At 41.5% G+C, this 128,535-nt stretch overlaps 2 protein-coding genes across 16 annotated transcripts; one reads left to right on the top strand and one right to left on the bottom strand.

The window, feature by feature from the left end:
* Positions 1–9,984: 9,984 nt before the first annotated feature.
* TPD52L2 (TPD52 like 2) lies at positions 9,985–34,067 on the bottom strand. Of its 9 annotated transcripts, none has more exons than XM_075176639.1 (9): positions 33,861–34,053; positions 24,368–24,531; positions 22,845–22,993; positions 21,834–21,893; positions 21,137–21,238; positions 16,137–16,163; positions 14,236–14,277; positions 13,816–13,864; positions 9,985–12,700 (listed from the first exon to the last, which is right to left on the bottom strand). In XM_075176639.1, the coding sequence occupies exons 1-9, from the start codon at positions 33,877–33,879 to the stop codon at positions 12,614–12,616; spliced, it is 699 nt and encodes a 232-aa protein (XP_075032740.1). In that variant the 5' UTR covers positions 33,880–34,053; the 3' UTR covers positions 9,985–12,613. The 9 variants fall into 9 exon arrangements, with proteins under 9 accessions (XP_075032740.1, XP_075032741.1, XP_075032745.1 ...); XM_075176640.1 differs by having other exon boundaries at positions 24,368–24,504; positions 33,861–34,048; XM_075176644.1 differs by lacking the exon at positions 33,861–34,053 and adding an exon at positions 27,031–27,110 and having other exon boundaries at positions 24,368–24,504.
* Positions 34,068–66,036: 31,969 nt separating this feature from the next.
* On the top strand, positions 66,037–128,124 carry ZBTB46 (zinc finger and BTB domain containing 46). 7 transcript variants are annotated; one of them, XM_075176635.1, is made up of 6 exons: positions 66,037–66,058; positions 89,221–89,325; positions 93,623–94,568; positions 110,542–110,826; positions 113,454–113,629; positions 125,709–128,124. In XM_075176635.1, exons 3-6 carry the CDS (start codon positions 93,659–93,661, stop codon positions 126,051–126,053), a joined length of 1,716 nt encoding a protein of 571 aa, XP_075032736.1. In that variant the 5' UTR covers positions 66,037–66,058; positions 89,221–89,325; positions 93,623–93,658; the 3' UTR covers positions 126,054–128,124. The 7 variants fall into 7 exon arrangements, with proteins under 7 accessions (XP_075032736.1, XP_075032734.1, XP_075032737.1 ...); XM_075176633.1 differs by lacking the exon at positions 66,037–66,058 and adding an exon at positions 78,220–78,288; XM_075176638.1 differs by lacking the exon at positions 66,037–66,058 and adding an exon at positions 78,228–78,325 and having other exon boundaries at positions 110,542–110,808.
* The last annotated feature ends 411 nt before the right edge of the window (positions 128,125–128,535 follow it).

Raw genomic sequence — 128,535 nt, 5'->3', positions numbered from 1 at the left:
TATTATTAGTTTATATATTATGATTATATGTACACTTCAGTGTATTTAAGGTTCAGGTTATAGGAAATGTGTCATGTCTGATATCATTTTAATCCCCTATTCATCAGCAGCTGTTCGGTTCATTCACCGAAGAGATCGCATATTGCATACTCTAGTTATTGATGTTAGGGAATAAATAGTCAGAGTGATGCCAAACTGTAAAATGCTAATGGACTAGTTGTAAGTGGTTTCTGGGCGGGAGAATCATCTGGAATGTTAACCCTCAGACTTTGAGGGGGTTGTTTGAACTAGCCTATGACCTGTTTACACTGGACCTATCTGAAGTTTGGACCTATAGAAGCAAGCCACATCATCTGCATTGTTCTCTCTGTAACACTGAATGTATATAATCATAGCTGTGATCCCACTGGTCTCAGTCTACTCTGACCACAGTATTCTAGTGATATACTGTTCACTGGTACCCGTGGGAGTGCAGCAAGCGCATGCGAATGCAGCGATATGTATTTATCTTTTGGTATTGGCTGTACTGTATTATAATCATGTATTGAACTGTTAAATGTTACAACTGCTAAAATAAATTACTTTGTGCGTTGGAAACACAATACAATCGCTTGGGCAATGCTTATTTTGAAAACGATAGAATTACTTTAATATGATTCTAGCAAATCAACGATATTTGGTGACTTTGCCAGCATAATTTAAAACAGCAATGTGTTTAAAGGCAAGTTTTGCCTTTAAACTGATTGCTGTTTTAGATTATGCCGGCAAAGTCAATGAATATTGGTAATTTGCTAGAATCGCTAGTTAATACATTTATACCCAGGTATCTGTTCTGGTTTTCCTATTGCCTCCAACCTGATACTGTCCATCTTTAACCACACAATCCCCAGAGCTAATCCCCTACTATGAGTCAAGTTCTAGGGGCAACCAAGTATCCACGTATTCACAAGCAAATTGTGCACAACAAAAAAGGTGGCTGATCTCGTGAAGCAATTCTAGGGGTCTCATCATTTCAATGGGTATTGTCCTAACAAGTGGGAGGGATAAGGGAAGACAAACAGTGGAATATAACAAATAATACTTGTACAAAGCCTATTCTATTTGAAGAATACATAGTAATTGTAAATGTAAATGAATATAGAACAGTACACTTCAGATAAATCTCAGATCGTAGAAAAGTATTCATTAAGGAACAACCATCTGTTAAGGGTCTAAGGCAATGATAGGGGTTTTGAGTATATAGGGAAGTCAATTGTTCATGGCATATCTAATATTGAGCAGCTAGTTCCATGTTGTAAATGTGCCACAAATGCGACTTAACCAGGGGGGGCAGTGACAGAGCCGGAGTATTTACAATTGATAGTCTCCATTTCAAAGCATGCAAGTTGTACTTTAGCTATGGTTTTGGATATGCAAGGAGGGTATGGATCTGTCCAGTGCTGAGCAATTCCAGCACATGTAGAAATCAGAATGTGTCCCACTACATATTTGTTATATACTGGGAAATCTGGAGGAAAATTATTAGCACTAATTCAGAAGTCAATACAGTATTGAAGCTGGTTACATTTCCGAACTCTGACCATAATGGTTTAATTACTAGATAGTTCCAGAATAAGTGGAGTATATTTCCTTCTCTCCCACAATTCCTCCAACAATATTTTGACTTGGTATGCTAAATATTATGTAGTTTGTAAGAAGACTCTGTATCAATTTGATTAATCTATGTAATATATGCATTTAGAAATACGATGGCGCTTAGTGAAAATATTTTCCCATTCTTCTCAGAGGTATAATTTGTTTAATTGTTTGAGGGGGTAGTATAAAGTGGTGCCAGGATGTGATACCTTCTTAGTGTGACTGAGAATTTAGTTTGGAAATTAGCCAGGAAAGAGACCGATTAATCTTAGAATCTTGTGTAGAATGAGATTGTAGCCAGTGGTGTGTTTGGAGATATTGGTCCGAATTCATTAAGGAGAGGAAAGCAAAAAAAAAATGAGTAACCTTACACCTTGGTAAAACCATGTTGCATTGGAGGGGGAGCTAAATTTAAAACGTGGGGACAGATTTATTTTTGGGGCAGGGCATGTCCTAGATCAACCTTGACTTTCAGTGTAACAAAAAAAGCTATCAAGTGTATCTGTGCTACATGAATAAACAGCCAGTATTTAACTTATGTGCAATATAATAAACTAATATGTACCCCTTGCATTGTAACATGGTTTTGTCCAGGAGAAAAGTTACTCATTTTTTTGCCTTGCTTTCCTTAATAAATCAGGCCCATAGTATATAAGTCCTGGGAGGTTATATGGAATGTGTTTTGGATTTGTGAGAAGGTTAACAGGTCTGTTTTTCAAAAAGAATGTGTAAATGGGTAACACCAAAGTCAGATTGAGGTCAGGGATCAGTTGGGACAGGGCATTTATGAATACTTATAGAGTCGGATGTGAGAGAGCACTTGAGTACTTGATCTCTTTGTCCCACGCGCAAAGTGAGTCAGAGGTGCAAATCATTTTATCAAGTGAGTTACCTTCAGGGACCTGAAGCCCACTATTACAGCAGTCTACCACTGCCGAGACCAGTAGAACATCCTTTTTTCTAGCCCAAGTAACTTTCAATTTTAGAATGTTTTGAAACCTTTATTTGTTTTTATGAGCCTATTACTATACTGCATTTGAAAGTTTTTTAATTTTTTTTAAATAAGTGCATCAAAACTGATAAAATTCGACTAATTTAAAAAAGCATAATTTTGTTTTAAATCATCCATGCAAGCAACTCAAGTGAAATCAATGGTTAAAAACCATGACACGTTACCCGATTGTATGATGTATAAATAATGTGTGGATGTGTACCCCATACCTCACACTTGGTCCTTCCATCCTCCCCCTATTTTAATTTTTGCTTTTTGTACCCTTTTAATCGAAAATCCATAATAAAAGTAATTGTTAAAAAAATGAAACATTATACAATCATTTAAAACAACTCTGCATGTAGCAAAGTTGTTGTCAAACAAGTACAGCAAATACGAGGTCCATGAGACTCCCCATATATATGAAGCTAAGAGCTGGAGCGCTCAAAATTGTGTTTTCAAAGCAACTGAAAAGGAAACCAATGCAGACCTGTCTACAGCTCTCAATAGAGCTCCACGGAACACCTTCTATAAAGTCTATTTTGGTGCTATAGACTTTAGTTCGCAGGTAACAATAGCTGCGATGCAAGCGAGCTCTTGGACTTTAAAAAATGTTGGGGGAGCCCCCTATTTGCTGTATATCAGGGGGCATATTTAAGCATGGTTTTAATGTGTGTAAAGGTTTTAGAAATGCAGAAGAATCACACAAAATAAATTTGTGTATACATTTTCAGAGCACTTTCTTATTTTCACTGCACAGCCATGGAAAAATGGCACCAGAAAGATGAATGGGTCCTAAGACTGTTTAATATTCTCTGCCTCTTCCCTCCATGTTCACTCCTTTCAAATGGCGGCATCTACAATGTGGGTTTAAAAGTTTGCAGCTGCCGATGTGAGGGGTTGTGCAGATTAATGACATACTTTACTAAGATGCACCTGTGCCTAGTTTTGTACTCTAGTGGAAAAAATTATTTCATTTTGCAGAACACAATTCTTTAAATGAGATAAAGGTGTGGAGAGTCCACATTCCCTGCTTTGTAAGGAGTGTACACACACAAAAGAACTTGAATTCTCCAACATCTCTAATGTCCTGTATTGTACTATGAGATACACTTTCCACCTTCCAGTTGCACTTAGAGCAACGTAATAAAAACCTTGAAGCACATGAAAGTGACACATGACAAAGATTGTCCTGATGGTGTCCCCTCACACAAAACCATTGGTTTCATTGCTGAAACCAGTGGTTACTAACAAGTTTTCTGCCCCTCCTAGGGCTCCTCCCCGTTATTATTCATAATCAGGGGGAATATGAAGTAAAACAAATCTTGGACTCTCGTATAATCAGAGGTGCCGTACAATTCCTAGTAGACTGGAAAGGATATGGTCCGAAGGAATGCTCCTGGGTAAGAGCGGTTGACCTTCATGCCCCCTGTCTACTCAACCTCTTTCATAAAAAATTTCCCTGTAAACCTGTGTAGGTGTCTGGAGTCAACCTTTAAGGTAGGGGGTACTGTAACAAATACTTACCCCTCCGCTCCGTCGGACCCGGAAGCCGCACTTCCGGGTTCAGAGGTCACATGACCGCTAGACCTGGGCGGGGAATTCAAACAGGGCTTACTATAAAAATATCGCTCTGACACTTTGTAAGTGTCAGAGCAACTTACCTGTTCCTGGCTCCTGATCCCTGTTCCTCCTAGTGCCTTCTCCTAGTGTATTTGACCTCCTGTGTACCGACCCGGCTTGCTGACCTTTCTGGATCTGCCATATTTGTGTACCGACCCGGCTTGCTGACTTTTCTGGATCTGCCATATCTGTGTACCGACCCGGCTTACTGACCTTTCTGGATCTGCCATATCTGTGTACTGACCCTGCTTGCTGACTACGCTGTTTGCCTGTGTCCCTGACCTAGATTGTCTGACACCTCTACTACCTCCTCGCTGCATCCTCCCGCTACACTACTTGAGGCGAGCATGAAGATGCGACCTCCGTCTCCCGGCAGCTAAGCCCATCCCGTCTTGCAGCGGTTCTTGGTGAACACCAAGGAGTTCGTTAGACTCTGCACCTCAGGTAAGCCAGTGCTAATCAAGAATAGTCCAGAATCGACTTAATACGTTACACCCAGGATGATTTTATATTAAATGGGGTCAAAAAAAACCCCCAAAACATCTGTCATCTTTAATTTATTAATATCCCTCTTGGAGTCTCCAAGACTTTAAAGGAGAACTTCACCCACACCTAAGAAGCATGCATGTGGAGTAGCACCAACACCACTGCTTTATGCTTGAAACAGTAGAAACCTGTTGGATTGGTGAAAGCAACAAATCAGGTAAGTAGTTCTCTATATGTTATAACTTTGTCAACTCCATCCAAAACAGGCAAGTGAAAAGAGCAGAGAAAAGTTCTGCACCATTGAGGCCTTTGGTTTGACTAGTATATCTCTGTATATTAAAACTTAGTTGTCTTTGAAAGCCCATCCTTAAACTTCACTCTTCATTCAAGCATATAACAACACTCTGATTGGGTTGGAATAATTAGTTGAGGACAAAGGAATTTAATTGGCCGCAGTACGGGTAAAAGTAATGCGGCCTGCACATTATTACCGTAATAATGTGCTTTATTACCGTTATTACAGTAGTTTCAACGCCTGCTTTCTGCCCACAGCTCCCTGAGCTGCAAGCAGAAAGCCGGGTTAAAACTACCATAACAGTAATAGCTTAAACGCCACACAAATTCGGGGGGAATTGGATTCCCATCAATGTGTCAATTTACATGTTCCCCTGTTATAAGTATCCCTTTCTTTTTTAGATTATGAGCTCTTTTGGGCAAGGATCTCATTTCTATTGTATCTTACGATTCTGTAATTATTATAATGCCCTGTATGAATTACTGCCAGTCAGCAAGCAATAGCCAGGATTGCAGAACTTATGAGAAGTTAGTATACACTGTTATTTAAATTCTCTGATATTGGAGAGGGGGAGAGAGAAATAAAATGGTAGTTATTTCAGTCCCCTATCTCACCACTGTACTTCAATTCTATTTAAGCTTTGTCTCCCTTTACAAGTAGGAAGAAATTATACTGTCTTTCAACCAATCTCCTCTCTCACGAGTCTGCGAAATCTCAGCTACTCAATTACCTGCTCTTTATTACTCTCCATTCAACACTTCCACCTACTCTCCCACATGGCTCCCCACATCATTACTTTATACTATCCAGACATCCACGAATACACTACATTTGCTGCAGCCTAACTCTGCAATGTTCAGTGTAATCAGAGAAGTAGTGCAATTAGGCAATTCCTTTAATTCCTCATTTTTGCTATTTGACTACTAGTCCCAATGCTTGCCAAAATATTTTTCTCTCTCTCTTTTCATGGCATTATCTTTAGGACTATATCATCCCTCACCCATCCTGCAACACACACCTCTGTCCACATTGCCCCTTCATTACTTCACTCACCTCTAGTGAACACTCATGAACTCTTTTGCAATTTAAATTCAATAACTTTAACAGCCTCACCCTGTCGCCAAAAACTAAAAGGACACACATCTTACAATCATCTTTCCTACCTTTCTTCCTCCCTGCTTCTATTAGCTGGTGATATATCACCTAATCCAGGTCCCACTCACTTCTCCCACACACATATATATCTGAACACTACAGAAATCTGGCAAACCTCAAACACATCACCTGTCTCCCCTCTCTTCCAAAGTCCTTTAGATGTGCCCTTTGGAATGCACGCTGTTTGTAACAAACTTACCTCCGTACATGATCTCTTCCTATCATACAACCTCAACCTCCTAGCAATAACAGAAACATGGCTCACGCATTCAGACACTGCCTCACCTGCAGCCCTTTCACATGGTGGTCTCCATTTTACCCACACCCCCAGACCAGGAGGCAGACGAGGGGGGGTTGGACTACTTCTCTCCCCACAGTGCACATTCACAGTTCTACCAAATGTCCCATCACTTACATTCACATCTTTTGAAGTACATGCTGTTAGGATTTTTAACCCATTCTCTATGCGTGTTGCTGTCATTTATCGCCCCCCTGGTCCACACCAAAAATTTCTTGAACACTTCTCTGCATGGCTCCCTCACTTCTTATCTACTGATATCCCCACCATCATCATCGGCGATTTCAACATCCCTATTTCTAATCCACGTTCCAATGCTGCTTCCAAACTACTCTCTCTAACCTCCTCACTTGACCTCTTCCAGTGGATTGAATCTGCTACTCATCAGGATGGCCACTGTCTTGATCTTGTTTTCTCTAGACTATGCTCAGTTTCTAATTTCCTTAACACTCCTTTCCCCCTCTCGGATCATCACCTTATTAGCTACGCGCTCACCCCCAGTTCTTTACCCTCCCTAGTGTCAAAATCTTCCAAGTGTCCTCGTACCCGCAGGAATATCAACGCTATTGATTTTCAACAGTTTTCCACCTCTCTCCAACACCTTCTCTCCCCAATTTCTATATTCTCCTCCCCTGATCGGGCAGTACCCCATTTTCATCAAACCCTAGCAACTGCCATGGATAAAGTGGCTCCAGCGACACTACATACTTCGCGTAGAATTCGTTGCCAACCATGGCACACTACAGTAACACGAACTCTACAAAAACTTTCTCGTAAAGCAGAACGTCACTGGCGTAAATCTTGTGCCTCTAATGATTTCATCACATATACTGATATCTACCACTCCTATAGAAATGCTCTGGACACTGCTGAACAAGCATACTACCGATCTCTCATCTATGCTCAGGCTTCTAACCCCAAACGCCTCTTTAACACATTTAACTCTCTTCTGAATCCTCCTGCCCCAAATCCTGCAACTAACATCAGTGCACAGGATCTTGCTTCCTATTCCAAGGACAAAATTGATAAGATCAGGCTTGAAATGGTATCTCCCTTGACAAGCAATCTGCTCAATTCCTTTGTAGCACCCTCTGACACTCTCTCTTCATTTGATCCCACAAATGAAGAGGAAGTTTCTACTCTCTTCTCATCTTCCTACTCTACCTCCTGTCCTCTTGATCCCATTCCCTCACAAATGGGTATGTCCCTGTTTCCTGTGCTCATTCCCCCTCTAACTAAAATCTGTAATCTATCTCTTTCTACTGGTATTTTTCCATCTATATTCAAGCATGCAGTGATTACTCCCATTTTAAAAAAACAGAATTCTGACCCTAACTCTCTCATAAATTACCGCCCCATCTCCCAGCTCCCATGCCTCTTCAAGCTTCTCGAGAGAATTGCCTACACACGCCTCACACACTTTCTTACAGCAAACAACCTATTGGATCCTCTTCAGTCAGGCTTTCGCTCTCAACACTCCACAGAGACTGCGCTGACCAAAGTTGTCAATGATTTGATCACAGCAAAAAATAACCAATACTCTCTTCTAATTCTCCTGGATCTCTCTGCTGCATTTGACACTGTTGACCACTCTCTCCTCATACAAACACTGCAATCCCTAGGTCTTGAAGGCACTGTCCTATCCTGGTTCTCATCCTACCTATCTAATCGCTCTTTCAGTGTTAATTTCTCTGGATCCACCTCTGCTCTGCTTCCTTTATCAGTTGGAGTTCCACAAGGCTCAGTCCTAGGTCCTCTGCTATTCTCTATCTACACCACTTCTCTTGGAAAACTAATAAGCTCCTTTGGATTTCAGTATCATCTCTATGCTGAGGATACACAAATTTATCTATCCTCTCCTGATCTTTTACCATCTGTGTTGTCTCGCGTTACCGACTGTCTTTCTGCCATTTCATCTTGGATGTCTTCTCGCCAACTCAAACTCAATCTTTCAAAAACTGAATTAATAATATTCCCACCCAAGAACAGAAGCTTCCTGCCTGACATTTCTATTGATAACATGACCATAAATCCCACCCCGCAAGCTCGTTGCCTAGGTGTAATCCTTGATTCACAACTGTCGTTTATTCCCCACATCAACTCTATATCTAAATCATGTTACATACACCTAAAGAACATTTCAAGAATACGCACATATCTGACACAAGACACCGCAAAAACATTAATTCATGCACTCATCATCTCCCGCATCGACTATTGCAATTCCCTCCTTACTGGTCTTCCCAAAGTCAGACTTGAACCCCTACAATCTATTTTGCACGCAGCGGCTAGACTGATTTTCCTTACAAACCATTATTCCTCTGCTGAGCCACTCTGTCAGTCTCTACATTGGCTGCCTGTATTTCAACGAATCCAATATAAATTCTTCTACTAACATACAAGGCCATCAACAAAATTGCACGGACATACATTTCCTCACTTGTCTCAAAATATCTCCCTACTCGACACCTCCGTTCTGCACAAGATCTACGTCTCTCCTCCACTCTCATCACATCCTCCCATTCTCGGTTACAGGATTTTTTCCGGGCTGCACCTACTTTGTGGAATTCCCTCCCTCGCACAGTAAGACTTTCCTCTAGTCTTCAAACCTTCAAGCGTTCACTGAAAACCCACCTCTTCAGACAAGGTTATGATATTCCTCAACCATCATCTTAATTTCCCTAGATTACCCTATTGCCATCCTCTACACTGCTAACGCAAGACAACAAGCTTCTGACCAACATTGCAACACACACAACCCACTCAGTACTTTTACCTTTGCAGTCTGGCTGGTCCATTGTGCAATATGATGTAGCACATGCCCTTGTGTTTCTAACTCCCATTGTCCTATAGATTGTAAGCTTTCGAGCAGGGTTCTCTTACCTTTCTGTCTGTATGTATGTATTACCCAGTATTATATTATTAATGTTTGTTCCCAATTGTAAAGCGCTACGGAACTTGCTGGCGCTATATAAATAAATGTTGATGATGATGATGAATATATATATATATATATATATATATATATATATATATATATATATATATATATATATATATATATATATAAAACTAATTTATAACTTTTTAAAGGTATGAATGCCTCTTATTATAATTTTGTGTTGAGAATAAATGTGAGCTGCAAAAAAAATGCTGTAACCCTTAGCAACTACTTATTCACTCACCTCTAGTGAACACTCATGAACTCTTTTGCAATTTAAATTCAATAACTTTAACAGCCTCACCCTGTCGCCAAAAACTAAAAGGACACACATCTTACAATCATCTTTCCTACCTTTCTTCCTCCCTTTCTAATTTCTAATACCCATTAGCAAACATCTGGTTGGTTGCTATGGGTTACTGTCCTTTATCACAGGCAAAAACTTAAATGTGCACAATAAATCTACAATTTGGTTGAAATTAATCATTCACTACTGAATTACATTACACACATAAATCACACAGCCATTCCAGGAAGCAGGAGACACACACACACACCAATCCTACTAGTAAATGCTTTATTGACATAGCTCTGCATCCATTAGATACATAGGGAAATCCAGCGGTTCTCCCCTCTTATAGTTGGATCAGTTGAAAGAGCCCAAGCCCCGCAGTCTTCAATCCTAGAGACACAACCCCACATTTGGACCCAGTTTCAGTTAAGGTAATATCTTAACGGTTTCTCTGGGCTAGGGTGAAACTGGAGATGGCCTACTAGTGGGCACATCAGGAACTTGCAGATGTCAGAACAATTTGAATGCTTTGGTTATATGTCTCACAGTGATTGGAAACAACACATGGCTACAACAAATAATGCAAACAATAAGTAAACAAGATGTAGACAGAGGCATTAGATCAGATGCAGGGACATTTATATTCTGCTTTCTACAGGTCATATATTCTTCTTATTGAGAAGGATGTTTCAGGTTTCTTATGCAACACTTGCTAGCTAACCAACTAAAGGGACTCCTATCTGTTCATTGCAATATTTATACATGCTACTAAATGGTACAATACCTCTTCAAAGCCAGTAGGTGGTGCTTCATGTTTATATATAATATTTAAAGTGCACCTGTTGGCTGCACATAGTGGAAACAGACAATTTTTTTTGTGTGTGTGTGTTCAGGAGACAGCTGACAAACTAACAAATCACCGATTGCTTGTAAATTAACAGGCTGGATTTTAAAAAATATTGTTTCAGCTCACAAAATAGCTGCCTCTATGTGTAGTTGGCTGGCGTACTTTAATGTAGTTTCCATATAGTATAATCTATAAACTGAGAAAAGTCCCATTAATGCAATTTTATCAAGTAGACAGATGTAACCATTAGCTACCGGAGTACCCTCATTGTAGTGACGATTACAAGCTTATAATATATAAATGCAACTTGTTTTAAGTGACATAGTGACCCTGTGATTTTTCCCTCAATGCAAGCCTGCCAAGACATGCCACAACCTATTCTTCTCATACAAACACTCAGTTCTGGCCTGTCCCTTGAAAGTGTACACGACTCGAACACAAAGTGGAGACTGCTATTTTATGGACTATCATTTCAATAGAAACTAGTGACATCTTTGAGGAATGAGGTACAAAATGCTTCATACCTCAGTGATATAACTGGTTGCTTGTGAATTGATTGGCTTAATTTTCAGGAATATTGATTCACCTCTTCAAAATAGTTGCCCCCATAATGCATAATCAATGTGTACACTTTATTCTCTTTTTTTCTTTGCTTAGCAAAAAATGAGCAAGCGACAATGAAGTGTTAATAATGGCATGTACAGCTCATAAGCAAAGCTAGATTTAACATTAACCGACAGACAATGCTTGCATGAAATTATTCAATTTTCTTTACACTGTTCTGCTCAGTCTGCCAAGGCTGTTTGCAGAAGAGCAGTTCAAGTATCAGATAGATGAGACTCTTTGAAAAGTGTACTCTGTATTCTCTTATTTTCCTGCAAGGACACAAGATACTGTGGAAGTGCATGGGATCGAAGTGCAGAAAACAGCATCAACTCAGACCCTACAGACACAGGAGAGTATTACACAAACTATAACTAGTAGTCTGCTCAATAATTGCAGCATTTAGACCGGGTTACACTACATGTGGCTTTTCAGCTGTTGTGGGACTCCAAGTCCCTTGTAGCTGCACAACAGCTTGGGAATGACAGGATGTTTGCCTCTAATTTCAATTTTGATACTTTGTCCTTTAGTTTTTCTAATCCACAAAAAAAAATAAAAAAAATCCTCAAAAGTATTCTGTAATTACATCAAGACACAGCCTACTATTGGGGAATTAGTGTAAGAAGCCCTCCAGTTCACCCCCAACAGAAATAAGATGCAAAAAAAATAAAATAAATGTAGGCCAGACATGAGCTACAGAAGCACTACCCATCAGAAATTTTAGATTATTAAAGATAGGGACTTCAAATAACAGCAGAAGCATAGTTAAATCAAAGTGGAGAAATCCCAAACGGACTCATCAGTGATCATGTCTCATTTAGGAACTGTTAGTAACAGTAATGTTCTGGCCCTACAATGTCAAACAGGAGAATGGCAACAAAATTATGTTGGTGAAAAGGGGGGGGGGGGGTTGTTTTTCACAGAAATAAGCCCTATTAATGGAACAGAACTCAGAGCAGTACTGAAAGGGACCTAGAATCACTTATAGTCTGTCTCATATTACACAAAAAGCGCAGGGCATCCTGTGTGCATGTCTAGTGTGGGAACTCCACAAGATATCTGCACATAGCTATGAATGGGAACAGATGCCTATTCATCCTAACAACTGCGCTACTAACTGGGATTTACCTTCAAATACCAGACTAATCTCCAACACCTGACAGTGGTGATGCAATAACACAAAACCAGATTTTTATCACCATTATTCACTGCAAGTACCCTGACTTCACCTAGGGAAAAAAGAATACTGCAGAACTGTAGGTGTGATTCAGTCCATCATCCAGATTGTAGAGAAAAAAGGTCAGTGAATGTTTAAATTTCTCAGAACATCACATAATTTCAGGGGAAAAGGTTAGTGTCATTTTGTTTGCTGGCAGCCCACTGGGCTGTGAGATGAGGTTGCTACAGGACGGGTAAACAAAGTTAAGGGGGATGAGACAAAGGCAGCCTAAAATGGGGCGGAGTCTTGTGATTTATTGTCTGGAGAGTGTAAACTCTGGCTGCTGTTTTCTCCTCCATCAGTTGATATCCTGGGCTGGAAAGAAAGAAATAATGTTAGAGGGAGAAAATAGAGGGCTTTTTTTTTAAAAAAAGACACAAAAAACCCTTCCCCCACTTCAGCCAGGGGACCTCATCTTTTAAGATTATAAATTCTTGTATATCAAAATTCACTTTGAAAGTCACAGCCAATGCTGAAAAAAAAAGTATGCTAGATTTCTTTAACTGCTGTAAAACTACAAGTTCCAGCATGACCTGCCAGTTTATGGCACTTGTTACAGCTAGAGAGCCTTAGGATGCTGCCTTTTGATTATGGAAAAGTAACCTCTGCAGAACAAAAAAATAATACAAATTTTACAATATTGATGAGCAAGCATTGCACCAATGAAAGATAGAGTTTGAAAAATGTATTATACCTATCTTTCCATTTTAACCACTTTGCATGAATCCTGTTATTTACAAATAGGAAGACTTGTACTAGTCATCTACACACAAATTAGATATTTTAACAGTCAACAAGTAAATAACATTTTACATTTACTATGTGTTAAATCTGCATAGTTCCTAGTAAATTCACATTTGTACATGCCCGCATAAAATTAGTCATCTTCTGGGCAGCTATAATTATTTGTGAGTATTAATTAGACAGTGAACATCCCATGTACTGGCAGGAGAATACTCATTGTGCTTCTAAGAAACTGCCTGTGGCATCATCAAACTGTCAAGCTGTAGATTGGCACTGAACAATCACACAAGGTTAGTCTTCAGCAGGCCATATTAGATAAATGTACATTGCAATTAGGTTTAATGCAGGCTGTACTATTATTATATTTAAAAACAAAAAACAAACTTCATGACAGTTAAGTTTTAGACAATGAAATATGAAAAGAAAATGTCCTGAAGAGGTTTGTAAAACTGTGTGCCAGTCGACTTACAGGAAATATTCTACAAGCAGTATCTAAATAGTAGTGCAGCCTGGTTCTTTGGATGTTAAAAACAGATAGATAGGGACTTGTTTTGGCAGTATACACAATAATCTAGCAAACATCCACATCAGGCTGTAAAATGATACTAATAATTCTGCAACTTCTGTAGGTAATAAAGCATGCAAACGCCACAGATCACCACAGGCTGTCGATGACCTTGCCTCACCTTCAGATTCACCACACGTTCTTCAAAGGACTTGAAGGTGGTAGAGTTCCTATAAAAAAACAGAGTAAAGTCATATGAACCACCTACCAACACAATACCCTTTGTTGTTCCAGCTAATCTGGAGAATCAAAGTATTTCTGAATTGTCCTATAGAAATGTGTATACCATCAAGGAAACATCAGCATGATTTTGCTAGCATACACTAAAAAAAACATGTAAAAACTTTCCATCACAACACAAGATATTTAATGGAACCAAATCACGTCATAAGTTTCATGAGAAATTCCTGCTTTGCCATACAAAATGTTTTTACTCAACAAGTTGTGTGCACAGCACAGGGTTAAGGATATAAAGAGAAACGCTACTCCCAGTAACTGGAAACATGCAAATTATAATTTGTATCCTGCGGCTATACGTTACCTCATTGCCGGCATGCTTATGGAGTGGCGGATAGAATAACTGCTACTTGGAAGGCATGTGGAAGTAGAAAGCAGAATTAGAGAAGAGAACAGATCCTGAACGCATTACATGTGTGCAGTGACCAAGTACCCAGACTCCGTCAGGATGAATTTAAAGTGTACCTGTGACTTACACAGTGCGCTAAATTTCACAAAGAGCATGCAGCCTATCACATCACTAGGAACCAATGACAGCACCAGGAACACAGCCTAACAATTTACTAGGAACCAATGACATCACTGAGGCACAACATGTATAGTGAATATATACAGCCGGAATTCTTATGAATAACATTTAATTCCACAAAATAGCTTACTCAACTTTGTGTAAGCGACAGGTACAATGTAAGTCATGCATGACGTGTTACCCATTCAAAAAAATATTATCCTCCGACTGTGTATGAGCAATGGGGGCACATTAAAGATAAAACTCCACCCAAAATGTAAGTACTATTGGGTGACATTCACTATGTTAGGGCTAATCTACTTTAAATGTATATGTAGCGAACACTATCCACTAACCCAATTAGAAGAACTGTGGAGTCCCCAAGTGCGGACTCACCCCCCTCATTAACAAACGGTGAAAGGGAGGCTCACAGTGTTGTCAGTTTCTGATGCAGGCACTGACCAGAGAGCAGCAGCTCTGTCCAATCAACTCCTTCATTAGAGAACAGCACAAAACCGTTTGAGCCAACACTGATGGATTGACTCTGCAGTGGATGTCCACAGGCACAGACAGATATATAATTTTTACAGAAATCTGGGTGAAATGTGATTTATTTATCAGGTCTGGTTGTTTAGTACACTACACAGAAGCATCCCTTTGCACAGCAACACTACATAAGGAAAAGAGACAGACAGAGACATGCGTGGAGAGTCCATATCATTTATTCTACACATCAAGACCATGAGACAAGAGAAAACCACAGCAATATACAAAAATATAAAGTAGTGTTTTACATGCATGTATAAAGACTTCAATATAATGTATGCTTATAAACCTGCTGATGTTTTGTTACGTCAGAATCACAGATACGAGACGTTCATGGAGGTGTCAGATAACACATCCAGCAGCAGCCCCCTTATCACATGGCCCTGCGACATGAACTACTCTGCAGAGAGGCCTTGTAATTGCTGCGTAGTGCTGAACAGCCTGGCTGGAAAGTATCCTCAGTGTCCACACATGAAGCCAGGCATGTGCTCACTGTCGTGTGAGTATGCAGAGAATATGCTGGGTACTGCACATATCAGCATTATGCATGGCTATAGCAGTGTACCTAGTGTCAACTACAGGCCCCCCAAAACTCCCTAAAGAAATCCAATTAATAAAAGACTTGGAGGAATAATGCAGCCTGCAAGGGTACCAGGCCTGGCCAGGGGTCAACCTCACATTACAGAGAGGTTTGTTAGGCTGGGATTTGCTTGACATACAGAATAATATTACTGTGTAGTAATTGTGAGTGCTGCAAAAGCAGAGGTGGTAAAACAACAAAACACTCATAATGCAGGTTGTTTTACTGGTTGGAAATATGTGATCTCTAAGCTGGGGTCTATGCTTTACCTGACATGGTAAATCTATAAATAGTATTTACACTGCAACCAGTGGAAACAAACCTATAGATTTGCACATTTAACTGAAATACAACTTCCAACATTAACTACTAGTCTTTACTTGTTGGAATTGTACATAAACAACAGATTGCATATGTCTACTCTAAGTGGTTTTAGAAGGTGTATTAAATAGTACCATAGAGAGGCAGGACTTAGTTTCCAACTGGAAGATATCAATGGCTGTGAAGGAGTGGGTGTATGCCCTATGTATATGTAATGAAGAACACAGAACAGAGGACAGGAACCCCTTACCTAAAAGACTGAGAGAAAGGAAGAGCCCTGCGAGGGAGATGAGGGATAGATAGATATCAGCACAGTTCATACTATCCTCTCCCCCAAACTATCATTTGCCTTGAGAAAACAGAACACCCCCCCCCCCTCAAAAAAACAAAACAAAAAAAAAACACACCTGTGCATGCTTCTCAGAGCACATCATCCAAACAAGTGACAGAGGACCAGGCCTTACACTGCAACCTCCCAGAGAGCATGATAGAGATCGGAACAACCTTTCCTGTGTACAAGAGCTTACTTACTGTGCCAGTTCACACCTATCTGAGATTAGCAAAGAATCACCTTGTTACAAATAAGAATGGCTCAATGCTTTGGATGAAAACAATTTTGGGGATTGGCACATAGCAATAATATAAAAGCGTAGAAAAGTGTAACCTATTCCTCTAGTCATGGTCTTTACTATTAAGAGCTCACGCACATCTATGCAACTTAATTGGCTAATTCAAACAAACACTGAAAATTTTTAGGTGGAACTAAAGAAGTTATACATAAATGGAAGCTAACCTTGGGGACCCACAAGAAAAAAGTGGTCAGGGTGGCGGGCGGTCCTCCATCTTGTAGGCTTTTAACATACAGGCAACATGTTGTTCATTGACAACAAGCTGCTGACATGAGTGAGGACAGCCTACCCTATTCATAGCAGATGGGGGGGGGAGGAGGGACCAGTGTGCATTGTTGAAACACACTAAAGCTATATTTAATATTTCACTTATTTAATACAGCTGTGGGTAGATTCCTTTATTGTGCTTTGGATGCATGAAAGCCAAATGAAAAAGAAGGATTCTGGGTTGATGACACAGTGCGCACTGTACTTTTCCCATCTGGGAACGTACATCTTCACTCATTCAACTGAAGTCCTGGATCACTGCATTAAACATGCACATTCTATTTTGGTGCATATACTTGAAATCATCAATTGCATAGATATGAATGTGCCCTAAAGGAGCAAAGATTTATGGGAAATATTCTGGGTGAAAGTCTAATTCCTGCATATTACAGCTTAGGTTTTACTGTGACTGAAGCAACATTTACAGGTGTGACACCAGGAAACTAAGTTGCTGATCCAAGAAAAAATATAGAACTGGCATTACCTAATCTGTTCATCTACCCAACATGTGAACTCTTACCCTCCAAGTACCTCCAGAGGCAGAATTGCTGCTGTAGCCATATACTGACTGGTGTGTGTGTGTCACCAATGAAAGAGACATGTTAGTTAAAGCAAAACATACAGGGGATATAAAGCAAATCTATTATACCACCATTTTTTATTACACGATGCAAAATTATATATGACGGCACTGTTCTGCTTATTCCAACAACAAAATGGGTATGATTTTCAGATGTTTATATTTTATATATGAGGCTCCTCCTTTTTAATATGTTAGTCTGATATCCTGCAGATGTCATGAAGTCATTGTTGCTATTCATGCGATATGAAAAGGTGAGAATGTTTTGCTGTTTAGACCAAACCAACTCCAGGGTATCTAATATTATTACAAATAAACAATCCAGTGACCTGTCATGAAAATCCCTTTCTTCAGTTCTTTCAGCAAGATTGAAATGCAGCCGTTTATAAAACAAAATGCATTTTTCTACAGCAGTTTTTTTTTTAACAATTCAAGCTCAATATTCAGAAATTTCTTAAGTAAAAAAAATAGTTACAGATAATTTAAGGCACTTGTAATAACAAAATACACTAAAAAGTATTTAAAGATTGTAGCAATACTAAACGGATGATTAAGTCACATCACAGTTTATGACTGTGATGCTAAAGTAAACATTGTATAAAGATTTAAAAACGATGGGTTTACAGCAATTACACAGTATTATTAAGGGTTACGGGTGTGAGCATTTATGAGTAAATGTGCCACCTAGTGGAAAGGGAAAGGCTCGACTGAAACCAGATGTACTGTTGTATTTACTATTGAAATTCCAAAAAGAAGGCAAGTTTCTATTATTTCCATTTACAAACAGTTAAATCATTTCTAATTTTTTTTTTAAAAAAAACCCAAAAACAACAACTTTATTTATAATTTTTGGCATGATACACACAGATATCCTGTATAAACACAAGCGGACAAAAACAAGAGGGACAAATGCATATTGTGTGTAGGTGAATATATGATACCAGTCGAAAGCTGCTAAGAAAAACAAAAAAACCCTGAATGAGCCATGCAGTAGTGTATCGGTGTATGTAATAGTTAAAGGGAGTGGGAGACAATGAGACCAAGCCAGGGACCCGCGGTGAGCGGTGGTCAGCCAAACCAATGTAACATAGTAAGGATAACAATAATAGAATTTGGCCTACCCAGCACTGTTCATAGAAAGAGAGCTAAAAGATTCTGAGCTTGGTCAGGTGGTGGAATGGGGCCAGAGGGGCTATTGTAAATGAAACGATCACCCCAAATTTGGGAGAATCTATGGTTTTCTCATTTAAGTATGAGTTCACGCAAAGATTCCAGGGGAGTCAAGGGTCTCATTATAGCAAAGGGAGTTGACAGTGTCTTACTTGATGATTAGCAAACGGGGTAATTTTTGGGAAGTAACATTTTTCTTGCAGTAGCGGCAGTGAGATACATTGATCAGTGTGCAAAACGTCACTCACAATCCTGATATCCTTCTCCTGCCAGACCATAAAGAGAGAGGCACTGCCCCGGAGGTGGTCTCAGAGTGGAGCTTACAGTAGGCCCATATCTGACAGGAGAAGAATGCAACTGGGTGCAATCTCAATAATAGAGACCTTCACCCATTAGGACCCTCAGAACTAATCCCAAAGATGGAACACAGCAACAGGAGGACTCCAGGTCAATGCACCGAGGGCAATCATTTCTTTTTTTAACAGATAATGGTGCAGACAGCTCAGAGCAGTTAAAGGGGCGAGAGAGTGCAAGCTCTGCGGTGGAAAAGGAGTGAGGTGGTGCGGGAAACCATTAAACATCAGAAAAGGTAGTGACTGCAAGCTTTTTATTGGAGTTGATGTACCTTGAAGTACATAAAGGGGTATTGGGGTCTGGGTAGAGTGTACATGGGAGGGCCAAGGAACTGTCATAAATGGTGATAAATGTACAGGAGATAAAGTGATGTACCCTGCTGTGAGGCAAAGGCATATAAATGGGAGTTATGAGTTAAGAATGACCGGGAGAAGAGAAGTACTGATTATTATTGTTATTAATACTATTACCGTAGATTTTTAAGGCGCCACAGTGCTCCGCAGAGCCATAGAGTAGGAAGAACTGGACATACAAGGAAGACAAAATAAAGGCAGACATGAAAACAAAGAGTATGAAGGACTCTGCTCATCAAAGAGCTTACATTCTAAGTGGAAGAGGGCAGAGCTGAAACAAGAGAAGCGAGTGTGGCTTAGAGTGGAGATTGGGACAGCTGTGAGGGTGTATTAGTGTGAATAGTATTGACAGAAATAATGTAAGCCTTAAAAATAAAATAAAAAAAAGGATGCGTTTTTAGAGAACGTCTAATCATATGAATAAAGGAGGGGAAGCGCACTACAGGATGAGATAGGTCAGCAGCGGAATATCAGGAGAGTCCAACCTGTTAACATATAAATACACAAAAATATTCTGCGCTACACCTAAATATTGATTGATTGAATGGTTTGATTGAACGAAAGCATAAGTCATAAAAAGATGCTGTTTATATGGATAAACACACATACATAAAGTTACAAGAGTATAAGAACCAAATAATATAAAAACAAAGCAAGTGAGCATAAAGTCTCTGAAATCAATATAAGTACTGCATCCGTATGAATTCAATGGTGTATATACCCAATAGCAGTCTGAGGCAGAATTGTTCAATTCTTCATTTATTCTACTAGAATTGAACAGGTCTAATCATATGAAGGCTGTGGCCTGATTGGGTGTGGGAGGGAATTCCATAAGTGGAAGAGCAGCGAAGGGGAAGTATTGTAGGCGGGAGTGAGGGGCGGTTCCCAGAGAGGAGACAAGGTGCTTTGCAGGCAAAGGTGAATATTTTGAATTTGATTCAGGAGGACACAGGAAGGCAGTGTAAGGATTTGCAAAGTGGTGCAGCAGATGTGGAGCGGTGAGGGAGGAAGATCAGTCTTGCAGCAGCATTTAGGATGGATTGATGTGTGGATTTATGGGTGTTGGGAATGCCAGATAGCAGGAGGTTGCAGTAGTCAAGACGGGAGATGATGAAAGAAATAAAGAGTTTCGTTGAGTAATAAAAGGGCATATTCTGAAAATGTTTTTAAGGTGGAATCAACAGGACTGGGAGAGAGTCCTTATGCGAGGAATAAAGCAGAGGGTGGAGTCAAGTGTAACACCAAGGCTTGGGAGACTGAGGAAACTGTGGTGTTATTAACAGTAAGGGAGATTTGAGAGGAGGAGGTGACTGTCAGGAGGGAAGACAATAAGCTCTGTTTTGGACATGTTTAGCTTTAGGTACCGTTGGGATCTCAATGTGGAGATAGCTAAAAGACCTTTGGTTATACTAAATAGTACAGAACGGGAGATTTCAGAGGAAAATATAGATTTGGGTGTCAAGAACAGAGCCTTGTGGGACCCCAAAAGATAGTGGGAGTGGAGGGAAGAAGGTGCCAGAGGTAGAAACACTAAAGGAGCAGTTTGATAGGTAGGAAGTGAACCAGGAAACAACTGCGTCACAAAGACCAATGGAGTGAAGGGTGTGTATGAGAAGAGAAGATGGCGATCAACAGTGTCAAACGCATGATGGAGCAGAAAAAAGTGTGTTGCAAGCTCTGTTAAGTTAGGGATAGAGGAGTAAGTGGTCTGGAAACGACTTACTGTGGAAATGTTAAGACATGGTTACAACAGAGTGCAATATATGAACTAAAAATGCATACCAGACATTCAACATGAGATAACTGCGACATAAATGAGCGTATGAGGGAGGAAAAAGGGTTGTTGGGGCACAGTATTCTCAGACGACAATACTCTTTAGGGTAGGATATATCTTACCTCATGTCTCCAAGTCTCCGGGAAATGGCAGAACCCACGTTAGACAAAGCTGCAGAGGTTTTCTGACCAGCACTAGATAGTGTCTCTTGAGTCTTCTTGTAGCTGTAATGGACGCACAGAGACTTGTATAAACAATGAAAACTCAGGGACAGGTATATATGCACCAAGCAAGGCCAGGACAAGCAACGCAGAAAATGTCCCACAGAACATACATAAAGACAGGCATGAGTTGTGCAAGTAGGATAAAACCCCAGGCATGTTAAGCAAGCTAAGCAGCATGTTATGATAGGAGCGGGTAGGAGACGGGAAGATGCCATCCTTCACTGATTTCACGCACACAACACTCCTCAACCTGTATGTATACACAGGACATTTTTTTTTCCCAACTGCAAACACTAATCTGTCATCTACAATCCTCCCAATCCACACAAATACTATTCAGTTCACAAACGCAGGACTTCAACACAACTGTATGACAAAACTCTTCATGAACTTGCCTCTCACTCAGACAAGTGTGTTTACAAGTCATCTACACTACTCTACTGTCTGTTACACATTTTACACACGTACTACCAAACATAGTTAATGTATAAGTACCACTCAAAAAAGAATCACAATATGCACTTCATTCTCCGTTTCACTTTGTGAGTATTGCATCCCCTGCAGTAAGCTAAGAGAACAATAGCTAGAGACTCACGCATCAGACTGCGTCACTTTCTCGTTCCACTCTCCAAGTTTCTCTGTGGTTTTTACGTAACTGTAACAAAATGAACACCAGGTTTTTAATGAGAGAGCCATGTAAACGCTGTGCTGCCATCTTATCTCAGGAAATGGTGTGGGCCTGTGTATGGGATTACACTTTATTGGAAAGATAAATCATTTCAAATGGCACACTTCAGATGGTGTGAACCTTTAACTCCTATGGCCCAGTCCAGGGAAAACAAGCCCTGAATTTCTAATGCCGTGAACACAGGAAGTGACTTCCATATTATGGTACTTTAGTGGTTAGCAATTCTGCCTCACAGCACTGGGGTCATGAGTTCGATTCCTGACCATGGTCTTATCTGTGTGGAGTTTGTATGGTCTCCCCGTGTTTGCATGGGTTTCCTCTGTGTGATCCAGTTTCCTCCCACACTCCAAAAACAAAACAAAAAAAACAAAGCACATACTAGTAGTTTAATTGGCTGCTATTAAAAATTGACCTTAGTCTCTCTCGGTCTGTGGGTAGGTTAGGGAATTTAGACTGCAAGATCCAATGGGGCAGGGACTGATGCGAGTTCTCTGTACAGCACTGCAGAATTAGTGGTGCTATATAATCTTGGATCATTAGGACTAAGTTGGTATAATTCTGATACACCTAACACCAGATGCAAAGGGTATGATCCTTATATTATTAGAGGCGGGAAAGACTTTTTTATGTTTTGTTATACTTCAGCCAAGTACATCGGCAGGGCCGTTGCAGCTCTACAGACAGGGACAAATGGCAACATCCTGGTTTGCCCAAAGTCAGGTACAGAGGGCCATATTCAAATGGTATGATTCTTACACTCCTAGGGACAGGCATGGCAATATATTCCAATGGACCTTGACCAGAAATATAATACTTGCATGGTATAAAATGTACATGACATGTAAGACTGAGTGGGAATGCAAAGGAGGAACTTTGGACATGCATCCCCATGCATGTTAAAAAAAACAAAAAACTCACGCTGTGGACATTTGCACCTCCTGTATACCCTTGGAAAGATTGATCTTTAGTTGATTAAGAGGTGTCTGTCCAAGCTTTCTCTTAAGCTCTGTGGCATGACGTTCCTTGGCAGCGAGAACCTGGCGCAGGGTAAGAATCTCCTCCTCCACCTATTAAACAAAAAAATATCACACCACCGATAAGTGCACATGCCTCCATTCCCAACACAAATGCTAGTTCATATACCCAAGCTGAAGAGTGATGCATGTAAACTTATACCAGGGATTCAGAGATGAATTATCTACACTATAACTCACTAGTGATTATTTATTTGTTAAAACTCCCAACACTGCTAAACACACCACAAAAAACACAAACAAATATATATGGTTTTGGCAAGACCAATGATGTTTTTCTGGTGCATGCTGATATAGGTACTACTCTACAGAAAAAAACAACCCCTGATCTTCTGTTTTATAGAGCGAACAAGCCCCAAAATCTACTCTATGAAAATAAGATGCCTACACCATGGAGAGAAATTTTACTCCTCTATAGACTGAACTAGACCTTGAAACTGCTGTTCTCTGGAGAAAACCAAATCACAAATATTCTACTCTATGGGCAAAGAACTCAAATTTGCAACACTATAGATGGAAATGCACCTCAAATCTACTGCTCTATAGAAATAAGACCAAGAATCTGCTCATCCGCTGCTCTAGGGACAGAATAAGTTACCAAATAAACGGCTCTATTAACACAATAAGACTCAAACAGCTGCTCTACAGACAGAAAAAGACCTCACCTTTGTTGTTTTATAGAGAGAACAAAGACCCTGAATCTGCAGATCTATGGCCAGAACATGTCGTCAAATTTGCTGCTCAATGTACAGAGCAAGATCGCCAAACCTGCTTGTAACGGGATGGGGCTTTCTCTGCCATCCAACTTCACCAAGCTTTATGGGGTTTCTTTGGCTGCCAGAAACAAGTTGTTGTTGACTAGGATCTTAGTAGTAATAGTGTTTATATCATTTAGCTTTTATAAGAGCTTATTAACCGCATACATGTCACTGAACTGTAGTGACGTTAGACAACTGGGTTTCTAACTTTTCTTTACAGCATTTCAACATGAAGGACTGGAAGGGGGGGGGGGTGTAAACCAGTCCCCAGCCCTCTTAACTAATCCAAACTGGCCCATCAATACGTGGTGTTGGGGAGGGAGTGGTGGATGTTCACAACCGATCACGTGCAGCCAGCTGCCAAGGGGACTCTTTCAGCACCTCTAAGGCAGATTTCCAGTGCTTTGCTACCAGGAACTAGAACCAGGCTTCTATGGAGAGAACAAGGCAACCAAATCTACTGCTCTATGAAGAGATCAAGACAAAAAAATCTGCTACTCTTTAGACAAAACAAGGCAACAAAGTCTGCTGTTCTATGGATGGAAGAAGGCCCCAAGTTTGCCGACCCATGTACTGAACACTCAAATCTACTGCTTTATGGACAGAATAAGACCCTAAAACTATGAACATAATTTGTTATCAGGCGCACCTTGACTAACTCATTACGCAGTTCCTCTGCTTCAGCCTCTGTCATGCCCTCTGGTAGACCAGCTCCCGCGGCATCAGCTGGTGCTCGCATTCCGGCTGGACCCACTGGGACATCGGTCATGGTGTCTGACAGCAAACCTTTGTTGGGAGAGTTAAGGTTGATGTCTGTCAGGGAGGAGAATGAGAGTCAGAGGGAGGGGAGCGAGCAAGCAAGCAGAAAATATTGGGAGCAAAGAGCATGCATGAGGCAGAAGGACAAGAGAGCAAGCTAGCAGGGAACAGTACTTTAAGAAACTATAGTTATATATGTGCTCAAAGGAATAATGTGAATAGCGTGACAGCAAATAAAAAGCAAGGAATCTACAAAACCCATGAAATACAGTACACAGACAGAATTATGAATAGACCAATCATGAGGAGGGGGTGGTGGTGATACATTAAGAGGCTGAGGTTCAAAGATACAAAAACAGCATACATTGAAGAAAGAACAAAAATTACAACTGCTGTGGAGTTGTTTTTGTTTTTAAATTATGTGCTACATCTGATAAATTATAGAAACCAAATCTATGACAAACACATATGAAACTGATGCAAGATCTTCATTAAACATTATAAATGTCGCGAACTGCTAGCTGGGCTTGGAAATAGACAAAGATTCAACTGTGTAACAGTGAGAACATGAGATGTTAACAATTTCTGTGAATATTCATAATACATTCAAATAAAATGTTGCTTGTGTGTATTAAATAGGTATGGGTCCAACCCTATATTGCCCGGTGATTAAAATAATAATCAATATCAATAACAGATAATCACAAAGTAACTATTGGGACAGCAGACAGACCCTCAACAATGTAACTGCCAGGAAAGTTAAGCTATGCATTGTACTAGATGTCAAGACAGTGGGCCAGACATTGAACCGGTAAAAGGCAGAGGGAATAATCTGTACAAGAGCACTGAAGAACAGCTAGCTGGTCAATCACCAAGGAACTGCTTATAGAAGAGCAGGAAGCTGCATTTTTTCCTGTATATACTGGAAATTTCCTATTTTATAATGCAGGTTAATTTGATCATGATTATTATAACTATTGCAGAACAGCAGACCTACTCTGTAAAACATAGGAAATGAAATCATTCAGGGTGATACTTGTTCAGACAACACACACTGCTGAACACAGGGGTTGAATGAAAGTACCATACAGATCTGCAGACACAATGTTATCACTGCCCTATAGAACAGGGATACCATAGGAAACTAAACTCATTTTTTATTTTATAAACATTATTTATTAAAAGCTCAACATGAATGCAAATTGACATGATATAAACATTGTTGACAGGTTAACAAAGCAGAGCCACAGCCAAAAGTGTATACAAACAGGATTAAGAGGATAAGACTAATTCTGATCTGAATGGTTGACCAAATTTTCAAAGGTTAAAACAAAAGACAGTGGAGGGGGCACAGGAACTCTAGAGGAAAGGAGAGCTGAAGAGAGGATCCAAGAGGGTAAGTGTAAACTTCGATGGAGTACCTTACGAAGACATGGGACTATAGAGTAAAGGTTAAGCAGGCATTAAAGTGCCTTGCCCATGGTTACCATGGCTTCAGGAACACTTTAGAGAAATTGTTGGTCATGAACTCCATTTGGTACACATACTAAATTCTGTTTGGGGCTGTTAGAGATCTCCAGACAGCCACACCTGCAGCAGGCAATGTGTCTGATCAATTTAAATTGGTGGTGAGCATCCGACAGGACACCCAGTGCTAGAAGAAAATATGTGGAAGACAGCAGGGTATGTATATCCAGAATCTGATTTATTAGGAGCTTGATAGCTCTACAAAAAGGAATGCATTTAGGATATTGCCGCCAAATTGGAAGAAAGGAGAAAATAACAGCAGAATACTTTAGTCAACAAGCATTTGAAATAACAGGATGATTTTTTTGTAGCCTCACTGAGACATAGCATAAATGGAACAGAAGTTTGTCAGCATTTTCCTTGATTTTGAGGCAGCGTGAGCTACCAGCCATATTATCTCTAATTTCGGAATGAACTTCTTCATCTATGTCTTCCCTTAAAGCCGCCTCTCAAGCGTGTTCATGCAAATCTTTTGGAAGGGCCCCAGGCTTTATATGTTGATTATATAAGGTTAACACTAAACCTTTTATAAAGGCTTGACGAAAGCAGAGGGTCACTATTGTTGTAAAAGGGTGACTGTTCAAGCAGAGCTAAACAGAGTCATGAAAGTACCAGAGTTGGAGGTATTAGTTTTTGGTTGGGATAGCAAATTTTGATTGCATCTCCATGAAGGCTGAGAAATTTCAATACCGAACAAGATCACTTAAATATCTAATGTCACCCATATTCTAGGGGCCAAAAGTCTGGAGAGATAGCTCTGTCTTAAATTATAAGTTTTCAAATATTGGGATTATGGGGGATGGTGTTGGGTCCAATTTGATGAGTGAAACTGTAAGGCGTTCAGATTTCTTAGGGTGAGGAAGTCAGGGGGAGCTAGAGAAGGTAAGAGAGGGACTTGCCTCCAAAATTTGGTCTGCATTTAAAGCAGACCAGATCAAGATTATTTGGGGTGTTCCATTGTATGCATTAATCAAGCAATTGCTCCCAGCTAGTAACGTTTAACGTTCGAAATACCCAATCCCCCACCTGTGTCGAACGCTGTAGAATTTGCAATATGATGTGTCAGACAGGTCTAAACATGTAGGGAAGGACTTGGATTGAAACAGATAGAGAAGCCGAGACAGGATGTTCATTTTTACTGCAATAATACAACATATCCATTATATGACATGCTCATTCCAATTGGTCAGGTATAATTTAATTTATAGCAGGAGAGGAGGAAAGGTGGTCGAATTGTTCATCATCATCACCATTTATTTATATAGCGCCACTGATTCCGCAGCGCTGTACAGAGAACTCACTCACATCAGTCCCTGCCCCATTGGAGCTCACAGTCTAAATTTTCCTGAATTGTTGATGATAAACACACAAAACTATTTTAGTTTGCATGGATGCCACTTGAATGAAAACCCATCTTCCAGCCCAGTGTTCTCCTCTAATAAACAGTGGACTATACACATAATCCCCACCACAGAAAACACACAGCTCACCCCTTACAGAAATTACATCCCTTCAATCCACATGATAACCGTTCACCCCGAATCCAGTATCCCTCTTACCCTCAAATCAATTCTCTATGCACACTACGACAGTAGGCCCTGACAAAATAGCAGGGTACTGTGTGACAGGCATGGCGTTGTGTTGTTCAAGGGTATACACAGCGCTGGAAAACCTACTTGTACATATCCATACTGACTCATACTATATATTGCCCGTGCACAGAACAGTGGGCTACCCCCTCAATAGCAAGCTAAATATTTTAGTCTGCAGGGCAAATCCTTTTGCTGCCTCCCAGTATTGACAGGACAGACCCCACCTACATCCTGAAGACCCAACTGCTCACCCCTTCTCCTGTAATACATTCTCCTCTCTCCCTCACCACTTTGTACGCCATATAGAAGTTGTAGGTACAGGAGGGGATCTCCTTATCACACATCATGCCAGCAGAAATCTCCAGTGACATCATCACCTCGCTGCATGTGTTCGTAGCCCATCAATGACCCAGAGCAGTAGCATAACATGTGATATCAGGGACATTCCCTTTCTCTAACAGCTGCGTATATATGAAGGAGTAGTGGTGGTAGAAGGGAGATTAAATTAGTTGAATGGTGGTGGGTGAATAACAGTGATGAGTAAATATCAACAGGGAGAGAAATGGTATGGGTGTTGGCATAGGGAAATAAATTACAGAGGAGGGTGGTGGGGGGAAAGGAGTTATAATACGCTACAGTCATTGTCAGAAGTTGACATCATTAACAATAGTTGCTTTTCAGACATTAGCCGCAAGCCTGATACAAATAGAAATATATTTGAATTCCTCCAACTTAAAAATACAATAGTAAGGTGTCTTGTTTCTTTATCGACACTAGAATGTCAACTGAAGCAGCCTTGTTATTGAATACTTTACTGCTATTATTTAAGACCAGCCATACTATGTTTTGCTACAAGTAATAATTGTACATTGGCACATAAAACATTCTGCAGACATTCTTATTTGTTTGTTTTAGTAATTACAAACTGTATCTATTCAATGTTCCTCCTGCAAGATTACAGGATGTGTACAGGGACGCTAGACTGACTACATCTCTCATCTCCCAGGACAACTTGCAATGGGCACAATAGTGCAACTGAGAGAGGTTACTACAAAAACATCCACACTTCCTGCAGGAGATAAATATGTAGACAGTCATAGGTGGATGTCTTTAACTTCTGCTAGTATATTTCAGCATCAGTCAAAGGAAACTATGCCTAAAACGAAGCTGCGACATTCACAAATATATATGCTACCTACACAGATAACGTCTTACATTTTAAATATTTTCTTTATGTGGTTGCTGGATTTCTCTTACTTTTGACCATCATGAAATATATTTAATCTATGAATATTTTACGACCTACACAAAAGGGGACGATTCAATTAGGAGCGATAGTTACGTAGTTGCCTTGAGGGTTCTTCTGCAGTGTAAATTGTAAACATTAACAGTACTGATCACGTGATAAAATATGCTTAAATTTGCTCATTTTTGTTTACATTCCTAGGTGATGCAAGCAAAAATGAGCGATGTAACCATATTATCACATGATCTGTGCCACAAAAACAACAAGCGAGGGCACCTCACTCATAATTGAATCACCTTCATAGTCTCCATATAGGAGAAACTGTGGCACCAATGAAATCCATGAAGCTGCCTAGCCTGGTAACGGTTAACATCTTAAAACTCTCCAAACAACAGAGAGACAATTTGTTTGCTAAGGGAACATGTTTTATTTACAAAATTTGGCATGATGTTTCACTATATTAATGTTTAAAGTGTATTTAAAAAAAAAAAAAAAAAAAAAAAAAAAAAGTTTAGTACAAAGTAACTAAAAGCATTGTTTTAACTGTTCCCCGTTCCTGGTGGGCCAGTGCAGAGACAACTGGAAGCCACACTTTGGCACAAATGATAGTTGCAACAAATCCAGGAGGCAAAACACTCCTGACCCGGGTCTGGCTGCCAGCTCCATGGAGCTAGTTTCTGCTTGGAGGTGGAACTAGACAGGCACCCTAAAAGTTAGTTTGGGCTACAGATTTAAAGTTTAAATCTTCCCGCCCAAACTTAGTGAAGCCATGGCGGAGAGTTGGCTGAGCTGCCCTTGGCAGCGTGTGGACAAAGGGGGGAACACCACTTAGACAATTAGCACAATCTTAAAAGTACGGTTCAGACTGTTTCACATGATAAATCAGGGAATCAACCAGGACTGTGTTTGCACTACCCCCTACTGGGATGTGAATCTAACCATATTAATAAGAGGCTAGAAGCCCCACATAAAGGGTAACGTCTGCACTACCTTTAAGTGATGTGTGTGTAGCATCTGTTTTAAGTTATTTGTGAGCAATAAACGTCACTACTACTAAATATCCTGCTCTGTTCCTGAGAAGCTCCTTTACCTGAATTATTTGTGTCACTTAAGCTCTAATACAGGCCTGGCCAACCTGTGGCTCTCCAGATGCCAGCTTGTAGTTTTAGAACACTTAAAGCTCTGCCTGCTAACCAGCAGTCCAGATCCAAATTAAGAGGTTTTAAGATTTTAGCCAGAGTAACCAGCAAAGAGGTGCTGCAGCAGTTACACACACCACCAAGAAGCAAACTGTTCAAGGGGCCAGTGAAAGAGCCTGGTGGCAGCAACAACTATTCTCCTACAACTGGCCCACCAACATGGTTGTGCAGTTGATAATTAGAATCGGTGAGGCCACGCAAGACCGCAGGTTACGAATGATAAGCAAAACCCCAAATAGTGTTTAAATCCCTGTAGCAAAGTAGTCCATTATGTCACACTATTAGTTAGCAATAGGGTGAAATAATAATAGACTGCCTGCCAAGAAGCAAGATTAAGACCAATTCACCTACCACCATATTTAAAATATTTACTCACACTGAATCCTTTTGATTTGAATTAGCACATGAAAGTGTACAATTCTCCTCCTTAACTACTATATGTGATCAATGCATCTTTTAAGTCCATAATGCAAATGTTAGATTTTCAGTACAAAATGAATATGCTTTGCTGAATATTAATTAATATTTAAAAAGTGTGTCAAGCGTAAATACATTGACAGTCACCTCCCATTTTCAAATATGTCCTGGATACAGCATAAAATAAATACAATGTATAACTATAAGCAGCATTACATTAAGGGCTTTTATGACTTAATTGTAATGAACATCTTACACACTGTATTCCTAGAAGCTGGTTCCTAAAACACCTGAAGTGTATTACTGTCATAAGGGAAGATCTGAGAAGGTATGTTATCGTGAGTAAATACTGCAATATGGGAAAGATTAGTTCAACAAATAGAGGACACGCCCTAATATAGAAAGCCAAATAATGTAGAAAGCCAACACCTTCCTAATGATACCACAAAACACAGTGCCAGTCATTAAGAGCTTGTTGTGATGGAATTTTAAGTAACATCAACACTCATCCTGTCAGTGCTAAACATTAAAAGTTTTTAGCCTATGGATCTATTTTATTGTTTGTAAGGTTTCCTCCCCTATCCAGAAGAATGGCTGCAATGCCCATCCCACCCCTGGGACACAGGCTATAACCAAAAACACAAGCTACAGGATACCGAATTACTGAATTATCAGGGCTATGTGTGTGTATGTTAGGGAATTTAGACTGTAAGCTCCAATGGGGCAGGGACTGATGTGAATGAGTTCTCTGTACAGCGCTGCGGAATCAGTGGCGCTATATAAATAAATGGTGATGATGATGATGGTACCTGGAAATCTTTAAGTACAGTTCCAGATCATAGAAAGAGAAACATGGCAATGGTTTCTAGTGTCAAATCTGTTTACTTGCGTTATACTAGTCTTAAAAACACATGTAATGAACAGTATGAGGCCTCAGAAAGTTCTACAGGAACCGTATCTATGGAATACAATTTTAGGAACAATGTGGTACATTTATGAATACTGTTCTAGAGGCAACTTTGCAGAAAATGTGGTGTTGCTCATAGGATTTAATATTTTAAACTGTGCTAGACAAATGACAGTTGTTATAAGTCAACACCTCATTTTCTACAGTTACCTATAGAAGAACTATGTCAGTATTGTTGCACATTGCACAGTGGCGTAGTGGTTAGCACTTCTGCCTTGCAGCACTGGGGTCATGCGTTCAATTCCCGACCATGGCCTTATTTGTGAGGAGTTTGTATGCTCTCCCCGTTTTTGCGTGGGTTTTCTCCGGGTGCTCCGGTTTCCTCCCACACTCCAAAAACATACTAGTAGGTTAATTGGCTGCTAACAAATTGACCCAAGTGTGTCTCTCTCTGTCTGTATGTGTGTTAGGGAATTTAGACTGTACGCCCCAATGGGGCAGGGGCTGATGTGAGTGAGTTCTCTGTACAGCACTGCGGAATTAATTGCGCTATATAAATAAAGGATGATGATGATTTCAGCAAGGCAGGAAATCCAGGAGACCACTTACCACCACTATGCTAAATCAGATGGAGTGGTCATTTGTTTTATTTAAATAATAAAATACTAAAAAAACAAAAAAACAAAAACATAAAAAGGCCTATATTCTTTAGGCGCTTACACTTATTTTCTAAACACGCTTGAACGCCCTCCCCAAGCAATTTATTAGCAAACCTCAGTCAAATTCCTAGAAATCTAGGGAATAGCTTAATGTGTCAATCAGTCATGCATTCATATTAATACTACAGGTGCCAAGGAAAAATAAAATGGTAAGGTTAGTGATCTAGGACTAATTTGCAGAGCGCTGCTTAGTAATGTGAGTGGAAGTTGCCATAGTGCCATATCTGGTAAGGTATGGTGAATTCACAATTCAGGTACACAGCAAAAGAGCCTAAAATATACTAGGAACATGACATTTCCTGACTAACTCTAGTGAAAGACAATCCAGGAAGCCTTACGGTGCCTAAAATGGCAGATAACAGCGATAAATTGCTACATATAATGCTAAACATCTTAAAGTCTTAAATAAACAAAACATAAAGGTGTGGAAATTAACAAAATAATTAACAGATTTTCTAACAGTTGCAGGACATGGAGACCCAGGTAATCCTAAAGGGATATATTAACCCCCAAACCCAGTCACTAATGTTTTAATATTTTTTACAACTAACTGATCCAATAGCAACTGCAAGACAGGGGCAAACGGACACCCCCACTACTGTAACAGGAACACATTGGTGACTTCTGCTAAAGTTATAGGGACACACTGACAACACCACTAAAGTGACAAAAACAAATTAGCAACCTCAGTAATGCAGGAGGAACACAGTGCCACCCCAAGTGGTAACAACATACCAAGACCTGTCTAATGTAACAGAGATGCACTGACACCTCAACTAATGCAACCAAGACACACAGGCATCCCCACATCCACAGGGACCAGCTGACATCTGCCTTAACACAATGTAAAGCTGGGTACACACTACACAGTTTTCATCCAATAATCGGCTCAATCAGCCAACATACGACCGCTCATTCAAAAGTCGGGTCAGTGTGCGCAGTGACACGATGCTCGAAAATCTGCCCAAATGGACGATTATCGCCTCATGGGTTGGTCATACCGTTTAATATTTTTGTTCCAATCTCGTTTCCGTTGTGGAGTGTGTATAAACTTCAGACCGATCCACAACAGTGAGTACGAAATTACAGTCATTGCTCACGGAAACATGGCTGTAAAAAGTTGCTAATGGGGCGTCCGTTCTTCCCTTTATCGTCCTAAACAAGGCTAGTGTGTATGCAGTCCATGGACCGAGCGATCGGAACATTGATCGCATGTGAAATATAGATCGGCATAAAAAGTTGGTGGAAAATTCTGTAGTGTGTACCCAGCTTAACAGAGAAGGACTGATAACCACTTCACTCCTTAATCCAATTAAACAGACACACCCACGGTGCATGAAGGATACACATAAACCTCCCTCTTTTACAATGTAAGGGACTTAGTGACAACCCTTTAGCCCTCCATCCAACATGATAGGGACCAATTGAGACCACCTACAGTTCAATTAAACTGGGACACATTGAAACCCCTCCCCCAACAAATATGACAAACACACACTGATATCCCCCCTCGTATCAAAGGAGACAGGGACACACTGACAACCCCATCTTGTATGACTGCAGACACACACTGACTATCCTAAGAAGTGACAGCACAAGTCACCACACCCTAAGGGACACAGTGACGGACCGCCAGCCCCTCCACTATGTGATGGGCATGGTAAAGTGACTCCCTCCTGTACACAAGCCACTGACAGCCCCTGGAGTGAGAGACAAGAGTAAAGAAGGAACACACTGAAAGCCCTGAAATAACAGACAGCTCATCTTCTTCCTCACCCTGCCCGCCTGGCTCCATGTCTTCGCAGACCGGAAGTTGTCAGCAATCCTGGGCGGAGCTTCCCGACAGCAGAACCTAGCTGGCAGCCGAGTATGTTTTGCAGCACCGGTCACAACTGTGTTACGTCACGGCTGTAAGAGGTCCTCGCGCTTGAAACAGAGACGCCATTTTTGGGTTGTTTAGGCTATTGGTGTCTGACATTATAGCTCTAGTGACATACCACCCTAAACTGAAAATCCTCCCAAAAAAGAATGCGTGGTCACTTTACATTAGGGGCGCGGCCACGAGCGCAAAGAACGCCCAAACCCTGGCTAGAAGCCATTGAATTGCTCTGCGCACCCGAGGTACCATAGTGACCACGGACATGTCTCCCAAGTTCCACGATTCGGGACAAATGTACGGACCGTCTGAAACCGCCCTGAAATCAGGAGAGTTGGGAGGAATGAAGTTAGGTGATCTGTGCAATGCACCTGGAAGATTTGCGCATTCTGAAGAAACCAGAGCATCTGCAGTGAACGTAGAATCATAATTGCCTCTAACTCCAAACAACTTATACTAAATAACTTACAGTATAATATCTATAACTCTGTTCAAGTATCAAAGTTTATACATCTTATCGTGAGACCAGGGAGCCAGCCACAGTTGAAAATAAGGTTGAGCCCACTTGGTATACACTCTCGCCAGCCATTCCTAAAAAGCTTATGTTAAAGTGTATTGTGTGCTATATGCTACAATTGCACTGTACTTAAATGTTGCCAGGTGGGTCCCATAGGTAGAACTTTATGTCCATCAGTGTCACAACGTGTATGTTGTAAATTATTGTATATGCAAAGAACCAAATATATGTTAATTAGCATCCAGTCTCTGGTCTAGGATGAGAGGGGGGGTGTCCTGTTTGCATGAACAGAGCTCTGCCCTCTTTGAAAACCAGGGAAGAAATGAGCTGGGCATGCTCATAACGTTTTTGTGATTGTAATTGGATCTCCCAAGTCTTTCTGGGCCCTTGTTACTTTGTGTACCTGCTAAAAGCAGGATGACATTGGACTGGGTCCCTGCCTGGGTGGCAGGTGACTGAACAGTGTGGCTCAGCGACTGGGATATCGGCCAAGGGAATCTGATTATAGCCCCCTTTTTGAGTAGAGTTCAGTAGGCTAAGACTGCAGTGAACTCTTGGCATTTATTTATCCTGCATGTGTATATTATACCATTAAGCAAAAGCTTGTTATAAAACAAAGAATAAGACTGGACTGGAACAGCTGATTTCTGCGTCATGTGACATCCGTTGCACAATGCAGAAAGGTCACACAGAGCACAAGATAAGGAGGAGAAAATGCAATGTGCTCTCCCTTCTTCCTCTGCAGGTTCTGTGTAATGTAGCGGGCAAGAATCCTGCCACTCAGGAGAGCTTCTAAAGCCATAGAGGGCTGTATCAAAAAGTCACTGAGCCACAAAGATGTCGGGAAACAATACGGAAAGAGCAGAGAGAATTAATAGGAATGTATGAGTCACGGATATATAGTAGAAAGGAGTATTAATGGAAATGTTGAAAGTGTTACAAAGAGTATTGAGAGGAGGGTCAGAATCTAGCCAAAATCAGGAGTCCGTAGCAGGAGGAGTGGTCAGGAGCCGGCCAAAGGGTCAGGGCTAGCAAGCAGAGATAACCAAACAACTAGCAGAGGTCAGGGAAATCAGAGGTCAAGCAGAGTCCAAATACGAAACCAAGGTCAGTAACAAGAAATCAATCAAGAGTAAACAGACAGCAGGTCAGCAATCCACAGGAAATGAATGCTATAACTGACAGGGAGGCTAAGCCATCACTGCTATTATATACAGGAGTGGACCAATGGCAGCCTAGGGACTATTGGCAGGAGTAACCTAATAAATGGGGCCCCCCTCTGCACGCGCACGGCTGTTAGCTGTAGCCCGGGACGCGGTGCTGATACAGAAAGCGTCCTTTGTGACGACAGGGATGATTTGACGTCCCGGTTGTTTGACGACCGGGACACGAACCCGCCGTCAGAAGCGAGCCGTGGTGGTTCGTAACAATCAGATGGAACTTTTTTAAAAAGGGGGAAAGGTATTGAAGATAATATGGCACCACAAAGGGGGCAGCACCCTACATAGGAGAAAACAGAACACAGGTGTCGCGGCTGTTCTGTTGGAATTGAATCCCGGTTCTGCTTAGTTTAGCGCTACTTCCAGCGAGGCGTGGACTCTAACAGGCAGATGTCTTCTCCAGGGACCACCGCAAGGTGGCTTGGTTTTGTCGACGCCTGCTCCGCAGGATGCGGCCCTCACTGGGAGTACTAAGCGAAACCGTTAGAGGAGGCTGGTACAAAGGAAAACAGGAATTAATGGGAAATATGAATATGGTAGAGCAGGCTCTATGGAGAGTGGAGGAGACCACTGGAACGGTAAAGCACAAAGGGGAAGCGATAGCTTGCAGGTGACAGGATAATACCACTGGAATGGTGGAGTAAACGCAGGAGATGCAATAGTCTGCTCCAGCAGATTTACCACTGGAATGGTGGAGATACACAGGAGGTAATAGGAGCCACATCTAACACCTAGAGGTAGGTGACCAAAAGAACAGGTACTGAGTTACTGGAAGAGGTGCCTTTTAAAATAGGAGCCAAATTAGCCAGCAAATAACCAGGCGGGAGAGGGAATAAGGTGTGGGTCTATGCATGGGCAGACCCGACAAGAAGTTGGCAGCCGGCTGGGATGGAGAGGAGCTGTCATCGGGGAGCCGGTAAGTGCACTGGGCTTCGGGTATGGAAGCCAAACGCCCGGCCTGTGACAACAAGGAAGTACAAAAAACAATACAAAGTGCAATTAAATTGACAATCTGGCTGAGGACAGGTAGACTGGGCAGAGAGGTATGAGTGAATAAAGAACACATGGGAGATAAAAAGGGGAAGGAAGAGAGGTGGGAGTGCACTAAAGTAGGATGAACCTGAGCCCAGGAGTGTGGGCTCAACGAGCAAGACCAGCGCCAGTAATGGAAGGAGACCGAGGCAGGAACCCAGAGTCAAAGTTGAGGTGTGAAGCTGGGGTGCCGGAAACAACAGGAAGGTGACAGGAGGAGGAGGACATAAGAAATAGAATACTGCGGAGCCATATGTCCAGTGAGACATAAATGTTAGGGATTGTACAATGAAGGACTACTAAAATAGGACATGGCCTAATTCACAAAACTTACCAGGAAAAGGTGCAATGTGATAGAAGCTTTCAACTATATCAAGGTTTTTTATATATTATATGAGGCATATTCAATTGTTGGTGTTTCCCGCAGCGTTAAAAATATTACCGTTATTACGGTAATTCTAAGCCGTATTTCAGCTCGCAGCTCCCTGAGAAGATAAAGTATAACTATATAGTTTCCTTATGGGGCTAGTATCTACAGATGACACATTTCATTTGACTGTTTCCACTGGTTTTTAATATGTACAGAGGTCTTCCCAAACATGGATTATGAAAAATATTTATTTTTTCCTACAGGGAGTGACCCCAAATATGGTCCTTTCTAGCTAAAGAAATTTTGTTTAAATACCTTTGAAATTTTCTGAATTAGAAATAATAGGGCTGTCAGTGTTTTTCAAAATTTGCAGTCACATTGTACTGTATTATTATAGCTCACACAGAAACAGGAGAGGTCCCAGTCTTGTTGCCAGTCTACATGGCATTGTTCCATTGCCAATTGTCATTGCTGAAATAGAAATGAGGACTGTCGGTGTTCTTCAAAGTTTGCAGTCACAGTGTACTGTGTTATTATAGCTCAGACGGAAACAGGAGAGTTGCCAGTCTACAGTCTACGTGGCATTGCTCCATTGCTGAAATAGAAATAATAAGGCTGTCAGTGTTCTTCAAAATCTGCAGTCACATTCTACTGTGCCATAGTTTATACAGAAACAGGAGGGATGGCAGTGTTCTGGTCATTCTCCAGTCACATTGTTCTTGTCATTTTCCAGTCTTAGTGCCGCTGGTCACACAAACAGGGGTAGCAGTGATCTTGTTACTCTCCAGTCTCAGTCATGATGATACTAATCCCTCAACGTCATGTGCTAAAGCCTATGTTCAAATGCATAGTGGTTTTAAGTCAGGGAAACAAAAATGTAAAAAAAAAAAAAAAAAAGCTTATACCTTTTTAAAGAAATAAACACTTCTATAATAAAGGTGAAAGTTTACTGTAGAAAAACATAAAATTGCCAACATGCCATTCTACCCAAAATATTAACAAACATACCAGCATCAGCTATCTCCCTTCCCTCAGCTAGATCCCAGCACCTGCAATCTACACTTTCACATCCTCACCCTCATCAGTGTGTACATCATCCTCACACAATACTAATTCATACCCGCTGGAATCCACCATTACAGAAGTCTCTGTACTTTGATGTAATTGCCGATAATAGCCTTCCCCATGGAATTTGTATTTTATTTTACGACCGAGCGGTCACGATTTTTGGGCAATTCTTTTACACCATATAAAATGTCAAAATGTTGTGCTAACTCATCTGGATCACCACTGGGTGTCTTGGGAAAGCTAAGTTTTTTCCTAGCAGCACTTGCCAAAGAAACTGAGGGAGGATGAGTCGTCATGTCATGTACCATTTGAGCTTTCAGCTTGCTGACCAGGAGCTCATTGCATATCTTGAGATCTGGTTCAGCTGGAAAGAAAGAGAAGACATAGCTCTTAAACCTAGGATCATGCACAGTTGCCAAAATGTAGTGATCCGATGTCAAGATGTTGATAACTCTCGGATCTTGGCGAAGCAAATAAAGCACTTGATCTACAAGTCCTACATAGTTAGCGGAATTGCTTAGTTTTATTTCCTCCTTCAATTTCTGTAGCTGCTTATTGAAAAGTCTAATTAGGGGAATCACTTGACTCAAGCTAACAGTGTCTGAACTCACTTCACAAGTGACTACTTACAGAGGTTGTAGCACCTTGCACAACATGGAAAGTATTCTTCACTGTGCTGAACTAAAGTACATTCCCCCTCAAATTCGATTCTTCTTGCAGAACTGCAGTCTCCTACATTCTGTTGCAGAATGGCAAAAATGACCCAAATTATTTCTTGACACAGACAGCATCTCCTGTATGTCACTCATTTTTTAAAAAGCTCGGTACTATCATGTTGATTGTGTAAGTAAAATAGGGAATGTTATGAAATTCTGCCCACTGTAATGCTCTCACAATATTGGTGGTGTTATCACAAATGACAATCTCAGGAGAATCCAAGCAGGATAAGCCATGTTGCAATGACATCCCTTAGTTTTTCAAACAAGTTGTCAGTGGTATGCCTCTTAGTGTAGCCGGTGATACACAAATGTAGGATACCACTTTGTATTTGCAACAGGTTGAGGGGGATATTTGTGTAGCTGATAATGGCACTAATGAGGATGATAATGTTTGTGTAAGTCCTGCACCAGTGGAAGCAGTTCTTGCCAGTGATAATAACATTGTCATGCCTGGGCATAAGACAATAAAGCCACCTCTTATGCGTGTAATTATTTTGTAGCATTTGTAAAGCCACACAGACAACATCTTCCTCATCAATATCCTCACTAGTGATCGGAGTTAGTCCTGCATCCAAATTGCTAAGCCTAGATGAATTCCTCCCTATCCAGGATTACTCTGAATAATTCTTGAATGTTAGTCCCGCTGCTGCTGCGGAGGGTGGATCTTCAACCCAGAAGTAGACCAAGAAGACTAGTAGTTTGCAAAAATTGACTGTTAAATAATCCTTTGCAAGAGGAAGTATGAAAGTTGTCACCCAGTTGCAAAGCGGATCACAAACACAAATGCGACTATGCTAGTATTAGATCTGCGTCCAATATCCACAATTAATGTAGTTGGTTTTAGATAGTTAATTGAGGTCCTGTGTCCCCGTTACCAAATTCCATCACAACACCATTTTACTAGAAAAGTTTAACGGATTACTGGATACACTACTAACCTTGATTAGCGCTGGCTTACCTGAGGCGCGGAGTCTAACGATCTCTCCGGTATTCACCAAGAACCGCCGCAAGGCGGGATGGGCTTTGCTGCCAGGAGTCGCAGGTCGCGGTCCTCAGGTTTGCCTCAAGATGTAGTACAGCGGAATAGGAGCAGGATGAGAATAGTCGGACAGGCCGGGTTGGTGCACAGGTAGGCAATGCAGACAGATACGGGAAACAATCTCGGAGTCAATCAAACTGGGTCGGTACACGGGTCACCAGAACAGATGCGAAGTCAGCTAGCCGGGTCGGTACACAGAGATGGCAGATAAACGTGTAGAGGAAGGGGCGTCAGACAATCCGGGTCAGGAGCACAGGTAATCAGGAAGGTCAGCAAGCCGGGTCGGTACACAGGGGTAACAGAGTCCAGAAGGGTTAGCAAGCCGGGACGGTACACAGGAGATCAATACACACAAGGCGCTGAGACAAGGAGGACACAGGAATCAGGAGCCAGGAACAGGTAAGTTGCTCTGACACTTCTAGAGTGTCAGAGCGCTGTTTAAATAGGAAGTCCAGATTTGAATTCCCCGCCCAGGTCTGGCGGTCATGTGACCGCCGAACCCGGAAGTGCGGCTTCCGGGTCCGACGGAGCGGCGGGGGAGCGGAGGAGAGGTAAGTATCGTTACAAAAAGCAATTCCTCACCTCTACCATAAAGGTTCCATAAAATTTAATTATAAGGCTACAAACTGCCATTCTACCCACAGATATATGGACAAGCGGAACAGGGCAAACTAAATATATGACTGACACGCCACTGGGTTAGTGAATTGCCTTCAGCAGCCGGAATAGCAGCAGCATGTACTCAACAACGCCAGATTATTCCGAGGCAGACTACTCTGTGTATCAGCGGCTTCACTAAGGCATACCGATGACAACCTGTTTGAAAAACTAAGGGATGTCATTGCAACATGGCTTATCCTGTTTGGACTCTTCAGGATATGTCATTTATGATAACGCCACCAATATTGTGAGAGCATTACAGCTGGGTGAAATCCTTCACATTCCCTGTTTTGTTAACACAATCTAGTTGGCGGTACAGAGCTTTTTGAAAAATGACAGGGACATGCAGGAGATGCTGTCTGTGGTCCGAAAGATTTCGGGACATTTTCAGCTATGTTTTTCCTTTATTTCCCACTGTCTCAGATCGCAAGAGATGCAATGAGCTTCTGGTGAGCAAGTTGACAGCTGAAGTGGTACCTGACACGACGGCGTCCCCTCTTTCAGTTTCTCAGGCTACTGCGAGTAGGAAAAAACTAAGCTTTTCTAAGAGACCCAAGGGTGATGCAGATGATTCGGCAGAACATTTTGACATTTGGAGTGGTCTAAAAGAATTACCCAAAAACTGTGACGGCTGTCGTAAAATCAACTACAAATTCCATGAGGAAGGCCTTTACTGGCATTTAGATCAAAGTACAGAGACTTCTGTAATGGTGGATTCCAGCCAGGATTAATTAGTATTGAGTGATGATGATGATGTACACACCAATGAGGGTGAGGATGATGACCATGTAGATTGCAGGTGCTGGGATCTAGCTTAGAGAAGGAAGCTAGCTGATGCTGAAATGCTTATTACTATTTGGGTAAAATGACATGGCAATTTTATGTTTTACTACAGTAAAGCTTTACTTTTATTAAAGATGGGTTTTTTTCTTTAAAAAGGTAAAAGCTTTTTTTTTTTTATTTTTACATTTTTGTTTTTGACATTTATGTTAGAGACTTATGTAATGGTGGTTTCCTGCGGGGTCGAAATAATATTGTGTTACGATTATGTACACACTGATGAGGATGAAGATGATGACAACAACATCTTGCCACAGTAGAGTTCATTGACAGCACTGTTACCTTGGCTGCCTTAAGCCCATTGTTACCTTATTTTGTGGGGGGCCCAAACAAACCAAGCACTTCAGCCACAAAAGTGGCACTCCTTGTCGTTGAAGTGCTTTGTTTGTTAAAGTGTGCATGTCCTTTTTAGGATCCATTATAAGGGTGGGTGGGAGGGCCCCAAGGACAATTCCATCTTGCACCACTTTTCCTTTCAGATACTGCTATGTGCCAATGTTACCTACATGTGGTATAAGTGCTGAAGTTTGTTTTCAATCATCCTTTCACTTGCATCTCTCGCATACGTGTGACCACATACTTTGTTTTTTACTAAGTTCACCATCTCAAACTGTGTTATAGGAGTGCCATGGGTGACGGCGATCTCCTAGTCTTCATCTTCCAAGTCTGTCTGCAGGGGCCAGTGACACACCCATTTGTTTTCTCATGTCTCTTAGCTGTTCTTTAAACTGGACATATTTATCATCCTGCCTCAGTGCCTCCTCTGTATTATTCTTCTGAAGCGCAGTGTCACGGTTCAAACACTGAGGCCACTTGCTGGTATTTACACTGCTAACCTGGAGGCGCGGCGTCTAAACGTACTCCTGGTTTTCACCAGGGACCCCCGCAAGGAAGTTTGGATATCGTTGCAGGAGTACGCAGGTGGCGGCCCTCCAGGCTAGCCGCCAGTAAAGTGGTGCTGGAAAGAGACTCTACAGACCAGAGGTTGGACGGAATTAGGGTCAGGCAGAAACGTAGTAAGGCGATCCGATGTCAAGCCGAGCTGGCAGCGCAGTACAGAGGAGGCAAACAAAAGCGTGGTCAGACGGTCCGGGTCAAAGCCAAAAGGAGAGAATGCCCAAGGGAGCGTCAGATAAGCCGGGTCGGGAGCCAAATGGTCAGTCAGGAGACAGCTGGGAACTGCAAGACGCTGGAGCAGTGGAACCATACCACGATACTCTGGCACCCTAATGGTGCCAGAGACTTCCTAATATAGGGAGAGCTGGATCCAGATTGGAGAGCGGGGGTCAGGTGAGCAGAATAGCGTCCCCGCGTATGCGCCCAGGCGGAAGTGCGTCATTCGTCCCGTTGCCTAGCAACAGGACGCAAGGAGTCGGGATCAAGCGCCCGTCCCCGGCACCGGGTGAAGGTGCGGGACGGCGCCTGACACGACCGGGACGTCATTTCCTCCTGCTCCCGGCCGTTGCCTAGGCAATGGTCGGGACGCTCATTGTCCCCAGCGCCGCGTCCCGGCATCTATGGCAGCCGGGCGCGTGTGCACATCATGGATAATTATAGCCCAGCTGGGCTAGATATACCTGCGGTGCAGGAGAAGTTCTGATTGGAGGACATCTGTTTATAAGGCAGGAAGGGACAAGCCCTCCCTGCCGGTTATAGTTCCTGTTTGCTCACACTAGCCTGCTGAGTTCTGTTGCTCTGTTTATTCTGACTTTGTTGCTGACCCTTGCCTTGTTTACTGACTACGATTGATCGCCTGTGCCCCTAGACCTTTCTGCCTGGACTCCTACATCGCTGATTTGCCTGTGACCTCTGACCTCGGTTTTGTATACTGGATATTCTGTCTGCTGCCGGCCCTTGACCCTTGCCTGGATTTCACCCTTCTATTGCTCCTTTACGCCATCGCTGGGTTCTCCCAGTCAGCGCACAACTCACGACCCTCAGCTGTCTGCGGCCAAGTCTGTTCCCACCACTAGGGGCTCCAGCGAAAACCAGACTTCTGAGTAGACTCTGGGTTTTGTGTTGCAGGCTGTTGGGGTTCCTAACACTCTTATATCTGGGATCTCATCCGGTGGGTCATGTTTTAATTTAAGTACGGCCTCCTTAACTGCATCTATATATTGGTTTAAATCTCTGTTCAATGCAGCGTATTTCAAGATGAGGAATTCTATGCTGCCCCCGTGTTCCGTGTCACAGTCTGTCTGAAGCAGGTGTAATGGAACTCAAGTTGTAATATCCATTCCTGTGTCTATATAAGTTTGACAGTTCTTCAGGAATGAGAGGGAGGTATCCAGAGAGGAGAAGGAGGTTAAAGATGCAGCACGAGCAGACGTGGTTTAATAATGTAGAGTTCATTGACAGCAATGTTGGGCTTAAGGCGGCTAAGCTATTGGTAGTTTCTTTTGTGGGGGCCCAAACAAACCAAGCACTTCAGCCACAAAAGTGGCACTCCTTGTCGCTGGAGTGCTTGCTTTGTTAAACTGTACATGTCCTTTTCAGTATCTTACATAAGGGTGGGAGGGCCCAAGGACAATTCCATCTTGCACCACTTTTCTGCAACTGGTGTGTGGCAATGTTTACTAGATGTGCTATGAACTGACGTTTGTTTGTGTCGTTGCTCTGTCGCTTAGCATCCAGCCAGGTCGCTGCAGTCTTTGTCCAAAAGTGGATGAAAATAATATTGTGACCTGTGAGGTGGTCAAAATTGACTGGAAATTAGTGTTATTGAGTTTAATAATAATGTAAGAACAAAAAAAGAGCAAAATTATGTGATTTTAGCATATTTTATCTATTTTTCTAAAAAATACAGATTCAAAACCAAACCACGGGGGTCAGTGATCATCTCTAATCTTTAGGAGGGATCACGACATGAACATATTTTCACAAATATTCTGATTAGGCTGTAATGATAACAAACATTGTCTCCTGAAAGTACCAGGAGGCCAAGAGCTACGACAGAGCTCAGGTTATCTGCAGCTGCGGATACTGCTGAGTTGCTTTCCCAAGTTCTGGATGCAAACCTCCAAGAACTGAATTTGTTTCCAGGCGTATAACAACACCTCAGAGACAATTTTTTGCAGGAGAAATAAAGATTAGATTTCCCAACGCTGATGAAGTGGCAACAGGGCTAAGAGGGGGCTGAGCCACCTGGCTTCTGTCATGCACTATCGTTAATGGAAAATGTCAAGACTGGCCTTGATGGATATATATGACACTCTGGATTGGTTACTGGTTTACCCACCAGACCTGTATTAAAATAGTATACAAGGAGCCCATGTAAAGTAGTACATTCTTGTGTTATATGTGTAAGCACTTGGAACAGCTCGACAATTCTGAAAATTGTTCAAGTAACGGTGTAGAAGTGCCATTGCCAATAGCAACCAATTACATTCTAGCTGTCCGTTTTCTAGTAGTTTAGAAAGATTGGTTGCAGAGGACAATGCCACCTCTACTGCAGAGTTAGGCCAGGTACACACTGGAGCGTTTTCATCCAATAATCGGGCAAATCAGCTGACACACAACCGTTCGGTGGAAGTCGGGTTAGTGTGTATAGTGACATGATGGTCGAAAGTCGTTCCAAAGTGTCGATTGCTGAATTGGTTAGTCGTACTGTTTAATATTTTCAGATGAATCACCTAACGATTATGTAGTGTGTATGCACTGATACTCACGCTCTCTATAGAGTTTACAGAGTCGTGCTCTTTTCAGCCAATGCTAGCAATGAATGTGAATAAATGTAGAGAGTGCTGTAGAAGGAATTATTCATTTGTTCGTTCTGGGACAGAATGTTACTTTTCAGAGTCACAGAAGCTAACGAAATTTGCTAGGACATGTGGATAGCTATAGTACTATTTTGGCTGGCGTCTAGGTTCCCGATTTCAATAAATGCTAATGTTAAGAAGGAATTCCTTTTTATGGAAAATGATGTTCAGGTGTGTCCATATAAATATGGCAACCTGTATCTTAAAAGCAGTGATGTTGGTCTCTATTCACAGGATTGTTTTCACATTACATATGTGGCATATATCGTAAGCACTCTAAAGTACATCTAACTTTGATGTCTATATTGTCCAGCTGACAATGAAGGTGCTCCGGCCATGTGTTGTCTACGACAACGGCTTCCATTGTCAATAAAATACAATTGATACATAATTGTTACTTGTTTCAATTGATGGTGTCGAAGTCAGCAAATTGGATAAAGTCATTTCAATTAAAGTCTAGCAAACTTGGTTGTCTTTGTCTGAAAAGATGCGTACGGTACGCTATGACGTACAAGGGCACGCTACGGCGTGAAAGGGCGTACGCATCCACTGCACGTGGCAGCAACAGTAATTGGTCTTTTACAATACATTCGCACAAACACGCATACTTATAAAATAGTACACATTAATGGTAGTTGCAACACATAGTCAGTTATGTCGAAATATAGTAGTATTTATATGTTATATCAGAGTTACATGCATATTAGTGAAATACACGGAACGGGTTAAAGGAATAACCTCATAAGTGGTATCATAATGAACCTTGTTACATATCCTACTGTTTGGTTCACTCTGCGAGGGAATCGCAGAGTGCATACGCAAGTTATGAATGATAGGGAATTATGAACTACTTAAGACTAAGGAATCCTGGCGGGAAGAGCAGAGCATACCCCCTGCAGAGATGACCCCCTCCTTTGGATTCCTTAGGATGAACCAGCCAATGATTGACAACCCCTTGGACATTCCTGAGACCCGGACCAATAGATGCAAGCTATACCATCTTCATTGTATTACTGTATTTGATTGTGTATATAAGCAGCAGCTTGTGATCCAGAGGGAAGACATCTTGTCCCCAGACTTCAGGATTGAATGACTGCACTGGATCCAGAGCGCCTGCGATAAGTAACGGCTGTATTTACTATTACTTCGCTTGAGCATATTATTCCACTTATTGCGAATAAATCTTTGTGCTTTGGAAACACAAATCGAGGTTCGACAATCGTTATTGGTTAGCGACAATACGCACATAACAATTTGGGGGCTCGTGAGCTTTGGAGGTTTCGTTGCCGATGATACGCAAGACCAACGGATTTCGGTTCCTCAACAAAGGGTGGAGACGCGTCATAAACGGGTAAGAACGCATGGTGTTCAAAACCTGAATTTTACTGTGTTGCGAAACCGAATGTCCGTTTTGCATTATCTAGGGCACGCTAACTAGAACCTAGGGACAAAAGAGAAAACTGTTTCTTTTTTCTGTCATTGTGCGTTTTAACTGTATTGCATTGCTTAGCGTATGTGTATTTCCTGCTGTGCGTACGCGAACTTCCGGTAGACTTGCCACGTGGTTAAACAATCGTTTTGATAGTTATTGTACATGTATAGTATAATTACTTGTGAAAGCCTCTGAGATATTATTACTGTTGTTGGGAACTTTTGATTTTCTGCGCAGAAAAGGTGTATAGTGTGTGATGTTGTAACGTAGATACACTGTTTTATTGTGGATTGTGCTCAGTTGCTGTCTGACGAGGCGGATTGCCCAACTGAAGGACAGTATACAGGGCAGGTATACCGAATGCGAAAACCGGGTTTTCGCAAAGCGCTACCAATAGATCGCAAGGTTTGCTAATAATTAGTATTGGTAGGCAGTGCGATCCGATCGCACCGTTAGTGCGAATTGGTGAAGCAGCTAGGAGGAATTATACTGGAAAGGCAGGTTGATTGTATTAACTTGCGCTCCCAGCGATAATAAACTCAGCAGATTTTTGTGGTTGAGCCAGGGTATCGAGGAGCTGATAGCCCTTGGGGCCCACAGTGATATTTCTGTATTAGGGATCCTCGCCAGGGGCGAGAAAAGCGAGTGAACGCGGCTAAAGGAAATACGTTCACTGAGCATTATAGATCTCTAGCGGTGAGTATAGCAACAGAGTTGAAATTATTAGGTGGAAAGAACAGAGCATTGCGGTGTGTCTGTGTTCCGGGTAGAAGGTATATTGTTCAACATGGGTGCTAAGCATACGCTAGAGAAGGTCAGTGTACTGCCTAAGGAAGGCCCTTTTGGTTCAGCGAAGTTTCTCATGTGTAAGAAATATGGTGCATACGCAACTGTGTATTGTGACACGTGGGTCAAGATGACCAAAACTTGTGATAGGCCTTTCCCAACAATAGGAAGTTTTAATGCAGAGGTACTAAATACCGTAAAAGATAAAGTATGGTTGATTACCTCAACGAAAGTGAGGAATAAACATAATGATTGTTTAAAATTGTGGCAAATGGAAAGTAACACGTGGCAGAGCAGCGAATGCAAACCGGAAGTAGGCGTGACGAAAAGCGCGCGCAAGGCGGATGTACCCGTTGCGAAGCGTGGCGAACTCAGCGCAAGCGCGCCCCCGCCACCTTATGTGGCGGGAGGGGTAAGTACAGCCGTTGTTAAAACTGAAAATAGAAAAATTGCTAAGTTGTATCCTGTTTTAAACCAGTTTAAATCAAGTGTATCTGAAAGTGAAGATGAACCCACTGTGATTTCGGCCATTGCCCATGCCGTTAGTGTACTAGAGACACAGCGCAAGTATGAGAAAATGGCTGAGATAGGTGAGAGTAGCGTGATCACTAGGAGTGAAAGCGTTCTAAATCTAGGACCAGTAAATCCTGTAGTGTCTCCTGAAGTCAGTGCACCAGAGGGTGCGTTCCCGGTCCGCACAATATCAGTTCCCAATGGGAAACCGGATAAGGATGGTGTAGTTCCTTTAAGAAATGTTACAATGCATTGTCCCTGGACTAGATCAGAATTACGTTCCATTATGACTGAATTCCCAGATCCTAGAAAAGAGTTAGCTAAATGTCAGAAATTTGTTAAAGACTTAGGAAATGCTCACGAACCAACCAGTAAGGATTGGCGGGTAGTGTTGAGGGCATGTCTTCCTCCCAATACTAACATCCAAAAATTTATTGAAGATTGTTTGTTGGAGGAAGATGACACTTTGACCGATGAGATTAACCAACGGAATATAGAACAAATTGTCAAACACTTAGCCATCTGTTTTCCAGTAGTAGTAAATTGGAGTAAGATTTTCACCATTAAACAAAAGGATAGTGAAACTGCCTCAGATTACTTTGCTAGAGCTATAACAGCGATCGCACGATTTACTGGGATATCCAACATAAGTCAGGACCCACATCACAGAGAGGTAGCTGTAGGAGTACTGATGGATGGCCTTAGAGAAAATTTAAAGACGAGAGTACAAACCACATTACCTAATTGGAGGCGTCACGGTAGACTCTCTTAGGGAATCTGCTGTGGAGCATGACAAAAACCTTTTTAGAAAAAGGGAGGAGAAAAGTGATAGGTTAATGATGGTAAGTATACAGGCTCTAGAAAGGGTGCATACGCGACCACCAGCATACAACCCATATAACAGGAAACCTAAAGTGATCAGGTGTTTCAACTGTAACGAGGAAGGACATTACGCTAGAGAGTGTAAAAAGGAAAGACTCAATACACAGAGAGGTGGGTCACATAGATATCCTCCAAGGAGGGATTCACATAGACTAGAAGACTCACATCTACCCGCGCATATTACGGCAGCAAATGCTGCGCGGGAAATCAATAGTCAGCGGTAGGGGTCAGGTCATACCTGTAGTCTACAGCCAGTGAGGTTAACTGAGAGTCAGAGTGAAGAACCAACAATGATAGTTGACATAGCTGGTAGGAAACAAACTTTTCTTGTAGATACAGGGGCGGCCCGATCTGTGATAACCTCTCCTTTCAACCTACAGGTGACCAGTAAAACTATTCCAGCTATGGGGGTAACGGGAAAAGTGTTACATTATCCTCTAACTAAACCCGCCGAAGTTACTATCAGGCCACTGCATACTAAGCATTCGTTTCTCTTGGCTGCAGCGGCCCCTACTAACTTGCTAGGGAGAGACTTGTTATGTAAAATGGGATGTGTTATATACTGTACTTCTGATGGTGTGTTCTTAGATATGCCGGAGAAGGTCGTACATGAGGTACAGGATATATTGGACACCCCTCAAAGGTTAATGTTACACTCTACTGTTATAGAACAAAGTCCATCTCAAGTAAAGGGGATGTTGCTGGGAATACCAGGTTCCCTATGGACCAGAGATGGACAGGACACTGGACTGATGGCAAACGTAGCCCCTGTCATGGTCAATCTAAAAAGTGGTAGGATAGCTCCAAAAATCCCACAGTATCCATTAAAACCGGAGGTGGAACTAGGGGTATATCCTGTTATTGAGAGGCTGTTACAACAAGGGATTTTAATTCGTACAGCCAGTACAGCAAATAGTACCATTTTCCCTGTGAAGAAGAGTGGGGGGAGGGGCTGTAGATTAGTCCAGGACTTAAGGGGAATTAACAAAGTTGTTGAGAGCCAATTCCCCGTAGTGCCAAATCCAGCTGTCATCCTCATGCAGATTCCACCGTCTGCCAGTCATTTTACTGTCATTGATCTATGTTCTGCTTTCTTCTCAGTCCCTCTTCACCCTGACTGCCAATACCTTTTTGCATTCTCCTACAGAGGAGTGCAATATACATGGACCAGACTACCCCAGGGGTTCATTGACAGCCCCAGTATTTTCTCCCAAGCCTTACATGACTGTTTGCAATCCTTTCAACCCCACAATGGGTCTGTTCTAATTCAATATGTGGACGATTTGTTGTTGTGCTCTGATTCTTTTATGTCATGTTTGCATGATACTAAATTGTTGTTGCTTCATCTTTCACAAACAGGGCACAAGGTGGCAAAGGATAAAATACAGCCATGTCAGACTAAGGTCAAATACTTAGGACACTGCCTCACTAAGGGGCTAAGACACCTGACAACCGACAGAATTGAGGCCATACAACACATGACCCTGCCGCAGAGCCAGAAGCAGATTCGTACTTTCTTGGGGATGTGTGGATACTGTAGGTCCTGGATCCCAGGTTTTTCTATTCTGGCATTACCATTGCAGGAGCTAGTCTCTTCCACAAAACCAGTGCGTGTTGTACACACAGAAGAGTCAGAGCAAGCGTTCTTTAACCTTAAAGATAGTCTGACAAGAGCACCTGCATTGGGAATACCTGATTATGAAAAGCCTTTTGAGCTATTTTGTACAGAAGCTGATGGCTGTGCAGCAGGTGTCCTCGCACAGAAACATGGTGACGCTAGCAGACCGGTAGCATACTACAGTGCACAATTAGACAATGTGGCAAGGTCACTCCCAACATGTCTCAGAAGTGTAGCAGCAACGGCCCTTTTAGTAAATAAGAGCGAAGATGTAGTATTAGGTCATAATAATGTTAAATTCAGCCCAAACCAGACATGTTTCTTCAGCTAGATTCACAAAATGGGAACTAGCCCTGATGGCACCCTCAAACATCACCATCAAACGATGTAACACCTTAAATCCAGCTACATACCTTCCGTATGTGTCTCAAGAGACACAAAGGGTGGGAGGTGAGGAGACCCTGGTTGATGATGAGTTAGGCAAGAATACTGACACGCATGACTGTATGGAACACCTGAATCAGACCTTTACTGCAAGGCCCGACATACGTGACACCCCCTTAGAAAAAGCAGATTTTACGTTTTATACAGACGGAAGTTGCCATAGACAGACAGAGACAGGAGAGGTTACGCTGTTGTAGACGATCAGGATGTGGTAGAAGCTGAACCCCTTGGTCCACCTCACTCAGCCCAGGTGGCGGAACTAGTAGCACTAAGGAGAGCGTGTGAACTGGCAGAGGGTAAATCAGCCAATATATATACTGACTCTAGGTACGCCTTCGGGGTAGTGCACGATTTTGGGGCCCTTTGGCGTCTTAGAAACTTTACGACAGCAGCAGGTACACCAGTAGCACACTCACAACACATAAAAGGACTTCTGACAGCGATACAGTTACCCAGAACAGTAGCCGTCATAAAGTGCAAAGCCCATACCTTTGAAGAAGACCTAGTGTCATTGGGCAACAACAGAGCAGACGAAGCTGCTAAATGGGCAGCAGGGCAACCTATGACTGTATCGACCGAGACTATGATGGTTTTTCAGACATTAGACACGCAGAAATTAATTTAAATGCAAGATTTGTGTTCCCTGCAGGAGAAGGCGGTCTGGAAGGTGAAGGGATGTGGTCAAGAGTCCTCAGGACTCTGGAGGGATGGACAAGGTAAGCCTGTAGCTCCCCGAACATACTATCCAAGCCTGGCTGAAGCAGCACACGGCCTGACTCACCTGGGTAAAGAAGGTATGTGCAAACTGGTGAGAGCATACTGGTGTGCTCCCGGATTTTCCTCTCAAGCTGGTAAGAAAGCAATGTCATGTCTTACTTGTTTGAGGAAAAATGTTGGGAAAACTATTCCAACTGAGCCATCCCACATCCCTCCTACAGACGGACCTTTTCAGGTAATACAAATTGACTATATCCAATTACCACCGTGCAGGAATCTAAAGTATGTGTTAGTGTGTATTGATGTGTTTTCCGGTTGGGTAGAAGCATATCCGGCAGCCACTAATACTGCTGTGTTCACTGCAAAGAAAATTGTACAAGACTTCGTGTGTAGGTTCGGTATCCCTAGAATCATTGAAAGTGATAGGGGTACCCATTTTACTGGTGATATCTTCCAAAATATGTGTAAACTCATGGGAATCAGTAGCAGACTTCACACCCCTTACCGACCACAAGCCAGTGGTAAGGTGGAGAGAGTAAACGGTACTATCAAGAACAAACTAGGTAAGATAATGGCTGAAACTGGGTTGGCATGGCCTGAGACTTTGCCGTTGGTCCTCCACAGCATTCGAACCACTCCTAGACCTCCTCTTAATCTGTCCCCCTTTGAGATACTGTTCGGACGACAACCTCATTTGATCGTGAGTCCACAAGACGACTTAAAGTGTAATAATGAAGTGACTGTACAATATCTTATAAGAATGAGTAGACAGCTGAAACAACAACAACAAAAACTAAAAATGCTGTCACCTGGTATGCCAGAGACGAACTCTCATGATGTTGAACCTGGAGACTATGTTATGATCCGCAATTTCTTACGTTCAGGTTGTTTAACAGACCATTGGGAAGGCCCGTACCAAGTCCTGCTGACCAGTACTACATCACTGAAGGTTGCAGAGAGAGACACTTGGGTCCATTCCACCCACTGCAGGAGAGTCCATAATCCGGAGAAAGTGCAAGACAAGACTCAGACCGACGACATAGAGCTGTCACTCGTAAGCCTGTTCCGGGAGACCTAAAGCCTGCAGTTGAGACACCTGAATCAGAGACGTTGCCTCAGAACTACCTTTCCAGCGATGGAGTGGCGGTTTTTGTTTTTCTTTTGTTCCAGGATTTTCCTTGTTTTTACTTTTTCTAGGACATTCTATTTTTGTGAAGGAGGATGGAGGACGGAGGAGAGTTCTGGGAGTGATACGGATGAAATGGAGGCCGAAGAAAAGTTAATAGGATATCCTGAGCAGCCCATTATCAAACTTGGTCCAGGGGTTATGAAAAGGTCTGCTAGCTCAGGAACTCTGAGGCAGTGTGAGGGGCTATTGTCTGATGAGTATTGTATCTGCAAGTTCTGCAACTCCCTAGTTGAAGAGAGATGCATCCAACGATGCCAGTCCCCCAGTACTCTGAATATAGGCGGGCATCCTTTGGAGGATTATCACTCCCTGGTGGGTAAGGTGCTAAACCAAACCAAGTGTTGGGTGTGCTCTCATGTGCCTCAAGGGCAGCATAACATAGGACTAGTGCCATTCCCTCTGAACGTATCCGAAGTACTCAAATTAAGGGGTGGGAGGCCCATAGAAGGGAGGTACAATAACACTAGGTCCCCTAGTCTGACGCTTCGACAATACTCCATAGGCAGATCTTTGCTGTGCCTAAACATATCTCACGCAAAGCGCCTGGAGAATTGGGAGGCTGACCTATCAGATCAGACAATGGCTCGCCACACTCATTTTAGAGAGAGACTCACAAGGTCACTACTAGGCAGGAATATTGATGGAAGTCACAAGTTAGGGCGTATAACCAAACATAAGAAGGTATCCATTGGAAAAGTCTCTACAGATAAATGTGAAAATGTCATTAATGCCGACACATGTCTAGAACAGATGGAGACACTAGGCATGGGTAGTTTTATCAAAACTCTGTGTGACATAATTCATGGGCATACCGTCCCTTATGTTCTCCCTGAGGATGTGTACTTTGTTTGTGGAAGAAAGGCTTATTCCTGGGTGACTCCGAGTTCCAAAGGCTTGTGTTTCTTAGCTAAACTGGTTCCTGAAATCATGACTATTACTCATGAAGAAATGGTTGATATTCACAAGACTACATCACCACCATACATACACACACAGTATGAACACCGGGGCAAGAGAAATATGATTCCTGGTGAGGAACCCATAGCTACAAAATTGATTAGTGAAACTGCTGGTTTCCAAGTTATGGTTGCTCTAGATCTCACCAGGACCGCTCGGGGAACATTAAACTTTAAATATATCCAAGACCTAGCTAAATTAATAGATAATATCACCGAGATGTATGATGACACTTTCAGGTATACTGGAAGGGAGCTACAAGCGTACAAAAAGGAGTTGGTGCAACATAGACTGGTACTAAATTATCTCACCTCTATTACTGGTGGGTACTGTGTGACACTGGCCACCCAGTTCGGTGTCAAATGTTGCACGTACATTACTAATAATACTGATGACCCTAAAGAGGTTATAGACCGGAAGATGGATGAAATTTTGCAGCTGAAATGGGAATTTCGAAAGAGCCATAATTCTTCGTTATATGAGGTCGGGGAAAAGGTGGCGGGTTGGTTCTCATGGTTGAACCCAGCAAAATGGTTCTCCGGTCTGGGGGAGTGGGTACAGGAAATGATTGCGAGTGTAGGTAAGCTCCTTCTCCTTATACTGGGTGTCATCTTAGCAATTGGTTTAGTTGTCAAATGTGTTCCTACTGTGTTGAAGTGTGGAAAACGGTCTCATGGGAGTAACACTGAGAAAGAGACTGAAAGGGTGGTACCAGATACTGAGATCATGGTCTGTGAAGAAGTATTGTATAATCCTGAACTTGAAACGGTGATTGGGTGATAGTTTATTACACTATCAAAGGGTGGAACTGTCGAAGTCAGCAAATTGGATAAAGTCATTTCAATTAAAGTCTAGCAAACTTGGTTGTCTTTGTCTGAAAAGATGCGTACGGTACGCTATGACGTACAAGGGCACGCTACGGCGTGAAAGGGCGTACGCATCCACTGCACGTGGCAGCAACAGTAATTGGTCTTTTACCATACATTCGCACAAACACGCATACTTATAAAATAGTACACATTAATGGTAGTTGCAACACATAGTCAGTTATGTCGAAATATAGTAGTATTTATATGTTATATCAGAGTTACATGCATATTAGTGAAATACACGGAACGGGTTAAAGGAATAACCTCATAAGTGGTATCATAATGAACCTTGTTACATATCCTACTGTTTGGTTCACTCTGCGAGGGAATCGCAGAGTGCATACGCAAGTTATGAATGATAGGGAATTATGAACTACTTAAGACTAAGGAATCCTGGCGGGAAGAGCAGAGCATACCCCCTGCAGAGATGACCCCCTCCTTTGGATTCCTTAGGATGAACCAGCCAATGATTGACGACCCCTTGGACATTCCTGAGACCCGGACCAATAGATGCAAGCTATACCATCTTCATTGTATTACTGTATTTGATTGTGTATATAAGCAGCAGCTTGTGATCCAGAGGGAAGACATCTTGTCCCCAGACTTCAGGATTGAATGACTGCACTGGATCCAGAGCGCCTGCGATAAGTAACGGCTGTATTTACTATTACTTCGCTTGAGCATATTATTCCACTTATTGCGAATAAATCTTTGTGCTTTGGAAACACAAATCGAGGTTCGACAATCGTTATTGGTTAGCGACAATACGCACATAACAATGGGCTCAATGAATTTTGATTCCTAATAATACCAATATCCGTGGTGACAGTACACAGTCTCAACATAGGATAGATAGTCTCGGCATAACTCTGACTGTCTACCATCACCACGGATATTGGTAACATTAGCAATCAAAATTCATCGGAGACAGAAATCAATGCTTGTATGTGGAGACCCAGGAGATAACCTGGGCACAGTGCCAGTCGAATTGGGGTGAATGTAACCAGAGCCAGGGTAGTCCCAGAATTCCCGGATTGATGGACTGTGGGAGAATTAGGAAACTTATCCATTCAGAGTGGAGGGCTCCTACCAACAACCGTACTGGACTGGAAATCCGGTCAATGGAGCCGTTGGTGACGCGGTTACCATATATCGCAGTCAGGACCAGGGGCTGTGGCAACGGGTGAGAAGAGAGATGGGGCTTGGACGCCAGCTCGGCAGATATGAAGTTCCCAGCCGATCCAGAGTCCATGAGGGCTGACAATTGCTGGGGACTGTCCAGTGCAAGGAGAACTATAGACATAAGAAATTCAGCATCTTTGGTGGAGTAGGGAATGGTGGATCTGGATCCTAGGACCACCCCCCTAACATCACTGAGGATGGAGCGTTTCCTGGCTTCTTGGGACAAGGAGAGGAGATGACCTGAGTCTGTCACGTTCCTCCTGAGAGAGGCCGGTCCCGTCTATCTGCATGGGTTCTTCGGAAGAAACTACAGGAGATTGAAACTGTGGAGCCAGATGAGGAAAATTTAGGCGAGAGCGATCCCTTTCCTGGTTACGTTTTCTATGGCGTATATCCAACTTTATGCATAGAGAAATCAACTCGTACAGATTGGGTGAAAGATCACGAGAAGCCAGATAGTCTTTGATGGGGTCTTGCCAAAGGGTAGCCATAAGCGCCTCATCATTCCAACGCAGCTCCAAAGCAAATGTCCGAAACTGTACTGCATACTGGCCAGCAGTTAGGGAACCTTGACGAAGAGCCAGCAGTCCTGAAGCAGCTGATGAATCCCGGCCTGGCTCATCGATTACCCTCCGGATATTTTCAATGAAATGAGAAGAATTATGTAATTTCTTTCCAAGAGGAAAAAGGCCCAGGCGGAGTTTAACGCACCCCCGGTATTCACCAGGGCTCCCCGCTAGGGAGTTTGGGCTTCGCTACAAGGGGTTGCGCAGGTCACGGTTCTCCAAGACGGTCACCAGCGTAGGATCCGGCTCAGAACCAACGGGCAGCGAGGTACAAAAGGAGAATCCAAAGAATAGTCAGAGACGGGCCAAATATCAGGAAACCGGAGCTGGAGGCAAGGTTCAAAGCAAATCCAAACGAAAGTCGGGTCAGAACAATATCAGGATACAATATGCAGGCAAATAGCTGGAGCAGGGTGAGACCATTACTCTGGGACCCTAATGGTGCCAGAGGCTTCCATAAATCCCCCTGGGTCTTCCCTGAGAGGAGGCAGAGTTGCGGCGGTCAGGGACGCTGACGGCCGAGCGGAAGTGCTTAGGTGTCCCGTTGCTAAGCAACGGGACGTGACAAGCGGCAGAGACACGCGACCGTCTCTCGCACCAGAGTCAGTGCGGAGGCGACACCTGTCAACATGTGCTTTAGAGTGATTACTATATCTACCACATATGTAATGTGAAAACAAGCACTTGAATAGAAACCAACATCATTGCTTTTAAGATAGCGGGTGCCATATTTATATGGACACACCAGAACATCATTTTCAATAAAAAAGGAGTTACCTCTTAACATTAGCATTTATTAATGTCGGGAACCTAGACACCAACCAAAATAGTATTATAGGTGTAGCGCTGATAGATATTGTGTATTGTATAGTTAACAGAGTTGGGGAACTCTTATCAGCAGCTTCCTAAGTACTCAGCCTTTATATAAAACAACTGTTTTTAAGATCACCTGAGCGTGAGTTTCTATACCATGTGGATAGCTATAACAAGGCGGTTTTAATCAGTGTGACAAGCAGGGCCGGACTGGGACTAAAAATCAGCCCTGGCATTTAAAGCACACAGGCCCACATCTGTTGATGGGCAGGAAACAAACAGTGTCGCCACGGAGTGGTGGAGCCACCAAGGGAGTGGCCACATTGTGCTGGGGGCGTGGTCAACATGGGGTGCTGAAACATACATTATAATAACAAATTACATTTATAATGCTATTCCCAGCCACATCACGCCAATCCCCCAGGCACATTATTACACTCCCAGTCCACTGTACTTATCTATCCATCCGGATGGGAACTTCCTGTAGAGTGAGCAGGGAAGCTCTTAGTATCATAAGATTTCCAAATCTTGTGATACTTAGAGCTCCTCTGCTAGCTCTGCAGGCTGTGTCCTATCCCGGGACTGGGAGCAGCTATCAGCTTCCTCCTGCTAACCAAAGCTGGATCAAGGCTTGAGGGGCCCGGGATATTTAAGAAAGGGGGTTCCTATTATGTAACATGTTTATCATTTTAGACAAATACACAGACAATACTGTGTGCACTACTGTTAGGTTCACGCAGTTCTGCCTTTACAAGCAGTACAGTGTGAAGCTCCCAACTGTCCTTTTAGTCGGACCAAATCCTGATTAAGCGAGACAGTGACTAAAATTTGTTACTGCCCCACCAGATCCAGGACAGTTGGCAGACTGTCCTGCTCTCTTCTACTGTTCTTGTCACTTTCATCACCTGTGACTGCTGGTTTCTTTAGATCAGTTGCTGCTTGTCTGGATCCTGGAGGCTCTATTTGGGGGGAAAAATGGGTACATGAAACTTAGAAAATTCCAACCAGCCATGGTGTTAAAGCAATACCACCAACTTTTATAGTTAGGCCTCCCTCAACCCCCAACATTAAAATAACAGTACTCACATTTAATAAATAGACTGATTTCCCTCCAACCAGCCCCAACATTAAATTAATAGTATACACATTTAATAAATAAACCTATTTTCCTCCCTCCAAACAGCCCCAGCAATAAATAAATAGCAAATATGTTTAATAAATATAACCATTTCCCACAACCATCCCCGGCATTAAATAATTCATTTTCACATTTAATAGCCCACCTCCCCAAACCCAACCCCATATTTAATTAATAGTCCCAAACAACCCCAGCATTAAATTAAAGGTCCTGTCACCTCACCTTAAATTGATAGGCCCCACTAATAAATTAAATAGCCCCAGCATCACCAACAAATAAATTAATAGCCCTCCACCCTCATCCCACAATTAAATTAACCTCCTAACATAAATTAGTCCACCTCCCATCCACATTACATTAATATACCCCCCCTCGCACTTACCTCCTTTCACCAGCGCTAGTGTACCTGGGTTTGTGAGGAGTTAGAAACATCACTTCCATTAAATGTTAAAATATTGCTCTGTTCTGCCTCATTTATGGCTCAAAGTAAACAGGCCTGATGTCCCCTCACTCTCATATATTTGTTACATGTGTGTTTGAAGGTATTTTTACATAGGGCAAAGTGCAACTGGAAGATGCAAAATGCATCTCATTAAAAAGTATAGGACAAAACCCAATCTCCACCGGCTGAGAGCTGGTACAAATATTGTGGTGTTGCAGAGTGAAGTGATTTTAATGATCTTGATCTACAAAATGAAACGTGTTTGTGTAATTTTAAAAATACAAAAGGTGTGCCTACTGCATACTTCGCAACTGCTCCCATCGACCATTGCAAACCTCTATTCATTTATCAATGTTGCCATCTTTCACTGAAAGCCTATACACTTTGGTGGATATAGAAATGCACCAGGGCAAATCGAGGTGCATGGTGTCAGAGGAATCTGCACTGTGCCTTTGGAATCAGGGAGTGTATCTGTCTAGTTCAGAGCATGGGTCTACATTGCCAGCTGTCATTTCAATAATGTGCCATGTGAGTTACACACTTCTAGTTGGCCCAGTCTCCTCCTCTTCCTCATAACTGTGTTTAATTTGTGAACAATTGAGTTTTGAATAAAAAGCCATATACTGGGGCACATAGTCTTGGGCACTTGTAAAAGAGATGCTCATTAGCTAAAACATTGAATTTTTCTGTAATTGGAACCACTTATGAAACTCAGTGACTATTTAGCATATACAATATCCAATGCTTTGTGTTATGATGCTATAACAGCATTATTGGAAATAACAGGCACCAAAATAGGCAATATTGGGGGTAATATCATTATTTGAGTGATAATACACAATGAAGTCTGATTCTGTGCCATTTGTTTTTCACATACATATTATTGGTTTTTTAAATAACCAATTCACAATCACTGCTTACACATCTCTTGGCATATACTACAGACAACTTATACTCACTTCTTGTGAAAGTTCTGGCCTCTGCAGTCTTGTCTGGGTCACTAGCCTTGGATACATTTAATAATACAAGACTTCTAACAAGAGCGCGCCGTCCAGAATTGAATCTGCGGTATGCGTTCCACAGTGGAACGCCCCCCGACTTCCTGGTTAACAAGCTCTTCCTGTGTTGCGTGTATGCAACAACAGCATAAAGTAAGGCGGCTGGTCCCGGAGATGGGGCCAGTCACCAAGTAATAGTGACGGACAAGCCCAAAATAGTTTTTTCCTGGCCAAGCCCGACCCTGGTGCCGGGAGATGCAGATGCTGGGGCGGCCAGATCGGCCCATTTAGCCATCGGCCCTTCTGGCATTTGCCAGAAGTGCCAGATGGCCAGTCCGCCCCTGGTGACAAGAATGAATGAATGAATATCGTGCTGTCATTCGCTGAAGACTAGAGGACCAGATGAAGAGCATAGATCTGAAGGTAAATCGTGTCAGTGTGTACGGATGAATTGCAAGACTGATCGGACCTTCAGTCGAAGGTACAATCGTTTGAGAAAACTCGTTGGTCGGAATTTTTTTCGGTGTGTACCTAGCCTTACCTGTATAAGTTTTCAGAAATGTCCTGTTATTGCTCACATATCACCAACCTGTTTATAATGAACAATTTAAATGTTGTTTTTTTCATGATTAGTAACATGTATTGATTTATTAACATACACACTAGTATATTACACCAAAATTAACAGCATCTAAATGATGGGCAGCACGGTGGCTCAGTGGTTAGCACTTCTGCCTCACAGAGCTGGGGTCATGAGTTCAATTCCCTCCCATGGCCTTATCTGTGTGGAGTTTGTATGTTCTCCCCGTGTTTGCATGGGTTTCCTCCGGGTGCTCCAGTTTCCTACCACACTCCAAAAATATACTGGTAGGTTAATTGGCTGCTATCAAAATTGACTCTAGTCTCTGTCTGTCTGTATGTGAGTGTGTGTCTATATTAGGGAATTTAGACTGTAAGCTCCAATGGGGCAGGGACTGATGTGAATGAGTTCTCTGTACACCGCTGCAGAATTGGTGGCACTATATAAATAAATGATGATGATTATGAAATGTCTACTTAGAACATCTTCCGTTATACAGTGACCATAATGAACACTAGAGGGAGTTGGAACAAAGAGAATGCTCTAACTCAATTTTTTCAAACATAATAGGCCTGATTCTTTAAGGAAAGCAAAAAAAAAAAAGAAGTAACTTATTTATTTGTCTTACTTTCTTTAATAATTCAGGTCCAACATGTGTAATTACATATGATAAAAAGATTATTAGCCTCAATCTTGACTCTGTACACATTTTTACATGAGTTGTAATATTTAAAGAAGGTGCATTTCCAAAACCATTTCCAATAAAAGACAACTGCAGCACACAGAATTATTATATTTGGACTGTGGGTTACTTGTATTTATTCTGGGATGCTCTTTTTCAAAGCAGGCCCATCAAACACACTATAGTGTGTGCTCAGCTTTAGATGCGATTTCTGTAACGATTTTATTAACAACTGAAAGTCTCGATGAGCATGCAGAATTATGTGTACACACCGACGTGATTTACCTTCAGATCTGTGCTCTCCATCTCTCATTATCATTTGCTGAAAAGATTGTGACTCTGCACACTCCATGGAGATCTGCCTACGCTGCTAATCGTGACTGCATCACACAATTCCACATTTGCCCAACATTGGTCCATTGTTGATAGTGAGTTTTAGTCAGTTTAGATAATGATTTTTAGTCAGTTTATAAAATCAAATGATACGATGTGCTTTGGTACGATTAGACATGATCATGGGAGCGTACACACTAATGCATTATCGGGCCTAACAGTCATTTATCGTGTGATTGGCACTATACTTGGTTGAAAAACTTGTAGTGTACCCAGCTTAACACTTTTTGCTTCTTTAGTTTTATGGTCCAGGATACCTTTTGGACTTAGTGAGGAAACCCACAGACATGCAGGAAGAACATACAAACTTCACCGATAGGGCCCTGCTCACAATCAAAACATATGACCCCAGTGCTGTGAGGTGTATAGGACATGAAAAAAGCCTCATAATATGAGGTATAAGCTATTTCTATACAGATCAGTGATGAAAGTGGGGTGTATATGGTGGTATGACATATCGCCACTTCTTATACTGCCTTCATTGTAAAACTATTACATTCCACACTTACATTCCCATTACATTTTTCATACCGCCACTTCGGTCCCAGATACAGATTGTTACATTGGTGTCCCTAAATTATCTAACTCTGCTGTTCCTTGTTCTCTGCACCCAGGGGAAGAGGCAGAGTGGTTCAGGTGTGCATAAAAAATAGTCTGTTCCTCTTTGCTATTCACATGCTGTAAGAAAAATACAGCATTCCTTTTTCTGATGCCCTAAAAAGAAAAACAACAGAAGAGAGGTGGCAAGTTCTTCTTTTCTCCCCTTTCACTTCTCCAATGAGGAAGGAGCTTCACCTGCACTAACCCCTTCAGTGCTGAACATGTACTGTATGTTTGTGTAAAAAAACACGCAGCAGGCTAATCTAATTATCTATACCTGGTAAGGTCTATGCTTGCCCCCATCATCTACATCTGTCACCATCTATTTTTATGATGATCAAATACACCCGGCACTGTATAAGCCTGTCCTGACTATCTACACCCAGCACCTTCTCAGCCTACAAAGATCAAATATGTCTGACATCATCTAAACTTGGCACCATCTGAACCTGTCCTGTTCATCTACACCTGGCACTGTATTAGCCTGCAACAATCAAATACATCTGGCACAGACACAGCCTGTGTTCATTAGCCTCTCCTGTTCATCTATGTCTGGCACCATCTAAGCCTGTCCCAATCATGTACACCTGCCATCATTTCAGCCTACCTCATTCATTTACACAGCACCATCTCAGCCTGTACCAATCAACTACACCTGGTACTGTCTCAGCCTGTGTCCATCATTTCCAAGTTGGTGTTCAGAGAAGAACTTATGTATAATCATTCCCATTCTAAGTAAATATGGAGAAGCAGCATGAAAGCAAATGAGGAAGAAGGGTTACTAGTAAAGCATGGGGTTAATGATGAAGGGAGTTAATTAAAGGTTGTCAGGTTATTGATGGGGGAGGGGGTTAAAAATTATGCAGAACATAGAATAATTAATGACAATGGAGGCATTGTTAAAAGAGGAGTGTAGTTAATGATTCCAGAAGGAAGGGTTAATGAGAATGAGGGGGGTTAATGATGACTATGTGGGGAGTGGGGGAGAGGGGTAAATAATTAGGATTATAATAAAGGGAGATAATGTGGCAGGGTGATGATAAAGGGACAGGATGGGGACATGTTGGTTATGAAGAGAGGAAGAGGGGGCAGTGATGAGTAAAGATATTGAGTGAGCAATGATGATGGCGAGGCGGGGGGTGAATTGGTGAGGATTGAGAGAGCATAGAGAATGGACTGGAGGTGGGAATAGAAGAGTGATATAAAGAAGAGGCTTGAGCTTGAGGAAGAAGTGGGATATAGAAATTGAATTGTGGATTGAATAGGGCATAATTCTTGTAAGAGGTGCAAGCTATGTGTAAAGAAAGTGTGGGCTATATGTATGGTCCACTATTACTGGATACCTTATAAAAATGGTTTTAAATATACTTGGCTTCTAAATTTTTAAACTGGCCCCTTCATTCTAAAATATTTGTTGAGCCCTGATCTACCCCTTGCACAGTCTGATCCTGCCCATTATTCTAAACCATGTTCTGTATAGTTAGATGGTTATTTGCTATATTCATGTATGACTATACAGTAATGAAGTCAATGGTAACTACTTTCTGGTCCTAAATATGACAGAATGGGGCCTCTATTTCCTTGTGTCCACCTCCCTCTCTTCATGTCCTGGAGGTACAAAACCTGCTTTGACCAGCTCCCATCCCCTCCCTCCAGGTGTGCAACCCCCAAATAACCCCCTCCCCTTTGCACCTAGAACAAAGAGCAAAGCCTAGACTACCCTCACCTCATTCTACAGCAGTATAGTACAGTGTCCCAACTATTATGCATACATACCTGATGGAAGGCATTGAATCACTTTATTCTAGAATACAATAAACTTGCCATTATTAAACATATATTGCAAAGACAATAGAAATAGTGGCTTTAACCACACCGCCTGAGCCCCACTTACAAGAATCAACAATCCACAGGGAGAAAATAGGCAAGAGGGCACAAGACCACAATTTGTACAAAATAACAACATGCTACTCATGTGGTAGAAGAGAAAATCAACCAGAACAGATTATTCAATATCTCCTTTTCAGGACATATTCTGTCTTATTTAATAACAATAATGTAATATAACCCATAATAAACAATCAGGTATTAGCTTTAAACAGTATAATTCATGCCAAGATAATTAAAGAAAATGTCTGATTCTGCCTCTACCGGCAACACTTTTATGCCACCGGTTTGTATCTTGTTGCTGAATAAGCCTGACTGTAAGAGGGGCCGTGTCTTTCACACCACTCATCCTTCCATCATGTATATGCAAAACACAGAGAGGCAAACTCTTAACATCTTTCCTGAAAACAAACTTTCATTTGTATAATGCCAACAGTGTATATAACATTGCATAAAATAAGCTGTAATGCATATGGGTACGATACATGTGAGCAGGGGTGAAATTCCAGTATGGGATGTGCCAATGGGTTTGCAATAAATGTATACACAAACATTTTCCAGTACAAATCGTTTTCAAACCTGGGAATGCCTCTAGAAATTAGAGACAGTAGGTAACCAAGAATCATGTATGCTATACAGGGGCGCTTACAATCAGGGGCGACTTTTTAGTATGACGTACTACAACTACGCTTTGCAATTTATCACCTACTAAACATGATTGTTTAATAATGTAAAAGGCGTTTTTTGAAAAAAGCTGCCAGACTGGCTGTACTGCATATCTCCCTTACTTCTTGAATATACCTATGTTCACGAGTACTATGGTTTCAGATAAAATGTATTATATTTTGCTATTGATACTTAATGTTTGGCATTGCCTTGTGCTGCTAGTGACCTGGTTTTCTTACACACACACACACACACACACACACACACACACACACACACAGGATTCTGCAAGAGACCATACTATGAAAAAGTCAGTATTACTGTATTGTGCTGGACAGACACCTTTTACACTGTTTCACCTAGCTCAGACGCATATGCCAGGTTGGACATTTGCTTTGTGGCTAAAGTACGTGATGTTTGCAGATTTCTCCAATGCTAATCCTCCCACCTCCATCATCACTACTACTGCCTCCCACCTGGTACACCATGCCCCCTCCTGCGGGTTTGGCAGTCAAGGGAAGGGGGTCAGCTCTGAAAACAAGACCAGGAATAGAAACTAAGGCGTAGGATGGGAGGGAGGAGAGGAGGTGGAGAAGGAAGGGGGGAAAACAGCCCCAGGGAGAGATAAGAAGGGGGTTGGGAGGAGAGAGAGGAAAGATATTAGTGGAAAGGTCAGAGAGGGGAAGAGAATGGGGGAAGGTAGCATGGTGCATGTGTTAACCCCTGAACTGCTAGTCAATCTCACCACATTGCTATCTGTACAAGAAAGGGGGGGTGGGGGGGTTAATACAATTAGCTGGTGTGTGGGGGGAGGGAGGGGGTAAAGGCAGTGCAAGGGATTTCAGAGGAAGGACAAAAGGAGGCAAGAGATAATAATATCCAGATATAGAAAAGTGAAGGGGAGACAATGAGAGGAGATAGACAGTAATACAGTAATGTCTCTAGTTAGGTGTCTGTCATGTTGTCTATCTCCTGATTGTGCACGGATTACACTAGGAGACAGGGTTATTAGATGCTCTGTCATCGGTGGAGGCAGTTATTTATTTTCCTATACATTAGACAAACGTAATTTGTGGCTGTGTCCATGCACCTGTTTAGTTTCACAGCCCAGCCCGTTGTATTTATAGAAAGATATCACCTATATACCAAGAGACCACAGCGTGGGTGTTCACAGACCTAACTGGGAGACAGATATCAGTACAGGAAAGTGCAATCTATCCATCTATGTGTGGGTACATATATACAACATACATCATCTATTTGTACCCAAAATGAAGGGAAGCTATGACTAAGTTGCAGCCCCCCTCCTTCAGATACACAGTCTCACTCTCCCCCTAAAGGGACCTTCCCAAAGTCACACGTCTGTGACGATAAGGTGTGGGGGTGGGATGAAGGTCATTTTATCATCAAAATCCCCCTCCTGCTATCCACCAGAGTGAAGCCATCCTTTTCACAATCTCTAGGTTTCCATACTCCCAGGAAGAGCCTGGAACCAGCTACAAGAGCATTAACCCCTTCAAGGTAGAAGTGACTGCATGTGTATGTGTGTCAGATACTTTTTCATTTCATTAATGCCCCTACAGGGTAAAGAGAGTTAATGGGGAAATTGAGTTCCCCTCCATCTGGTGATGGTAAGGCCTCCCTCTACTCCTTACAGAAGGGGGTTAGTCTCCTCTCTCGGAAGCCATCTGTCATATGGAACATCTTCCTAATCTGCCCTAGTCCTGGCACCTTCTCAGTCCCTGGCAATTAACCCTTAGGCTGCATGAGATGCAGATTTATACCAAGGTTCCATGTCTTTATATTAATCAGGATATTCACATAAATGCTCCAATATATATATATATATATATAAGTGACTAACAGATAAAGATCAGAGCAGCCACTTTTCTAACCGTATTACAAAAAGAAGGGCTGTCTTCTGTGGTGTGCAATGGATGATAATAGAAATACGTACCACCAGCCAGTAACAGCTTAAAAATTAGCAAATGTGTTCAGACTTGTAAGGGGGGGCAGGTGCTGGAGTTAGGAAAGGTCAGGCAGGCTGGGGGTGAGAGTCTTGATTAAAGCAGAGGTGACTGACAGATAAGGAGACAGGCAGAAGGTGTTAGAGATGAGTGGAGTAGAATGACAGGGGGAAGAGGCCTTGTATAAGGTTGTGTGTCTAATACACTCTAAAATATTGTCAGATACTTTTTCACCCAATTGGCATTGCGTTGGTAACGCATGGCCCAATCCTGAAGATTATCATTCAACCTGGCCACACACGTGGGAGGTCAAATCAGACCAGACCCATCCATTTGTATCTTAAAGCTCACCGTCTACTACATACCATAATAACAGCCTCTTTTAGGTTGAACCAATATCTATGAGAAATAAACCCATCAATTCAATAGAAGCTGGTGGCATAATTGGGGCATGAGTCACCATTTGCCTCATTTCTCTTTAATGTTATTAGTTTTAGTGAATTTATGACCTGAAAAGTGTTTCACCCAAGAAAATGGCTGCCTCCACCTGCATAAACAGCGTGCACATTTTAAACTTTGTTACATTCTCAAATAAAACAGCAAGCAAAGAACAGAGTAGGCGACAATAATCATAGACTTATAAACAGACCTCAGAGAGGGCAGAAAGAGGGGAGGAATAGAAGTAAAAAAGAAAAGAAGTAAATAAGAAAAAAGGAGGAAGAGAAAGGGGAGAGAGACAACAAAAGGAGAGTTTTTCATGTGTTTTAAAAAAGAGGTTTTGTTTGTCTTATTTCTGTCTGCTAGAAGCCCAATTACATTATCCAGACAGTACAGAAAAATAGAATAAATTAAAATGAATCCTTTAAGCATTTTGGTAATTTCATACACAGACATTATTACAGACTATTCCCTCTTACAGTTACTGTGAGGACCACTGCCAAGCCATTTAAAAAAGAGGGGATTGCCTGGGAAACAGGGCGGAAATAAGCATTATAATCCAATTTCAGATTCTAGCTATCATTTATTTAGTATATTGTACAAAATAACAGTTAGAATCTGATTGATTGCTATAGGCAACATCTCCAATTTTTCAAACCTGCAGCTTGATAAATTTACCACCTGATTTCCTATAGATTATAAGAAGGAAACAAGGTCCTCTTACTTTGTTTTTCAATACCAAATCTTGCTTTATTACTTGTACAGTGCTGTGGAGAATGTTGGCGATATGTAAATAAATGTTACTAAAACTATATTTTATATATCTATTATACCCTTAAGGGTCTATAAGACCCTTGTTTGGGGTCTTTTTACACTGTGAAAAAAATGTCACCGGGCGCGGGGCCACAATTATGCAAATCATGAAGCACCGCCCCCCTCCGCCCATACACCCCTCCTGCCCTCCAGAATCTCCCAGACCCGGCCAACATAAGGTTGGCAAGTATGTAATATGTTAATATCAAAATCTGGGTATAACTAAACTGAATAATAAACATGAAATAACCAGTGTTTCTAATAACTAAATTATAACCCCTCTGCAGCAGGTGGCCATGTTAGAAGGGAGTTGCGTCTCATACTATACATGCAGGGACCGACAGGCTTGCTCTGTAGAAATGCATTGTGTGCAGTTGTGGATTCATACACAGGTGCAGGTACATCTGTGCGTATAGATATCAGAGGTGAATTCTAGTATTTCTAATAAGTTGCAGTAAGGCTTTTGCTATTCCTTATAATACACAAGTTTTCGTTGTGAACACTAAAGTGATGACATAAGCGATACAATATACAGAATATACTGTATATATACACACACACACACACACACACACACACACACACACACACGTCCACAGACTCGCACTTGCCCCTTTACCTTGGTGGAAAGAAAAAAAAAAGGTGGCCAGTATGCCTTAGCCTTACACAGTTCTGAATTAGGAGGTGGGTTATAGGTGTGACGCCTTCTGTATGCCGCAAAGTGTTTGGGTGTGTTCAAGTTCTGATAGGAGACTCTGGAACACAAAGAAGCTGATGATGTGGAAAAGGGTTGTCTCACCTCTTTGTCTGTTTTACCCAGTTTGTTTATTAGTTTATTATGTTTGTCCCCAATTGTAAAGCGCTACGGAATATGTTGGCGCTATATAAATAAATGATGATGATGATGATGATGATGAAAGGGTCGGCAATGTGAAATCAAGCATTCCACCAAGGCAGAAGTCTGCTACTGTGTCCTATCTGTTGGTTTACTGGTGCAAGCATAGTGTTCGCTCTGAGAGACACTTGTGAGGTCCACAACTGTACTTGCTAATATCCAAAGTGTAGCTGAGGATGGAAAGAGGCAATTCGTTAACTAGTGCAAGTAATACCCCTTTCACAATGCCAACACGGGATATTGATGGGTGACAGAATCTCCCACCTCGGCAAATTCCCAGGTCAACCGAGTTCACAAGGAACCCGGGTCTGCAAAAAATAAAATGAATAAAAACCCTACGCCTGTATGATGTAATCCAGGCGTAGGGTCCGCTATTGCCACTTTAAAAGCATAATTTTCACCCTGGCTATTAGAAGGGACGTAATTTCTTCCTGTAGCAGCTGACGGACATTCAGTGTGAGGAAATACTACCTGTCTATTAAATGGTAACTGGATATTTTTCATTCATTTTTTTTCTTTTCACTTTTTAGCACGGGTCTCACCTTTCAGACTGGCATCTGCCCGGGTCGGACCCGGGAATAACCCTGCAAAAGATTCGGGTCTAATTCCTGGCTCATCCGACCCGGGTAGATGCAGGGGACCCGTTCACAATGAGACTAGACCCGGGTCGTCTGGGCTCGCCCTGGCAATATCGGGTTTTTCAGCCAGTGCGAAAAGGGTATAAGTAACTGTACACCACTATACCTGCTGTATTTGAACTACATGGTCTTTCCTGTTATTAGAGCTGCACGTACAGAAACTCCTGTTTGCTGTGTGAGGCCTATATAATCTCTCCCTACAGTACAGAGTCTGGGTCACAGATCGAGGACACAAACTACTACACAACAGACTAGTAATAATCTGCCTCCCCCAGGTGGAAGAAAGCAAAGGGTAAACAAAGTCAATGCCCCCTGACAGCCGACACTCCATGTTCACAGGGAGGGCAACTAGATTTCTGGAAAGCCAATAACACCATCTAGTACTCTTACTGTATTGTACAAAGTAGTAGCATTTTTCTTACAGCTACTGAACTTAACCTATAGACTTCCCCTTTCTATTAATAATTTGCAGATTACTAGTGTACTAAACACTAGAGATCTGCAGAACCTTGCAATGTTCCCACTAACCAAAGATTATCACCCTGAACAACATATCTCCACCTGAATATATTATCACATGATCCTGAACATCCACAATCCTCCCAAAAATTCCAGAAGTAAGATTAATTAGGAAAAAACAGCATCCACTATTCCTTTTGTCCTCAGACATGAACACATCCCATGGCAGAGTTACAGATACAAGAAAAAATAAAACTATAGCTTACTATAAATAGCTACAGTCACCACAAAATGCTGAAGTACAAAATAGTATAAAGGCTGGATGCTATCTTAAACTTTGTAACCAAACACTTTTGAGACTAAATGTTAAAGTTTATCAATTCAGAGACACAAAAAAAAGTGGCATGGCTGTTTAGATCTAAAAGAGTGAATGTCCCTTCATAGTTGTTGGCAGGTATGCAACTATAGCTCTTAAGGGAATTTCCACTATGCATTTAAAAACAAATAATAAATAAAAAAAATATATATATATGGTGCCTAGAAAAGGTCTATAATAATTCCACCCACAATGTAAAAATCAGTTTTGGCTGCAATATCATAAGCTATACTCTATCCCAAATGTTTACTTACACCCCACGTAAGTAAAGAGTGAGCAATGCTCACATGGTTTTCAGGAACCTATGTCTTCCTGTGTGGGCCCATCACTGCTCCCCTGGCTCCTGCACACTATGCTGCATGTGTCAGCAGGAGCGAGGAGGTGCAGCAGGCATTGCAGGACTTTATAGGCCAGGCAGCATCTCTGTCTGCCTCTCAGCTGACAGAGACAAGTATATAGTGTGCGCCCCCTCCAGATACGCCACTGTCACATATACAACATCACATTAGACATATATTTGAACCAACAATATGTAACTACATAGAACTTAATGTTTTCAGCTTTTTATATGCCAGCATAAAACCATCTTATTTTCTGTTTTGTGGTTGACTCCTTCCACCCAAACCCCCCTATGGTCTATGGTCTTGTTGATATAAGGTTACACTGATTTGCATAGCAGTAGCTGTTCGATCATTGTTCGATCACATCATGCAATATTTTACAGGGAGTGTTAATGTCAGAAACACGCAGCTTGATAAATTTACTCCTAGGTGCCATCCTTGGCTCAGAACTATCCTTTGTTCCCCACATCAACTCTATATTTAAATCATGTTACATACATCTAAAAAACATTTCCAAAATACACACATATCTTACACAAGACACTGCAAAAACACTAATTCATGCACTCATCATCTCTTGCATTGGCTATTGCAATTCTTTCCTTACTGGTTTTCTCCTATAGAGACTCGCACCCCTACAATCTAATTTGCACGCAGCAGCTAGATTGATTTAACTTGCAAATCGTTCTTCCTCTGCTGCATCATTCTGTCTCTACATTGGATGCCTATTTTGTACTGAATCCAATATAAAATACTTCTACTAATCTACTGGGCCATCAACAAAACTGCACCAACATACATCTCCTCTCTTGTCTCAAAATATCTCCCAACTCCACACCTCCGTTCTGCGTCTCTCCTCCACTCTTATTACTTGTTCTCATTCCTGGCTACAGGACTTTTTAGGGCTGCAGCCACTTTGTGGCATTCCCTTCATCGCACAATAAGAATTTCCTCTGGTCTACACACCTTCAAGCATTCTCTAAAAACCCAACTCTTCAGGCAAGCTTAAAATATTTCTCAACCAGCCTCTTAACCACTCTAGGTTACCCTGTTAACAACCTTTATGCAACCCTGACCAACATTGCTGTATGACTGGTTCACATAGCATACAAATCACTTTTTAAGAAAACAAGGCTAGGTAAGCAGGCCAACAGGTACAGAGGGTGATGGAATAGTAGGAGAACACAAAGAAAGAGGGCCCTGCTCATGAGAGCTTACACCCTAAAGGGAGACACAAATAGGGTGGTAATGACTGGTGAAGAAAGCTGAGACAAGGGAGTTAGGAGGAGGGCTGATAGACTTGAATAAAGAAATGAGTCTTATGGGCATACTTGAAGCCTTTGAGAGTAGAGGCTAACCTGATGGAATGTGGAAGATCGGTCCACAGCTGGGGAGCAGCCTGGTCAAAGTCCTGGAGGCGGGCATGGGAAGAGGTGATCAGAGTAGTGTGGCGGCAGTCACTGGCAGAGCCGAGAGAAAGGAGAGGTGTGTAGGTAGAGATGCAATCGGAGATGCATGGGGGGGGGGGGGGGGGATTGAGAGCTTTGAAGGTGTGGAGTTTAAGTTTAATTCTGTAGGCCAAGACGAGCTAATGTAGGGACTGGTGTAGAGAGACAGCAAAAATAGAGCAGCGGGAGAAACAAATAAGGCAGGTAGCAGCATTGAGGATAGACTTAAGGGGGTTAAGGTGTGAATCTGGAGGCCACAAGAGCGGATTAGGACACCAAGGGAGGAGGTGTAGAGGGAGAAAAGCAGGGGGCCTAAGAACGGCATCTAGTGGAACGCCGTCAGGTGAGGGAAGAGGGGGGGGGGTGAGGATTCAAGTGTAGAGACTGAGAATGAGCGGTTGGTAAGGTAAGAGGAAGATTAGGAGAGAACAGTGTTACAGAAGCCTATAGATTTGAGAGTTTGGAAAAAGGAGTGCATGGTCAATGGTAACAAAGGCAGCAAAAAGGGAGAAGTGTCTTTTGGATTCAGGAAATAGAAGTTCATTAGTGACCTTAGTGAGGGCAGATACTGTGGAGTGAAGGGGGCGAAAACCATATTGGAGTGGGTCAAAGAGTGAGTTAGACGAGAGGAAGGAGACGAGACAGTTGTAGTTCAAGAAGTCTGGAGGCAAAAGGAAGGAGCAAAATAGGGCAGTAATTCGAGAGAGAGGCAGGGTTATGGGATGGTTTCATGAGTACGAGAGAGACAATAGCATGTTTAAAAGGAGGAGGGGAAGACTCCAGAGGAAAATGATAGGCTAAGGATTTGGGCAAGGTGGGAGCAGGCCTCAAGAGAGAGGAGGTGGAGGAGGTGGGAGGGGAGTGAGAAGAGAAGGGTGCGGACTTTATCTGCAGATACCAGAGTGAAGGAAGAGAAGAGGGGGATTTTGGGGTTGGAGGATTGTGAGGAAATGAGAGCCTTAAAGAAGGATTGCTTAGAGAGTGATAGGGCCAAACTGTAAGAGGCAAGTATGAACTCAAAGTGGAGGAAGTCCGCATGAATGTCTGACTTCCTCCAGAGCCGTTCTGCAACGTGGGAGCATTTTTTGAAGATAGCGGCTAAGTTTTGAGTGCCACGGTTGAGGCCAGGACCGATGAGCTTGACGGTGACAGCCAGAGCGACAGAGTAAAGAACAGTGGTAAGGGTGTGATTATAGAAGGAGACAGCCTCATCGGGGCAAGAAAGAGTGGTGATGGGGGAGAGGAGTGAGACCAGGGAGAAGGAGAATATGGTAGGATCAACTGTGTCAAGATTACGCCTGGTAATAGTAACCTTAGGGGATGGGGAAGGTGAGAGGGGTGGTGATATGCTAAGAGAGGAGATGGCGGTCCGAAAGAGGAAATGGCGAAATAATAAGGTTGGAGACAGTACAGATGTGTGAAAAGACCAGATCAAGGGAGTGGCCAAGCCGTTGAGAGGGAGAGGAGGTCCATTGAGAGAGACCAAGGGAGGAGGAGAGGGAGAGAAGTTTGGAGGCAGCAAGGTCTGAGGGATTGTCTATAGGGATATTAACACCCCCCCCCCCCCCCCCCAAGATGAGGGAAGGAAGGTTAGAAGAGAGAAAGTAAGGGAGCCAGATGGTAAAGTGATCAAGGAATTGAGAGACAGGACCACGAGTACGGTAGATGTTGCCATTAGGATTCTACTTCGAATGTACAAATAATGTTAGATTATTTTAAAAACGCATCACAGGTTGACTTTAAAGTGTGGAGATTCAGTGGTGGTCATCACCCTCCCCTTTGAAATTTCTCCAAGCAACGACGCCTGGAGAGTACAAGATATTTGGTGTATACTGTGGTTTAAAAAGCCCTTGCGCAGTGTGCATTACGCAAAAGGACAACTTGCCACAAAGTTGTGTCGCTTGTAGCTCTGTGTGCACTCAGTTGCAGGAAGAGTGGGAGTCTTGTACAAGGGATCCCTCCATTCTTCTAATTAAACACACACATAAGGAAATTCCATTCCAACAAATACTGTACTTTCTAATAGGAAATCCAATGCCACTTACTTGAACTCTATGGAGTATATTTACTAAACTGCGGGTTTGAAAAAGTGGAGATGTTGCTTATAGCAACCAATCAGATTCTAGCTGTCATTTTGTAAAATGCACTAAATGAATGAAAACTAGAATCTGATTGGTTGCTATGGGCAACATCTCCACTTTTTCAAACCCGCAGTTTAGTAAACGTACCCCTAATAGTGCCCATTATTGGAAGCCTCTTTCAGTGCCCCCCTTCCCCCCCCAGTCTACCTATCGAGATTAGCAAAATTGCTAAAGGGAGCGTTATCCACCATTGCTGGCGTAGTTTAAATAATGGCAGTGAACACAGGACAAATTGTCAGAATTGTCTGTGTTACTCTTGTAAGTACTGTGTCATTATCATTATATCCTTACAATATCTTTAATGAGGTGTCTTTTTTCATATTGTGGGTTTTGTGCATTGTATAAAGCTGGGTCTGTGCAGAACAGATTCCCCCCACACACCATGTGACAATGTGGGGAGGTGGTAATCACTAAGCAAAGTTCCCCTCTGGATATGAGAATTCGGGGAATAGGGTGGGTCTCAGCCATCCGGCTATGTAGTCCAGAAACCACCTTTTATTTTGGCAGTGAGGAAATAACTCCCCCCTTCCTCCTTCACCTCCCAGGGACAGTAGAGGAAGCTGCCAGCCTGCAGGGAGGGGGTAAGGAAGGGGTGTACGGAGAGAAGCCCCCGACATTTCTAAGAGGGGACAGGGGGTTGCAGAGTAGAGAAACAGAAATTACCAGGAATATTTTTTAAGGAAGTAAAGGCTGTGGTGAAGATGAAATACATTAAAGCGAGTGACAGACACCACACAGTACAGGTTAATGTTAAAGGGTGGTCTTTCCTCTTTTTAACAAGCCAACCCAAAAATAACTGTTTATCCGAGTGGCCTTGGAGATGTAGAGACGAGAGGGTGGAGGCTGCTCTTGGCTGATTATAAGAGAAGACCTATAGCTCTGAAAAGGAGCGGATGATACTGTACTGGCAGATGATACATGCACAAAGCTTCCTCTTTCATACAGGGAGTGCGTTCCCTCCATTAACACATTCACAACTGGAGAGGCCCTTCCATCCATGCGTTAGAGCCTATACTGTCTCATTTTACCTATGCACACACTACAAAGGTTGTGAGGTAGGGGTGGAACATATGGCTAGACCTAACTAAGCCTAGCAAAAGTTAGAGCATGTTAAACAACCCCCCCCCCCCCCCCATACACACACACACACACACACACACACACAAATCCCATCCCCCTTACAAGCGTCTACAGTTACTGATTCTATGAAGGTGGCACCTGTGCACTTAGAACAAGTAAGGGAGCACATGTTGTCTATGCAGTCACCTGTATTCAAATGGCCTGCAATAATTTATGAGGGGCGCAAGAGAAATGAGGGCAATGGTTGAGAAAGATATTATCAGTCACTGCAGGTAACAACAGTAAGCAGCCTTGCCCATATGGTGTAAGTATTGTAAAAGGTGTATATGTGTATTATATATATATATTTTTACACACACACACATACTGTACACACACTGATAATTAGTGTCTCGCATACACCTCTCCCTCCCTTCAGCCCTCTCCCTCAGTGCTCTGGAAAATTACAGTTCTACAGTGGCCCTCCCACAGCCCCAGGAATCCACAGTGATCCCTTCAGTCTCCAAACTACCCCCCAGCTCCCATCTGTAACCTTTATCCCACCCCCAATCCCCAACAGCTCCCAATGTTGTTAACTCTTAGTATTCCAAGGCCATGTACTTGGGAGGATTACAAATATTATTTATAGCCACATGCAGGCAGAAACATTGTTACCTGCAATCCAGAGTATACAAAGACCATGCATAAACGTAAAAAACACACAGATGATATTGTCATAGTACATGCTAAAGTGAACTCATGAAGGACAGAAAACAAAAGGCACAGAGAAAATCTAAATATATTATAGTGTACTGATGACTGATACAAGCGAGTTCTCTGTACAGCGCTGCAGAATGTGTGGTGCTATATAAATAGCTAATGATATAAAACCTCCAGTTTCTGACTAATTAGTATTATAAGATACAAATATAGCTTATGTATTTCATAAAATATTAAATTTAGGGTTAGGCAAGGTTATATTTTGTTAATCTAGAAAAAAAAATGCAAGCATGGTGGCACAGTGGTTAGCACTGCCCACACAGCGCTGGGTTCATGGGTTCAATTACACCCAGGGCCCTATCTGTATGGAGTTTGTATGTCCTCCCTATGTTTGCACGATAAGGAACATAAAGTGTAAGCTCCACTAGGGAGGGACTGATGTGAATGATTAAATATTCTCTGTAAAGTGCTGCATAATATGTTTGTGCTACATAAATATCTTAATAAATAAGCATAGCTTGCAGACGTTTAAGATGATGGGCGGAGAGTATCTTGCACCTGAGTCAATACCAGGGTGGGTTAGCAGTTATAAATGATATAATGGGAGTATTTACAATACACAAGGGCTATTTACATGATGAGGAGCCAAACAGATAGATACACAGCGACAAGTTTTACTTATTAACAGTTTTACATATGTCGCTGTCTCAGTTGATCTTATCTATACCACATAAACAGACACTATCATCATCATCATCATCATACTATGGTTCATTATGTCAGAAGCCAATCAGTCAGGAAACAATTCCATTACACCAGCTTTGAGACAACAATGCCAACCACTGTGCTGCCAACAACACAAGGGTAGATGGATAAATGCAAGAGGCAAATGAGAAGTTACAAGGGTAGCTAGAGTTACAGGAGCAATTGTGGTGATAGGGGCAGATAGAATACAAAGGAGCATTTAAGATAATCATAAAGAGAGGATGGAGGTAGTTAAATGACGGGCAGTTGGAAGGATACACAGGAGCACCAGAGTAATCGGTTACTCAGGAGGAATGATGTGTTAAATCAGATAACAGGGAGGCAGATAGAAACAGCAGTTTAGAGGATAGGTAGCAGATTAAAGTATACAAGGTGCTATTTAACATGACAGGTATCAGATGTAAGATACCTAAGAGCAGTTGAGAGTAACAAAAACAGATGTATAATTGGGGGCAGACATAAGTATAAACAGAGTTAGTTTAGAGGATAAGGGTGCAGGGGCTGGCTGGGCTGGGAGTCATCTACCCCCCACACAGGTCCCATAGTGGACTACCTACATTTTTCCCTTTTAAATGTTCCTAATAGGTTGCTGAGACAAATCTCACCCCCTGGTCTAAAATTTGACATCCAGTCTCTGTAAGGGGGTGTAAAGAAGGGTACAGGGGACAGTTTTGAGTATAAAATTGCACAACAAAAGACAGGGAGACTTGTAAATATAGAATGATACATGGGAAACACAACATTACAGGGCAGACTGAAGAATACACAAGGGACATTTGGAGATTAACAGTGTTAAAATGATACATAGATACAGCTGAGAATGAATGGCAGATACAAGGACACATAGCATTATAAAGAGAACAGTGTAAAAAGGACACACACAGATAGCAGAGATGACAATGGAGCATGTTTTCTGTCCGCTGTCTGACTCCCTTGTACTATCATGTATTTTGCTGCACTCCATGTAAGTCCCAACAGCATTAATCACACTTGTCTGTGCTATTTATGCGTTTTACCTCTTCTATTTGTTATTATTTGCTTCTGCATCCAGCGCTACAGTATCTGTGACATCTAGTAAATAATAATAATAATTATATTAGATTACACATGATATTTGAGAAAATACGAACAGGAAAACAAATACATCAGTGCAGTTCAGAATATATGATGGCAAACAGGAGTAACACACTGGAGCAGCTACTTGGATAGAAGAAAGTGGGATCACAGGTCTAGGTAAGTATGATAGGGCTCACGTTGACCCTGAATGGCATTTCCTCAGTCACATGTTCCTTGAGTCGCCCACGTGGTCCTGATTCCCAAATCCCATACCGTGCAGACAGCCCCGCCTCTACTGGCTGACATATGGGCGGGATCGTGAGTGGGAGGGATGACTTATCCTGCAGTTGTAACCAATAGTGGTTGGTAACATGGGCGTGTCGACGGATAATACATGTCCTCTTAACTACGCTCCACCCCGCTATTTGTTACTCCGCCTAAATGTGGGGAGAAGTAGGCTGCGTCTTTACTGCTCCGTCAATAGGAAGAGCCTGGGGGTGTGGCCTACCTCGCTGTGTGGGCCCAGAGACGACACGCCCTTGCCGGCTGTGCGGAGGCCCCGCCCCCTGCGCCGTCTGACAGTGTCGGGAGCGCGCAGCAGAGACAGACACCGACTGACCGGAGACTGGACGCAGGTAGTGCCCGCGCAGCCCCGGAGCACGGCGCCTCAGTGTAGGTCTCTATAGCGGTTCTCGGGGGGGAGGAGGGAGAGTGTGTGGGTGCTGTGTCTGCTGTATGCTTATGTATGTGTGATCAGTGTTTATGTACGGGGATATAGGGGAATCCGTCTCTGTGTACTATATATATATATATATATATATATATATATATATATATATATATATATATATATATATATATTATGCAGAGAGTGACACTGGGGAGTTGTGTCAGTATATCTATGTATCGCTACAGTGTTAATGTATGACTATATTATACGATTGTACATTACAGTGATATTGGTCAGCATATATGTTTTATGTGGAGATCAGCATCTGGCTATTATATAGTATATTAGGGATCAGTATGTGTTTGTTTATATTATATGATGGACCAATATTTATGAACTTAAATATTATCGTAGTTTGTATGTAGCATGCATACATGTTATTTGTAAGATTTAAATATTTCATTCAAATATAGTACATTACACATTGTCATTCTGCATTGAAGACGAGTATAAGAATAGTGGGTTATTGTGGCGTTTTTAGTCTAGCCCACAATGTCATGTTTGTTGTGTTTTATGGCTGGTGACTTTTAAGACAACCTAATCAAAAGGACTGCATGAATTAACCTCCACCCTGCCCCAGACACTATTGCAAATCATCTGGGCTGATATATCCTCTTACAAAATATTATGTTAATGAACATTATTCAAAAACAGGTTTTAATACTATACTATTTTAGAATATAACTGTATGTCATGGGGCATCAGATCAGCCTGTATATGCACATGTCATGTAAACCCCTCCTATTGATCTTTATATGTTTTACTTGTAAATAAATTCTTTGAGACATGACCCTTTTCCACAAGTGTGTTTGAGAGATCTCCATTCATCTCCCTGCTTTGTAGGACTACATACAGTAATAATTACGTAGAGTAACATCAATTACTTCATGTACATAAAAGGATTTATACCCAATATAACTGTTAAATATGTCTTTATTCAGTATGGGTGGGGGTTTTGGTCAGGAATATTGGGTGTGACATTTTGGGTGTGTGTTTATAAGCTAGACCCATTTGCCTCTTACAGTCACTTGTGTATTGAATGGGAGGTTTCTAGGTGGGTGTTGTTTGGAGGTGTATTGGGTGGGTGTAATATAAATAATTACTTGTGATTGGAAGTTCCGGGTATTTGGAATTAATGAATGGTGTGGTTGTACTGAGACAACGTCCTACATTTGTGTTGAGTATGGGGGATTGTGTATTTGTGAGAACATTTTGGAAATCTCATAAAGCACCTTGATATAGACAGCAGGGGAAATTTTTGCCTCTGTGACACTTAAATTACTTTTAAAAATATTGCAGTTTTTTTTTTTATTGGGGTTATTTAGACCTTGAATCAATTGTCACACTATATGTTTGATTATGCATACTGTATGTGACATATGCCAGCTGAAATGCCATGAATTCACATATATGGCATATAGCATTAAATAAAGAGGCCCAGCATGTATACAAACTGATCCCTACTGTATATATTTTTCATGAGTCCAGGATGTAATAACTAGAAATTAACCCTTACTGCTAGCACACCTCCAATATTAACTGAGGAACCATGCAGGATGCCTCTTGTCCACTATTTTTATTATATGACTTCAGTCTTAGGGCTGATGTGCTGATTATTTGTTAATTTTACCTCCCAGCCTCTGGAGTATATTTCATTCTGTCTATTGTTTTTGTTGCTCTGTAATATGGAATAATTAACCCCTGCAGCTGTTTCATTTTCTTGTTTCACATTGTAATGTTGCAGTTAATGATTTATTTAATGCTTATATGTTTTTGGAATTTACACATTCAATTTTGCAACATTGCCTTCTCTCTTCAGGTAGAATTTTAATTGACTGGTATGACCTGAAAACCTTCAATTGGACCCATTTTTTCTACCTTAGAAAATAATTGCCATTCGAGCTATGGGGATAATAGGGCTGCCAAGTAAAATTTGGGAGACTTTAATTGGTTGTCAGAAAAAAATAGGAAATAATTTATTAGATTTATTCCTACTCATTGGATGCTGCCATGTTTTTCTAAGTAAGGTGTTGTAACATATGTACTAGTGTACACTCCAGTAACCTTTTACCTGTCTACGTTATTAATTAGAAATGAATCCTCATCACATCATAACAGATCTGGCTGGAAGGAGATGCTGGAGTTTGTAGTTCTACAACGACTGAGAGCTACAGGTTGTCTGTCTCTCTGAGTTGAAATTATCTCTACCCTGAGAATGACTGTAGTTCTATGGACTATATTTTTTTGGTTTTTGGAGTCCTCAAATATTTTGGTATGTCTTACATCTAGCTGGGGATGAAATTACATTATTAAATGGCATATTGCAAGAAGTTTGTTACAAATGGTGGTGGGGCAAACCATTTTTATTTTGGTAGTTGCAGCATAAAAATACTGATCATTTGCACGATGTAGGGTTGGGGGGTTGCTTTTTGATGGGTGATTTTAGTTGCTTATTTTATTTTATTGCCTGCGATATTATTTCAGGGTTTATTGTAAGGAAAATATTTTTTTTAGTATATCCAATGAAAAATATTTAGTGTCACAAGTCTTTTCTTAGTCTTCTAAAAAGTGGTGCAAATGCTGCTCATGGCCTATAATGTGAGTTCCCCAGGGACTGGTCTTTTTATTCATTTATTATTATTATTATCTTTGAAAAAAATCTTTTTATTATCATTTTCACTACATTTTCATTACATTCACGTTAATATCTGTAGTAATGCTATAAACTGATATAGCATACCTTGTGTATTATTTTGGGACTTTCAGAAAGATGCACATTCATGTTTTGTTTAATATATAGGTGCTACTTTTGTACATGACAAAATTGTCATAATGAGTGCTGGTTGTTATTGACATGCAAGAGTTTTAAAAACCAGTTTGCAGCATTCAGATAAATACATTTCTCTTTAAAACCTTTTTACAAGTGATGGATTATATAAATGTATTTGTATATTATTTAATTGTCTCTTTCAGCTTAAAGGGAGATTCAGCAGCATAACATTGGCGTTTGAAAAGTTGTTGTAATGAAGTATAATCTGAATAAGTGCATATCTGTAATTGCTGTCTTTGATGTTTCTGCTATTCTACATTGACCAGTGACTAAAAAACACAAGCATTTCAATATTTAGTTTTTTTTACCACTGTATTTATATTTCTTTCCAAGTACTTCTTGATTTTTACAGTCCTTCAAGGTGCAACTATCGATAAAGGTCCATGTGGAAGATTGATTGTTTTACAAAGTTGCACCTGGACACATTATGTAGTGTTTAATGGTGCATTAGTTTTTGTGTGTATATAAGTAAATACTTGTATATCAATTCAACAGTCGGTTAAACCTAGCAACTTTACCTTATGTATTTAAATATATTAAAAATATCCCTTATGATTTGTTGTGTGTCTGTTTTATAATTTACTTAAAAATAATATTGGTTTGAGTTATATGACCGCTATCTGGGGTTACCCCAGGGGTACACATACCATAGGCTGAGAAACTAGGATCTATCCTTGAGAATCATTTGCCTAAAAGTAGGGCATAACTTTGTGTCTAATTTTGGGGTGTGAGTAAGGTGCCCTCTCTTTGGTAGGATACTGATTACTGGGGTGTTTTTGTGTCAGGGCTGTATCTCCTCCCGTTTTTCCTTCTACCTCCTCGTCCCTTGCTGCCCCATCAGTTTCACCTTTCCCCTTGTTTTCTCTTGTGTGTGTGTGTGTGTGTCTCTCTCTCTCTCTCTCTCTCTCTCTCTCTCTCTCTCTATCCTCCTTGTTCTACCCTTCATCCGCTTCCCTTTCCCCCTTCCCTCCTCCTTCCTGTAACCTCCAAAAGGGGAGCTGCTGTTCTGTGCTGCATCTGCACAGCTCTCCCCCGGGGTTATAAAGGGAGAGGTGTATCTATGCTACAATAAGAGGGCAGATTATATTCCTACATCACTTGTACTTGGAAAATGAAGCATGCATGGGAACTGCAGGTGGGTGTTTGTTATTAGATAGCACTTGTATGCTCCACAGCGTTATGTTTATAATGCAAATTCTGATAGTGGGACTGGGCAAGACTTTGCAATTTGTTATGTATAGATCATATGACTATTGCGCTATCCGTGTCTATGTGCAACACTTTGCAAATTGATAAGTGATAGACAGAACAAAAAGAGCAGAATATTCTGGAAATTCATATAGAAAATAGGTATTCCCAGTCCTAAAGAGCTTACAATCTAATTGGTATTTTGGAAAAGTTTTGCAACTTTACCTTGTACAGCTGTAGTTTGTTCTCTGTGCATTAATATTGGGTATATGACATGTACCGTGTCCTGTAAGTGTATTTACAAGGTACAGCTAAGTAAAGTGTATTCTGGGTATACAAAAGTAGGTTGGGAGTATTCCAAAGTATCTGTTGCACTTGTAAGCTTGGTGCATACATGCAATGTTTGCATAGTCTGATAAATGTATATATTGGTCGAAGTACTGCCATTTCTCATTTGCATCTTCCCCTATCTGGCTCCTGACTTGAATTGGATACAGCTGCTTGGCATATATTGTGCACAGTGTGGGCAAAGGCAGTTCCTCTTACTTTCCTGGGTGTGGCAAGAGCCAGCTGCACGCAGCTATGATGCCATACTGAGAGGGTACATTTTATGTCTTCCATGTCACATTTAAGGTATACTTTTTTTGGCCTGGCCTTTTGCAGTTTGAATTTATTGAGGTTCATTTCCAATAGTACGCATTAGCATGAGAAGTGCAGTTATAAAATACGTAGAGCAAACGGATGCATTTGTTTATGCGGACTTGTACACATTTTATCATACGTGCAAATAAATAGAACACGTAAATGCGTCCAACTAAAAATTTGATAGTGCATCGATATACACTCGAGATACCATTTATCATCCTCAACTGCAGGATGATGAATGGCGTTTTAGTGTTTAAAAAAAATAAAACATTCAGGCAACAACAGCAAAATAGCCTTGTCTGAGTGCATGGGGGCCTGAAAATTATGAGTATTCTGGCAATTGTAGAACTACAAGTACGAGAGGGACTGCTGGGGCTGATAGTGCCACACAAAAAATACTGTTAAGACCCCTCCGCCCCCTCCACACATACGCAATATGTTATTGAAATAAATACTTCTCAAAACCATTGCTAACCAGTTTATTATTCACTTAAAACCATGTAGGGGAACCTATTCTTCATTCCAGCTTTAATCCATAAGGAGAAAAAACTTCAGACAATGGATGTTGCTCCTTGCGGCCATGTCTTAACTAACCAATACAGACCGGATTCAGAGCGTGAGAAAAGCCGCTCTGATTAGTTAGTAGATCCTACAGGGGGTCTAACTGCAGTTAATTAATATAATGTAGTTCATAGGTAAAATGTCCATCTCTAAGTAGAGAGTAACTATGTGAAGACACCTTTATTTTGCTTGGCCTACGTTTACACGCCCTTCCCTCCCCCGTTCAGCAATAAGGCACAACTCAGGGATACGCAAAATGCATAATATGGAGACAGGGATACGAATTTTTCAAGCACAGTATTAAAAGTGTATTTTACGCTTAAAAACTCTAAATGACCCCCCTTGTTTCAGCCTATTGATAAAGCACGGTTGGGATCGGAACGCTTACCTGCCTGTCTTTATCATCTATTTTACTCTCTCCTAGGTGAGGCAAATGAGGACATGTGCCGGATGCTGTTTTGTTTCTCTAGCTGTTTTTGCAAATAAGATATTTATCATATTGCTTAGAATTATATTGTTGTGCTTTACCTATCGCTGCTGTCAATACCTTGACACCAAATACTTATATACATATATTTATAGTTCCATTGCATAGCCTATGATCTGATTGAGTATACTCCAGAGTTTTCTCCAGTGTGCCAGGCAAATAGTGTTTTGGTGTTAGCTGAATCTTAAACAGGAAGGGATCATTGGAAGGAGCCCTTGCTTGTCTTATAGTTTATTTAGGGTTACTGTAAAGTTCTCTAATTTTTATGGGGGAGGGGGATTTATTTATATTTTCCACACTGCCTTTTTATATTAATAATGTCTTCTCTGTAAACTGTCTTATTTGCACTACTGCCTGGTAGCTCGCATTCCACCTGTGACTCTTAGGTGCTATGCTATGTCTTTTGAATCTACTTTTCTATTTTCCTATGCGCACCAATCCTACAGGCAAAATCCTGTAATTTAATATGATTCCAGGACCCACCTCCTCACTGGATTCATCGACCACTTTATACTCAACCTCAGAGAAACATCATATTCGGCTGGAGATCTGTTTTTGAATAACTATGTTCTTAGCACAGCCCTCTTTACGGGCAGAAGGGCTATTTCTGGGCCCAGTGCTTAGAGATGGCGCATGCCTTCTCCTGATGATGAATTAAGTGAATTGTGGTATCTGCTTTTGGAAGAGAGGAAATTGGGCCAATTGCTCCTTGTGGGGTGGATATCTGGGGCATATTGTGCTGTGATAGTTTCTGTAATTTGCTGCTCTGATTCCCAGCTATATTACACTGTATCCACTTAAGGTGATTGTGAGATTCAATGGCTTGTCCCCTAAGAACTAATTAAAGGGCCACAAATCTGAAAATGCAAGGTGCCTTATTTAACAGGGCTATTATTATTATTATTATTATTATTATTATTATTTATTAATAATATTATCATTTATAAGGCACTACAGCACTTCTGCAATGTCGTACATAGGGGCTATGGATAACATTCACTAATATCTGTAAACATTTCCATCCTCAACGAAAGCCGTCGAGGATAAACTAGTGCTATTTATCTGTTATAAGGCATTTTCTACTAAAGAGGCTGACTATAGTGGGATTGCTGACAGGAAGTCTGTTGTGTGCAGGAAAAATATCTTCTCACGATCACAACTTTATCTGAAATATCTTCGCTTCTGTTAAGACCCTGAAATGTTTATGTATATATATTTGAATGCTGTTATTATTAGATCTTTTATATAAGCAAAATTGTATTTGGTGGCTCTTTACATGGTCCTTGCTTTACAGATTAAGCCCAGACATAGTGCTAATACGTGTATTCTTATCACTTGGGGTGCAGTGTAAATAAAGGATCACATTATGCTTCTGTTTACAGTGGGTTCAAATGAAACATGATTTTTAATAGCAAAATATTGTTCATTTTGTAAAAATTTTTTTTTTAATAAAGCTGCACTTCCATGACTGAGACATCCTTTTCTGAAATATTATTGCTTGATAAAGTTTAGCAAATATTCTACAATTTCCCACTCAGAACTATTACATTGCCGTCAATGGCAGATATTTCAAATATTATGTTATATAAATGTTATGTAAAACATTCACAAAGCAAGATGTCAGCTTCCACTCCTCAGTTAATAAATACAAATATGCACAGGAATGGCATTCTTAGCCTGTATTTCTACAGATGTTCTATATCGCACACAAAGGCTACTGTAATAGATTAATTTCCTCTTGCACAAATGCGTTGAATGCATGCTGAGATGGCTAATCCTACAGCACAAAATTACTTTTGTTTACACCTCATTTCCTAACTATAAGATGTGTCTTGCACATACAGTGGAGGCCACAGTCTTGTCTTCTGATCTTTGCTGCAGGAGCACTTTAATAACAATAATGTACTTAACTTGTTGACAAGAGTAAAGGGGGGATATATTACACACTTAAATTTAAATGCAAGCAATCAATTGGTTTGTGATGTGCAACAGGACAGGTCAGTGAAATTTGTTTAAAACCCATTTTGATGTTTTCTTAATGTGGTATGTAGATGACATTTACTCTAATCCTAGCTACTGTATATATGACCACCTTACAGGAAATCCCAGCTTGTGGTAGACAGGCTTGCAGAATCCTGTGCATTGCGGTCTGATCACACATAGGTGCAGTTACTGACGTGTCACCCCCACTGCATCCCCCCCCCCCACACCCAAAAAAGAAGAACCTGCACAAAGAGGAAGCAAACACGTGCTTGCTCTTTACCTGCCTTGTGCCCCAGCAAATGCTGTTTAATGTTGTTTTCTCTTCTGTTTTAAAAACTGGAGTAGTCAACTACATCTAATTACCAGAATAAACCAGCCGGGAAGCTGTTGTTGCACTATAACTTCCAGCATGTCCTTCCAACTGCTGGAACTACTTCCTGCAGTTCTCCAGCTATTCCACAGCCACCAGTACTACAACAGTCCGAGACCTACAGGTCACTCAAGGTTAATGTAAATTACACCTGGTGCCTAGATGGCCGTCACTGAGGTATAAGGTACTACAGCTATTTTGTGAGAAGGATCATCATTCCTGAGAATGCAGTCTAACATTTCCCTCTGAACCAGTAACCTCAAGGTGGGTTGAGGAACCTCAGTGTTGTCCCTGGTTCCTAGTGAATTAATCATATGTAGTCCTATGTACTCCATATTTGCTGAAACATTGTCCTGAGCTTAGTGAGTGCAGAGAACGTTTTTTACCATAGAGATCAGTGATGTCTATAAAGACTGGTGCTCTGGCTGTGGCCACTGAGCAGTAGACTGTTCTGAGCAATACTAATTAACGGTGTTGTAGTGTATGATTTCTCTTAAGCATGCTTTTACAGATATGGGGATGGAGCCTTTTGGTTCCAATGACCCCATATCTACTTCTGCTTACATCTGCTGTCCAAAGTCTTGTGGACACTGCCTGCTTTTATTCACTGGTGATCACTGCAAGTGAACATAATGAGGTCAATGGAATATCTTTTCTAATTTCAGATACCGAATCTGCGTTGCTGGAGTTTTCATAATGCCAGTTGTAACAAATATTATTTACTATGGTACCTCTCAAACCTTCCATTTATTTTGCTTATTTTATTTTTTTAAATGAATTATTCCTGTAGTTGGATATGGGATATCGGCCAGTTCCAACTACGCCTTGCATCTTGGACTCTCTAGGAATCTTCCCAAAGCTAGATTTATATATACCCTTTACTTCTTTGGTTCTTCGGAAAACCCTGTTTTTTCTTTTTACAATGACTGTCTCTAACAGTTTCCCTTTACTCATAATTTATCATTTAACCTTTATTCTGGGGATACAATCTCCTTTCATCGAAAGAAGGTATTAGATTTATAGTGTATTATTTCTGTATGTAGTTCTATACTGCTGTTTAGCCCTGTATAACCCAGCCCTTTCTCGCACACCAAGTGGGCTAATCTACAGTCTATAAGGTGACTGTCAAGCATAAGAGAGCTATATTCTGTGACCTATAACCCCTGCTCAGCTGGAAAGCCACAAATGGTCATAAACATGGTTTGGAAGGTGCATTAGTAACATTACTACAGATTCTATCAGCTATATCTTGGTTTTAAACATCTCTATGATTAATGTTTCCTTTATGGAGGTGTGGTAAGACAAAATGTCTGCTTCCTGCAAATTGACCTGAATTTACTTTAATATAATATTCAGGTTCTGTAAATTTGTGTTTTTTTAGGGGGTGGGGGTCCTTCCTTTTGGTTCCTTATATTGAAATAAACCAGAAGATGTTTAATTTATATTATTTACACTAGCATAAAATACTATACAGGGACAATTTTGCACAAAAATCTACACTCTTAAAGGTTATGTCCAGTCACACATGTATTTTACTGATCACCACTCTCTTGACTATGGCACACCTGCAGTTCTGGAGTTTTCACAACTCGCCAAATCTGTAGATTATTCACTCCCGGCATTGACAACTGGTTAAGAGGAAGGTGCAACTTCTTTGTTTATAACATGGGGACTGATGGCAAGAAGCGTCCAGTCGCCTAAATTGTGGGCGCAGGGATAGGATCCAGTGCAGCATCGGTGGGGGTGAGAACGTCAGTCTTGGGCATGGTACCCCACATTTATGATTGTTAGGGGGATGAGGGCCTAGTGAGTAAAATGTTTAATTTTGCCTGGACATATCCCTTAATCTGTCATTGCTTAATATATTCTCCTACATGATGAAGCCAAAACTGGTTTCATCCTAGACCTCAATGGCTTGTTTCTTTCCACTGTGGTGTAAACAATAAGTGTCTGTATAATTATTAATTAGCCGCTAGTGTTGTGCTGTCTGCAGCAGATTCTTGGAGGGAATAAATCCTAATAAACTTGCTAGGTGAGACCTGACTACTATGCCAGGCTCTTTTAATTGAACATTGCCATGTGTACACATCCACGAACACAGGGGAACAAAACATTACCCCCTTACTGTCTTGATGTAAAAGGATGTCTATTAAAGCCATATGCAAGTTTTACACCACAAATTGATTTATAAACTGTATTTACACTTGTCCACAAAACTACATTGCTGATAGATCCCTTATAAACAGGATCTACCAGCACTTGTCTATTGTTAGATGCATTTTTCAATCTTCTAATTGTGGTAGTGGTATCTATAAAATAGACATGTTTGGTACTATTATCACGCATGAATCAAAGACCGTTTAAACCTTGGAGGTAACTTTAAGAAACTGTCCAACTCAATGGGCTTCAGGATCAGTGTCCAATTGATCACGAATGTAGATGGTCAAATTGGTTGAGAGCGGGCTGTTCGGCCCTTCTGGCTGAGCATGCAAGGCGCTTTGGCATGTCTAGCTTTGGTTGTTATGGTCAGAAGATGAACGCATGCACCTGTCAGTCAGCAGTCCTCATCCAGCCACGTTTACCAGCATGCCTGACAACAATCCAGTTAATTTAGAATGGATTATTGTCAAGCACCACTGTCGGACCACACGCTGCAATACTGTGATCTCTCTGGCCAGCAAAAAAACGCGTGAAGCTCAAATTGTAGAATTGCTTGAGGATGTGATTTCTCCTGTGGATGGTGTCACATGTTGTTCTTTATCATAATTTCCAGGGATTTTGAGACCTTCTGCCCTGCGTGTATGACATCATGCCAGAAGCCTCTCTAAAACGCTGCCACCATCCAGATTACTAAGGTATCCAGAGACTTTTTTACTTGGTAAGTCCTGTGTGTTTATATATAACTACGGAATTTCTGATCTACGTTATAAATATAGAAATGTTTTTCTGTAACTGCTGAATATAAGTTTTATATATATGTTTATCAGCCAGGTCCATTTTGATAACGTTCTACTATAATATAGTCTCTGAGGGGGCACTATGGAAAGCCGGGGACAATGAAAAAATTAAAGTGTTATTCCTTGTGAAAAGGACGTATCGTAAAAACTGATTTCAAGAAGATAAGAAATGATTGTCTCTGAGATAAGTAAAGCTGGCTTTCTACTGGTTGGAGCAGATAATGAGTGAGAGGGATCTGTGTCCAACTGGTCACACACGGTGGCCAAATTGGGTGAGAAGCCCAGATGATAGTCACCCCCCAGCCCAGAAGCTAGCATTTGGACATAGGAAGTTAATTAAAGGAAGCTAGTAGTATAATAGGATAACCTGCTCTTTGTAGCTCCTATAATTGTTATTGTCATTATTATTATTATTATTATTACTGTTATTAGTTATCATTCTATAGTACCAACAGTGTGCTTTCAGAGAAGGTTTAATCCTTCAGTTCCTGCCCCAATAGAGCTTACAGTCTAAATTCTCTACTACACACATACACACACTAAGGTTAAAGTTATCAGAAGCCAATTTTACCTATTAGTATGTCTATGGAGCGTGAGAGGAACCTAGAGCATCTGGAGGAAAGCAGGGGGAGAACATACAAAACTACACATGGATAATTCCCTGCCCCAAATAGAATCCATGGCCTCAGCCTGGGAGACAGCAATGCTAACCACTGTGGCAGCCTTATATTGATGTAACTGGAAGCCTGCCCCAAAAAACTTGCATGTTGTTCACTATTTGTATATTGAAACATCCACTTGGCGATTTTTTTTTTTTTTTTTTTTTTTGGGATGGAGAGCCATCATCATCATCAGCTATTTATATAGCGCCACTAGTTCTGCAGCGCTATACAGAGAACTCACTCACATCAGTCCCTGCCCCATTGGAGCTTACAGTCTAAATTCCCTAACGGGCCATGGGAGGAGAACACCCTTTTTCTTATTTCCCCTTTGATGTTTTATGGACTTTTTATTTACCCTGTCACTTTTTATATAGTAAAATTAATCAACTAGACCTATTAATACCATCTACACCTGCACTGTTGTCAAACATGGATTTGACTAGATGCCTTAAACACAGGAGCCATCTTTGTATTTTCACAACTGGAAGTCTACTGAATCTGTCTTCTGTCATTTGCATAGAATGTCTCTGGTGGTTGGCACGATAAATACTGTGAAAACAGTCATTATTTTAGTCATAAGCATTACATAAGCACATTTTACTGAATCAGAAAATGCTATTCTTGCGGTAAGGTTAATTGGTTAGTAGGTAAAACATTTCATAACTTTCTACCATTTATTGACATTTTGTTATGTGAAGAGCTTTATTGTGTGCAGTGCTGTGGAGTACATCTATAATCAACATCTCTAGGCTGAGTGATAAAACATTTCCCCCATCATGGCCACCATTATTTCCCTGCAGCAGTGATTCAACAGGTACTGGGAGCCATATTCAGATAAGAATGGGGTAATAATGGACATTGCATTCATCTAATCCATAGGAAAAACCATCAGAAACTTTATTTTAGTTTTTTAATCTAATAATATGTGGCTGTATATTAAAATGAAGGGGGAGGGGGGCATCTACGCTAATGTGTTGACAGAAAGTTCTGTTTTTAGTAAATAGCCCCTTTTTCTAATGTCTTCACCAGCCCGTTCTTATATGCAACCTACCACATGAAAATAGTTGTGTTATACTGCTTTCATTCTTTTACTGCCTACTCAGAGATATTAATAGCAAGTGTATCACTTGTATTATCTATGCAATAAGTTTCCACAGATTGTGGCTTGTGACACATTAGTTTATACAGTCAGACCTCTCCTACTAAACACCTAAAGGATGCACATGCATCCTGTAAACAAGGTCCGGATCAGTAGCCATTACATGGACTGGCATAGCACTCCCGATATCGGTCTTTATCTTGCACATGGTTACTAAGAAGATCAGTTAGTAAGTATTGTGTTTAATGTTTGTTTGGCACACTGACAATCATTGAAGGTGGATTTGTTGGGATTGTGAACAATTTTATACTTTGATTTTGATTTTGTATTTTGTGTGTGGATAACATCTGAGGATTTGTTGTTTTAGTTGTAAACTTGAGTCTTGCGGTTAGAGTGTAAACTGTGTGCTGGGGTGGCCCAATTTCTTGTGTGCTTATAAGCTTTGAAATTTAGGGGTAGAATTTCTAAACCATCTAAAAAGGAAAAGTGAAGGGGTTGCCCATAGCAACCACTTGGCTAGAATCTAATTGGTATGTTCCCTGTGTTTGCATGGGTGTCTTCCAGGTGATCCAGTATCCCTTCACACGCCTAAGACATATGCAGTAGGTTAACTGACTTCTGACAAAATGAACCCTAGTATGTGTGTGTAAGGTATGGGAACTTAGAATGTAAGCTCCAGTGGGCAGGGGCCGATGTGAATGACTACATATTCTTTGTACATCGCCGTGTAATATGATTGGCGCTATATAAATAAACAATAATAATAATAATTTATATGTAGTGGGAAAATTCTCATGACATATACAGCCTGATCTTTGCTATATGACCAGTGGAGGCAGCATATTACTAATTCACTTAATGCCTCAGTGATGTCACTACCTTGGTGGATAGGCAGCATGTTCAGGCCACAAAATGGCTGCCTCCACTGTGTAGACAAAAATCTTCAGATAGCATTTTGAGAACTGATCTTAAATGCTGTCTTTACCACTCCTCACCCCTCTCAGTCTTGTTATGTTTTTTTTTTGTAGGGGTGAGTAGTGATCGTGTACTATTTTGCAGGGTTTTACCTGCACACTTCAGATTAAGAAGAATTAATTTTATGTATATTTTGACATTTTTGTTTAAGATCAAGAATATATTTGTATTTTGTGTACTTTCGTAATAGAGTGTCACTTTCCTACATGTCCATATATGCCACCAGATTTCAGCCTGACTGTTCAAAAGTTCTGCATTTTTTTTTTTTAAACCTTAATGTTTATCTGTTATCGTTCACTTACACTCTTATGTTTCCTCCTTCTTACTTGAAGTTGCCCCTCTCTGCTCTAAGATTGACATTAATCTCTGGGCTCTTATAGAGCAGGATTCTACCACCCAAAACAAGCACCATTAGGGTGTGGGTAAGGGGTAGGAATGAGGGCAGAAGTGGGTGTGTCCCCTTTGATGCTTTGTGATGTGGAATGTGCTCAGAAGTGGGATCCAGCCTCTTAAAATCTTTTTGATCTTCAAGAGGAAAGCCTTGTACATAGACATCCGGGAACTGCTCCCCACATCCTGCCTTATTTTATACACACTGTGATGAAGGCAACTTGCGGCTCTCCACAAGCTGGCATGGCATGCTGGGACTTGTAGTCCCTCGACAACTAGTGAGCCACAGGCCCCCATAAGCTTGAGGAAATAAAGTGAACTCTACCGCAGTGTGGCACCCAAAAAGCTAAGCCTTTATACATGGAAGGGTTCATTTAGGGATGGAAACAACTTAGAATTCATAAGTCAGTTAGGCAAATCTAAGACCCAGCTGCACTATTATTGCTCATTTACATATTCAGGAATGACTCCAAAAAGATAGATATCCTGTAAATTGTGGTGGATAGATGGCTTTATCTATGGGATTTTACATATATGTAGAAATTAATTAATATTAATTGATATGTATGTCACAAAGGTTAGAGGTCCTTGTCCAAAGAGCTTGTAATGCAAATACAACAAAATCCTGTAATCGGTCACAATTTAGTGGTGTAGTGATAGTGTGATCTTTGAATCTTTGTGAACGTTCGTCTTTTTGTAAAAGGGTCCTGTAGTAAGGAGCTTGCAATCTTTTTACATAATATTGTTTTACAAATTACAAAAACTCTGGCTTTGCACCACTGCAAGATAGAGAAGCATCACCTTCCTAAGCAGTGGCTGCTTTCTGAAGAATGGAACAGATAATTGTGTCTATGCGTAATAAAATCTTTCAGGCAGCTATGTATATTAACTAATACACAAGCTTTCTGTTTAGTGTCAAAATGTGGCTTTACTTGCTCTTTAATATCCAATGGAGCTTATGGTCTAATTTTAGAATAATCTGAGCATAATGAACTCACAATATAGGTGAAAGTTTTTGGTTCCTTTTCAGTATTTTTGTTGTAATAAATTTTAGAATTTTTCTGATCTTATATTTTGCTGCTTTTCAAACAGTGTTTTGTGGGGACAACAAACCAAAGACATTCACAAATGAATAACCGGAAAGAGGATATGGAGATCCCGTCCCACTACAGACAGCTGCTGAATGAGCTGAATGAACAACGGCAACACGGAATCCTCTGTGACGTCTGCATCATCGTGGAGGGGAAAATTTTCAAGGCACACAAGAATGTTCTGCTCGGCAGCAGCCGGTACTTCAAAACTCTCTACTGTCAGGTACAGAAAACATCTGAACAGACCACAGTCACCCAACTGGACATTGTTACAGCCCAGGGCTTCAAAGCCATCATAGACTTCATGTACTCTGCTCACTTGGCACTGACCAGTAAGAATGTCATTGAGGTGATGTCAGCAGCCAGTTATCTTCAGATGACAGACATTGTCCAGGCCTGTCACAATTTTATAAAGGCCGCGCTGGACATCAGCATAAAATCTGAGACCTCTGATGAACTTGTAGACTATGACATGGGTGCCCCATCCAGCAGTGCAGAGGCCCTTCTTTCTGCTGTGGTGGCCGGACGCAGCATCTCACCATGGCTTGCGAGAAGGACGAGTCCGGCCAACTCCTCGGGAGACTCTGCTATCGCCAGCTGTCATGAAGGAGGGAGCAATTATGGTAAAGAGGACACTGAGCACAAAGTGGACAGTCAGGATGAGGTCTCCTCTATTTGGGCAGGAGATGTGTGCTATGGACCACTGCGTATCAAGGAGGAGCAGGTCTCCCCATCCCATTATATGGGAGCCAACAAAGGGGACCCAGGAAATCCATATACAGAGCATGGTGATGGCTGGCAGAACTCGGGGCGAAGGAAGAACCGAAAGAATAAAGAGACTGTTAGACATATCACTCAACAAATGATAGAAAGCTGCAGAACAGGCTCTCCAGAGCAGTCATTTATATCCAGCACGCAGTGGCAGTACAGCACGCAGGACAACTCTGGTAAGATTTATATTCATGTTTTTATGTATATATGATTCACAAGTGCAGTATAATTGCTGGTATATTATACCCTTATAAACATTGTTGAAGTGTTCTTTGTAGTTTATAAACTTATTACATGTGCCCTTGGATTTCCATGGTCTGTTCCATGTGACTGAACTCTAGTGCCCCTCAGAATATGGTATATTATGCCATACATATAGATTTATAGCTGGTTATTTGGTCCTGATGCCTCGGTTAGAGCATCTCCAATTAGTAACAGTTGGTTGATGTCTTTCTGGACTCCATTTGTGGACAACACACAGTGTTCAGCCCTGGGTCACTGCGTCCTTACAATTATTGGCCTATTGGTTTCCATAGAGATCCAGAAGCTTCTGTCGGTCTGTTCAGTGGTTAGAAGACCTAACTGCAGGGCTGGTTAGTAAAGTCATTCTCTGGGATTTCGTTAAGATAATGTATTAAAATCCCTGGATTATGTAGTTAACGTGGGTTATGTTGGGTTTAGTGGATGGGCAGAAAGCTGAGGGCTGGGCGTCCTCTGAATCGCGGTCACGATGTCTGCAAACTGAGCAGATTTGAACCCCCCACCCCCCCACCTTCACTCGTTATACCAAACAAGCCAGTGTAAATGAGATGTACATATCCCTAGACTGATCAGTTCCCAATTACTGCCAGTCATGTTGCTCAGCCACAACCCCTAATCCCTTTGCATATGCACTGCTCAGTCCATGAAGACTTATTAGTTGCTGGAGTTTGTTTTTTTTTTGGGGTTTTTTTTCCGATGACTGATATGTCCTTCTAACAAGCCTTGGTTAACTCCACCAAGTTGGTATAAAGCTATTTGCTACTAGTGGAGAAAACTTGTTTTAAAAATGTCAATTTGGCAAATAAATCTAAAATCAAGTAGTAAATATATTCCCTTGTGTACATACCATAGGCCTCTTCTTTTTTTTTTTTTTTTTTTAAAGCTCTGTAATTATAAATAATTTCGCTTTCATCCAATTCTGCTTAACTTTGATCATTGTACTGTATTATAGTTGTTTACTTATTGTTAACTCGGCAAATAATTTCAGGGGCCTTGACTTCATGATTTCGCCATACGGCAGCTAAATCACACACCCTCACTTAGATCCTGCTGTAATCTATAAGTAATGGGCCACTTAATCCAAAACAACATTCTTCCTATATAAAAGGCCTATTGGTAATATTCAAAAATAAATTGGCAAAAGTTTCAGGAACTTATCAAAATATTATTTCAGATAATGCTGTGATTGTGGGGAAAATCTTTTTCCTATGCACATCAAATTTATAATTATTTTCAATGTCCCTGGAGGTCCACTCCACTGTATAAAGCTGGTAACAGAACAATGTTTTGTTTTTATTAAGCCAATGCATCGCAATTCATCGCACTTTTAATATACACATTTGTGAAAATTAAAACGGCATTTCTTGAGTTCAACTTGTATTACATGTTTAGATGCCCTTTTATATATACATAGTTTTGTTTTTAACCCCTAAGTTTTTTAGTTACCTCTTTGTAGATTTGACATTGCGAACATACATGTTCAGTAATTTAACCTGTTTCACTTTTAATGTGTATCTAAGAATCCACTTTATTTTTATGCAAATTACCTTTTACCTATATCGTCATTGTTTTCCTTTGTCTTTACTGGACAGTTTGTCATGAAACCTGGCACGATGTTTGGCAAAACCTTTTGAGCAAAGTGTTTTCCAGAACCCATGTTTTATAGTCAACAATAGACATCTCTAAAACACATTGGTGGTCATTTAGGAAGCACATCTGAGGTACGCTGCAAAATTTCTTCATATTACACTGGTGTCTGTGGTCTACCCAGTGTACATGAGTTTTCAGGCCTACCCTCTGCTTTTGGAAGACACCTCCGCAAAGTAGATTAGAAGTGTGTAGAGAGCTGGAAAAATCTGTAGGGCCACACAATGTCCACCTCCTACCACTATATAACCCTCCTCTTCATTACATGAACATTAAAATCTTTCTATTTTTCCTCACAAAAAAACCCTCTGTAAGGCTCATTAATGGCTTACATTAATAACGAAAATTATTATTTTCTTTTTTTTGGTGAAGCTTTTAATTAAATTGCTTGGCATACACTGACAAATGAAAAATAAATGACAAGACCTGAAGACCTCCAGGTCCATGTGCCACTCACAAAGGAAGGAGCGACCCCAAAATGCACACCCTCTCGCTCTGCAAAACGAGGCTCACTGGTGTGCCTGGCCTGTACTTTATGAAGGATGTCCTCAGTCTGCCCAACTGTTGCTTGTGTAAACTTCTGCTACTTTACAATCATCGTTCTCTCTTGCTCTTTAAAGCCTTGGTAGAAATCTAAGCTCACTTGGCCAACTCAAGGCAAATGGCGGGTCACACACTCCATTTGCACTGTGCCGTGGATGTTTTGTGCGTTAAATCATAAGCAAGTTTACCATTCTGTCGATTTACTGATATTGCACAATACTCCTCTTTTTCATAGAAGTACCCTTTAAAACTGTTGAGGAGTAATTTTACTCCACAGTAATAATAAAATTAGCATGACTAGTGCTCTGAGTTAGTAATGTGGGTAACAGTTGGTGTTGCATGATTTTGAACTCAAATAGAGCATAAAACGTCAAACTAAGTGGGGGGAAAAAGCATTTAATAAAAATTAATGTTTTTAGAAATGACTTAAAACATGGAGGTGTGCAAAGGTGTATGAGCTGGATCTTGAGGAATGGCAGGTTATGGAAAGGAATCAGACACCTGTGTCTTAACTGCCCTCCTTCCAGTCTCCCCCCCACCCCCCCCCCCCCCCTCCCACTCCCGTCCCCCTCCTACCTCCCTCCTCATTGTTTTCCTCCTCCTACCCCCCCCCCCATCCCTGCCTCCGTTCTCCCCCTTTCTTCCTCCTACCCTTGAGTCTCTGTCCGTCCTACCCTCCCCTTAGATTGTACGCTCCTTCGAGCTGGGCCTCCTCTCCTCCTGTTCTCCACCACCTTAACTCTGCTCTCCAGCTCCTTGTCTCTTCCGTGAGGTCCTCCTGCCCTTCTACCCCTCTCACTACCCCGATCAGGGCACTCACCTTTCATCTAGCTGTACTTTGAGCTTCTGAGTTACTGTGCTTTTTGTTAACTGTACCATGCTGTCTCTCACTGTACCGTATTTCTGTCTGTTCCTGTATGGCGCTACGGACACCTAGTGGCGCCCTATAAATAAAAATTAATAATAGGCGTTAACACAGTCTCTGACTCTGAGTAGGTATATAGTTCTGGTCTGAATTTTGGTTACTGATTTAAAACGTTGGGTGACATGAAAACTAGTGCTAAGAAAAAGGTGGAGTTGACCTTAGCAACCAATCGAACTTGACTGATAACATTCCCCAGTATACTGTATGTAGCTTTTGAGTCATGGACTTCTCCCTTACTACCCAATACGTTAAAGGCAACTTTTCTCCTATTCATATTCTAGACATTTTATAGGATAAATGTAAAATCATGACACAAAAACGAATGGAGAACCTTGCAGTCAGGCTTATTTAACACCTTTTATAAATTTGGATAAAGTTATGCCACAGGAATATTACTATAAACCCATCTCTTAGTAATTACGTTTGACAAACAGAAAGGGAACATGGGAACACAATGGGGTTAGTGTGACTTTACAAGGATAATATAATTTCCCTTGGGACTTTAGCCCCTTTTTGGAAAATCATTAAAAAATCATTGAGTTAGGGGCTGTGCCTGTTAAATCTAGTTAAGATTAGAGAAGCTGTCTGCCCTGAGGCTTTTTACGTTTCACTACCTCAAGCAAATCCTCCTGGCAACTGGTTTGTTTAGAGCAATTATTCGATGTGTGGGAGGTGGGACAGAATATGTCTGGTATGGTGGTGTGAGGGTGTAACGTGTTTTTGTATATTTTGTTTTGTTTTTATTCAGTTCTATAGTAATTAGCTACTTTGTTTTTGAAACTCCTTCGTGATTTATTGGCACTGGTTTGAGCCTCCTTCTACCTTATTGAACTGCACTAGGTTGTTAGCATTCTCTGAGAGGATATCTAACCAGTACCTTTCAGTGAAGACTCTTTGCGTTTTATGAAAATGACATAGAGTATTAGTGTTTATTAATTCCTGCAAGAGCCTGCATTGACAACCAGCATTCTGTGAACTGCCCTGGGTTTGTAGAAAGGTCACACTGGCCCACAGACTGGTGATTCTGTCATATGCCCGAGGCGTTCATATTGGACTAAGAATATTAGTGAGCGGGTGTGGGCTCTCAGACTTGGGTTACAAAGTATTGCTCAATATCAGTCAGCCTTCCAGCCCAGGGCTTCTAAGAACATCCAGCCACTACTACAGAACTGGGACAGTGGTGGAAACTGACGCCACAATCCTGAGCCACTCGGAGGATAGCATAGTTAGATGAAGAAAATGTTCTGGCTGTATCTTGCATGCTGCTTTTAAGGCAAGCTGGCCCAGCAAGTCCAGGCTGAGGCTGGCAGATTGCTCCATGCATTTGCACCAGTTGTTTATAATTAAAAAAAAATATTTTTTATTTTTTTTATTTGATGTGTATCTCTTCTTTGGCTTGGGTAGAAAGTAAGAATGTCAGGGCATGTGCACCAGCCAGAATAAAGGTCCGCGCTCAGTGACAATTAGGAGATGACAAAACTGGCCAAGGGAAGGGGGATAAAAATGTAAATTCTTCAGAGTGCCTTGGGCTTCAGAGATGTCACTAGTTGCTAATGAATTGATATGCTGCATTCTGTTGATTGGTTTCGCACAAATTTTGCTGAATGCACTTCAAGCAGGTGACAGGTGCACTAAATGTGTGGTTACTCACTGGTGTTGGGAAAATACCAGTGACCTTGCATGTCATACATGGATGTGTGGGATATGCATTGATAACAAGTACTTGCATTCACTTGCAGAGAATAAAAGGACATACAGCAGACAGCGTCCAGGAAAGCATTGTGCCACAAATGCTCCTGACAAGTGCAAGTGGGTATGGGGTCATTGGAACTAATGATTTCCATTTCCCTATTCATGTATGTGCTTTTTTTTTTATGCTAATGGATACTGGGCCTAATATTTGGAACAAGACTGAAGCAGATGATGCTTGACCAGAGACTTAATGTTTTTTCTTAACTAGTGATTATAGGTTACCTAACAAATGTTAATTTAGTTCATGCTCTGGTGTACTACTTGTATTATTCCTAGAGTTGTCTTCCGTAAATCGACCTATGACATATGTACATGTATGTACATAATTTGTGTTGCACTTATGTATAAACATATATGACTTAAATACTGCGGTACAGTATGTACACATATATCCTATCCTGTGACATACAGTGTATTTATACCATATGTACACCTAGTGAATTGATGCTTCTATTCACCTCCTGGAATATAGACAGAATGATGTAGGGCAGTTGAGGGTTTAAAGCTCTTGTTTTCCTATCCCCACCCTACATTCCTTTTTCCCCAGGCCCCATGGCTGCCCCCCCCCCCCCTCTCTCTCCTCCCCCCTCCTTCTCCTCCCTATGGTAACAGCAGTGTCTGGCTGAGCTACCTTTAACCCTTCCACCCCCTGTCGGTGTCACACACCTGAGACACTTCTCATCATATGACAGCTGCTGTGAAAATTCTGGTTCTTGAATTGCAAGCTCCTTTAGTCAATAATTTATCATGCCTGTATATAAATGTCCCAGTCAAGAGATTATTTATTTCAGGGTCATTTTAAATTATCTACATTTTTATTAAGCTTTTTCTTCACCACTTTTCTTTTTTGCAATGTTAACATTGAAATGGCGCATTTCACCGTTGGGGCACGCATGACTAAAACCACGCCAGCTTGGCACAATTTAACACATGTCAATAAAGCTATGTAACAATAGGGTTGCAGTATAGCCATCTAGAATACTTAATGGGTTATCTTGTAAAATAAAATGTACTGCATGTAGTCCTGAAAAGTAAATGAGCTGTTTGGCTCTTAAGTAAAATATTGCGAGGTTGGCACCCCCACCCCCTTTAAAAACAGAGCTGTGCTGGGGTCTCCACATCTGGCTACTATTTGTCTCTTTTGAACACCTGGAGAAGACAGACCCTCTGTATCATTTCCCTTCCTAAGACAAAGGTGCCCCTAGCACACTGTGTCTGAGCCATGCAGTACAGACAGCATACCTCAGCTGAGCTACAAGTACCACCATGAGATGATGTATTAGTTATGAGTTGTCTGTATGCAGGAAAAGATCTGAGGCTGCTAGAATTCACTGCTTTATCCAGCCTATAACTTCCACCTACACCCTCTTCTTCTCACTCCCCCTTTCCCAGATAGATATTTAGCTGCAGATAACTAGATCAAACCATCCCAACCCCACCCTTCCTCACTCCAGTTTGATTTAGCGATCAGAAAACAAGGACAATGGAGAGTGTGCTGCTTTTTCTCTGACTGATATGAAGCCTGTAACCAGGACACAGATCCCCTGTGTGTGTATGATAATAATTACCCCCCTTGGTCTGGCTTCCTGGCACAATGCGCTCTAGTGGGGGAGGATGTAGTGTGTAAACTAGGGTGGATCAGCCAGCGCCTGGAATCATTGGTAACAGTTTAACCTGTCCTTTTCTCAGCGTGTATCTGCCCTATATAGTCTCCTCCTGGTTTCTTCTGGCAAAAGTAAAAGGATATATTTTTTTGCTCAGAATTCAGCTAATGTTTCCATATTAAAACTATTAGGGGAACAGGATCCAAGAACAATTTTTATCATATGTGTCACCTACTGGGTAAATGCAGATGGGTGATTATTATTTTCTCATGTTTAACCACTGGATGGAGAGTGGACGCAGGCACGTTGTAGTCTTCTGAAGAAACGTATAGGCTGTGCACATAGGCTTGTTAACATTCATGAAACCTGTGTAACAGGTAACCATGTAGAAAAGGTGGTGTCGCTCATAGCAACCATTCAGAGTCTCTGTCCTTTTTCTAGTACAGTTAAGAAAATTAAAGCAAGCATATGATTGGCTGTTATTTGCAACACCACCTTTTATACATAGTTACCCGTGGAACTGTATTCATAAATGTACAACAGAACACAGAAAAATAAAAGTGACCGATTATAGACTCAGAGGGTGTTCACTACATCAAAGGGATACACTCATTACATCCTCCTCTTCCTGGTTACAGGACTTTTTTCAAGCTGCACCCACTCTGTGGAATTCCCTCCCTCGCTTGATAAGACTTTCCTCTAGTCCTCAAACATTCTCTGAAATCCCACTTCTTTAGGCAAACATAATATTACTCAACCACACTCTTAACCTCACTAGGTTACCCTATTACCACCCTTTACACAGTTCGCACAAGACATCAACCCTCTGACCCCCTGGTCAACATTGCTGTGTAATGGGATCGTATAACCCACTAAGCACTTTTTAAATTTGCACTCTGGCTAGGCCAATATGAAATATGTAGCACCTAACTTCATGTATCAAACTTCCATTATCTTATAGATTGTAAGCTTTAGAGCGGGGCCTTCTTACTTCTCTGTCTGTATTACCCAGTATTGTTTTATTACTGTTTGTTCCCAATTGTAAAATGCTATGGAATTTGCTGGCGCTATATAAATAAATGTTGATGATGGAGTTGCTTTTAATATTATTCCTCCTGGAGTCTTCAAGTGGCTAGGTTAATTAACGTACACTGGTCTTCTTTAATGCATAGTGGAGGCAGACATTTTGTGGGCTGGACCAATATTTACTGCATCCTATATATTCACTGCAAATAAAATACTTAATTGTGGTAATCTTGACATCCAGGGCTAGATTTACTAAGCTGCGGGTTTGAAAAAGTGGGGATGTTCCCTATAGCAACCAATCAGATTCTAGCTGTCATTTTGTAGAAGGTACTAAATAAATAAAAGCTAGAATCTGATTGGTTGCTATAGGCAACATCCCCACTTTTTCAAACCCGCAGCTTAGTAAATCTAGCCCCCAGTCTTTTAAAAAGTGAGCTTGTAATCTTTCCACCAGCCAACCTAAGCTACTGACTTAATATATCTATTTATGTAGACAACACGGTAATAAAACTTACCCCTCAAGCTTGCTGCCTTGGTGCTCTTCTTGACTTTCTAAAGTCCACATCTGATCTGTCTCCAAATCAATCCTGTTCTGTGCATCTAAGAAACCCCTTCAGAACAGCCCCCCCCCTCTTCCCAGTTCAGTCTCATTGTGGGCTACCTTGGGCTGAGTAAGTAGGCTAAACGCATTTTTTTTTTTCCTTTAAATTGTTCTTCATAGGCTACTCTGCAGAATCTCAACCCACACCCTGGGCTAATACTTGCCAGCCAGCCCCTGCTTCAGAATATCCATCCATTATAATCTCCCGCATTTACTGTTTAACCTACTACTCCATGTTAACTGCAGTGGCTTGCCGTACGTTCTACTGCTGCTCCAGTCATTTAGATTGGATTCGGTAACATACAGGCAACCAATGTAGGAAAACATTTCTGTTAGCCTAAAATGCCATTAATAAAACTGCACCAACTTACATCTCTTCACTTCAAAATATCACCCAACTCAATCTGCCCACTGTGCACCAGATCTGTGCCTTTTATTACTGGACGTTTTTTCGGGCTGCACCCGAAATCTCTCCTCCATTCAAGAAGCTTTTCCCATAACTCTCAAACCATCAGGCGTTCCATGAAATCTCACCTCTTGAAGCAATTATCAATTTACCAATCATCCCTAGGATACCAAATTAATACCCCTTTATTCTCAAAGACCTACTGACCTCCAAAACAACATAGCTGTGTGATTGGATCATATAGCCTCTCTAAGCACTCCCATTGCATTCTTGCTGGGAAGATACACAATATGTGAGATTTAACTTCATTGGCAGCACAGTGATTTGGCACCTCGCAACACGTGGATTTTGGATTTAAGCCAGGGCACTATATGTGTGGACTTTGTATGATTTCCTACATGTGCTCCAGTTTCCTATGACAGTCCAAAAACACAGGCTGGTTAATTGACCGCTAACAAAATTGACCTTAGTGGGTTTGTGAAGTTAGATAAGTGGTGCCGGCAAGCTGGGTACACACCTAGGCAATCATTCTTCAGATGCAATGTCTCTGACGATTTCACCAACGATTGAAAGTCCCAATGAGCCTGCTGATTCATCCGTACACACCTAGACAATTTACTTTCAGATCTGTGATCTTTATCTCATGACCCTCTGCTGAAAAGACATCGTTGATCGTTATTTTTAGGAAGTTTAGAAAACCAAACCAACAGATGCAATGTGTTTTGGTACAATAAAACATAAGTGTGAGTGCAGGACCTGACCATGAATCGTGTGATCTACATGATCATTGCATTCGTGTGTAGTTCCCCAGTTCTGTACTCCTGATCTGATTTATTCTTTGTTTTGTTATAAAGCAGCTGGCTTCTGCATCACCTGGCCTCCCGTGTACACTGTTGGGAGGTTAATAAACACAGCCAATTGGAGGAGGAGAGCACTGGGCTTTCTGCAGACATGGGGGGAGGGTAGTGAGTGACATGTGGGGGAGTCTCGGAGTATATGTGATCTGAGGGCTTATGGGGGCATTTTATGGCAGGTGGAGGCCTGAGGGAATGTGGGGCTCTTTTGGAGTAGTGGGAGGTCTGAGTGGCATGTGGTGGAATATTGAAGCAAGAGAAGGGATTTTAGTTTGATTGATGTAGGGGGCACTGAGGTTGTTTTGGAGTTGATTTTTCATTCTTGAAATTATGTGCACTTGGAGTATATATTGTCACTGATTCAGACTGTAAGCTGTAATGGATTGATGGAAATGGCCAAATGTCCTTTCTAACGTGCTCTATAATATTGTAGTGCTATATAAATAGATTGTGCTAATAATAATAATTATTATTATTATTATTATTATTAAAAAAATCTTCCTATAGATTGTAATTTTATTTGTTCCTGGTGAATTTTGGTTCAGCCCACTACATTAAATATGACAGGTGTCCTTTGAATTTTTGGATCTACTGTCACACAGCACCCCTGAGATTTGGACAATTAGGGCACTAATTTGGCCAGCAGAATAGCTGTGTGCCTATTACAGGCTGCGCTTAACCTTTTGAAAGTGTGCACCCAAAAAAATAGATTGGGAAATAAAAAATAGAACAAGTGTTTCTAAATTTACGTTGCTCTTACTGGGGAATTCTTTCAAAGTAGAGGAAGCAGATAGTGATAAATTAACTCCGTATTGTCTATTTCTACCACCAGTTTAGAAGACAAAATGGCTGTAACCTGGAAGTGTAAAGGGAGACATTTGTAGAATATGGAGTTAATTTACCACCCCTAATAGACTCATCCTTTATTATAGCTGTGTAAATGTCTGTTTCAATCATTTACATTTCATATTCCATGAGTTCAATCACAATATCCTGTCTGGGTGAGGCAGGAGCTACTTCAGTAATGAATGTTCAGATCCTCCCCTTTGACCCTGAATAATCCTGTTTTGTTCTACCTCAGTTGCTTCTTCCCCCCATTTCCACTACAGCTGGGGGAGTATGGGGAGTGGACTGTGCTTATTTTTTGTCTCTGTGGGTATTGCTGAGTTGTGCGCACAGCTGTATATTGACAACAACCAAATCTGTACATGAGTATTTAGTGATTACACACTAAAACCACTGGGGGGTCTCGGCCCTAGTAATCAGCCTTCTGCAGGAGAAACCTATCATTATCCCTAGGTTTAAGGTGGGATTCACAAATAAATGGCTGTCTTAACCATAAGATTGCCCCTCAGCCCTTTCCCCCATATATTTTCCCACTGGCTCAGGATTCTGCTTAAAGGTAAGAGATAGTACTGATCCTGAAAAGATAAATGGCAACCCCTCAACCCTTCACATTCCTGACACAGAGAAAACCTCCCCTCCCACAGACTCTTACAAACTCCCCTTACATTCTGTCCCATTCCCCCACCCCCAGCTCCCACACACAGTTCTCACATTCCCCAGTGGAGCGCTGAATCCCACTGGTTAATCATCCCTCACCTGCTCATTTTTATGAGCTGTTATTATCTTTAATTCATAGATACGTTACCCATAACCCTTTGTTGCTGACCAAACGCCAGCCCAACTGCAACAGTCAAATTGTGTGCTCTGAACTATGTGTAATATACATTCTGTAGGGATCAGGTACTGTCTGTCTGCTAAATAGTCTACACTTCTTATTTACATTTGCTTTATTTCAGTTCTGTGGTGATTTAGCCATATGACAGATCTTCGTGGCAGGGGACTACTTCCCCAATTCAAATGGTCCTTTTGTAAGAAAGATTAGCCTATAATTCCTCTTTCATTAGAACACTTTTGCTGGGTTAAAAAGGGTATTTCACATTTAAGAGAGATTTTGCCGAAAAGTCATTCCTTTGACTTTGTGTACCTATCACAATAATGTGGGTAGAAACTAGGCCTGGCTGTTAACAAAAATATCCCTACTATAACAATATTAAGACATGAATTGTAGTATTGATCTACACTATGATAAACCTCCATTTAGTAGAATATACTAAATATGATTGCTCTTTGTGGAGATCTATACATTCATACAGTCATGTCGCTTGTCACGAGCACCAGACAACATGATAAATGTCCAGTTTGGCCACACATGTAGTTGTCATATTGGAAGAGTAGTCCATTTTCTAACTGCATTTCCCAGCATGTCTGGTAATGATCCGATTGATTTCTATCAGATTACAGGTCACATGTTTTTTTCTATTTTTATTACTGCACATTGTGCTACTAGGCCAATGACCTTATATCACTGTGTGTGTGACTAGTGTTCTTTTGGATGTGTTTGATAATTTTTTTTTATAGTAAAAAAAAAAAAAAGTGAGCATTTATTCCCCTGTAAATAGTTCAGCAACTATATACATCATCATCATCATTTATTTATTTATATAGCACCAGCAAATTCCATAGCGCTTTACCATTGGGAACAAACATTAATAAAACAATACTAGGTAATACATACAGACATAGAGGTAAGAGGGCCCTGCTCTCAAGCTTACAATCTATGGTAGTTTGAAACACAAGGGCATGTGCTACATCATATTACACATTGGTCCCCCTAGAATGCAAAGGTAAAAAGTATTGCGTGGGCTGTGTGATCAGTTGCACAGCAATGTTGGTCAGAGGGTTGTTGTCTTGTGTTAGCTGTGTAGAGGGTGGTAATTGGGTGACCTAGGGAGATTAAGATGCTGGTTGAGGAATATTATAAGCTTCCCTAAAGAGGTGGGTTTTCATAGAACGCTTGAAGGTTTGAATATACATGGAAGTCTTTCCAGAATTGCTATCACTTGTACTGCAGTGTAAGCTTTAATGGACATGGACACACATTGAGTAGAGTCCAAAGAAAGCTTCCTGCTACCGCACCATGTTATTTGAATATGACACATTTATGCAAACTTTTATAGTTGCACACTTTTTTTTCTTTGAATCAGCAGAACTGTACTTTTTTTTCCCCCCCTCTTCTTCCCCTTAAAGGGCTACCACATCTATAGGTTCGCAACCTATACCTTAGTTATCTGTTTGTACCCTGTTCTTGTAACACAACGTTTAAGTTCCCTGTGATGAGCATTGTGTAAGCCTATAAAGCTGTATATAATGTGTGTGTGACACTCCCTGACTCCACTCCTCCACCTCCTTAGTAAATCCAGTTAATCCATAATTGCCCCCCTTTTCTTTAGTTCAGAATTACCCTGTGAGGCGGTCACACCCAGAGTATCCTGTTATTACTTGGCACTTGCCAATCCAGCTAGATTAGACTGGAGGTTTTATCTCTGAGACACCTATGTGCTTCTGTTACACACACACACACACACACACACACACACTATTTTATTTATAATACTTTTACTCTTCCATCCATAACGAAAACCTTTGTTTTATTACTTTAGTTTATCTTAATGATTTACCCCCCCCCCCCCCCCCTGTACAAATTTCTTGATGTAAAGGCTTCAAAATGTTGTGCCTTTTCCTCAGTCATTCATTTGTAAAGTTGCCTGATGAAGGGGCCTCTGTGCTATGAAAGCTAGCAAATATAATCATTTTATTTTGGGTTAGCCAATAGAGGTATCACTCCTTTAATACTTTTGTCTTTTTTGGCACAAAAATATTTAACATCACATAGATTATTTATAATATAATAATAATAATATATTGTATTTATATAATCTCTCTATTAACATCAGGAACCCTTGGGGGAAACTCACATTTATGATTGTAAGTATCCTAATTATAATGTTGAATTTGTTGTAAGTCTCCAAATTCCCAGTATAACATATATACAGTGTATGTTGCATCTGGTCAATAGAGGGGTAATATACTGTGTAACAATGTGTGCTAATAAGACATCGAGGGGGGTTTCCACACAGGTGTAACGGTTTTCATACCCTGATATAATGTGGCATTTAAAAATGTAATTATCTGGTGTTTTCAATTTTTGTTTTTTATCCTGATTTTATATGACTTATTTTCCTCGCTTAGGAGGTACACAGATCTGGGTTATAACTAGATTTCACTTGTCAAAGGGTAACTGAAGATGAACATCCAGTTTTGAACCACTATGCACTAGGCACCATGTGACTCATACTTCAGTGCTGGCACAAACTCCTTGAGAATTAATATGCCACATTCTCATGATTGTTGGTTCAGCCCATAAAATGGCTGCCTCCATTGTGAGTGCGCTACATCGTTACAAATTGGACACTGGACGCGTTTCTAAATATTATCTATATTCATTTAATCTGTTGTTTCTGAAACTTGTTGTACGCATTTAAATTTATCTCCCTGTCCATGTGGCGTTTGCATGTTCTTTCCGTGTGTACATGGGTTTCCTCCCACAGTCCAAAAACATACTGGTAGGTTAATTGGCTACTGACTTTTTTGAGCCGTGTGTGTTAGGGAATTTAGACTGTAAGCTCCAAGGGTGCTGGGTCTGATGTGATTCATTACATATTTTCCATGCTGTGCAGTGTAATATGATTGGCGCTATATAAATGATAAACGACAATACATTAATTTAGGTGTAATAAAGTCTGTTCTCCCTTTACTGCTGGACCAAGGTTTGGAAAAGTTACTTTTATGACAAATACAACCTAGTGAATTGATTGAATGAATAGTGATTCAGCCTACAAAATACAGCAAAACCCTATTGTGCAGAACAGTGTGTCCAGATATTTGCCAAAGTGCATAGGATCATGGTTTATGGATCAGATGTTTGCAATATTGTGAGGAGTTGGGCAGAATATTGGGGTTTCCTGTAAAGTATGCAGACTAAGCTCTCTGGTGTGCCTAGTTCAGCAGCGCTCTGTAAAAATAACATGCCAGATTTTTGACACCTGCTCTGTGCTCTTTGGCAGAAAAGCGTATTTGTAGGACCACTTTTCCTGATCTATACCCAAACTTCACACACACAAAGGTGTCACATGAAATGAAGACATTCCGCATGTCACCTCACCGCCATGACTACTTGAAGTCCTAAATTGGGTTAAAATGAGTAGTGTTTGGGCAGAAAAACATGTAATGAAAGCATTCGGACGTACACTTTGGGATATGTCTGCACATGTGGGTGCATTTCTAGTTTGCAGAGGCAAATTTGAGTGTACCTCAATGTGTGAAAAGCCGACCCTGTACATGCACAGGTGCAAAACCAAAAGCATGGAGAGATTCTCTGTGTAGGTGACAGGTGAGGTGAACTTCTGTGTTCTTTTTTTTTTTTTTTTTTTTTTTGGATGGTGTGATCTAATAAATGGAGTGGTATGTAGAAGTGGGGGCTGCTTGAAACTTTTGCTGTGGTGTCCAGTAATTCCTGGTTACATCACTACTTTCTCCCACCCATATTAATCGCCATTAGTAAAAAGTGATTTATGGTAAATATGTTTTTCTCTGCATCTTTGTGTGCCCCATCGAATCCCCAGCTGGACAGCCCTGCAATGTGTGATTTTGTATCTTTTGATGTAATATTAGCACAAAAATGAACCTCCATCTCCATTCGTATCATTGTGATGTATCGTATACCTTACTTTCTGCTTTAATGGGCTCGGACTGTTCTATAATTCATGGCTGAACTGATCTGACCAGATCTATCTCCAGTTAACTGTTGCCTGCCTGACTATATAGCCTGTGTACAAATCTCGAGCGTGGTGTCTAGTGAGCGGTTTTGTGTAGAGCTGCCCGCACATTAGTCTGATTGCTCACTACCTAGATTTGTGGACAATTTGACTTTGTTCGGTCATTGATCTGATGAGCATTAAAATCAAGTTAGATTTCGAAACTTCAGTACAGTGATTTGGGGGCCAAGCTAGATGATTTGAAGGCCACACGTCTGAGACAAGTTTGGTCCCAATAAAAATACAAATACAACAAGATCTGCACATGTGTGACTAGGCTGAGTAATATACTATTCCATGGAAACAGTGTTTTCCACCTCTTGCTCTATATGGAGAGAAACATTTTCCAATTGTGCCCGGAAAAGATATGTAAGGAAACGAGGGGGCATGGGTGGTAGGTAGATGGGCATTGCACAGTAATACAGATGGAAAGTTACTACAGTAGTCAGGCTCATGGCATCTCTTTAGTGGACCCATAGACATCACATCATACATGGGGACCTACATTTCTGAAGGCACCATATGCTGTCATCTGTACAAGTAATGTGTGGAGCACACACAACCTGCATAAGGCTTTACTTCTCCCAATAAGACATAATCATTGGACAAGTTCATAACGCAGATACTTTATACATTATATCACTTGGCAGACTACAGTAATCAAAGTGGGAAAGGCTGAGAAAAGTTTGCAGTGCTTTGCTATGAAAATAACTGGTCTGTGTTACTCTTTCTCCCAACAAATTACTTTCCTCCTCTTACTTACACTGTGGGTTTCCTTCCTGTCCCTCACCTCTTATCACTCTCTTCCAGGTGACGATGTGACTGTGATTGAACCAGGCAGTTCTGACAGCCGGGAAGAACGAGTGGACTTGTACTCACAAGGCGAAGAGTCCTTACATGGTGGAGAGGCCAATTACTTAACTCACACGCTGGGACTGGAGAAAGATGACGGTCATCAACAGGTCACCAGCGTATCTAACCTGCGCAACGCCCTTCTGAGCAAGAACAGCCTGCTATCCCTAAAGGCTGATGTTTTGGGAGAGGAGAGTTCCCTGCTGTTTGAATACCTGCCCAAAGGTACCCACTCGCTCTCTCGTAAGTTCCTCTCTTGTTTGTCCGACCTTTTTATCACTTTCTAGCACAGTGATGGCAATTATTAGCCTTCAAGTGCCACCAGTAGCACACGTTTAAGAATCATTGTCTAGCAAGTATGGCTTCTTCACTATCGTATGTTCATTTTGTGTCTGCCTGATCACTTGCTGGTGCTTGAAATCTGGAATTTGCCATTGCTAAACTAGTGGCAGCTGTTGCTCTCACTTACTTGTTATAGTCTCATCTCACTTCTACATTCCCAATCCACCTTCAGATGACTTTAATTTATTGGTTGAACAAAGTTTTGAGCAACTTTTACTAAATCTTTTTTTTTGGGGGGGCAGGGGGGGGTATATAAGTGGTAGTGTTTATATTTTTCTCGAAATACGATTGATTTTCTCTGCACAGAGGTCAGCAGATTTGTCTTTTCTCAGGGCGACGTAATTAAACCACTTTCCTAATTTGAAGGAGTAATATTATGGTCTGGTCATATGTACATTTTAGGTTTCGATGGTGGAATCTTGCAAGCGTTTCATTCCAATTTATAAAAACAAAAAAACAATTTAGCAAAAATTACATGCTTGGATGACAGTCATACAAAATGTTTGTCTTTAATTAACAATTCTGCTTTTATGTCAAATCTGTGTGACTTTTTATTGAACATACATTTGTAACTCTGTTTTAGCTGTGCTTAAACGTTTGTTTACTTTATGAATAAAGTTTTAAATAAAATGTGCTGCTGATTGCTTCGACAAGGCCTGCAATTTACCCCATCTCCTGTTTTGAAGATAGTGGGGAGTTCTTCATAAATTCATCATTACATGAAACTTTTTCATTGACGATGATCATTATTCAATCCTTAGTTCTCTGCATTCTGCTCATTGACTGTATCCTGAAAGTACAGGGTTAAAGCGTGTTGCCTGCTGTGGGGAACTGGCTGCTTCCTCTTATGTGTTGAGATTTTAGTTGGAGGGTTGTGAAAATGTACTGTTTTCCTCTCGTTCCTTTTTTTCAAAGGGGAAATCTATCTACCTCTTAAAGTAAACCCTCTACCGAATGCAGCCTGATGTCACTAGTGGACCACAGGCTTGTGCCTCAGTGATGTCATTAGTTAGTAACGCGCTAAGTGTCGAGTCAGCCCACAAAATGGCTGCCTCCGGTATATGTAAGTGACATGTCCGCTGTAATACAAATATAGGTGACCTATCACTGCAATATGTGCTTAAGCTACCCACAGACGCTGCTAGTTTATTGGTCACTAGGGTTCTTAAGACATCTCCCCAAACTTCACAGCTAGATTAGGCCAATAGGAGGAGTACTTTAGTTATTAGCTTTTCCCCAGGTAGGCGGAAGATCATAGGGTGTATCTGACCACAGAAAGTACATAGATTTATTTTTTTTCTAGCTATAGGCAAGAGCCATATTTTGCTCTTGCTAGAGATTCTCTTTGTACCCTCCCAGCAACTGTGTCACATGACTCAGTGTGAAACTGCCTTGATGGAATGTTCAATTGTCAGTGAAGATAAAGGTTATTATCGTTTAATTATACAGCGTCTACATATTAGCGTTGTACATGATAACACATTTCATACAATGATATGAAACTGAAGGTAAATATGACCTTGCCCAAATAAACCCGCAGTGGGGCACACTTGACACACAAGGTAGTGGAATAACAATTTTAGATACTATGGGGAAATGCGTGTGGCCACTGCAAGGCAGAAGCATTGTCAGCCACAAAAATTAAAGTACCCATTGTTGTCAAGCATGGAGGTACAGTTTAGAAATGGTAGGACAGTCTTTTTCCATTTACTTTAACTGATCCTCCTTCCTCTTCTGGAAAATGGTTTCGCATTTATCTTGTGTGGGCATTTTTGTGGTTATCCGCCATCTCTGAGTAATTGTGTGCCCTGTATATTTGTTTGACATCGTACTCGCTGTTCCCGGTGTGCTTACACTTTTGTACCTCTGTCTGTTCCAACAATGAAACGTTCATAAATAAACATTTGTGGCCCTTGCATTAGTTGGATCAGTGTTTCTTAAACATGGTCCCCTAAGAGTGCATGTTTTCCATATCTCCTTGCTTTAGCACAGGTGTATTCATTACTGACTTACACATTGTCAGGGCTGGTTTGAGATGACCATTATGGTCCTAGTGTCTGATAGAAAAGCCCGCTGTGGACCCTGGTTCTCCTGCTGTTGCCTGCAGTGTAGCACTTGTGTCTGGTTATTTGAGGACACTGATTAGGAAAATGCTGTGTGATGTCAGATATGGCACTGGGCAGGAGAGGATGAAGGATGTATTATTGCTGATCACAGACAAAGTATTAAATGTAGGCCAGGTATTCTCAGCAGTGGGACACATCTCCATTACATGAGAATGCTACAGTATAGCAGGGATAACCGTGTATCTGATATGTTTTCTGCAATTCCAATATCCGTTATTTAACCCTTTTAACCCAATGTGATAAAATCTTATATACTGTTTAATCTCTTACCACAGATATTGTGTATTAGTTTAATACCACCATATTATTGCACAGAATCCTATCCTTTCAGTACTGCTCTATATTTGTTTGTGGTTTATGAGAACATGAAGCCCCATCTCATCTTCTCACTCTCCCTTACAGTGAACGAGTTCACGGTAATCCGGAAGAAGTTCAAATGTCCGTACTGCAGCTTCTCCGCCATGCACCAGTGCATCCTGAAGAGACACATGCGATCACACACGGGGGAGCGGCCATATCCCTGTGAGATCTGTGGAAAGAAGTTCACAAGGAGAGAACATATGAAGCGTCACACACTAGTAAGATATATAGTTCTGTGCTGTTGGGTATTTTCTTTGTTCTGGTTTGACATGCAGGGTAGGGATGTGTATATTCTACATTGTCCACAGTGATCTAGTATAATGTGCAGGTATCTGTATAATCTACATTGTCCTTGGTGATGCAGTGCAATGTACAGGGTGGTGCATATACTACATAGTCCTTTGTGATGCAGTGTAACGCGCAGGTGTGTACATACTACAGTGCTCGGTGATGCAGTGTAACGCGCAGGGGGGTATTCACCGACGCTTCCCCTCCAACCTAATGGAGCTTGAGAGGTGCTGCAAAGAGGAATGGGCAATATATTCAAAAAGACTTGAGGCTAGAATTGCTACCAAAGGTGCATCAACAAAGTATTGAGCAAAGGCTGTGAATACTTATGTGCATGTGATTTCCTACTTTTTTATTTTTAATAAATTTGCAAAAATCTCAAAAACTTTTTTCACTTTGTCATTATGGGGTATTGTGTGTAGAATTTTGAGGGGGGAAAAAAAGGAATTTATTCCATTTTGGAATAAGGCTGTAACATAACATGTGGAAAAAGTGAAGCGCTGTCAATACTTTCTGGATGCACTGTATACTACAGTACTCAGTGATGCAGTGTAACACGGAGGCGGTGTATATACTACATAGTCCTTGGTGGTAACAGAAGTAATGGAGCTATTTTGCACCCAGTTTAATATAATAGTATGTGGACAGTAGGTGTCCCCTTATACTCCTATGCCCATAATAATTCCCTGCTGCTGGCCTTGAATAATGCATATAACATGGTCCTATTAATTAAAGTCTGAATGTGGACATGATTACAGGACAATATAACGTTGCACATCCCAAATGTTTGATTGCCATGGAAACACAGAATTATGTTAAAGGGTCACACATTCGAATGACTGTCACACTTCCTGCTTACAACTTGTAATGGAAAGGCTTCTATTATCTTTAATAATTTCAAAAGGAAGGCGGGGGGGAAGATGGGGAGAATCTTCATACCACTGTGCAAATCTTTAATCGTGATGAGGCAGACAGTCAATTATGTTCAGGCACTCCCCTCTTGTATGTATGTGTGTGTGTGTGTGTGTGTGTATATATATATATGTGTGTGTGTGTGTGTGTGTGTGTGTGTGTGTGTGTGTGTGTATATATATATATATATATATATATATATATATATATATATATATATATATATATATATGTTAACCCGTGCATGATACTCATGCATTCTAGTCAAATCAAGCTACTTAAGGTGTTAAAAAGGTTCTTGTCATGCATTTGGGGCTAGGCCAGGCCTCCTCAGGGGAAGAGCGTTACTTCCCGATGTAAGCGCCCTTTTTTAACGTGGTATTGTCCACATGTCACCACCTCATCATTTTTCTCCATCACCTCATCCTTCATCTTTATCGCCACATCTATCCAGATGTCTATCCAGACACAGGGATCTCTCTCAGTGGTCCTGAGTATCGCACTCCTCCCACTCTGTCACCCCCGGCAACCACCAACCACTCCCAACTGTCACTTCTCCTTCAAGAAATATATATATATTTTTTTAAAATCTTTAGAAACACTTTTAACAATTAACAAATTAAATTAACAAATTAAAAACATCTTAGTATACCAAATTTCAGCCCTTTTCTGAGTTTTTTTTTCCCCACACACACACACACACACAGACTAACACACGCCACTAGGCTTATATATATTATATATATCTATATCTTAATCAGCCTTTCAAGACTTCATCGAGCAGTGTGCATAGATTGCAGACCACTCAGATCCCTGTTCTCAGTCGGTATGGAAGCTATTGTTTGGGTCTGTAGACCCGCACTTCTATGCATCTCTCCAGACCTCCATGCTACAGTGTAATGTGCATTTATGTGGTAACCCATTCTAATGGAACATAGCACATGCAAATCATTTCCATCCAGGCAGCGAGCTGTATGCAGTTTATGCACACCTGTCCAATATGTGTTTGTTTGTTTTTTTTAAATGATTTATTTTCAAAATGTTGATTTATTTAATCAAATTATTTAAAAGTATTTTGTCAGAGAGTCATGGCTTGACCATGGCGCTTGATCTCCGGCATATATCCTGTAAATCATCCGGCCTCACGCACTGCATTTAACTTTTGAGCTGCTCGCTAGTCCTCCCTGTCTGCTGCCTCTGGACCCCGGGGCTGTGCAGTCTGATATTTGGGTGCTGCCGGGGTGGCTGGCTCCGGTGACTGTGGGCTTACCTTGGGAGTGCAATCCCCCTGCTGGTATTGTTGAAGTATCCCGTTTGGAGGCTGGGAGCTACTGGCACTCTCATCTATCCCACCGGGGACCCGCTGCTGAGATTTTGGCTGCTTCTTAGTTGCTTTTGTCCATCGCACTTTCTTTCTTCCTATGCCCGCAAAGTCGGCTAGTCCGAGGGGCGAGAAGCGGCCCTTTTACCTAGTCAATAAGGAGAGAGGACAGCTCGGAGCCTGGACGTCCAAGATGCAGTGATGTCCCTACGCTGGCTCACTTTGTCTGAGTGGGAGGTCTGCTGTGAGCCTCTCCTCGTCCCCACCCCAGTCCTGTGTGAGCAGCTATCGAGGAGACTATAACGCAATGTGTGCCTGCCTGTTAAGACTGAAGGACCATCGGTCAATGTGAGACATACAACGCTGCAGCATTGCTGGTGAGGACTCTTTATCTGCCATTGTTCCCCATCCCTCAAGCACTAACCCCAGTGAGTGAGGGTGCTCTGCTGGAGCCACTAACTGAGATGTGCATAGAGGTCTGTCCTACTGGCCGTACTACTTACTTAGCTGCTGGACACTATAGGCTGCAATTATCATCTATTGGCTTCTCTGGGGCTTCACTGTCTCTGCATAACACTAATAACTGTTTGACAATATAGACTGCACAAGAGAGGTCCCCCATCTTCTCTATTTGTAGCACCCCTGAGCTGTGGACAGGAAGCTGTGCTGCCATCTGTGGGGCTAGTGAAGTTCTGAGCAGTTGATACTCTGCTAAACAGTACTTGGAACATTTTCACTTCACCCCCCCCCCCCTTCTTTTTCTTATTTAAAACTCCTCTGGGATGTGGACCGGAGTTGTGCTGCAACCAAGTAACATTGCATAATATTACAGCATTGCCCCTTGAAACCTGCCTATACATCTGCGACTGGTGAAAGAAGGAACTGTTCCCCATGTGGGGCTCCTGGATTGCCATGCTGAAATAGATCCGGAATGTCTCCACTTTCCCCTTTTCTTGTTGTAGGCTCCTCTGGGTCGTAAGCTGGAGCTGTGCTGCCGTCCGGTGCTGCTGTGCCATGTTGACCTGTTGTCCATTGCAGGACGAATTTAATCCTCTGTTTTACGTTAACTTAGACTGGAACATACTACCACGGCTGCAGCTGCAAAACTTGAAAAGTACTTGCGTAGCTCCTCTACCTCTACTACCGGGCAGCCTGTGGGTGCCTGGAGACTACATACGGTGCTCACTGATTCACCGCCGTCTTCGGAGGGTGATTCCTCCTCTTTTCAACAAGTTCTTATCGCTACTACCTCCTCTGAGAAGCGGCTGGCAGATTGTATTTGGGCAAAATATGTGAGGTAGAGGCTGAGCAACAAATTTCTGTGTTGGAAGATACTAAGGCACCCGTTTAGAGAGATATGGCTGAGTTAACTAGCAAGGTCAACATTTGCAAACAAAAGCTGTCAAATCACGAGGGGCACCCATGCCGCAAAAATCTACGCTTTGTGGGCCTTCTTGAGAGGGTGGAGGGCTACAACCCTGAGGCCTTCTTGGAATCTTGGCTGACAAATGTATTTGGAAGAGGAGCCTTCACTGCACAGTTCGTGGTGGAGCGGGCCCACAGCAAGATGCTCCAGCTCAAACACTTATAGCCAAAATGCTTTATTATCAAGACCATGGCACTATGTTACAGTTGGCTTGGACCAAAGGCCCCTTGCAATATGAAAATCATCATGCTTCTGTCTCCCCAGACTTTGTGATTGAGGTTCCAAAATGCAGGGCCCAGTTTACTCCATTAAAGAGGAGACTCCGGGACTTACAGCTTCTTTATGCTATGCTATTCCCTGCACGACTGAGGGTGGTGGCGGACAGCCGCACACACTTCTTTCCTAAGCCCGGGGAGGCAATGAACTGGCTGGATAGAAGACCTTGAGCTGATCGCAGGCAAGATGAAGAAAGTTAATTAATTTTGCTATCTTTTCCTGTTAGTTTAAGGATAGGTGACCTGCTAGTAGGAGGGTGTAGACTGTTATACTGTTGAATTCTCTACCTCTTAGAAATGTTTTATATGTAGTGTGCGAGGAGCGTCTATTTTAGGAGAGCTCCATGCCGCGAGTTGGCAGCCTTTAGCTCTTAGACGTAAGTATACCCATGGTTTTGTATAGATATATGGGGTGGGGGAGGGTAGGGGTTAGATTGTTTGACATAGTTTTGATTTGATTGTTTTCCATTCCAAGACATACAGTTCTTAACCTGGAAAGATTGTCACTGTTATGATATTTGTTCCAGTACTGTATCTATCCTATTGAGGTTGATTGGTTCCAATGTACCTCTCTATGCTGTATTGTTTTTGACATTTTTCTAATTTTCCCTTTTCTTGTCCTTGGTATTGGGTGTGTGGCAGGCCAAGTAAAATGGCAGCTGAACTTCTATAAATTGTTCTTGTACTTTTATTGTGTGTATTATAAAATGTTGAAGTACCCAAGGCAAGGCCGGGATATGTCTATATACATATATCATCTAGGTGGTGTCCCAGTGCTAACTGCGCATGTACTGGAAAGTCCCGTGTAACTTCACTGCTGTTGCACCTGCATGGAATTAGTGAAACTGTTTAATACTCATAGCTGTACCAATAAGAAGTTCTTAATCATGTTCATTCCTTATATGTTAGCAATTCAGCTTTTATAGATAGGAAGCTAAGGGTGCCGGATATCGCTGAGACACAAGGTACCTCATCCTGGACGTCTATAGTGGTGCCAATCATTTGTCCAGCTCGAGTAGAGAACGGGGTCCTAAATAATTGCTGATTGAACATATTGCTAAGAGAACTATGGACCCTAAATACCTTATTACTATCTGTTTACTTGTTTGCAATAAAATATTTATATTTGAACTTTGTGGTCACAAGCCTTTAACTCTTTGCAATCTGAAAGGATCTAAGTTTCCACTGGAAACAGGGTGATTGCTATATGTTATGATACACATGATTGGCTCCACTAGGGATGGGAAGGGAGGACTTCGGATCCTCTCGTGGAATGTAAGGGGTGTGAATGATCGGGTTAAACGTTCCTTGGTCCTTACACAGGTTAAGAAGTATAACCCTGATCTAGCTTGTTTGGTGAAGACTCATCTGCTGGGAGGTCGTGTTTTGGTCTTTAAGAAGCCTTGGATGGGTTTGGCCCACCATTCTATCCATTCTACACATTCTAGAGGGGTATCAGTATTGGTTAAAAAAAATCTGAGATTTGTACTCGAGTAGGTACAGTTGGACCCTTATGGCCGTTATGTATTCCTGAGGACTTTGATAGATAACTCTCCTGTTATACTCCGGAGTTGAAAGGTGGAGGGATGTAAACTGCCAGAAGTGCTTAAGAAGGCTTCCAAATTCATAGCACTGTCTCCACACGTTCCAGTAATGTGTATGGGAGATTTTAACGCAGTTATGGATGCTGGTCTTGACAGGTGGAGGGAAACGTCTTCTGCTGGGGGCGGGGGTCCCTCCTCCTTTGACAGGGTAATATCTGACCACTCCCCGGTGCTGCTGGTTGCTGTCATCTCTCCTAATACCGGAATTAAATTCTGGAAATTGAATCTGTTTTGGCTGACCCTCATCAGGGCTGTTAGTGACCTGTTGGCAGACTGGGAGGGGATCTTTGCTCTGAATACTGACACTGACTGGCCATGGGTCCTGGAACACATTAAAGGCCTTCCTTCGTGGTACTTTGGTCAATTGAGTGGAGGGTCGCAAGAGATTCTTTAGGGAGGAGGAGGCTGGCCTGGTGTGGACTTGCTGAGATTTGGAGCAATCCTAACTGACCACGAAGTTACCTGCTAACCGACTGGCCTGGCTACATGCACAAAAGGCGTGGACTGATTATTTCCTAGACAAGTACAGTCGGCGGCTTGTCGTCTTAAGGCATGCCTTATATGCACAGGGAGACAAGAACGACAGCTTCATGGCGTGTTTAGCTCAGACAGAGATGCAGAGCAACACTGTCACTGCCATTTCTGACTGGATGGGTGCTACTTAATTTCAAATGGAGAACATTGCAATTGTGTTTTGCGCATATTATTTGCATCTCTACACCTGCAGGGCAGACTATTCCACTACTCCGCTACATGATTATTTAGCTCCAGTATGGCTTTTCAGACTCTGTCTGGAGGACGTGAATCATCTGATATAGCCTCCTTTTCCTGTGGCAAGGCACCTGGGGTGGATGGGTTGCCCATGGAAGTGTACAAAAAATGTAGTGATTTCTTTGTTCCTACTTTGTTGGTTAAGTACAGTGATTTTTATGAGGCTGCTGTTCTCCCACCGTCTATGTCATAGGCACTGAAAGTCATGATTCCTATGTCTGGGCAGCACGGTGGCATAGTGGTTAGCACTTCTGCCTTACAGCACTGGGGTCATGAGTTCAATTCCCAACCATAGCCTTATCTGTGAGGAGTTTGTATGTTCTCCCCGTGTTTGCGTGGGTTTCCTCTGGGTGCTCCGGTTTCCTCCCACACTCCAAAAACATACTGGTAGGTTAATTGGCTGCTAACAAATTGACCATAGTCTCTCTGTATGTTTGTGGGTGTTAGGGAATGTAGACTGTAAGCCCAATGGGGCAGGGACTGATGTGAGTTTTCTGTACAGCGCTGCGGAATTAGTGGCGCTATATAAATAAATGGTGATGATGATAATGAAAAAGCCCCGTTGCTGCCTGAATCATACAGACCTATTTCCCTTCTTACCACAGATATAAAGATTTTAGCGAAGGTGATTGCTATGAGATTGAATGCGGCTATTGCCTAGCTGATCCACCCAGACCAGATGGGTTTTATGCCTGGCAAGTCCACAGCCATCAATCGTAGACGATTGTTTACGCATTTACAAATGCTGGGAGGTTATCGGGATGGAGCCTTGGTCGTGTCCTTCAGTGGAGTGGGAGTATCTGTAGACAGTCATGCACAAATTTGGAATTGGCCCTAATTTTCTGGCCTGGGTGCGGCTGCTGTACACTGCGCCGTCGGCCAGGATAAGTATTAATGGTCACATTAACTCTCCCTTTGCTTTAGGCAGAGGCATAAGGCAGTGGTGTCCCCTCTCACCTATCATACTCGCTATTGAGTCGTTTTCGTGTCTGATAAGGGAACTTCCTGTAATTGATGGCCTCGGGATAGGGACCAGGGTTGATAAAGTCACACTATATGCTGATGTTATGCTCTTGTTCCTGAAAGACTCAGACATCTTTGGATATCCTGTTGAAGCTTGTGGGTGAATTTGGTGGCTTCTCTAGCCTGGCAATCAACTGGTCAAAGTCCAGTATTTTTCCCAAAAGTGGAGGGCTGTCTGTGCCAACCAATTTGTCCCATCAACTACAGTGGACACTGAAATTCAAATATCTTGCCATTTGGGTCACAAATTCGGTCTCTGATTATATCCCATTGAATATTGACCCTGTGATCGGCTACCTCCGGGCCAAGATATCCACTTGGACGAGATTGCCCCTGTCTATGATGGTTCTTCAACTGATATTTCTAGATCAATTGCACCACTCTTGTATATCTCCCAAGATGGCTCTTCTCCCACATTAATAGATACGTGTCCTCTTTGGTCTGGGGTTAAAAGCAGACAAGAATCAAACTGTCTTCTCCGTGTCGATCCTGTGCCCCGGGGTGGAGTGGAGGGGCTTACTTTGCCGCACAGCTTCGGGGTTGGCTTGGAGATTCTCCCACTCGTGATTTGCTGGGCATCCTTGCAAGGTGGATGGGATTTAAGAGACTGCCAATACATGCCTTACTGGGCATCCAGGTTGGTGGGACTGTCCCACCACTGCACCAACAAGGTTTGTTAATTTAGAATTGGATGTGAGATAAGATGGATGGTACTGGGATAGACCCTGACACTCCGCTTTGGGCCAACACTGTATTGTCTGAGCTTTCTAAAATACAGCAGCTGCCCCACTGGGAGAAACAGGAGTTACTTCCCTTAGACACATTTACTCTGATGGTACCCTTAAAACATTTGCACAGTTGCATATGGACTTTCCCCTTCCCAACTGTCTATTCTATGGCTATCTCCAGCTGCGTCATGCACTGATATCACAGTTTGGCCAACCTTCTCCCATCATGTGTCCGGGCACATGGTGGGTAAGGGTTGCTTCTTCGACAGGTGGGCTCGACTAAAACTATTTCTATACTTTGTCAATCTACAGTCCATTCTTGCTACTGATGATTTGGGTGGACTGTGACTGAGCTGGGCATCAGACTTTGGTCCCCTGAAGAAGAAGACTGGAGCTTTATGCTGGATAGTGCTAAGGAGGCCACTTTTTGCACTAGATTTAGGCAAGTCTAACTGTATATCCTTCATAGGGTTTATTATTCTCCACACAAACTGCTCCAGATGCATCTGCTCTGGAGCTGCCCTGTGGTGTGATACTTCTGGTTCAGAGTGGTGGAGGGAATACATAACACGGGTATTGTGATTCCGTTACTGTTTTCATAGGACATATTTGTTTGGTATGGGAGTGGACTTGTTGCTGGGTAGGAATGCAACCCGCAGTGTTCTTAATTTCCTTGCTTTGGCTAAGGTTATCACTAGAGTGTAGATTGCTTGAGCAATTTACTTACCAGTCCAGAAACACTATGCGAAAATACTTTAAAGTTTGGTCAAGATATGCAATACGGTCCCTGGCAGCTGATTTTGATCCTGACTAGAGGCGCTTTCACTCCCTCCCATTGTTCCACTACTAGTTCACCCATATTCCTCTTATCATTCCACCCCCACTGCTTATTTACTTTCTCCTTAGTCTTACTGGCTGAGCAGAGGATACTATAATTACTATTAGTAATACGATGTTGATATATTGACTATTTACTGTACAACGCTGGGAGCGAATAGTCTGGAACCCTTTATGTCAAATTCACATAAATTGTTGATGCTATGCTATGGACTCGGAAACATATGAATAATATGCTATCATACAGTGATTGTTGTGTAACCGTTATCTGTATTGGAACTATAATTCATTTTCTATGTATGTAATGTTTTGTTTTATGTACTGATAAAAATGTAATAAAAATATTGAATTAAAAGTATTTTGTCAGAAATATATATTGGTTAACTCTTAAAAAAATAAAATAATAAAAAATAGATGATTGATTCCATTTTGTCTACATTGATGTTTGCCCAGAAGAGCTTTTTCTACAATGAGACATTTACAGACCATGTTTAGGAGAACCCAATCTATAGATGACCTTGTTTCTTAGCAGCGTTGCAATCCCTTGTTGCGAGTGGAGAGAGAGGGCATTTCTCTGTGAATCTCCCTTAAGATTGGAAACCGTTTTGAGGCTGAGTGGGTTACTCGGATGGGTCTGACCATTTCCTGTTACTGACCTAAAATCTGCAGTGTCCGAGGGCTAGAAATAGGTCGTCCACATCCTGTATGTCAGACACCTGTATGGAGACAGCCCCATATCCGGTGCACTCCCGGGGCTCACCGTACAATGCAGTAATAGGAAGTGTTACCGTTCTTTAACAACATTTACTATATAATATATATGCCCTATGATTAACCAGAAGACATTACTTGCCGTTTAGTCAGGCAAGTAAATAATTTTTGGACTGGTGTTCCCAGATGTTTGGGAAGTAAGGGTTAAAATAAATCAACTTTGGGGCTGGTTCTCTGGCATGAAATAGATGGTAAAATTTATTTGTATGTATCTGAGGTAGATGGAAGCTCTGCAGATCTGTAGATTGGTTAGTACGCTAATAATTTGCAAACTTTTAGTACAAAATGTGCTCTAGAGAATGGGGACAATGAGAAGCAATAAAGAATACATGCGTTAGTAGAACTTTGTTGCAACTGTATTTTATAGCCTCCCAGTATAATACAAGCAGATATTGCATAAAAGAATGAAACAAGTTAATTTGTATCATAATATAAATAAATAAATGATGATAATAACATGAGATTCTTTTCTAAAGAACAAGTTTTCTAAAAATGGATGATGTAAAGGTGTCCAGCTGATGAACATTATTCAGTTGTAGAGAATTCCAGGGGTTGGTAGTGATGCTAGAAAAATCTGATTTATGGAGTAGTTTTAAGTATAAAGCAGACCTCCTTGTTTAGTGAGTATGTGGCTTTACATAAATAGACATATATTTGTCCCTGCAAACAAAAGATAACCGTAGCATCTTCTAAAATTACAGTAGTATGTGCTAGGTTACATTTTCAAAACATTTTAAAAATAAATAACAAAAACAATTGTGTATGGGATTTTGGTGCAACATTCAGGGCTCGTTCAAATCTATCTGCTTTTTTTAGTGCCTTTCACACATTAATAAATGCATGAAGCGCGCATTAAAAATAGGTCTGAGTCCTTTGGTGCCGTTTCCACGATTGTGTTCAATATTTTTAACGGGATTTGGGTAACTGGAAAACCTAAATAGTACACCTCTGTATATACCAAGTGGGTTAGTCATTTAAAATCTAGAAAGCAGAGATGGAATCAGTACGGTTACAGTAAATGTGGGAGGTGAAAAATAAAATAGTTGGAGTTGTAAGAAAAACATGATGGATTTGAGCTACAAACTGCAAGGGGTCTAGCTAGTATGACTGATAAATTACCAAGAGTTTATTATATATATATATATATATTAGTGTGCGGTCCTGACCAGTGTTGCAGAGAGAAGGCCAGAACAGTTTCTTCCCTCCATTGTCCATATGTGAGGATTACTCCGCCTTTTTATGTTCTTGGTTGTCAGGAGACATGTCTTCACCTCTAAAATTAGGACAAAATTGACCATGCCCTTGTCTGACAAGGCCATCACCCAAATGATATAAAACCCACCTCTTCCGGGCCACTAACATCATAGTTATCTGAACTGACAATAACCAGACATTGCAAAGTTAAAGACTTAAAATATTTAATCTACATCACTAAGAATAAATAAAGAATACATTACTTTGCAGAGTAGGTTTTATACCCCATTACAATCTGAAAGACTTAAGTTCAGAAGCAATATTCTGCAATTCAGGTTAATGATTAATCCCCCCAGTTTTATACTGACTTTTTAAGATGCAGCTGTATTCAGTACAGAAGCCAGACGCCTTGGTGTCTGATCAGAGTTAAATTATTACGGTGAATCCTGACTCCTACTGGCAATGTGCAGGATTACAGATGATGGAGTACAGATTTTACAGGGGCTTGTATGTTTAAAATGTTTCAAAATACTATAAGTCTCATGCCTCAGTAATGTCACTAGCTCCTTGTGATTTCATATTGGCTGAATTCTAATGAATATAAGTTCACTCCACAAAATTGTGTGTATGTGGCAGATATACCTTTTAGGAAAGCCAGTTTATTATTGGCTATCCTGTTCTTGCTGTACAAATCCTTATTTGTCCCTGTTGCTGGGACATTTTATATCTATGCTCGACCCCAATCTAAGAGAGACATTGCTGTTGCCACTTGGCCAGACTCATTAAAGAGCCGTGTATCATGGTTGCTATGACAGCAGTGCCAGCTCCTTCTTAGAGTGTCCTCTGCTGTCATATAATTGCACAACCATCTGTCTCCTTATCTGACTGAGCAACGTCTTGTTCCCATGTAATCAGAGCCAGCCCAGGGGACTGTCTCATCCATTCTCTCTCAAGGGACACCCACCCATCTGTCTGTATGAGCGGAGTGCGCACCTCCAAGTAATTTGGCACACTGCACAAATGTGCTACTTGCCATACAATATATAAAGATATTGATTTCTATATTTTTATTTATTTTTTTAAGATGAAAATGTTGCATTTGATGTAAAGTATGGCACTAATAACAATTTCCCATATCTCTTTTCAGGTCCACAGTAAAGACAAAAAATACGTCTGCAAGGTGTGCAACCGTGTGTTCATTTCTGCAGCTAGCGTGGGCATCAAACATGGATCCAGAAGGCATGGAGTATGTATGGACTGTGCAGGTCGTGGCGTGGCAGAAGCCATGTATTCAGGAGAAGGGCACTACCTGGAGGACGTTGACGAGTTGAAGGTGGACGAAGATATGGGTGGGGAGGAGGAGGATGACATCAAGTGGAAAGATGAGGCAGAGACCTCACAGGATGATGTCATACTAGAGGACGATGAGATAGAGGACTGCACACCTGACGTGAGCCGTGGGCCACTCAAGGAGTTCACCTGGATAGCTTAGGCGGAGTAAAATCGGGGTCCTGGAGAAACTCTTTAATGGGGGTGAATGGAATAAGTTTAGTGTGCTGGGGTGACAAATCCCCCAATGTGATATCACTGGAGAGGGGCTGGTCATGCTAATTAAAAGGGTCCATTGTGCCTGTATGCCCATGTTTCCTGTGGGACAGTGTGCAGGCATTGCTCATCTGAGGCAGGAAATGGTTATAGAGCCTGCTGCTTGACAAATCCTCACCACTGGAATACAGAAAAGGTGATTAACTCTCCTACTGTCGGCAAGATTTGTATTGTCCCCATCTCCTCCTTCTGTCACCTCCTCTCCATGACATATGTCCCTGGTGGTGGCAGAGGGGGCTGCATGAGACATTCCTAGCAAAGGATTCCTCTTTTGGGGGCTTGTTCCTAAGTTTGCATCTTCCTAATTGGTCCCTGAACGTCACCCCATCCTTCCACATAGCACCCACTGTCCTCCCCCCACACACATCCTTGTCCAGCTGCTGTTTTTAAAAGCAGACATTTTTGCAAACTTAAGGTTTGTAATATTTTGTATTTGCTGAACACAATCAGTGTGAGGTACCAGTCCCTGTCTCTCATGTCCTTTTTCCCCTGAGACATGGTGCCTCCCTCTCGCACTTTGGGACATGTTATGGTTAAACAGCTGCTTTCTCTGGACTTTTCAAGCAAAAAACAAACAAACAAACAAACATTCCATGTGGGGGAGCTGTCTAACAAAAAAAGGGTGCCTCTCCTTACAGTTTGCTGTACCCCAGGTAAATCTCCATATCTATTTACATTTCATCCATAAACAGTGTGAGTGCAAGATCAAATCCAGCACACACCAGCCTGGTGTAGCGTCTAAACACTGGTGAGACTGACAAATATACACCATTTTAAGCTCTGTGCTAATAGTGTTAATGATTACAAGACAGGAAATAGATGGAAGTCCCTGCCCTGGGGAGTTTGCTCTTCTCTGCCCTTCCCCCATAATTACATAATTATATTACCAGCTCCTTGTTAGATGCTGTTAGCTGACCACGTGCTGAAGATTATATTCTAGTTAAAGGAAAAATAAATAGGGATTAAACCGAGAATTTGGGTGGTGGTCCGAGAGGGCCAAGACGAGCATGTCTGCTGTTCTAGGTTTTTATTTTTTTTATTTTGTTGGTTTTTTTTAAACAATTTTCCCTTTACACGCTTTGTTGTTTTTTTTTCTATTGTCAGTTAACTCCCCTCCTGTGCCCCCACAAACCCAGTAAAGAGGGAGGAATAGGAAGGATGCGTGCTTCCTAATGAGGTTCCTGAAACCACACTGACATGTGGGAAAAGGGGATTCGCTATGCAGTGCTGGCCTCTCACACCCTAAAGTAGGCTAGGCATCATCTATTTCTCCAGCAGGTTGCTGGCAACCCAGAGGGGACCTAACTTTTTCAAGGGGTTAAATAACTCCTATCAATAACCAAAATTAACCCTTTTTGAGCCTGGATGTTAAGGGCGAAAATCATGGGTACATCCCCACCCTCCTCCTAGTAATAATGGGAAAACCGTTTTATACCATTTCATGAAAAATACAAAAATTTGAATTTGATAACAATTTCCCCAATTACAGAGTGCGTCAGAAACAATTACATCTTTTTTATTTTTGAATCGTGTTCTAGATTTTAGTCTAATACTTTCAGGATATATATAATTTTTTTCGCTATGAGTGCTGCGTGAACGCTTTTCATATAGAAATGCCTATTATATTTATTTTACTTCCCTCCACCCCTCCCACACATTTCCCAAACGTGTAAACCATAAAATTTGCAAGACCGTGCAATGTTGATTTATAATTATTATTATTTTTTGTTGGAATATACTATATTATATTGACTTTAAGAATTATTATAAACTTGTGTTTGTGATGGAGATGTTTTAATATTTGGGTCGGTGGGTGGGAGAGAACAGAGGGTGACAGGTTTGGCACTTAAGGCCCGTGTCATTTCTCTGCTCGGCAGTCAGTGGGTTAACTGACCGGGTTAGATTTAGGTATAATCGCAAATCAATCAGTCTAAATAAACCACAAAAACTGCTGCTAATTCTGATCTCTGCTTGGTCTCTTTATGGTTCAAGATACCTTTTTAGATGTGTTTTGTAGGCGAAAATATATTTGTACCGGCTGTTGCATCTGTATATCCTAAAACCATGTGAAAGTGTTCAACAACGTCCATTGAGACAAAACACACCCAGAAGATAAGAATCTCCAAACAAATGTTTGAAAGCAACTGCCGGTCTGTTGTTATGGGCTGCAGCACATCTGTACCACATTTTTATACCTTTCCACCTGATCATTATACAGCATGTTGGCAAGGGGTGCGCGAGTTTACAGTGCCCCTGAACGCTACACATTTTGTGGCTGAATCAATATGCACGAGGATGCACTCTATGACTAGGAACTGGTGACATCACTGAGGCATGAAACACTTTTGTATATGAATGTCCTAACAAGT

This window comes from Mixophyes fleayi, chromosome 6 (genome assembly GCF_038048845.1).
Source record: "Mixophyes fleayi isolate aMixFle1 chromosome 6, aMixFle1.hap1, whole genome shotgun sequence".
In the NCBI taxonomy this organism is placed as follows: domain Eukaryota; kingdom Metazoa; phylum Chordata; class Amphibia; order Anura; family Limnodynastidae; genus Mixophyes; species Mixophyes fleayi.
This window is presented reverse-complemented; position numbering and strand designations above follow the sequence as displayed.

Bases quoted from the DNA above. Each gene is read 5' to 3' on its own strand.
- TPD52L2 (XM_075176639.1), bottom strand. The intron at 16,164-21,136 runs GTAAGATATATC...TCTCCCTCGCAG, and splicing joins CGGAGACTTGGAGACATGAG to GGCTCTTCCTTTCTCTCAGT. The intron at 14,278-16,136 runs GTAAGGGGTTCC...CCTTCCAAGTAG, and splicing joins CCTTTCTCTCAGTCTTTTAG to CAGTTATTCTATCCGCCACT.
- ZBTB46 (XM_075176635.1), top strand. From the start codon at position 93,659: ATGAATAACCGGAAAGAGGATATGGAGATCCCGTCCCACTACAGACAG. The intron at 110,827-113,453 runs GTAAGTTCCTCT...TCTCCCTTACAG, and splicing joins AGGTACCCACTCGCTCTCTC to TGAACGAGTTCACGGTAATC. The intron at 113,630-125,708 runs GTAAGATATATA...ATCTCTTTTCAG, and splicing joins ATATGAAGCGTCACACACTA to GTCCACAGTAAAGACAAAAA.